The 144179-nt window shown below is 42.8% G+C and overlaps 1 protein-coding gene across 1 annotated transcript; it reads right to left on the reverse strand.

Annotated features, from left to right (window-relative positions):
* Positions 1–17281: 17281 nt before the first annotated feature.
* FER1L6 (fer-1 like family member 6) lies at positions 17282–110066 on the reverse strand. The gene is made up of 41 exons (XM_006137479.5): positions 110047–110066; positions 109390–109472; positions 103120–103249; positions 101930–101984; positions 101693–101824; positions 101064–101126; positions 94890–94968; positions 90948–91104; positions 89403–89589; positions 84576–84768; positions 83271–83620; positions 78608–78716; positions 76911–77097; positions 74297–74417; positions 73602–73702; positions 72868–72958; positions 70620–70739; positions 69149–69301; positions 65604–65790; positions 63716–63840; positions 60314–60448; positions 59617–59766; positions 54151–54261; positions 48923–49084; positions 47734–47914; positions 47234–47460; positions 45885–46007; positions 45715–45754; positions 43094–43212; positions 41089–41220; positions 39838–39963; positions 38501–38628; positions 37436–37606; positions 33548–33708; positions 31844–31986; positions 29484–29572; positions 26520–26618; positions 23884–24125; positions 22041–22204; positions 21400–21500; positions 17282–19418 (listed from the first exon to the last, which is right to left on the reverse strand). The coding sequence occupies exons 1-41, from the start codon at positions 110064–110066 to the stop codon at positions 19235–19237; spliced, it is 5631 nt and encodes a 1876-aa protein (XP_006137541.5). The 3' UTR covers positions 17282–19234.
* Between the last annotated feature and the right edge of the window lie 34113 nt (positions 110067–144179).

Here is a 144179-nt window from a genome sequence, read left to right on the forward strand (position 1 = left end):
TCCTCAAGTCTTGTCCCTGATGTGCCCCTGCTCTGCCTCCTTTCCCCCTATTCCAAGGAATGTGGCCTGAGGATTACAGATGACTGGGCACAATGGCAACAGAAGTCGTCCTCTCTCACCACACAGGTGGCGGGAGCTGGGCAGCCTAGTTGCCTGCTCTGCTCCATCCCGCCCCACCACACCACTCTCCTGGCCCACTGCACCCTGCTTCTCTGTGGTGGTGGGAAGCAGAGCATCCTGGGGATGGAGCACTCCGGCAGAGCACAGTGGGCTGGAAAACGTAGTGCAGCGGGGTGGAATGGAGTGGAACAGGCTGCTGGGCCACTCTGTTTCCTCAGAGTGTGTGTGTGGGGCAGAGGGGGGCGAGACCCCTGCTGCTACCCTGCCCCAGGACTTGCAATCCTTGGCTCTCTCCTGTCCATAAGACAATTGGGGTGGCTGCCTGAGGCCCAGCAATGCTTAGGGCTTGGGGCGGCCGCCCCGACTCATCTTATGGACAGGACGGCTCTGTGGTGAACTGCCGTAGACAGTTACACTGTGTTTTCAACTGTTGCTTCCAGGGTACATTTCTATATTCCTTTATTCAAAATACTGTCCCTTATGAGGGATCGACTCTAAATTATAATCGTCCACAAACATATCTCTACAAGTATGATCCTTGTCTCCTTCTTCATTATGTCTTGTTATTTATCCACACCCAGTTTCTCATAGAATTATTGGTAAAGTGAAGGCAAGTCTATGGTTAGGATAAATCCTCATCATATTATGTCCCACATATTTTTCTGCTCTTGCAGTAGAATGGCTGATATCCACAAAGCAAGCAAGTGGATTTAACTTTTGCTTATCACTGTGGCAGGTAACTCAGCACTGGCCTGATATTCAGGTCTATTTAGTCTACCATGTACTAATGCAAAATACACAAACTCAAAATATTTGACTGTCTAGGTTCACCTGCTGGTTGGGGTGGGAATCCTTCAGTGATATAGAACCAGCACAGCACCTCTCTACGTCATCCCCTTTCCAGGTATGGAGAGAAAGGGGATGTGGCTGTGATATCTCCACACTGGTCACAATCTTGGTGACCAGAGCAGCCCCTTAGAGCCTAATGGTCCCAATCTCTGCTACAGTCTCTAGGCGTTACTGTCATATACATTGCAGTAGGAAGTCAGAATAGTTTAGACTTGCCCCGCAGTTGTTCTAAATTATGCTGGGGACCAGACCAGTACAGAAATGGCCTGAAGATTGAAGAGAGATGTAAACGTCCTCTCAGCCACCCATTTCTTCTAAACTGCATGTGGTGCTTTTTCTGGCAGAGCTGAGGAATCTGAGTAGCTGCAATCTATACTATCTACTGTAGACCTACATTCTTAGGTCTTTTTCTGTTCTCACCTTGCTGGGTAACATATTGATGCCTGTAATTCCCATTAGTAGTAATGGGATTTAGGCATCTAACTCCTCTGTTCATCAAGATAAGGATAAGCTGCATTAGTGGTACTTAACAGAGATGAGCTAAAGAGGGTTAGATATGCTTGGGTAGCTGCAAACTGTGGATTTTGAAAGCCAGTGTCTACAGTGGGACTATCCTAATCGGGAAACGTAAATGCCAGATGCACTTGTTACAACCCCGCTCTTCAGAAATTGTATCTTAATAACGTTGCCAAGGCAACAAGGTCTGCCCAGTGACGTGAGCCAACTGTAACATCACTGAATGCTCCCAGAGGTCTGCTCATGGCTAAACCCTATCTCATTGCTGTTAGATCCCACTGAATTATTTCTTCTCCAGTCAAGGCAGCTGTTGGCGTTAACGGAATAATTTGCAACGAATCATTTGATGTTAGGCTTTTTTTAGCTACTTATACAGGTTCCTCAAATTCATTATTTGAAACTATTCAGCCCACTTTTGGGGTTAGATTTGCCAAGGCTTTTAAGCATTGGCCAAACTTTCCTCTCACTTATACCAATAGTTAAATTCCCATTGACTTCAATGGCAGCAGAGTTAGGCCAACACTGAGTGCTTTTGGAAATCCCACTCTTTTCTCTATGGCTTAATCAAAAATGCTCTCTGTAAGTGTTCAGTATTCAGGTGCCATTGGTTGTGATTGAGCAGATACATCCGATGGTCTCATTCCTAAATGGATCCACACACATGCACTTCCGGCTCAAATGCTTGTGCATGCAAATGTAAATTTTGGTTTCAACAAATTCTGTATGATTTCAGGTTTCATAGTGGAGGTTGTGTAGCCAGGACTCCTGGATTCCATTTCTAGCTCTGCTGAAGACTCGTGCCACCTTCAGCAAATCATTTAAATTCTCTCTGTTTACTTACTTGTAATAAGGATGCTGGGAAGATTAATTAATGTTTGTACAATCTTTGAATGAAAGGCACTGTGGAAGATGGATAAAAGACATCACCTAGCTATGCACATTTATGTATCAATCAGCAGATTAAAATTCATAGTTGACATTTATTGCAAATTTTTAAGCAACATTATACATTTCACAAACAGCATTTACCAAGCTCTACTTAGGCTAAAATAAACATTTTCCTTCACAACCACCAGCACAAGACAGTTACTGGCCCTGCTCTGAAAGATCATCATCACAATTTATTTTATCCAGTTCCAATACAGGCTCACAGTGATTTTAGAAGTCTCAGAGGGATAGCCATGTTAGTCTACACCTGGAAAAACAACGAGGATTCCTGTTGGTCCTGCTGTGAGAGCAGGGGACTGGACTTGATGATCACTCGAGGTCCCTTCCAGTTCTATTCTATTCTATTCTATTCTATATCACAAATACTTAATAAAAACCACTAGTAAAAAAATACCCCGGTACTAGCCCATGAACAAGAAGAGACAAATGCTCCCGGGCTTGGCAAATGAAAGGACCCTGAGGCCACTGTTGTAGCCACGGTTGCACCCAGACCCCAGGGCCCTTTAAATCACCATTGGAACACTGAACAGCACAGTCCAGGAAGCTCTTCGGGCTGCATGGAGAGGTGGGGGACACTGCCTAGCATGCTCCAGACAGCACTGGGGGTGGGCAGCAATCCAGGTGGTCCAGAGACCCAGCTTCCCTAGGACCTAACCCATTCAGCCTGAGGCCCCACCTCTTCTAGGAGAGTGGAACTGGGGCCTTCCCCTACCTTGCCCTGGGGCCCGGCAAGACCGTGATCTCCCCTCCCCTGTACCTGAAAAAACTAATCACATTAATAACCAATGTATTAACTAAAGTGTCATATTACTATTAATTAATAATGTAGCAGTGCCCAAAGGTTAGGGGGTCTCATTGGGCACACACAAGCAATTACTGTATTTGCTCACACGAGTTTACTTTCTAAGATTCCCATTCTTCAATGAACTCCACACTCCATTGTGTCTGATGTGGCTCAGTGCTGCTGCAGGGATCTACCCAGCCTGAGTGGATTGAAGGAGCAGGGTTTAATTGAAGGAAAAATGAAAAAAAGAGAATAATAATGAATAAGAGAAAAAAAAAACAAATAGTCTTGCAGAGACTAACAAAAAATGCAGATGGTATCATGAGCTTTCACGGGCACAACCCACTTCTTCAGATGAATGGAGCTTAACGGGTCCAATTTTCAAATAAATAGCACAGAGAGGGGATGGATAGATGGGGGAGAGAAGGAAAAAGAAGGGGCGAAAAAGGGGAAAGAAATGGTCAATTACAGAATCCAGGCTAAATGAAGCTGATAAGAGCACTTAGAACCACTCTACGTACCCTTTGGGATTTTTTGTTTTTATGTCATTAGGATGTGGAATGTAGTGGGCCATCCAACCAATGTCTTTGGTTAGACTTCTGATGTAGGTATCAAACTTGTAAATGAAATTAAGTTCTGTAGCTTCCCTGTCAAGCTGGTTTTTTAAATTGGCTTGAAATAATACGGAGATCCATTTGTGAGTGCTCAGGCAAGTTAAAATGTTCCCCAACAGGTTTGTGTGTGTTGCCTTTTCAGATACCTGATTTGTGTCCATGAATTCTTCATTGTAGAGACTGTCCAGTTTGGCCAATATACATGGCAAAGGGGCACTGCTGGCACTTGATGGCATAGATCACATTAGTGGATATGCAGTTAAATGAGCTGCTGATGTGGTTAGATCCTGTGATGATATCACTTGTATAGATGTGTGGACAGAGTTGTATAGATTGATTGCAGGGGTGGGTTCCTGGATGAGTATGATGGAGGTGTGCTGCATGGTAATTCGAAAGAATTTCTTGAGCTTAAGGGGCTGTCTGTAGGCTTGTGAGAGTGAGGGGTCATTTTCCAGGATAGGTTGTAGATTGTTGATAATGCGCTGGAGGGGTTTAGTTTCGGGGTTGTAGGTGATGACAAGTGGTGTCCACTGTTTTTCTATTGGGCCAATCTTGAAGTAGCTGATGTCTGGGTGCTTGTCTGGCTCTGTTGATCTGTTTTTTCACTTCTCCGGGTGGGTATTTCAGTTTTAAGAATGCTCTATATAGATCCTGTAGGTGTTTGTCTCTGTGGGATTGGAGCAACTCTGTTTGTACCTTAGGGCCTGACTCTACAAAATTGATTGGGAAATGTGTCTTGGATGGAAGTTAGAGGCATGTGGGTAAGTGTAACGGTCGGTAGGTTTCTGGTATAAGGTGATGGAAACATGTCCATCATGTAATTGTACTGTAGTGTCAAGGAAGTGGATCTCTTGTGTGGACTACTTCAGACTGATGTTGATGGAGGGGTGGAAGTTGTAGAAATCCCTGTGAATTTCTTCAAGAGTCTCCTTCCCGTGGGTCCATATGATGAAAAAGTCATCAATGTAGTGTAAACAGAATAAAGGTGCTACGGGGCAAGAGCTAAGGAAACATTGTTCAAGTTCAGCCATAAAGATGTTGGCATATTGTGGGGCAATGTGGGTACCCATAGCTGTGCTGCTGACTCAAAGACACAAATTGTCTCCAAATTGGAAATAGTTGCGGGTGATGACAAAGTTGTAGAGCTCTATAACCAGGTGTGCAGTCACTTCATCAGGATGAATAAGAGGGAAGGCAGCAGAAGGATGAGAAAGAGCAGTAAGTATATGTGGTTAAATTGGCTAGACTGATGATATGTGCAACTTGATAATTCTAAATCTGAATTTTTAATAACTATCAGCAGGGCCAAATCCCTGGGCCCAGATTGATAAAAGATTTGAAGTTATTGCATGTATTGTTAAAACACCTTAAAAAAGTGGCCTTAATAGCTGCAGCTGTTCCCTGTGAGTCTACAGGGTTCATCATTTGTGAATGACAAGAGGAAATGAAGCATGAACGGCACAGTGTGATACAAGAGATTGAAATGGAAATTTGGGATGCTTTCTACCTCTCTGGGAAGATTATGTTTCATTTGAGACATTAATCTAGTAATTAAACATAATGAAATTTCAATCTTAATTTCATTCAAGGAACCTCGTTTAGCAGCATTCCCTTTGATGCAGACAGAAAGCATTCCGCATGGCTCTTGTTTCAGTTGTCTGGATGTACAGAAGTACTTCAGCAGTTAAGTCAGGAAAGTGAAATGGCCAAATGAAGTAACTGCCTCCCTGGGGGGAAGGGAGGTCAGTAGCAGTTCTCTGAAAGTTGCAAAATGGGAAGATTTCATGCTGTGACAAACACATGATTCTGAAAGATAGCCCCCTCCCCCAAATTAGCCCAGTAATTAGATATCAAAGTCCACCAGGCTGACAGGCCAATGTTGGTCACTCTTTGATTAATAGGAAAGAGTGGAACAGTCAAAGCTTTCCAATGTAGAAGTTGCTAATGAACTGACAAGCTCTGGTGAGAGTTGGTAGATTTTGTAGAAAGGCATTGGTGAAGCTGAGGCATATCTCCCAGACCTACTAATTAAAATAGTCTTAAGCAGTGTTCCCTCTAAAGCTACATCTAAACTACACCCCTCTGTCGGCAGAGGGATGTAAATTAGACTTATCGAAAGTGCAAATGAAGCCGGGATTTAAATATCCCGCGCTTCATTTGCATAATGGCGGCCACCACCTTTTTTCTAAACGGGGCTTTTTGAAAAAACAACAACAACCCCACGGCAGTTTAGACGGGGCATTTTTGACAGAAATGCTCCATTTCAAAAGATCCTGTACTTATTTTTTGAGTGTAAACTGCCATTTTTTTCAAAAAGCCCCATCTAGAAAATAAGCGGCAGCCACCATTATGCAAATAAAGCATGGGATATTTAAATCCTAGCTTCATTTGCACTTTTGATATGTCTAATTTACATCCCTCTGCCGACAGAGGGGTGTAGTTTAGATGTAGCCTAAGATTTTCCAACCATGAGCAGAGTGAGTTTTGGCTTGTGCGCCAATATTGAGGTCATGTGCACTGGTTTGGCTGTGTGCCACCATGGCACTCGATTTATTAACACACAGATGTCCCTGGCTGCTGGAGCAGAACCCTCTCCCTCCTCCCAGCCATGCAGCAGGTCCTGTTCCCAGCCGCTGGAGCAGACCCCGCCTCCTCCCAGCCATGCAGCATTTCCATTCCCCGTCACCAGAGCAGACACACATACCTTCCATGTGGCAGATCCCGTTCCCGGCTCCAGCTGCCAGAACGGTCTCAGCCCCCCCGCCATGTGGCAGCCCCAGCCACCAGAGCGGACCTCCCACCCCCACCATGCAGCCGTGGTAGATTCTGGCCCCCCGCTCCAGCAGCTCCCTCACCATGCCATCTCATCCGGTCCTGCCTAACGTGTGAGTGCTGCTATGTGGTTCTCCAGAGGAGGTGGGCAGACGAAGAATTTTTTGTGCATGCCTATGCAGGCACCCACCTTAGCAGGAACATTGGTCTTAAGTGGTCTGAGTTCCTGTTAGCTTGGGGCTATGACCTCAGAAAAAGGAAGACTGAAAAAAGTTTCTACAGGCCATAATCTCTCCATCAGGAACAACTGGAAAGTTTGCGTGGAGACTAATTTCAGGTAGGCCTCAGACGATAAAGGTGGGGGTGTCTGGATCCACGATTTTGGTTCAAGCACATCTCTGGCTATATCATGGTGCATAGAAAGAAAGGATCTAGCACTCATGTCCTGTCAAACAGTACACACTGGGGGTGGGCAATAACTTTTTATGGGGGTTCACTCCAAGATTTGGGTAAGTGGTCCAGGGGCCGCACTTCGGTGGAGGGGGCGCAGAGTCTGTGGGTTTGAGATGGTGGGTGGGAGCTTGGGATAGAGGACTTGGATGCAGGAGAGGTTGTGGAGTCTCAGAGGGAGTTTGAGTGAAGGAGGGGGTTATGATATGGGGCGGGAGCTTGGGGTCCAGGGTCCAGGATGAGGTATGGGTTCAGAAGAAGATTCTGGTCTGGGGGAGAGGTGTAGGAAGGGGTGCTGGGTTTGGGAGGGAGTTGTGACCTGGAGGAGGTGGGGAGAGGGGATACAGAGGGTCTGGTTGGTGGCCTGGGGTAGGCAGTTGTGGGGAGAAGGGGGTGGGGTGCTAGAGGCATGCTCTGTCTGGGAGTTGCTTATCTAGGTGGCTCCCAGCCAGCAACTCTGCAGGATCTTGAGACAGGCTTCATGCCTGTCTGCTGGGCAGGCTGCTCTATGTAGCTCTGCTCCAGCACAGGGAGGGAGGGAGAGAGGAAGGGAAGGGGCAGCGAGGAGGCTTCATTCGCTGCCACGGCCGTCAGCAAAATTTCTCAGCTCCTATTGGCCGGAAACTGGCCAATGGGAGTTGAGGGATTTTGTTAGGGTCCAGGGCAGCACATGGAATGTTCTCCTCCTGACCAGACTGCATAGCAATTAGCAGCCTGCTATTTAAAGTGGCTGCAGCTGCTCTGTAGTAACGGTGTCAGGGAGGCAACTGCAGGCCGGATTCAGTGACTTGGCAGGCCAGATCTGGCCTGCTAGTTGCCTCTTGCCCACCCCTGGTATACACAGTGGTGCAGAGATTCTTACAATCAATAACTACAAATACAATATATCACAATACTCAAATGAGATGGCAGAAGAAGGTGACTTTTGTACAGTGACTAATCTTCAGAGCTGATGTACAGTCTCCACGGGGGTAAGAAAGTGGGGTGTCTAGAATGTATAGCATGTTGCACCTCCATTCTACTAATGATTTTTTGGACTTTGCAATTCTGATTACACTGAGTTTCTTGCACATTCTCTTTGCCATGCCCCAGCCTCATTTGTGCCTGAAATGTGCCATGATACTTCTATGCCCGTAGGAAATTGATCCTGTCCAATTGAAGACAATAGAAGTTTTCCTATTGACTGCATTGGCACAGTATCAGACCACTGATGTTCTATGCAGAACAAGGTGTATGTCTTTTCCTCATATGCATGTCACAATGTGTCACTCATCAGGTCACGGAACCTTCAGAACTATTGTTATGCTGGCTGGAGTGGTTGATGACTGTCAATGACAACCTCGGTGCAGACTGTCAAAAAAGCAGAGCAGAACTCTCCAAACTGGTGGTATGTTCTAGAATTAGATTTCTAGAACAAATGTGAATTCCTTGAAGCACTGGAATTGTCTTAGCATGGAGTTCTCCAGTCTATACTGCCATCCAGGATAGCTGGACTTAGTGATAAATGGTCACTTACACTAAAGAGCAACAAAATATTCAGGTTTCTTCCAGTCCCAAGAGATCAGTCACTTACCACAGATCATCTTGAACCTCAAATCACACACCACAGAGAGCGCTGGTAGCCAGTCTTATAGCAAACTAAGAATTCAGTAACTGGGAAAAAAGAAATGAGAGAGCTATTTACAGGTCAAAGTAGGCAACATATAAAGAAAAATGAATTATAGTCTGTAGTTCTAGGCAGTGACAGAGTTGTAATATGCTGTCAGTGCTGAATGCTTTTTCGGGCTAACCCAGGTTGACTCTGGGATCACTGCTTTTGTCTCCTAGCTCCAGTCCCATGAGAATCCAAAGAGCAAAGAGATGAATAATTTTCATGTCTGAATGCCAGCTGATGGGATAAGCTTTCTTGAACATCTGCAGGTGTGAGAGGGCAATTAGCTTCACAATGGCCCTTTTCGGATAGCCCTTTTTGAAAAGCAAGGAAATCGCTTCTCCTGTCCAAGTTCACAAGTTCAGAACAGACATTTCTAAAGTTATAAAGCTCAATGTATACATTACCTTATAGCATGGGATACAGATATGATGGGTACAATCACAGAAATCCCCTTGGTGTTGTCCCCTGGTGTGCTGATCATGCCACTGATACCTACCTTCTTGTTCTCCAGGGTTCCCCATGACCCTGTCCTGCTGTGCCAGAAACTCTGGTCTCCCTCAGAAAAGGTACATAGTTGGGGTAACTATCTCCCCTGCACAGATGATGAACCAGTTCAGCTCTGGGAAGATTCAGCTGTAAGGGCTCAGTGCCCAGGAAACTAACCCCCAAAAGGTACCAAAACCCCCAAATAAATCCATCTTATATCATGCAAAAGTTTTACACAGAGAAAGCTCATAAGGTCCACCCACTTTATCAATGAAAGAGAGATACGCACAGTGGCTGCTCTCCCCAGGAAACAATTATTTACACTGGGTTAGATAATAAACAAAAGTGTATTTATTAATTACAAAGAGTAGAATTTAAGTGGTTGCAAATGAAAACAGTCAGATCGAAGTAAGTTACTAAATTAAAATTAACAAAAAATGCTAGTTACTTCTAAACCACTAAGGCTATGTCTAGACTGCAAGCCTCTTTCGAAAGAGGCTCTTTCGAAAGATACTTTCGAAAGAGCCTCTTTCGAAAGAGAGCGTCTAGACTGCATGCGGAATTTCGAAAAAGCAAGCTGCTTTTTCGAAAGAAAGCACCCAGTGAGTCTGGATGCTCTCTTTCTAAAAAGCCTGTTTGCTTTCAAGAACGCCTTCTTTCGAAAGAGCACTTTCGAAAGAAGGCGTTCTTCCTCGTGGAATTAGGTTTACCACCGTCGAAAGAAAAGCCGCATTCTTTCGATTTAATTTCGAAAGAACGCGGCTGCAGTCTAGACGCAGGTGAAGTTTTTTCGGAAAAAGGCTACTTTTCCCGAAAAAACCCCTGAGTCTGGACACAGCCTAAGAAACATGCTACATACAAACCTTTACCCTAAACAGTTGTTTTTAGAACAAAGATCAACTCTGACTCAAAGCTTTTTATCTCACTAAAAAGCTTTTAGTCCTAGTTGAGCTTTACTCTGGCCCAGGTATAAAGTTTCTTCAAAGTTCTTTGTATCCTCTTAAGGTGGGCTTGGCAGTTTCAAAGGTCAGCTGAAGACAGAGGACTGGTGGCTTTCTATTACTTAAATACACTTTCCCCTAAGGTGGGAACCCACTGCTTGGCACCCTCTCCTCCTCAAGGAAAAATACCAGGTTCAAAATGGATTCCAATATCAAGTAGCATGGCCATGTGCCTTTCTAGGATCAAGCACAGTTTGAGCTTAAAGGACAAACAAGACTATTAACAGGTCACTGGTTTGAGATCCAAATCATTACGATCTGGAGCATAAGTAAGGAGTCTTATTAGCACATTTAGAAATATGAATAGATCCACACCTCATATTTCTAACTTCACATACAGTAATGATACATGCACAAAAATAAGACATGCAGATTCAACAGACTGTAATTTTAAAATTGATAAGTTACATGAACATTTTTGCATAAAGTAGCTTTAAGTTATGCATATTCATATACATTAGCATAAAGCATGGGGGGAGCCATGACAACAGACATCACATGTCAGATGAATGCATGCAGCAACTTACAAGCATTCTACAGAGTTTGAAGATGAAACACATCTTGATAAATCTAACACTTGCCTTGAATAATACTAACATACTACTGAACTGGTCAAGCTTCAGTTAAAAGGAATTTTTCAGTGCTCTGCTGATGCCTCTTGACAAGAGCTGGTACCTATTCTATCAGCATCAATGCTACTAAGGTGGGTGAACATCAAAGGACTCCAGGGTTTTTTTAGGTTTGGATAGGGAATTAAAAGTTTGGATAGTTCTCTTGTCCTTCTCACTATCCATATATCTCTAGTTTTCATGGGAAATCTCCAGCCCCTTCAGCTCCTAATGAAAGCCATGAGGGGAGATTTAAAGAATCCAAAGGCAGATTTGTTTGGCACACTCAAAGGTATCAACTTCTGTGGATTTATCATGAGGCTTACATTGTTTGACAGGTTTTATGATGCCCCAGCCACAAAGGTTCAAAGATTAGAAGGCAAAGAAAAGAATCCAAACTTTATTATCATTATTTTTAATCTTTTGATTTTTCAAGCTAAACTCATGATCTGGGGAAGAGGGGGCTTTTGAACTGTTTGGGACCAGCAATATTGGAAGCTGCCAACATCACAAGGTGTCTTACACATGGCTTCTATGATTTGCATGTGAGATCAGTGATCATTTCTAATATAATAACTTGCAAACCACCAGGGATAGAAACAAGGGGCCAGAAACAATGAGAAAGCTGCGATTCTATAGGCTTTTGCCTATGACAGTTACTTAGGGATGGGGGAGAGCATGTCATATCTTTTGATTACTGATTTCAGTGACATTCTTGTGTGAGGTATTTGTATTTTGAAAGCAAAAATTAGAAATAACACATTTATTCTTCAGCTAGTACTGCAATGAAAAAAGTCGAGGGTTGTGTTTCTTTCATAGGTTCAAGACAAGGGAAGTAAATCTAGTCCCCATCAAAAAAGAATCATCATAGCTGTACATTTTATACTTGCCAGCAGTTATTGCATAGCATATGCGCCATACCAAAATATGTCACTGCACTTAGAACAGGAAATTGTGTGGATAGTGAGGGGGAAATCTCGTTCCCCTGGGGTACAGAGCCCCCAGAAGGGTCCGAGGCCGGAGGTCAAATCAGTGAGGCAGGAGAGAAATCTAGAAGGAAAAACTTTATGATGCATGCATGCAGGCTGTCACACCAAGAGTGAAAGCAGCGCTGAGAGACAGATTTAGGTATCCTATATACAGAATGCTTAGACAGTTCAGTTGTTGATTGTTATTCTTTAACATATCAAAGTCTCAGCAGAAGTACTCTGAGACTTCTGTTCACCCCAGGAGTGTTAGAAGTAAGTTTAACAAAACAAAGGCACATGAGAATGTGGAGTGGAGAAGTCTACAAGGCAAACTGTGACAAAGATAAGGGTTTACATGACAAATTGTGACAGACTAGGAGTATCCATGAACTTGAGATAGGCATTGTAAGGGTCTTGATTAGAGCTAATTTGATTTCTCTCTGTTACAGGGAGAGAGGCCTGGAAAACTTTTTAACCCTTACAGCAGTTTTCTTTTAGGGAGTTTTGATTTCCTGCACAGTCCCCCCTTTAGACACAATTCGAGTTATTTGATTTTCCCCACAATAGCAGTGTAGTAAAAATGTTGACATTATTGGCAACTTTGGTGAGGATCAAATATTGTCTTTGGTTATACTGCAGTAAATCAAGACTAACATCAGAATCCGGCTTTCCCTCCTCTGCTTAAATGTTACATGCTCTTGCATTCCTTTAGCATTAGCTCTACAGAAAGGGTGTGCCGATGGACCAAAAGAAGTGAGGGACTTTTAAACTAATTGATGTTTCCTGGGAGGCCTCACAATTCACTCTCTGTTAGACTGTGAAATCAAAGACCCAATGCTGAATTTTACTCTGCTTGGCTGAAGCAGGCGGTTTCATTACTTTGCTCTCTCATGGCAGGAGTGCTGATTCTTCTTGACACACCAGGAGGTGGCATATAATTCCAAACTTCTTCAAAGGTTTTGTAAATCTTCACTCGTTGATATATCGGCTTTCCTCAACCTTCTATGCAACTTTTCATGAGTGACATACCTGAGTATTTGTATGCATCTGACGAAGTGGGTCTTTGCCCACGAAAGCTTATGCTCCTACACTTCAGTTAGTCTATAAGGTGCCACAGGACTCCTCGCCGCTAATGCTAATACTGTAACCATATTGCTAATGGCATTTCCCCTAAATTTGGGATAGTGCTGATTATGTGTCTTTGACTTTTAACTAAAATTTTGAATCTGAAGACAATCTAAGTACCATAACCAGATATACAGACACTCCTTGATCTGTGTATTATATATACATTTTTAACATTAGTTTTCATAATTTTTTAAAATTAATCTTTAGTGAATCTGCCCAGAGTTGAACTTCTTCTATGACGAACTTTCTTTCTGATTCTGATTATAATTCAGTTTTTCCCTCTTTTAAAAAAAACACTTTTTCCTTTCCTTTCCTTTCCTCAGAGCTTTTGTAACTCTACTTTGCTGGCACAGCATACAAGTGACATTTTCTATTACAAATCACTGCAGCATGGACAGACCAGTAAGTACTTTTACAATTTCCTTGAGAAAAGGAAGTGAAACTGGCATTGTGCATTGGGCTTGTGACACTTGTATGCTTCCAGACATTTCTGATTGGCTTGGTTATTTTCCATGCAAGTAGTTAGTGCCCTTCGGTAGTAAATAATAGAATTTGTAGAGAGGATGGTTGGTAAATATGCTCTACATGACATTTATAATTGGCTGGCAGAGGGAAAATATCAGTTGAGTGAAACCAAAATCTTTTAAACCAATAGGCTGCATCTAGACTGGCAAGTTTTTCTGCAAACACATCTGCTTTTGTGGAAAAACCTGCCAGCTGTCTACACTGGCTGCTTGAATTTCCGCAAGAACACCGATGATCTCATGTAAGATCGTCAGTGTTCTTGCGGAAATGCTATGCTGCTACCATTTGGGCAAAAGCCCTCTTGCGTAAATGCTTTTGCGCAAGAGGACCAGTGTAGACAACGTGGTATTGTTTTGCGCAAAAAAGCCCCGATGGCAAAAACGGCGATCGGGGCTTTCTTGAGCAAAACCGCGTCTAGATTGGCACAGATGCTTTTCCACAAAAAAGTGCTTTTGCGGAAAAGCGTCCATGCCAATCTAGACGCTCTTTTCCGCAAATGCTTTTAACGGAAAAACTTTTCCGTTAAAAGCGTTTGCGGAAAATCATGCCAGTCTAGACATAGCCATATTGTTTGCTGGAGACATGCAAGGGTCCTGCATGCCATACTGCCATTCCTGCCAAGAGCATAAAGTATGGCATGGCCCCAATGCCAGTGATTTCCTTCACCACCCTCAATCCTGAATAAAAAGATTCCATAGCAGTGGGGAAGAAGGGTGGGTTATGGACAGAACATCTCAAGGAACCATAGTTCCTGTAAGGTAAGTAACCATTGTTTCATCTTTGAGGCTCTGTCTACATCTTGCTCCCATACTTGGTGATTGGCCAGGAGTTAGCTTCCTGAAGAGGTGGGAGCTAGGAGTTGTACTTAATAAGCATCAGCAGGACTTCCCTGCCAAACTGACAATAGAGAATAAGGACCAGCAAAAGTATGTTGTGAGCTCCAAATGGCTGCACTACAAATCTCTACTCTAAGGACTCTGGAAATTGCCTGAGCTCTAACAGAATGAGATTTAATTCGGGAGAAGGGAGCCACTTTGTTCAAATCCCATGAGAACCCATGGTAGGGCTCCTCACTCAAATCTGTGGCAGGACATGTCTACACTACAGAGGAGATCGACCTTCAGGGGTTGATCTTCTAGCATTCAATTTTGCAGGTCTAGTGCAGACCCCTCCAAAAAATTGAATGAGGGCAGCCCCCACCAGCATCTGGTACTCCTATATCAACAAGCAGTAAGGGAAGCCAATGGGAGTGTGCACTCCTGTTGGCCTCCCACAGTGTAAACACCGCGGTGGCTTGGCTTAAGGTAAGCCGAATGCAGCTATGCATGGATGGTGTACCTTAAGCCAACATGCCTGGTATAGTGTAGACCTAGACAAAGTGCCCCCTTGTGATGGTATATGTTCAGATCCAGCACCTCCTGCTGGCAGCCTACCTCTAGCCCCAGGTCTTCTGAGTCTCAGCCCTCCAGCCAAGACACCCTTTGGGGTATCAAACATATCCAACAAAAACTCCAAATGAAATTGAATAAAGTTCTTCTGACATCTTGAACCACTGTAGAGTTCTCTTCTCTAATGACAGACCCTATCAAAGGGCTTCCCATGCAGAAGCCTGTGCTGCCTCCATTGAGTCTGTCTGCATGCCCTAAACCTGGGCTTCTCTCAGCCAGGAGGACCCATATCTTCTGCCATCTCTCCCTTCACTCTACTGATTAAGATGTATCCCTGCCCCTTCTGGCCAGAAGCCAGTTAGCTACTCTCCTCCTGAGGTGCAAAGCATAACTAATTGGAGACATTCACTAGCCTGGCAAATGATGGGCATTAAGTCCCATCACGGACCTTCATGCAGCCTGAGATCTTTGAAAGTCTCTGTGTGGAAGTGGTTTGCTCTCTAAATTGGCATGTTGTCTGGATGGGCTCAGGATCGTGAGTGCCAGCCTCAGGGCAGGCTGTCAGGACAGCAGGGCAGACACGCCAAACTGTATATTCTATCATTAGATTGCTCCAGCTCAGTCTTACAGATAGTTACAGTCCTTACAGGCCAGCTGGACTACATGATAGATGGTCACTTTACATCAAAAATCATAAACCTATTCAGGTTACTCCCAGTCCAAAGGACCAGTAATTCACCCCACGTCATTTGTCCTCAGACCTCAAACCAAAGGGACACCTCTAGGCAATCCTGTAAGTAACTAAAGATTTATTAAGACATGGGAGTTATTTACACAGGCTGCGTATATACTACAAGCCTCTTGCGGAAGAGCAAATGCAAATGGAGCGCTCATTTGCATATGCAGCACTCTCATTCGCATTTCCTCTTCCTTTCCCTTTTGTGCAAGAGGTTTTCATGCAAAAAAGTGCTGTGCAGATGGCGCATTTTTGCGCAAAAAAACCCTTTTGTACAAGAGCTGTTCTTCCTCAAAAAATGTTAAAGCAGAAAACACAGAAATGAGTTAGTCTTAGATTTAAAAGGGCAATAGAAGCTTCCATCATAAGCAGCTCTATATGTCCTCTGAGGGTTGACATGTCAAGTGGCATGGGGATCTCTTGCTGATGTTTAGGACTCTTTGCTTGTCACAGTGCAGACAGCATAAAGATCCAGTTTCTTGTCAGTAATTTTTATCCCCCTTCAACCCAGAATTTGAGCAGATGGAATAAATCCATTCACAGGCTGCCCCACCCTGGAGGGAGTTAAGAATGTTGTGAATAAGGTCTCTGTCCTGATGCAACACAATGCCTCATTTGCCTTCAATGGGCTTTCCTGAGTACTGCATGTGCACTTTACCTTAACTAATGCTTCTCCTCCGGTTTGGTGAGTTATACAGCGACAGAGGTGTACAATGTAGCAGTCAATATAATAACTTTCCACCATGGGATATAGATATTATACATAGGTTTGGTACATGCAGCATCCTACAAGCATTTCATAATATTTAAACACCGAACAGATTCTTAAAACAGTAATAGCTACTTTAACAATACTAACCCACAGGTAAGCCAAGCTAGTTTCCAGCATTGAACAAGGCCTTGGGCTTTGACAGGAACTGGCTGCTAGTCACACCCATCACAATCGGCGATCCACTTGGAATGTCTTGGTTAAGAAACAGTTTGACCTTGAGACTTATCTACAAAAGGCTGCAAATAGCCTGGGGTGCTTTATGAAACAGTTTAATTCTTTGAAAGTAACCAGAAAAAATGGATGCCTGGTCACCCTACCCTCCACCCTGCTTCCAGCTGTACCTTCAACCTGGTCCTGACCCTACATCTGGTGCTGACCATTGCTCAACCCACTAGGCTGACTTCTGGGGACTAATGTCTGACACACTGTGGCTCAGACACATCTGAGTCATAATTATGTTTCTGCATCTTCCTTGTGCTGTGATCTGGCTAGTAACTTGCTGCTGGGCTGTCCCAGCATCTCATTACAACACCTCTGTGCTAGCTAGTCTGCTCTGACAAGGGCTCCAATAGCCAACCTCCTGTGGATTTCAATGGTGCAGGAACAGGCTTTATCCAGGCAGGTGTCTGTCCACCTCTTGCCCCTTCCTGCCCACCTCCACCAGGCAGGAAAAAGCAGACACTTAGCACCAGCTCTTTGCTATATACCCAGGGCCTGGTAACCAGTGCACGGGTGCCAGAAGAATTCATACTCTCGTGCTGGTTCATAATCGCATCATACTCTAGTCCTAGAATCAGTAGAGATGTGGGCACATAGCATCTAGCAAGAGCAGACCTGTTGTCTGATTAAACAGAAGGTTCTGATTAAAGGATCAGCATATTGCCTCTCAGAGTGTCATAAGATGGTAGAAACTATTCTTCTGAGCTTTTTTTATTAAAATAATTTTATTTATGCATAACAAAATGAGCTCAGTTAAATAATCATAATCATTCCAAGATTCATAGATGCAGCAAGGTTCTTAGGCAAAGCAGGATTTACACAGAGTTAAGTACACAGTGAAATAATAACTAGCAGTGTGAGAGGCACACATTACAAATGCCATGCGAGCATGTATCACACTGGGTTAGGGCCTGTTCCGTGGGATGCAGAGTGTCCTCAGCTCCCACTATGGCCAGTGAGTGTGCTGTACCCGACAGCATCATTTCCTTATCCTGTTCATGAGTAACTAGTGCACACTCCACCCATTTGGTTGTCCTCGTGAACATACAAAGGTAAAATACACCAGGTGAAGAGCCCAGTCCATCAGAGCACTTACACACCTGTTTAATTTGAACAGGACTGCTCATACACTCAAAGTCCATTTGTCAATGTTTATAACACACTTAGAATATGGAAGCCAGAAGAAACACTTGTTGTCACTGTGTTCGTGGCGTTTAAACCCTTTTAGAAGCAAAATGTTTGCTCTCTGGCAGATGGATGTTTTCTTTTTTAAAAATGACATCAGTGCTTGCCAGATGGGCTGTCCAGGAACCAGTGTCCTCTATAATGCCACAGAATAGGCTAAGTACTAGCAGTGACAGTGCAAGCTTCACCACACTGTTGCTGATGTGCCTCGTACTCTCATACAGAAGGACCAATCAACCTTGAAGAAAGGAGAGCCCATTTTCGGCTCTTTGCCCATTCAATCTTAGTCACATGGCAAGAATGCATCTAGGTGATTCATTTGTATTGCTATGTTCAAGTGTCCAAAAACATGTGCCAGGTAATTTCCTGAACAAAGAAGATTAGCTAGTCCTGCCACCAAAAGAGCTTACATTCTGCTTGTTACTTGTACATTAGAATGGTGGAATGAATTTTCTGGAAGTGCAGATCTATTATATGTCTGTATGACTATCAGCCTATGGGGATTTTATGGCTGTTAACTATTCATATTCATAGATTGTAAGGCAACAAGGGAACATGTGCTCATTTTAGTTTGACACCTGTCTGACAATACGTAAAAGGTCTGTGTTTTGGACCAAGATGGGAGTTGTGTGCCATTGGCTTCAGCAGGGCCAAGATTTTACCCCTTCTTTTTAAAATCCCCCATGACTTGTTCCAGCCTCCAGCTTCTCTTTGTTTTCTTTTTGATTCTCTCTGTTCATCTAGCAGATAGAGCAAATTCTATTTTCTATACAATTTTCTGTTTACGCAAGAACTCTTTCTAGTGGACAAACTTTTCTGCATCTCTCTCCTTCATTAACTCTCCATCAGTTCTCCAACGAAATCTGAAAATGGATTTTTCCTCCTTTTCCAATACCTCTTCATTTCTCCCTCCCTCTTTGGTTATTTATGTAAGGGCAATAATTTGAGATTTTGAAGTATAATACATTTATTTTAGCAATTTTAAAAGGTATATATGTCAACAAAGGAGAGAATTTCACCTTTGATTTTCATGAACAATCTATCTTTAAAAAATCATGTACATTAATATAAAATCATGAAAAAACTTTAAAATCATCAGTTGCAATATTATGCAAAGACCTCCCACGGCATCCTTCCTCGCTCTTATGTTTATGGAAAACATTTCCCTCTCAATATTTGATAATATAGATATTAATTAATATTATATTTACTTTTTATAAAAGTTTTTGTGCAGTATCAAAGACTGTATGCTCACATTTAAAAATGGACACAGAATCAAATTTTAAAACAGTTAATACAGTTATAGCAGTTCCTTAATGATGCACTTTGTGCTTGCTTCTGAATAAGCAGCTAAAGGAGTAGAGTGTTGAAATATTTTGAGTCAGTTTCATTTTTGTGAAATGAATGGTTATGTCTTATCTTTATAACTGGCAGAATGTGTTGTGAAGTCAGGATTCTATTTTTAACTGCAGTATTCGTGTCTGATTAGTTACAAGGAGAGATGTAATTGTCTATGATCCTACAACAATCTTACGACTGATTGCACCAGGCAAGGTGTAGATGAAAAGCACCAAGAAGATGATCAGAATAATGAGAATCAGTGCAATGATGATGTATTTTTTGTAATTTCTCCAGATGAGGTGATATAAACACTTGAATGGATTTACAAACCAGGAGAAGGAAGTGTCTGGACGGCTGAAGGGGAAAGAAACGACAAAAAATTGGTAAGGGAAAATTCAGACATTTCCAAACAATATTACATTATAAAATTCATGCTGTAACAAAAATGTCACTGATAAAAGAACTATTAAATACCTTGAAATCCACTTAAAGTTCCTAATAATCAGAGCAATAACCAAAAGCTCAATCAGCTAAAGTATCTACTTCAGCTGCCCCATTTCCTCAAATGATCTTGAAAAAACTTGTACTTTAGAGGAAATATTGTTATTTTGCACTTTATCTTAATTTAAAAGAACAAGTGCAAAAAAACCTGTAGCCCAAGTATAAGAACATATTGTAGCCGTCAGAGTTATCACTCCTTTGTACTTTCGCACCCTCTATGTAATATGAACTAAACAACTTCTTAACCAAACAACTGACTGTCATGTGTGCCATTTAAAATGTGTGATGAACTATTCATCTACTTTCTTTTAAGTACTTGGGTTTTCTAATTGATGTGATAGGACCTTTGTTGTCCCACAGCAACTTCAATTGCTGTTTTAAATTGGGAATTATTACAGGTTGAACCTCTCTGGTCTGGGACTCTGGTCCTGTAGCATTCATGGTCTGTTAGGACCACGGATGTTGCTGGACCAGAGAATCCCAGCGGCAGAGGTTGCCAGTAGCTGGGAGCAGAGCTGGTCAGTGAAGCCAGTGGGGCAGTGGAGCTTGTGGGCCAGCGGAACTCTTGGGCCAGCAGGGCAGCAAAGCCGGTGGGGCACTTGCCACTGGAGCCTGAGGGGCCACAGAGCCAGCAGGGCTGCCCAAGCCAGCAGGGCAGCACAGTCCTTGGGGCTGGTAGGGCAGCAGAGACTGTAGAGCTGGCTGGGTCACTGGAGCCTTCAGGGCTGCAGGGTCATGAGACCGTGGGGCCAAGTAGCTGGCAAGACTACTAGAGTCCTGGAGTCAGGGGCAACAGAGCCCAGTAGCTGGGAGAGGAGCCCAGCAAGGAGGCTGGTGTTTCCCTCCATCCACCCTCGATCTCCTCTGGTCCAGCAAACTCCCTTGTCTGGCACTAGTCAGGGTCCAGGGGTGCCAGTCCAGGCAGGTTCAATCTGTACTACTATGTATCAGAAATAACAGTACAGTTGGGCTGAATGATGTGCTGGCTTTACATTTTCATCATGAACACTTAAGCAAAAATTTAGCATTAAAGGGAATCCTTCACAAGTTAAAATTACCACAAGTAAGATTTTTTTAAAGCTTCTGTGGTAGAGAATCTCATTTCAATTTCCTTGTCTTTCTGTCGCTGTAACAGATTAAAGCGTATAAACCTAAACTTATTATTGTACATGACTGTTTTTCTAATACAAAACCCCGAACCAGCAATTTTTTTGAGAGTGGTGGAGTTTGGTCAGATAAAAAGTTAATTCACACCTGTTGCTCTGTGAAAGGACTTTAAAAAAAACCTGAGACAGTTTTACATTGAAAAATATGTTGCCTTATTTAAATTCATCAAAGAATAAGTGAATATAAATGTGATAAAATTGTACAATTCCTATATGATCAGATTTCCAAAGTCAAGTGTGCACAGTCATTGACATGTGTCTAATTTTATGCATACAAACACCAGATATATACAAACAAAACAGACTTGTGGATAGATATCGGCCAGCTACACTCCTTCACATATGGGCAAAGAATTCATCATATCTAATATAGAGGAGAAAGCCCCTAGATGTATAGGTTAGCAATGACACACACAGCAGATATTGATTAACATAATAACTGTGAAGTACTTAGCAAATATTAATTATTTAAGCCTATATTCCTGTCAGATACTCTAGGTAAATATCATGACTTCAAATTTTTGTATCTGGGCAAACTGACTCAGAGAAACTAACAGCCTTTGCTGGAGTTATGTATCAGAGCCAGAAGCAGACACAAGGAGCCCTCCTACTAAGTTCCTCATCACACTAGCCTTCTTGTCTCACATAGTGAATATGCTCCTACTCACTTGGGTTTCTCCAAAGGTTCAGGTTCTTTCCGAGCTTTGCCCACAGGACTCTTCTCAGCTTCCTCTGCTGTGACTAAATGGAATTCAGCTTCCACTTTGCCCTACAGCAAGGAGTAAATGTGGATTAATAGCTGATCAAATATTTAATCAAGTGTTATTAATCAATAATCATCTAGTAGCCAATTAGCACTCATGAGATTGATAAAAATGCATCTGCATCATTTTAGATTAGTTGGCTGAATAATAAACAACTTTATTTATTAACAGTCTATTAATTAAGTTCAAGAATTGACAACCACAAACAATGAGGATAAATTCTTAATTTACTTTCCTTAGTTAATATGAAGAGCCTATAACAATGTAATTTAATAAGGCTCACCCACTAAATGTTAGTAGTGATAAAAATCACTTGCATTGGACTTTCCAATCAAGATATATTATTTGAATTATTAGGGTTCTATCATGTAAAGTTAGGTATTCCAACATGGAAGTTACAATATAAATATTATTGCTCAACTGATTTCTGTGAGATTAGTACTTTTCTGTCTCTTTACAAAGTACCGATCAGAATATCTGTACATGAAAGAGGTTCTTCTAATAATCTTAGATTACTCAGCTTTAATCATTAGTGATCTGCTTACAGTGAGCTCCCCAGCTTTGACAAAAGGCCACCATCCTCTGACCCGCTTTTGCTGAAATATGGAGATCTTGTTTTCTTTACTTGTTGCCGTTACCATGCTTATGTCGCAACTCTTGGCAGACTTGGCTGCTCGAGGAAATTCATTCAGTTTCATTTCAAGGGAGCCTGGGGAGAAAACACCATCACTTGACATTTCAGATATAAAGGCAGTCAAAGAACAACCAACTTATAGCTAGCTATCATCTTCATGACCCTCCCATGTCTGTAGTATCTGTGTGTCTAATGGCTCATTTTGCTATTCAACACATGGCCCTTATTAAAATATACCTACTTAGTTGCTATTCAACTGTTACTTGGCAATACCCCAACACTTCTTACAGGGATCTGAGTAGTAGTTCTCAAATATATTGGCAAGGCAACCATCCACCATGGTTTTTGAAAATTGTCACCAGAACTTGGACAGATTAATCTACTATAATGAGGACTGATAACTCTCCTATTAAAAAAGGCAAAGAAAGGGGATGTATCACATTTGTTATTGATTTGTCTAGATTTTAGTTTTGTTTCTGTGTATGTAATAAAATCAATATAAATGGTACAGAGAATAGGAAGACAGCAAATATGAGTTCCTAAGGGAGTTCACAGAGAAAGATAACACCACCCTGACAATGCCCCTGGTCAGGACCTCCCCTGTATCTGGGGAAAGCTGCACTGCCCCACATCCCTGCCCTTCAGTGGCCAGGCTGCTGAGCTGGTCTGCCTTCCCCAGTGGCCAAGGGGAGCTGGACTGCTGTGCCACAGTTCCAGCTTTCCCCAAGAGCTGGGAGAGCCGGACTGCCGCACTGCAGTTCTAGCCTTCCCTGAGGGCTGGGGGGAGTTGGGCTGCCACCTGGTGGTTCCAATCTTCTCTGGGGATCGGGAGGAATCGGGCTGCTGTGCCGTGGTTCCAGACTTCCCTGGCGGCAGCCACAGCCTTAGACAGTGGGTCATGTAGGCATTTTTGCCTACATTATTGACTGCCCATGACCAGGAATATATTTTCTAACAGTGAGCTCTGTTCATCTAGATCAGGGGTGGGGAACCTTTTTTGTATCGGGTGCCACTAGCCCACAGAAAAACCAGTGAGAAGCAAAAAAACCCAAACCAAACCAAAAACACCCACCACCCAAACCTGCTGATGTGGCCCCTGAATGAGAAGAAGAAAGACATTCCCCACATCCCAGAGCCTAAGGGGGCCTAGGCTAATAGATTTTGTGTGCTTCAGCCCCATGGGGGGAGAAGGGGCAGAAGTGATGGAGCACCAGTATGGGCTGTCCAATGTTGGGAGAGAGCCCAGAGTGTCAGGGCCCAGGTCCAGGTAAACCGGAGGCTGCATCCGGCCCCCGGGCCACAGGTTCTCCACCCCTGGTCTAGTATAATCTAGATGTAGCCGGCACAGCAATTTTATTCTTAAATGTACAAAGCAGTTGAGAATATACTCCTGGCAAATAAACTGAACATCCTGCATTGTCAGGAGATATGGATTGACTTAAATAGGTTCTTTTCATTGGTGATTTCTATACTTTGGCCCATATTAAGTATTACCTGACATTACAGAAAAAACGTGACTATGAGTTATGATGGGGAGTAAGCAGGGCAACTTTTATTCAGCCTCCAAAAATATGCCACTCAGACCATGCATTTAGGTAGCCAAAACCATGTATTTGTTAGGAATTCTAGCCATTGAGTGTATTCATGGAAGCTCGTTGACAATTGGGCCTTAGCTACCTTCTTAAACACTTTTTACAAAATAAAGGTCTATGATGATTTGAATGGAAGTACAGTTGGCTTCACTGTTTGCTTACCTAGGAAATCATCAGAAGAAAGTCTTTCAAAGTCCCAAACCTGGAGCACTAGCACTGCTGGCATTTTGCGTTCTGTCTTTTCCAAGGAAAATATGTTTTCTTTCTTGTTGACCACCATTTGCTTCTCCGCTGGAAGGTAGTGGAAGGGAAACACAAAGCGCCAGTTGAAGTTCCCTTCTCCAGTCAAGGAGTTGTAATGCACATCTGTCTCCTGTTTGTCCTCTTCCAGTCCTTTTAGCCACCTACCTCATGCACACAGGTGAATACAGCAGGGTTAATAGGAAGGCTGTACCATGGGTATTAAACAATATTTCTTATAATTAAATGTTATCAACCCTTTCTTTCATAAGTACTGTTAGAGCAACTGGATGGCTGAGGTGGTGGTTAATCCCTAAAACACCATTCAAACATGGCTCAGGCTCTCAATGACTGAAAATCACTAACAAAAGTTTAGAAGGATAATATGAGCTCTACTTAGGTCAGACTTGCAAAATTCTAATTACCCACATACCAATGGCTAATCATTAAAAACAAATTTGATGGACAAGCAAACTATCATGAGTGTTTTCATTATCAATCACCATAACAAAAGATGCATGAGCAGATTTTGTGCCTTTGCAGGTAGATGACATGATATTCCCAGATGTTAATTTAGTACTTAATGTCATCAAAATTATTTGTATCTGCAAGTGCTCTAGTATGAAGGATGTCAGGTGTAAGCACAGCTGACTGCTTCCTCTAAATGTTCTTGTGATTTGCTGTTTTCTGATACATCACCAACAATCACCAACAATGCATCATGTGCCAAAAATCCATATTGTGCTTCTCTAAAATATTATTCTTTAAAATATTATTATTCTTTAAAATATTATTATTCAATCATTTACAAATGTATCTACGGTAACTTTCCGATAATACGGCACCTTTAGGACCCAGGGGGTGCCGGATTATCAAATATGCCGGACTATTGGAAGGGGGGGCTATGAGGGGTCTGGGGCGGACTGGGGGGATGCGCCCCTTGGCGCTGCGGGACCAACTCGGCAGCACCCCAGCTGCTCTGCCCCAGACTTCTCCAAGTCAGCCGCTGCTGAAACTAACCAGCGGCTGACTTGGGGAAGCCAGGGGCAGAGCAGCTCCAATTGTCCCGGCTGCCCGGAGCACTTCCGGGTTCCAGATGGTGCCAACCATCAGGAGTGCTGGACCATTGGATGCCGGACCACTGGAGTTTTAATGTATTTGGTTTTTTTTAATTCTTCAGTTAACAGGCTCTAACTTTCAGTCAATAATTTGAAATCTGCACCACATCCAACAGAATTAATGCCACTCAGTACCAATGAGTGGCATTATACAAAAAGGTGATTAAAAAATATGAACAGTCTCAAAGATGGCACTGAGAACATAAACAAGGTCAGGATTGGGTCGGACCAGCGGTCCTCCTATCCTAGTATCCTTTCTTCCAACAGTGGCCAATGCCAGGTACTCCAAAGCGACTGAACAGAAGAGGGCAATTTTTGAATGGTCTATGCCCCGTCATCCAGCCTCAGCTTCTAGCACTCAGAGACGAGGGACATCTAGAGCATGGGGTTATATCCCTGACCATCTCTGCTAATTGTCATTGATTAACTTATCCGCCACAAACTATCCAGTTATACCCAGATACCAGTTAACCCAGGTATAGTTTTGGCTTTCACAGCATCCCTGGCAATAAATTCTACAGATTAACTGTGTGTTGTGCAAAGAAATACTGTCTTTTGTTTGTTTTAAACCATTTGCCTATTAATTTCACTGGGTGACCCCTGCTTCTTGTGTTATATAAAGAAATAGATAACGCTTCACTATTCACTTTCTGCACACCATACATGATCTTATAAACCTCTATCATACCTCCCCTTCATTGTCTCTTTTCAAAGCTCAAAAGTTCCAGTTTTATAATTTCTCCTCATACCAAAGCTATCCCATACCCCCTAAACATTTCTGTTGCTCTTTTCTGTGCTTTTTCCAATTCTAATATATTTTTTCGAGATGAAGCAACTAAAACTGTACACAGTGTTCAAACCCTTCCCCCTCGTTCTTAGCTGCAGCACCGGGGAGGAGAGGGAGAAAGCTCAGCCAGATGTGGGGGAAGGCATGGGAGGGAGAGAAAAGCCCCCTGTCAACTGGGGAGACACTGGGGGGGAAAGAAGGTCCCTGCCAGCTGGGGGGAGAGAACACCCTGTTGGATGGGACCCCCCCCCCCCCGAGTCCTTTCTCACATTCAACCCTCACTCTCACACCTCCACACCCCCAGCCCTTTCTCGTTCCCCACCCTCACTCCAGCACACTCCTCACCCTCAGCCTCCTGCTCTGACTCCTGCACCCCCCTGCCCTGAAGGACCCAGGCAGTGCTAATAACTCTGCTAATGAGCATATATTTAAAGGTGAAAGAGGACCAATTAGTTTCCAGAATGGCTGGCTATTTTGGCAGACACAGCAAATTACAAAGATCTCAGAAATGTCTCACAAGGAGAATAGCTTTTTTTATACAACAACATAAATTCTATGACTTTGGTCTTTGGTGGATGGCTTGAATCAGATGTTAATTGTCCTGTCAAAGAGTACATGAAGAGATGCAAAAAGTGACATCCAGAGGAACTCACCCTTTTACATAGATGTCGCTTGATTTTTGTCCTGTAAAGATATTCTCATCCTCTAAAATTACATCATCTGTATTCCAGATGATTACTCTCAATTCATAACTGAAAAAGAAAAAAGCCAACATTTTGCATATTTCAGTTCACAGTAAAAAAAGGCCTTCTAATTAATTTCTGTTCATCTTTTCTGAGTGCGCATAGGTCCTTAGTCTAACCAGACACTGGTATAAATTAGTAGTAACTTTCTCAACACAGTGTTCTATTGATGTAAAAGTGGTTTGAATGGGATCATAATCAGGTTCTTAAGCCTACTGGAAGGTCTCATGATATAACAGAATCAGGGGCTGTTTGCTAAGCTCATGAGGAAAGTGACAGCAGTTGTCACTGGCAGCATCAGAACAGGGAAAAATTCCTCACTGGTTATTTGAATATGTTCTTTTGTAATTCTGATCACAAAAATGCGGCAACGAAACAGGACTAGACTGCACTGAACAACATAATCTGAGCAGCCGCAAAATACTGAGCAACTTGCCAAAGAGAGCAAAACCCATTTAGGCACGTAGGCAATCTTCTGTTCAGAGATTTTGTTGTTGACAGTAGATGATTTGTGATGTAATCTAGTGCAGAAAAAGGAGGAAGAATGCTGTTCAGAAACACCTTTGGGGAGCATGGATAAATGAAATCTCTAGGAGAGACATTTTATAGCACTATCCAGGAAAGGGAATTAATTCCTCCCCATTACTTTCATTCTGAACACACAGGTATAGTGAGGGTGTGGGCAGGGGCGGCCCGTGAGTCTAGTCAGACTAGGCAGTCGCCTATGGCGCTGCTGGCCCGGGCGCCCCGTGATTACGTCATGGCCATTGATGGCTGTGCAGGCGGAGGCATCGATCGCGCCTTCCGCCTGGGTCGCCAGTTGCTACAGCCGGCCTCGGGCCGCTCCTGAGTGTGTGTCCTATCTACATATCTGTCTTGAACCAGTTCAATACACCACTCTTCAGGCTAATTGTCATATAACATCTTCCAAAGTCAAGGTCTTTTGCAGAAATCTAAACCTCTCCGATGATTAACATTTCAACTACATTTTTGTGTGTTCATGTAGGCCACAGCATGACAGCAACATTTTGTTCTTGCAAATATTATTATGTGCAAATCTTTCTGGTTTGAAAAATTCACAACTGATAACACGCCTCTCATAAAATCCTAGTATAAAGAAAGCTCTTGTTAGACAATCTTCTTTTTTGTCCAACTATGGACCTTGATTAGTATTGACAGCAGCATAATGGGTTTTTTTAATAGCATTGTATTTTGTTTGAACATAAATGTTCACACTGCTTCTGTGAAATTGTCCCAGACATAAAGATTACCTAACAAAGCCCATATTAAAATAACACATTAAAGTTTGTTTGCGGTGAACCATGAATTCTTCTTGTCATTTGTCATTTATTATGTATCAAACACTAACTGCTAGCTAGATTAACTCATTTAGTGTTATGTCAAAATAGGAGATGCATCTGCCTGACATTACAGAGACACTTAATATTTCAAACCAATCTCTCTCTGCAGCCTGCTTTTGTGCTTCTTAATCTCATATTTGCCCAAAGTAGTGAAAACCCCTTAGGTACAATAATATGAGATGGAAGATCTTTACCAACAGTCACGTATAGTACGTATGGGACAGCGCTCAAGTGGCATGGAGTCTAAATGATAATGTTGGAGTTAAGAGTTCAGTGGAAGAATAATAACTTTAAGACTCGCTGAAGCTGCCTCCTGTACTCTGGTCTTTTTAGCACAGTTAAGTGAATCATATGTAGTCTTTAAATCAAAACTGAATGCCTTTGTAATTGGAGTTATTGATTGATGCAGAAATTACTGCTAAGATTTTAAATCCTGTGTTATGGAGGAGGTCAGACTAGATGATCATAATGCTCCCTTCTACCTTTAAAATCTATGAATCTATGGCATTGTTCCTCAGCTTAATTAATGTTTTGCAACTACACTTCTCATCAGACATTGGGTCTCATTTATATGGCCTTGCTGTCCAGACTACAGGGGTTTGAACTGCAGTGTGAGCTGGACCTGCCCTATCCAGACTTGGCTGTAGTCCTGTTTGAAATGACATGACGCTAACATGATCTAGATACCTTTCAGTTTGTGCTAGCGGGCTATATATGGGATAGTTATAGCTAAGGATGTTAAATATGTTTTAATTGAATAGTCGAGTAATCGCATGAATTCTTATTGGTTAGTTGACTATTCTAAAGTTCCCGGGGGCAGAGCCGGCAGCCAGTGCACTCCGGACTCACTCCCAAGGAGCCCCCTGCTACTCCACACTGCTGCCTCTGTATCACAAGCAGTAGCACAGGGTGCCAGGGGTTTAAAAACCGGCTCCCCTCACAGACTGGCTGTTTGTTGCCCTGTGCTGCTGCCTCTGATAAAGAGGCAGCAGCACGGAGTGGCAGCAGCCCTTGCCTAGTGGGGCGGGGAGGGGTGAGCTCCCAGACCTAGTGGGAGCTAGAACTGAGCCGGGCTGCCTGTCCACCTAACTCCTAATACACTTTAAACGCAGAGCTGCAGTGGAGATAGGCCCCAGACCCAGCATGAGCCAGGACTCAGCGGGGCTGCCTGCCTGCCCCGTTCCTAATATACTTTAAATGCAGAGCCACAGGAGGAGTAGGTCCTGGACCCATCGCAAGCCAGGACTAAGCCAGGCTGCTGGCCAGCCTGCTAAAAAATTTACTGGTGGGAGGTGTGGAAATGCATGTAGTCTAAAGCAAAAAGCTTATAGGTTAATGCTAATCAGTTAATCAACTCTACTGTTACATCCCTAGTTACAGCACAACATGCCAGTCTGTGCTGAAACTCACAACCTGTCTGCTGTGCTGTGAGGCACAAGCCCTTTGAAAGAGTCAATATTTGCAGGATGATGCCAAGACACTGACAGCACAAAGGGAATGCACCGTGAGTTACCCTTTGGGTTTCCTTGGTGAAATATCAACAGGTGGTCCTGGCAGAGGCATATCTTTGGGAAACATGTCCACCCACATCTGCACACGCCCCTTTAAGAAACGAAACAAGTTAGTGAGAATTTTAACAGCATTAAAAATAGCTAATTTCAAAAGGCTTCACAAGCACATTTTCTTCTAGAAATACCAATCATGTCATTAGAGTATTTGTAAGTTGTCTGTTCTGTGGTTCCCCACCTCCACGTACAGAATCTATATCAGTGGTATGAGATCACATCAAGAATCAACATTTAAGGTCTAGAGAACATGATCTATGAGGGAAGGCTGAAAGAATTGGGTTTGTTTAGTTTATAAAAGAGAAGATTGAGGGGGGACATAATAGCAGCTTTCAGGTATCTAAAAGGGTGTCACAAGGAGGAGGGAGAAAACTTGTTCATCTTGGCCTCTGAGGATAGAACAAGAAGCAATGGGCTTAAACTGCAGCAAGGGAATTGTTTAGGTTGAACATTAGGAAAAAGTTCCTAACTGTCAGGGTAGTCAAACACTGGAATAAATTGCCTAGGGAGGTTGTAGAATCCCCATCTCTGGAGATATTTAAGAGTAGGTTAGATAAATGTCTATCAGGGATGGTCTAGACAGTCTTTGGTCCTGCCATGAGGGCAGGGGACTGGACTCTATGACTTCTCAAGGTCCCTTCCAGTCCTAATACTCTATGATTTCAGACAGAGGTTGAAATTTTAAGATATTTTAAGATTTTAAGTATATTTTAAGAATTTGTGCTTGGTTCTTGGACTTCCATTCCCTATACTTAAATTATTTATCTATGTTGAGGCCAGGTGCATCACTTCTGTCCACCTCCCATCCTGCATTGTGTGCTGCAATCTGCAATAGAACTATATTGCTCTAAACCCTAGGCTTGTGATGGTCCTGTAATTCATTCTGCTTCAGGCTGTGGACAAAGGGGAAACCTCCCTGCCTCACTTCCATTTCTACTTCCTTTATTATGTGTGTTTATATATGGGGCCAGATGTTTATCTGAGAACTAAACCAGAACCATGTTTTTATTTCTATAGCCAAACTCAAACTTGATCCTGCTATAGGATTTGGTATGTTCAGAAGTTTAACATTTTCACTTGCTTTTCACTCTTGGGTTCCTAGCAGTGCAGGACATGGTGAAATGCCTCAACAAGAGAGATGTTTCTTGTGGTACTTTCAAATCAGGCCAAGAGTGGTAGCAATTGAAATCTTGCGAGAGAACTTATTCTTAGGAGTTTTCCAGCCCAATTTTGGAGACTCAGGAGGGTTGGATAATTAATTGAAAGGAACTCAGATTGTGAGGTCGTTTTTGGTTTGGCCATCACAAATAAGAACATCTTGCAACAAAGCAGTGACTATCACGATTCTCATCATTATCATTGTGTTACACATTAGCAGAACTCTACAACAATGAGGGTAGATTCTAAGCTCCCAAAGAGGCAAGCCTATGTGAGCTAACGAGGAATCACCATTAGCTGTTCACAATATAACAATAATACTTATCCAGACACACCTATTGAGCAATTCTGATTCCTCTACACAGATGGTTTGGAGAGAAATCAGAACATTTACTGAATAGTAAATTATATTTTCCCAATGAAATACATGTATATATTTAAATATATTTATGAAGATGCTGGAATTCCATTGTCTTCATTGTATCTTCATGAAGTCAGAGAGACTTAAACATGTCCTTAAATGCTTTACTGCAGTCAAATTTCTAAGTAGTTATTTTCAGATATGAGCAAAAGGACTCTTGGTAAGATTCCCTAAAAACAAATTTTTATGATAAAGTTAAAACTGAGAGCACCCTTACAAGAACTTTCCAGATAGCGACAGTCATTCAAATAACAAGAAGTCCTGTGGCACCTTATAGACTACCAGATTTACTGGAGCATAAGCTTTTGTGGGCAAAGATCCACTTCGTCAGATGAAAGCTTATGCTCCAATAAACCTGTTAGTTTATAAGGTGCCACAGGACTCCTCGTTTCTATGCAGATTCAGATTAACACGGCTACCCCTCTGATTCTAGTCATTAAAATGCAATCAAATGCAGAGTTAACATTAAATTTACAAGAAACCTCAAAATCTGAAAGTATGAACATTTGAAGTGAAATCAGATCATTCTTGCTTAGATGCCTAAATATAAATTTAACTGCCTCACAGTACATATGCACATTTGACAGTTTTGAACTATGCACTTATTCTTTTGTGCAAACGACAATGGAAACAGGAGCATTTGTGAGATTTCCCTGCTCTGAGATAGTACCAGAAATAGCAATGGAAAACCTCTCCCACATTCCATGCGTTCACTGTGGGCTTGTTTACCTGTTCCATGCCTGGTTTATCCTTGTGATAGAGAGCCCGAGTCTCAATGTGTTCTGGAACCAGCTTGCATCCAACCCCTGGGATTTCATTCCAGGAACGTAAAACCTTCAGGGCAAGTTGTTCATAGGATTCTACTGGCTCTTCTATAAGAAGGAGTAATGGAAAGAAAAAAAGAACAAATCAGAGCTTATTAAGGACATTATTAATATGGTCTATCAGTTTTGAAAGAAATGTATTGAAAGCCTGCTTAAGTTTAGAGCCACATTTAATGCGTCTCAAGGAAGAACAGAGATATCATAAAACACATTTATTCCTTAAAGTAAGAGCACCCACAGGAATAACTGAAAGTTTAAGAGCTGCGAAAGAAACTAATTACAAAACCCCCCCATGCATTCTTGCAAAATTATACAGGCCTATTTTAGTGCTTTTTCTAACAGTAGATTTGCTAGCTGCTTTCTTCCTCTAAATAATTAAGTCTTTAACTAAAAAGTTTCCATCCAAGCAAAGAACAGTGAATTTGGCATTTCATCGAGCTGCCAGGAAGCGTCAGTAAATAAGTGCTAGGGATTGTGCATTAATCTTATTTTTCCCTTGTGATGGCAACAACGCAGCCCCCTTGAGTGCCAAATTCAAAGGAAGGGAGCAGAAAGACGCCAAAGGTATCAGTGGACAAAATTATGCTTTGTCCTGGGCAGTGTTGTGTAAGCAGGGAAAAGGGGAGAGAATCTTGCAGTCCCACAGTGACACTGTGCATCTGAAAAGCTTAATAGCTCCCCGGCACTAGGGCAAGAATGCTGAGAATCAGCTATTGCAACATTTCTCCTAGTATCTGCCTGTTGGTGGACAGAGGGTCAAATCTAGCCCTGCTCTGCAAAGGCCCCTCTGGAGTCATTTGTTCATCTAGCACTCTCCTACCTAATGCATTGTTGGTGGAACAGCCATATTTTGGCCCCATCCTTATACTGAAGCACACTGAACCCTATTCTGCCCAGCAATCCTGATCTCCTTGCCCACAGGAGAAATGGCAGCAAGGTATTTGAATGAAGATAAAGATCAGCACTGAAATTAAACCGGACGCTGATGAAGAAGGAAAACACGGTCCTTGCACTGCTTCCCTCTCTTGGGCTACCCAACCAAGTGTCCATCCTAATACATGTCATCCACTCCTTACCATCTCCCCAAATACACAAGCTAGCCACTGTGGCTCTGTTCCACCCGTCACCACTCACATCTACACATCTCACCCCGGGGTGGCTCTGCCCCTCTTCTCCTTTTGGAGCTCACCTTTTCTCCCAGTGAAAGCAGCAACTCCCTGCAAAGCCTTCTGGACTCATGGGCTCTATGCTCAATGGGCCCACGAGGAGTAGGATTTATACTCACCCTCACAGAACTAATGCTGCTAATGGTAATAATTAACAATGTAACAATAGACAAAGCACTGGACTGGGAATTAGGAGGCTTGGGTTCTGTTCATGAATTGACAGCTATGTGATCTTATACAAGTCCCTTCACTTCTGTGCTCCTATTTCCCCTCTCACGCTTTGTCTGACTTGTTTATACAGATGGTGAGCTGCTCAGGGCAGAAATTGTCTCTTGCTGTCTGCTTGTCCAGTGCCTAAAGCAACAGGATCCCAGTCAAAGGTGGGACTTCTAGGGTCTACTATAATAGGACTAACTAATAATAATAATAAATGGACTAATTACCATTCTCGTCTTCTTGAAAGACAGTCTTCCCAGTGAATACTTTGGTTCCTATTTGTATCTCCCCTGGTCGCTTGTGGGGCCCATTCAGTTTGTTGTCCTTGCATAGCTTGTTAAGGATCTCAGTCGGCTTAACTGCATCTCGCCAAGCATTATACCCTTCTCTGCAATGAGGGCAAAAAGCAAAGAGAGGAATGGAGGTTTTCTGTTCATATACAGGAGTTAAAGGCTGTAACTATTCAGAAGCTCCAATCCAAAGGTCAAAGACCACAGCAGATAGGTTTAAGCTCCCATATAGTAAATCTATCTGGATGAATTAATTTTATACAAATGAAACAAAGACAGAACTGGACATGTCCTCCGCTACTCCTTCATAGTCTCTTAGGACTATCCCATCCAATGTTCCCCACATTGTTTGCCCTCATTATCAAGGTCTAACATCACAGCCACCATCAGTTTGGTCAAGGAAGTCCGGGCAGGACTCTTATTGGAGCTGATTAGTGCTACTCCTTGATCAGGACGACAGATATTTTCTGCGGGTTGACACAAAAATTTAGAATAATAGAAACGAAGGGTTGAAAGGGACACTGAGAAGTCACCAAGTCTAGTCCCCTGCTCTGAGGCAGAATCAAAAAACCTAAACCATCCCTGACAAATATGTGTCTTGCCTCTCCTTAAAGGCCACCAATGATGGGAATTCCACAACCTCCCTTAGCAGCCTATTCCAGAACTTACCTACCCTTATAGCTAGGAAGTTTTTTCTAGTATCTAATCTAAGTTTCCCTTGTTGCAGATAGAGCCTGTTGCTTCTTGTCCTACCATCAGTGGACATGGAGAACAACTGATCACAAGTCTGATCACAAGAACAAATGGTTGTCCCTCTTCAACAGGAATTTAGTGCACTCCCTCCATAACATTCCCATCCCAGCCAGCTTCAGGAGCTGGGACCAATGTCTGGAATAGAAATAGAGTCTGGGTCTCCTTTGTACTGCTGCCAACACTTGGGACAGCAGCAAGGCCCCATAGCTATTATTTTTAATAGTGTGGCAACAGCATCTGGCCACAGGCATAGATCATAGAGGACACACAATATGGACGTGGACACACACACTAGGGCTGCTCATGCGAGCTCGCTAAAATTAGCAGTGTAGTTGAGGGTCACGTGGACGGGTCATCTTGAGCTAGCTGTCTAAGTACAAACGTGCCCAGTCTCCTTGATAGCCTGCCTGAGCTGCCACTCATTCTATTGTGTTTCTACACTGCTATTTTTAACCTATGCGGCCCTTAGATTATGTCTACATTTTGAGCTAGAAATATAAATCTCAGCTCCAGGAGATAGACCAGTGCTCACTCTGAGCGAGTGAGCATGTGAAAAACAGAAATGTAGCTGCACTAGAGTGAGCAGCAGGAGGGGCTAGCTGCCTCAAATATGATCCTGTCAAAAATGCCAGGCATGGACTCAGGAACTAATTCCTCCCACTGCTTGCACCATCAGGGTGATGTGTTTTTTTAGCATGCCAGCTTAATCAGAGCTAGGGCAGCTATGTCTTCTGGAGATGGAATTGACATTTGCAATCTGAAGTGCAGATGTACCCTTTGACTCCTAAGTAACTTTTGAAAATGGGACCTAGGCACTTTAGAAAATGTTGTCCAATATCTTCTATATATCAAGTATAATGAAATGCTACCGATTGTCACAATGATTAGTTCTAGGGCTTGAGCCACTATCTGTGACACTGTTATTTCCCTTTTGTAATTCAATTGACTTTAATGGAGTCACAAAGCAGAGAATCAACCCCTCCCCCACCCCCAGAGTTAAGAGGTTATGGAAGTTATGCAGCCAAGCAGTATTCCAGTTTATTCTGATTAATTAACCAACACGTATTTCAGACTCTGTGCTTGAAACTCCATTCTCAAGAACAAAATAACAAATTCCAAGTACTGCACAATGTACCTGCTAAAGTAACAAGGCAGCTAGATTATTAGAATGAGAATCGAAACATTTATGGTTATAAAAAAAACCTGTATAGAAAATAGAAAAAAGGGTCTGTGCAGGCATCAAACTGAAATAAAATGTCAAATGTCAAGAACTCGTCTTACCAATTTATTATGCAGCTTAAAATGACCCACACATTTTAGCATATTAACAGAAGTGCTGCAAGCAGGCACATCTAAGGCTAGATCATTAGCCAGTGTAAATCCATTAAAAATCAATTTACACTAGGTGAAAATATGACCAGAAGTGTTAATGCAGTGCAAGCATTTCACATTTCTTATCCTTGTAAGGGGAAAAAAAGGCAAAATTCACAGAGGAATAGACATGGGGAAGCATTGGCATGTGGCTACAGAGACATGTTTACTAAGTACAGATATAGACCAAGCCAAAGCCAGTGAGGATTTCTCTTTTCAGCTGGCTGAAACTAGAAACCAATCAATCTGTGATCAGAAACTATGGGACAGCAATCACTGGAGTCAATGGACACTGAAATTCTGGGCTTGCCTACACAGTGGGGTAATGGAGTCTACAGGGGTGTGATTTTTAAGGCATACTGATGTTGGTGTGCATTGACTGGTGTGCATGCTTGGAGCCACTGAACCAAACTGTTAATCCTGTGTATGATGGAAACTCGTACGGCAGCTCCCTATCACCCCTATCCAGCATCTGTGTGTAGATCTTGCTGGTACACACTATAGGTTCTTTAGTGCATTTTAACGTGGTACTGTTTTAAACAGCGCTACATTAAAGTGCACCAGCAAGGTCTACATGGATCAGTTAATGCACAACACATTACAGGTTCACCCTCCCTGGTCTGGCACCCTCAGGATTTAATCGGTCTCGAATGAGGGATTTTGCTAGACTAGGGGAGGTTATTTCTGGCCCACCAGTCCCTAGTCTCCCAACCTGGCTCTGCTCCTAGCCCATCCGCTGACCTCCCAGACAGCTCCCCCTGCCCCACTGTTGTCAGCCCAGCTGGGTTCAAGGCCACAGCAGAGCTGTTGGCTCCCTGCTGACTCCCCCACTACCCCTGACCTGCTGCCATGCCAGCCCTGCCAACCTCTCTGGCTCCTGGTTCAGAAGGCTAGACTCCTGGCCCTGCATCAGCCTGCTGCCTCACCAGCCGCCCTGCCACTATCCAAGCTGGACTCCCGCAGCAGGGCTCCCAGCTGCCTGCCCCCCGCCAGCCAGCCTGGCTGGGCTCCCAGATCCCACAGGGCTCTGGCTGCCAGCCCTGCCAGGAATAGTTGCCAGACCAGAGAGTCCCGGCTTAGAAAGGTTCAACCTGTAGTGCTCTTAGAAGTCACATCTTTGTAGAGCACATCACCCCAGTGTTTAAACAAACCCCTACACACAGGACAGGAATTTTATACTTTAAATCCTGGCCCTGATCTAGTGACTAGGACCAGGAAATACAATTCAGTCTCTGATCAATACTCCTGTGATTCACCTTTACTACCCACTATCTCCAGAATCTACAGCCAAATTCTGTTCTCACTGACATATGTGAAAATCTGGAGAAATTCCAGTAGCTTCAAAGCAGTTACTTTGGATTTTCACATGTGTAACTGAGAGCAGAATTTGGCCTTACTTCTGTTGCACAGCCACCTCAGACTGAAATTTTTATTTACCCTTTAAGTCAGTAAAACTTCCGATTGATGTTCCTCAAAGATGCTTAAATATAGAGTATTCTATCTGGAACTAATTTGTGAGTAAGTAGGGCTGTTGGTTTTAAACATACTAACTTCCTACTGACACAACAATTCAGTTTTAACAAAATCTAAACAACTCAAAGGCTGAAAAAAAGCACAATATTTGGGTAGAACAGTTTTCATCAAGAAGCAGGTCGCTTATTTCTTTGTATGCACAAACCGAATGTCTGAAGGAGATCTTACTTTTCATATTGACTTTGTAGACCACAAGTAGCACGGTGCCTGCTGTAGAAACGATTTTCCAAATCAATTTTAGTTTCTCCAATGAGGTCATCGGCTCCAACCAAGTCATGGTCATAGATCAGGACAGAGAGCATAGATTCCTTAGGGAATGTAGCCTGGATTTCAAATGATCTAAGGCAAAAATTGATAAGATTTTTCAGACAAATTATTTTTAAAAGCTAAAAGCGTCAGTCAAATAGGTATAGAAAATGCACAGTATACCGTTATCAGTTGTTGTACTTTGTGAATATAATTATTATATTTCTGTCTACCTGGATAGATGTGGTTTCTCATATAAATATCACTGATGAGACAATAATTTGGGAATACTTTATCATGTTCAGCATAGTAAACACATGTAGCAAGTGAAAAAATGTAACATTTTATAACTGATTAAAAATTCTCTACTTTTGCCTGCTTAGATTTTGGGGTGCCCAATTTTAGACCCCTTTGAAATAAAGACACAGTCAGATGCCAGATGAAGTCAATAGGAGCTGTTGGTTCCCAGCACCTCTGCAAAGTAGACCATACTCGCAAGAGTGTCAAATCTGGCCCCAACTGTGAGTGCAGAGCACCTGAAAATCTAGTCTTGAGCACTCCTGAAAAGTGTCCAAAGTAAGGCACACAAAAATTGACTGGCACATAATCAAAGGCTACTTTTGAAAACTGGGCTCTGGGTTGGTTCTAGAAGTCTGAGAATGTTTTATAGTGATATTCAGATTTAAAAACACTAGCACAAATTTTGGAAATCAAGTTTAACCATCACTGGATCCATTTCACTTTAAGCCTAATTAATCGCCTCATTAATCTGAGAGGACAAGATAATTTGATGCATCAGTTCTTTTGAAATAAAAAGCCTTCTGCAGATTGAATTTCAGGGTGTGTTTTACTAGCATAAAAATTGAATAATTTTTAATCACACAATGTGACACAAATTCTTACAAGTTTAATTATAAAACATCCAAACACACATAACATTGTAAAGGCAGAAATCATCATGAATATTTACATAAAGCTATCACTCACCTTCCAAAAACTGGGTTTAGTTGTTTGGGGATGTAATTGGCTTGGTCTTTAATTTCAGTTTTGCCTAGTCTGAGCACAATATAGGGGTCTGAGGTGCCCTCTGGATCAGCTGGACTAAGATTATAGGCCTGATAAAAAGAAAAGACTGTTTCATAAAAATCCAAATGCTTGGCTAAAGGCAATAATTAGATGAGATGGTTTTCTAATGGAGTTGTTTTTTGATGGGTGCATGGAACATTCTGGAAACAATAAATGCTAAGCTAGTCCTTTCTACTAAAATATGAAGAGACACTGAGAAAGAAATGGTTGGAGATTGCTTAGGGGCTAAGTGCAGAGTTGAAGAGAGCAGCCAGAATAGTCCCTGCCACAGTTGCTGATCAGAATGGAATGGGTGAGAGGAAGAGAAAGTTTCACGAGGCATACCTGTGCCGATCAAGAAAGGCTTCTTTGTCGACGCGGCGCGTCCAGACTGCCCCGATCTGCCGACAAACAGCTGATCGGCAGAGCGGGGCAGCCATTTAAATTTAAATGAAGCCGCGATTATTTTAATCGCGGCTTCATTTCCCTCTGCCGATCTGTCTAATCTACATGCCTCCGTCGACGGAGGCATGTAGTCTAGACACACCCTAACAGAGTTTAAAGAGAAGCTAGATAATTTCATTGAGGTTAGGTCCAAAAAGACTATTAGCCAGGAGATAGAAATGGTGTCCCTGGCCTCTGTTTGTCAGAGGCTGGAGAAGGATGGCACGAGACAAATCGCTTGATCATTGTCTTCGGTCCACCCTCTCTGGGGCAGCTGGTGCTGGCCACTGTCAGCAGACAGGCTACTGGGCTAGATGGACCTTTGGTCTGACCCAGTACGGCCATTCTTATGTTCTTATGATTTATTTTCTGCTTCTCTCATTTTCTCACTAATACCTAGCTCTCTCCTCTGACTTAGCAATGTCCAACCATGCTTCTTCAGTATTTGACTTCCTAATTCCTGCCACCTGTTCTTTCAAGTTCATCATTCACACTCCTACTCTTTTGCTTTTTCTTCAAGTTATATTCTCCCATTCTTTCCTTCTCCTAAACGTGTTCTTCTATTTTTGTCCCTTTCTCTCTATGATCATTCCAAAGTAGCCCCTAGAGTTCCAAGTTCCATTCCAAGTAGCCTCTTTCGCTAGTCAACTTGCATTTTTGTTTACAATGAGAAGTCCTTAGGTGCTGTAGATTATTGATTTCTAATATGTGAATGAGGCTTTTCAGAAGCTACACTATGTAGAAACTAAAGAAAAATAAGTCTGACATACAAATCCTCCATTATTTCAAGGTAGAAACAGAAGCGGTGCACTTACCCTCACAATATACACTCTAACCAGAACTTGGACCGAGTTATTCGGTGGTATCCCCTGCAGAACTTTAGGTTGTCCTCCATCCATTGAACTGGAATCTTCAGGACTTTTGTAAATGCAGAAAGAGCCCTGTGGACATATAATGTTTTATTTCCCTGGAAAAAACAACAAACCCAATCAAAAAAAAAAAAAAAAAGTCCTGGTCCATAGACATTTCCTCACAAATGCAATCTGTACAGGCACATCCACATTTTTTCACAAAGGAAAAACATTTAATAAGTGACCAAATCATGCTTCTGAAAATATTTCTGATGTTTTGTTAGCTTTCCAAAGCACTTCCTTTCAATAACTGTATTTAATCTTGTCAAAACATTCCCAGAAATAACTGCAAACTCCTAGTCACAGCAATATTACATAAGTAAATGCAACAGCTGTGGCTATTGCCATCTTCCAGACACCAATCTAAGGGTCACCATTTTGCTCTGAATCACACCTGTGTAAATTAAGAGTCATTACTGGCTTAAATGGAATTCTATTTGCAGCTTTGTGAGTGAGAACACCATGCCTCTAGCTATGCAGTAAAAATTTCAGCCCCCATGTATGCCACAGTATTAACTCATCTTACTTAAATAACCATTATTACCTAAAAGCAATTAGCAAGTCATTTTTAACAGAGATTTGCCTCATAGAGAAAGAATAATCAACAGGGTTCTTTAAGTCACTAATTCCTCTGAAGTATAAAATAAATCATTTTTAGATCACACAACTATTATATTAATTGTGCTTTGCAGATACTTGCATATTCTCATATGGTAAGTTGCATTGTGTTGTGGAAGGGAGGAGTGTAGAAGGCCTATTATTTAAGCTAGATTAAATAAAGTACCAGAAATCTTACTGAAGAAGTAAACTTGCATGAGCAGAGAGGCTGGACTGCATAACATAATAGGTCAGTTCTGGCTCTAATAATTATGAATCTGTGATTTAACTCAGCTTTGTTGTTATAAATCAATATCCTGATTAAAAAAGATAGTAAACATTGTGGTCTGGAAACTGCCTCTGTCAGTCAGATAACAGGAGAGAATAAATAGCAATCCTCCTTTGTTACAGATGGTTGCTTTGGATCTAACAGGAGAATTAATGATGTTAATAGCAGATGGCCAGTGTAATTGAAACTCATTTTCTGTACACCTGGAACGTCACTGAAAATATGCATTTCTCTATATTACCGTGTATCTAGTCAGCATTGAAACTCACCTTAAATTTTCCTATTATTCTGTCCTCATAGTCACTGTGATCTTCATCAGTGGCTTTGCCTCTGAAAAGGTCAAAGGTTTTCACCCAGTCTTCAAAGTTATTAAATTCACTCTCCAAGTCTCCATCATAGATCTTTGAAAAAGGGATTATGCTCATTTCACAAGACACAGCAGAGGAAACAGCGCCACTGTTGCATTAACTGGTGATGTAAAATTCAGCTCTGACTCGGTGTTAAGGTTTTATAAAATCAAGTGCTCGTAAAACCTTTTGGTGACCAACAGAAAAATATCCCATTTCCCACCAGGGAAGATAATTTATAAGAAATTCGTCTCTGGGGTAGAAACCCAAATACTGTAGCATTTTATTAATGCATAAGAATCTGAAAGCAAGATGGATAAGAAAAGGTGCTGGGGGCAATCTTATCTAGATAGATAGAGAGATTAGATTGCCTAAAAAAAGATCTTTACCATCTTCTCTAACTTCTACAGCATGGCTCTATGTGAAATCAAAAATAAACAAAAGGGAAATGACTATCTAAATTTCTTCTCCAAATGGAGACTTTTCCATTCAAAAATGGAAGCAAACCATCTCATTGATTTGTATATTGGTTTTCTATCCCTTTTTATTCAGTGTCTCTCTCTAAACAGACCAAATCTTTTCCACCCCTTCACATGTCTTGTCTCCAATCATTTCCCATGGCGAGGGAATGGAGAAAGGAAGACTCAGAATCGCAGGGGTTAAAGAAAGCCTCTGAGCCCAGCTAGGCCCATCCCACTTTACCTGCAACCAGGCCTGGAGGAAGGAGAAAAGAAAGGAGTCTGGCTCAGTTTGGGGCTGACTAGCAAGGAGGCAGGAGCTTGGTTTGTTGATCTGAGGGCACAAACCAGAATCTGCCCATCTAGCAGCCATAGGAGCAAGTAAGCCCCCATCCCAACTCCTTGAGGAAAAAAGAGGGGAACCTATTGAGAAGCCCCTACTAAAAGGAATCTGGACTCTTGGGGCCATGCCCCAAACTTAAGGACTTGAATAGGGAGTGGTTCAGAGTTCTTGGGCCAGAAACCCAGGGGAGCTAGGGGCCAGTGTTCTTCCCCACTTTTACATCCACCTATTCAGCAATCTAGACACTGGGCTTTGCAGCCTCCAGGGACCAGCCACACCATGTCATCTTTTCTTTGACTTTCTAGATCTGAATCCTTCCCATGCCACTCATGTCTGGAGTGTCAACAAGGCTCCTCACTTCCTGTCTGTAATGCTGAATGCTGGAATGTTTACCTTGCTGTGTTTCTATAGCTTAACTTTCCTATGAGGATAAGATGTTGGTCTGTCACAACTCCTAACCTGCAGGCCTAGTGGACTCCTTTGCATCTGATCCCTGCCCTTTAACCTGTCCAGCTTGGGTATCAGAAGTAAAAAAAACTTCCACTAGTGTAGTTCTCAGGGTCATTGGCACACACAACCCTTCCCCCTGAGTCAAGCTGCAGTCATCAGGAAAGACACTCTGCTGTCATTCCACCTTTAATAAGATACAGTCACCAGACTCATACTTGTATTTCTAGTGAGGATCTACTGTCATTATATCAAATCCTTTCAGCATTAATGTCTATCCCCTTCTTTATACACCCTAACATTTCTGAAATTCCTTGTCATCTGTTCTCCTAGTAGCCACATTTCTTTGCTTTCATTAATATAAAAAGATATTTTAAACATAAACAGTCAGATAATAAATGCATAAGTTTTAAGTGTGCTTTGTCATGATGATAAAGCGTATACATGTATGTGATTAACTGTACTTCAGGTGCAATAAGAGAAGAAAGGGAAAGGAAAAGAGACTGTGATTTTAATATTTATAGTATATGCCACAAAGGTGAAATTCACCCCTGTGCGGAGAGGCAGCACAAGAAGTAAGCCAGCCCTGCTCAAGTCTCACTTAGGGCAAGCTCTCTGCCCAACAGTGAATTTTGCCCAACACAAATAACCAGACTTACAACAACAAAGCATTTTTTACCTTCAAAGTTGCTAAATTTGGTTCGTCTTCCTTTTTTTCCTCTTTGAACAACTTTTTTCGCTTCTTCTTGTCTGGTTCCTCTTCAATTACTAATGATACATGGCCAGATGTCTGCCTCGCTAGAGAGATTAAATGACATCATTTAGATTTAAAGAAGCTGCAGTGATGGATATACTTCTAATGGCTTAGATAAGTCCTTAACATAAATCTGAGGTTCTTACTCCCTTTCCTCTCCTCCTTTATACTTCTCTTGCCCTTTCTCCTGCCAACCCAGTCAGAGACTCCTCTCCTACAACTGAACTCACCTGATACAGCATTACTCCTCTCATTCTTTTCCCTATCAAACCCCTCCCCTCCCCACATATAGATACCACTATTCTTTCTCATTTTCCCTCAATCATCCCAACAGATCCTAATACCTTTCCAAATGTGAAAAATTTGAGGTGAGGTCTTATCAAGATTGAACACCATTGCCAAGATGCCTACTGCCTTCAGATCTTATATGGACCAAGCCTTCCTCAGGTCAAAGACACCAAAAATGCCTCTAACTTTAGGAAAGCCATGGAGAGTAGGAGCTATAAAAACAGCAACTTACTCTGCAGAAACTGCCTACCCGGTTGACACTTTTCCATTGATTTTGACATATATCAACAAACGCAGGAGATGCTTGTGGGATCTTACTTAATTATTTATCCAAACCTTCAGAAAATTATTCAGGTTTATTTTTTGGTTGAAGTGAGTATCAGTCCTTTCAAAAGCGACGAGGAGTCCTGTGGCACCCTATAGACTAACTGAAGTGTAAGAGCATAAGCTTTCGTGGGCAAAGACCCACTTCGTCAGATGCATGTCACTTGCATCTGACGAAGTGGGTCTTTGCCCACGAAAGCTTATGCTCCTACACTTCAGTTAGTCTATAAGGTGCCACAGGACTCCTCGTCGCTTTTGCAGATTCAGACTAACACGGCTACCCCTTCAGTCCTTTCAATTTATTAAAATAATTAATCTCTCTCTCAATAGATATGTATCTATTTCTTTCCCTCTCTCCCTTCCAATCACCTTAGTATTTAGGCAATGATATAGAACATATACAAAAATTCCAAGAGCCTTTTTCAGTCTGCCTGGTCAAAAATAATGGAAAATCCTAGCACAGGGGTTGGTAACATAAGGCACTTGTGCCATAAGCGGCATGTGAGCTGATTTTGAGTAGCACACGGGCCTGCGTGGCTGGTGGCTGCCTCGTGTGCTGCAGCTGGGACTGGGTTGTGGTGAGACTGTCCCTGCGGAGGCAACCTCACCCCGGCCCTGATTCCCACTCCGCAGCAGCCATGCGGTCCAACTGGTAAGGCTGTGCAGCTGTCTCTGGGGGCTAGGGCTGCTCCAGGAGTGGCTAAGCCACGTGTGGGAGTGGGGCACCACCGAGCCAGCTGCTGGGATAAGCTGGAGCTGGGGTGCAGCGGCCACAGGGAGGAGAGGAGCTTGCCATGGACCTTGCCACCATCACGGCTGAATACCCCGGGGTCACCCATCCGCCCACCTCCACCTTGCCCATTTCCCTGGACCCCACTCTCCCAGCCACCATGACCCCAGCCCACATTGGTGATCCAATATTGCACACCCCCTGCAAGATTGGAGCCAGCACCCAGCTTCCTGCGGAAGGGAGCACTGAGGCTCTGCACTACATCTGGATTCCAGGGAAGTACGTGTGCGCTTCTCCTTCCCTCCCCACAGGAAAAGCCTGAGCAGAGCCCAGAGCAGGAGACTAAGCAGGGTGCAAGGTGGAGAGAGCCCCTCCCGGTAGAGCAGCGTGGCACAGGGCAGGAGGGTTAAATCTTGGTGTGCCACTTCAAAAAGGTTGCCAACCCCTGTCCTAGAATAATTGTCACCAGTAACATTTGTAGAAGTCTATCTATGTTAAGGCATTTTTCAAGACTATCACTGTATGTGGATATGTCCTCAAAACTTTCTATAAAGTTTCTTTTAGGTGGCTAGGTATAGTCCATGCATCAATAGAATTTTGACTGCTAACTGAAATTTTGGTCTGCTGCCACATTCAAAATGATAATGACTGACATTTATGTGGTGCCTTTCATCCAGAATGGTTGAAAAATGCTTTGCCAACTAGAAATCATTTCCACCTCTAGTAAAATATAGCCACCATAGGATGGGAAAAGCCATCACTTTTAGTGTGAAGTGCAAGTCTACATAGGCATTACAAATATTTATTTCCTTTCTCTGCCTAGAAATAGTCGTGTTAGGAAAACGATCGGCTAAAGGTATGGACCCAAAATTTAAAGAGGCTCATTTTTGGATGGGATATAGATGTAGATTATTATGGTAGTAATCTTTCTATAACATCTAACATTGTAAGATTTCCATACTTTTGAGACTGAAATTTACAAAGAATTGCTCATGCAATTTGAACATTGTTAAACCCAATCCTCCAAATCAGTTTTGTATCTCAAAAATCTAATTCAGATATAGATTAAGATCTGAACACTGCCCCTTTCACAATTTTAGAAAAAACAGACACTGACTATAAACAGCATAAAAATGTTCTTGAATTAGCACAGAACAAGGAATTATAGTTAGTAAACATGTACATATACAAATATTTTACTCACTGTTGTCTGGTTTCTCCTCATTGGGATACATTGCTGTTACCTTTCAAAAGAAAAACAGAATGGTCAGACTCCTAAATATAAATGGAACACTAAAAATGAAGCCACTTTGCATAAATCTAATTTTTAAATACCACACATCTATTTAAGTATGGGGCTTCTGGGGCCCTTACCTTTTTCATTTTTTCCACAGAAGCATCATACTTTGACCACCAATCAATAACATTTTCCGCAGATTCATCTGCTATTGTTCTCTTTTTTCTTTTTGTGGATCGCCGGGTGGATTTTCTTGAGTCCTAGCAAAGTATAAGGAAATATTGTTGGACTGTAGTATTATCACAGCTATTAAAAACCAGCTTAGCTATTCAAGTGAACAGATGTAAGTGGAATGGATTTTACTCTTTGAGAAGCACATTATTTTGTTTCTCTGTCTTTATATCCTATTAGAGAATCTATTGGGATCCTCCAGTTATTAGCCTTCTGCTGGTATCTAATATTACAATTTTAAAATTTGGGACATTACAACAAGAGCAAGCTATTTAAAAGGAAGATCTACCTTAGAAAGAATTACTATATTCGGAAGAATACAGACATCCTGATACCCTTGGTTCCCGCCAATATCACTGCATTTGCTGATACATTCGGAACTTTCAATATTATCAGCAATTGAGTTTTGAAGACAACTAAGACTCTGAATAGTCACCAAGAATTCAGTCATTTTGCCCTTCGAAAAGATAAAGAGTCTGATCCCACAAACCAACTACTTATGCAAGTAGGTCCAGTGACATTAATGGGATTACTCATGTGAACAATGACTGAACCCTGTTAAATTGTGCATTCAGCCTTTCACACTAATAAAGAATTGACACTTGTAGCTGACATGTATTTAGCAGTGCTGCTACAAATAGAATGGCAGCAAAGATAATCTGTATTAGACACAGTTACAATACTGGCTGTGTCTGTGGATGAGTCCTTTGCAATGCATGGGTACAAGAGTGAGGGAAATATAGCATTGTTACAGATGTGTACATGTTGTAGAGGTGAGACATGACTGCCTTTCCTTGTCCTTCAAACTGTGAAGAACATTGGCAACATCTAACTACCAGTGCATCCAATGGCTGCAGGAAAGAAGTGGCTACTTTATCCCAATCCAGAAAGTGTAGCTGAAATGGAGCACAATGTCAAACAGTTTTGGCATTCCCTCCATTTTATTTGTAAGACAGAAAGAAAGACAGAAATAAATTAGTTCCCCATCTAAAAAGTGATAGTTTATAGAGCTGATCAGCTGCATAGGAACTAGAATATATTCTGCCAGTCATGCTGACCAATATTGTTTCATTATTCTTTCTCCATCTGTCTGTATGCACTTGTTGTATATTGTCTTATATGTCGATTGTAACGTTTTTGACACTGGGACTTTTTTTGTCTGTTTGTACAGCATCTAGCACAATGGGGTCCTGGCTTCTGTCTACGGTTCCTTATTATTATTAACAGCTAGCAGATAAGTTTAAGCTAAGTTCACCTTCTGCTTTGCATCTTTTGCTGGTTCAGAGGATGAAGATGTAGATTTATGTACAGGTAGCAATGAAGAAGTAGGTCCAGCTTCTGCAGCAACAGATTTTGCTGGAACTGGTTCTTGCATTGCTAATGCAGCTGTACCATGCTCTACAGCAACATAAATGTGCTCTGCTGAATATGGTTGTGGTTCAGGTGACGCAGGCAGTTGAGGTGACTCCGGAGAAGCTGAAACTAGAAACATAGCAAGTTGGTAAGAACATGCAGAAAAAAAAAACACCCCAAAAGACAGTCATCCTGTTTGGGTCTCAAGACAATATGAATAATGATCTCTCTTAAAAGTCACACAGGGCTTGATCCTGCAAAGTCCTGAGCCCTCCAGCTCCAGTCCAGTAGATTCCTTAAGCATGTTGTTATTCCCACTGCAATAAGCTATTATCATCTGCTGTTTTAACAGATATTACCTTGTCATTGTACTTGGGGATAAGAGTGATACTGAGTGTTTACCTTGGTCAGTTTCTATAGTGTCCACTGTTGTTGTAGGAGCAGGAAGCTCCGGTGGTTTATATAAATATTGCTTAAGGCAATTGATGGTGTGTGTTCCAACAAGAGTGCTACGGCCAAAAGCTCTCCAGTCAACCACGCAGATGCTGAGTGGTGGATGCAAAAGCTCATTTTCAGGCAATTCCTGGAAGAAAAGAAAAAAGAGCAGCATGAGAGATTTGTTTGCCTCACTAGTGTCCAGAAAAATGTCCTGAAGTGCTGATTCGAGCACCCCGACTCCTGGGGTTCTTTATCCATCAAACAGGGAGAGCATGGGCAGTGAAGTTCTGTCCACACTGCCCTGCCAACCCCACCTAGAAAAGCAACCTGGCTGGTAGGAAAGCTGCTAAAAATGTGTCAGGGAAAACAGAAAAGTCTAGAGGAATCAAGGCAGCATCGGAAATCAGGAAATTTATGAGTTCTAATGACCTCTCTTGTCAGTGACTTAGCCAAAGTAATTTCATTTGACTGCCTCAGTTTACCAGCTGTAAAAGGCAATAATTTACAGGGATATAGTGGGGATTAACTAGGGAGTCTCAGTTTGAATACGTAAAGTGCGATAAAAATTAAATACACCACAGGTATTTTGATATTATTACTGGTGCTCAGATGCCATTGTGCCTTATAAAAGCTTAGACAGACTTATTTCTGTTGATGTTGCCAGTTAGTACAAATCCTCATCCACTGAGCCCTGAATTAAAATGACACTTCATTTTGCAGGAAGCTTCAAAGTACTACTGGCCAGGGCCAAATTCCTATCAACAACCTAGCAGTTAAAGGCACAAAGCTCTTGGGTCATAAGATTTTATCAGGGTTATTTTTAGTAAAAGCCAAAGACAGATCACAGGCAATAAACAAGAATTCACAGAAAGCTGATCTCCGCTGTAGAGGGGGCTGACAGCCTGAGTTTTCCACTGCCCAAGGCTGACAGCCAAAGCCTCAACATCACAGAGGCCATGAAAAATCACGGAAGCTGTGACCTCGGTGACAGACTTGTGGCTTTAGTCATAACCTATCCAGCACTTAAGCTGCCCGGCCTGGCAACAGCACAACTGTGCTGAAAAAGTAAAGAAAATCAAACTTTGCTATAGCTTGTGCCTTCCGCTGAGCCAAAAGAAGACCATGAAAGAGAGCAGCACTGCATGGTACACACCACTTCAAACCTGTCTGTTTGGACACTGAAGTTGGGATTGTTCTTGAAGCTCTGGATGACCGATGATTTAACTCCTTTTCCAGCACATTCGATGAGAACCTGTGGGCGGTCTACGGAGAGAAGCTGGACCTTCTTCAGCTCCCGAACACCCCAGAACAGAACCTATGGCAGGTGGAAGAAAAGCGGTCAGCAAAACATAGGCAGGAGTGGGCCAGACTTACTCACAATCTCCTCACAGTAATACACAGGTAACACCAGGAGTCATTGACCAGATTCACCAGTATGCTCCTGCCACTTTGTGCCATTCAGATGATGCACATCTGCCAGAAAGAGCGGCTGAATCTGGCCCCACTTATCTGCATGAAATTGTTCTAACCACCTGTCAGTGTCTGAATTAAAAAAAAAAGACCTCATATCTTTGAGCTGAACATTGGGAAAATTAAAAACATTAAACCACTAACAAGACATAATCAGTAAATACTGATTTTATTTTTAACAATTCCCTCATCTGCAGGACAAACATGAGTCCCTATTAATCAGAAAGGCCAGATTCTCTGCTATTGCCTACAACAGAACTACATCCTTTTTTACCAGTTGAGGAAACAGCCCATGGTATTTTTCCAGGATTATTATTTCCCTTGTATGTTTTATGTTTTGATTTACTGCATTCCCGTCCTAGAATTCACATGGAATTCCAAGTTTTCTAGCACACAGGTACTTATTAGCAATACAGTTATTTATGCTCTCACTTTAGAAAATAGCATTAAAATGACAATAATTACGGCAATATAAATTACAATGCCAAATCATTCAGGAGTCGACAATAGGTAATGTCTTGACTGAGCAATATTTAAGCACACGCCTGAGTATAAGAACATGATTTGTCCCATTGATATACATGGAATTCATGTGATTAAAGTTAAGCATATGCTTAATTAATTCAGGCCTAAAACAAAAAGCATATTTTTAAAAAGATTTTTCCCTTTGTCCAGTGAACAGTTGTTTCTCTTCCTATTTACCTTTGAAACAATTTGACTTTTTGATCTCTCTCCCCTTCTTCCCCATGCTTGATCCCTCTCCCCTCCTTCCCCATGCTTGAGTTCACACCCAATGCTTGAGTTCACACCCAAGCATTTCTGGTGACTGGCTCCTCAGCCTCAGCACAGTTCATATAATTAAAAATCTGTCATGAATTAGGAATCATCAAAGACAGGCAATTAAACACATTATGTGTAAGTACAGGACCAGCAATAGGAAGTGACACAAGATGGCCGGTTAGAATTCAGTCATTATTCTGACAAATGGGGAGTTGCCAGTGCTCCCTTACATTCTATAGAATGAAGTGACGTTTGGCCAAATTGCAGCTGCTGTTCACAGGGGGCATGTGAGGGGTTGGGGAGAAAGCAAACTACATGCAGGAGGCAGCCATCATTTGGCTGCAAGTTTTGGGAGCAGAGGAGGGGTGGCTAATCTTTAGCCACTAGCAACACTAGTTTTGGTGGAGTGGGGTAGGACTATACCCATCTGCCTCCATCCAATGCTGAAGGGGAATGAAAGAAGGCCAAGCCATGACCTAATTGTTCATACAAGCATCTTCCATACTCATCTGCTGTGACTAGAAAGACTGGTTGCTTATACTACAGTAACTGCAGTTCTATGGGTACTCTGATCAAGGTGTGCATATGCTCCACACACCTGGGACCAGAACATATAAGAATGGCCATACTGAGTCAGACCAAAGGTCCATCCAGCCTGGTATCCTGTCTTCTGACTGGCCAATGCCAGGTTCCCGAAAGGGAATGAACAGAACAGATAAGCATCTAGGGTGTGTCTAGACTACAGTGTTTTTTCAAAAAAAATGTCACCTGCGTCTAGACTGCTGCCGCGTTCATTTAAAATTAAATCAAAAGAACGTGGCAGTTTTTTTGACGGCGAAAAACCTCATTTTAGGAGGAATAACGCCTTTTTTATAAAGTGCTCTTTCGAAAAAAGGTGTTATTGAATGCAAACAGGGCTTTTTCGAAAGAGAGCATCCAGACTTTGCTTTTTCGAAAGAAGTGGTTGCAGTCTAGATGCTCTCTTTCGAAAGAGGCTTGTAGTCTAGACGTACCTCTAGAGTGCCTATACACTGCACCATTATTTCGAGATAACTAGCATTATTTTGAAATAACAATGTGAGCATCTACACAGCTATGCCATTATTTCCAAATAATTTCAAAATAATGGACATCTTATTCCAAAATCTGTAAACCTCATTCTACAAGGAATAATGCCTATTCCAAAATAGCTATTTCGAAATAAGGCATGTGTAGATGCTCCACTGCTGCTATTTCAAAATAGCCCCTCACCAGGGTCACTCTAAGTTATTCCTCTCCAGTGCCTCCTGGGCCTCTAAATTGAGATAGCACGTCTACATTAGGGAAGTCTGCCTTGGACTAATTTTGAGGCTTCGCTGCACTGTAGATGTGCTATTTCAAAATAAGCTATTTTGGAATAACTATTCCAGAATAGCTTATTTCGAAATAAGCGTGCACTGTAGACATAACCCTAGTGATCCATTCCCCTGTCGCCTATTATTAGCTTCTGACAAACAGAGATTAGAGATAGCATTCCCGCCCACCATGGCTAATAGCCATAGATAGACTTATCCTTCATGAATTTATCTAGCTCTTAGATTTTTTCATTAGCAGTGTCCTTTAGTCCACGCCTGTGCCTCTCTCCCCCTCGTGCTCTGAACCTAGGATGGACAGGGTGGTGCACACTGATCACTACTCCAGCTCCTTTTCTACCATGAATAACCATGCATCAAGGATCCAAAGCGGAGGAGGAGGAGGGAAAATGGCAGAATCACATAAATTGAAGAACTGCAATTACTGTACAATATAAATAGCCAATTGTTCTACACTGAATGATGGTCCCTGGGTTTGTTCCACTCGAGCGACTCTGAGGCAGTATGCATTAGAGAGGAATGGTGAGGAACTCTGCTGTACTACAGCTCAGAAGACGGTTGTGCTGATGGATGCATCTTCTGCAGAAGCCTGTACCTAGGCATAATATCTTCCAAATGAACGTACCCACATTGCCTCTCCATGGATCTCCAGAAGAGGAACATTTCAAAGGGGAGTTACTAATGCAACCTGGGCTCTCACACCTTGTGAAGAGGGGTTTCTGCCAACTCATGGCAACTCATAGCAAAGCAGGATGCAGCCTTATAGGGTAAACTGAGGCAGTCCATGGTATTTCACTAAGAACCTATATTCAAATTCTGAAGACCTGTATAGGCCTCTAACCTCAAAACCTGTAAACTAGTTAGCCTGAGTAGAGGGCCCTTGGGAAGGCACAGTCACCCTAGCAACCACATTCCAAGGGGCCACACCCGCTGATACCAAAACAACCTTACTTACATGTTTTGCTTTAATCTTAGATAATGGGCCCATAAAGTCATAGATCACATCAGCGTGAGGCGCCATCACAGATCTATCATAATTTAACTAGACAAAGTTGCCATTTAATTGGTTGTTGATGTTGGCTTATTTAGGTTGTTAAGGAAAACTACCTGTATTAGTGATAAGGTGTTTAATTCATGATGGTTGGAGATGCTATGTAATTTTTCTTAGTTTATCGGCTTATGTGCTCAATTCGTCTTTCTGCTAGAACTTATCGAATTGCTTCCCCTCCATCCATCAGCCCCCTATATAATGTACTGTAATGTTGTTCTTAGGCAGCGTTCGCCAGCCTAATGAGCTGAGGGACACATCACCAGCGCTGCGTGTAATAAATCCTCTTGCCTGTTTTCACCGCATGCAGGGTGTCCAGACTTATTTCCAACAAGCCTGAAATCCATTAAAGAAAGCCTCTGTGTGGAGACAGCCTTTCTAGTTATATATTTGGCAAAAGAGACAAATAGTTTGGAAGGTTTCCTGAAGGATTATGTTTTCCTCAAGCAGAAGGTCAAGGCTGATTTCCAGTCCTCTGCTGGCTTGGGGCTTCCTTGTACTGAGTGGCCAATGGTGTGGTGGACCAATCATAGTGGGCACATGTGGCCACGCCTCCTCTTCTCTGCTGTGCATGCTCCAGGTGGAAAACAGACAAAAAGAAGCAGCCCAGCTCAGGTAATGAGGTCTTGCATGAGGAAAGACGTAACCTGCCAATTCCTAAGACATGCCTGGCAGAGTCTAACAACCTGGATTATGCTCCAGGTGATGTGCAGACTGCAGAGACAGCTGGGAAAGCCAAGCTGCCACTCTCTGAGACAGCTGTTGAATGTTCTACATCACAGCCCAGAATTCCCCACTCAAGGGCCATACACTAATTAGTATTTTGCCCTGCCCAGAGGGCTATTTTCCCAGGGCATCTGCCAGCCACAACCTGGAAGTTGCAGGATCAACAGACTGTTTGTTTTGCTCCAGCTCAGAGGCTGCCAGACTATAGACTGTTTATTTTGCCCCGCCCAGGGTTCATATCAGGGGCGGCCCTAGACTAGCTGCCAGCAACTGGTGCCCTAGGCAAACCATGCAATCGGTGCCCCCATCTCCAAACCCCTCAACGATATTGCGCCACCATTTAGCACCCCATTTAACTTGGCGCCCTAAGCAACCGCCTAGTTCGCCTATATGGACAGGCTACCCCTGCATAAACTAATTCATATTTTGACCTATCCAGAGTGCTAATTTCCCCAGTTCAATTGCTTGGCCCTGCTTTGCAGGATCACAAAGCTATTTGCTTGCTTCATCCCAACCTGGGACCTATTGCGACTTTTTTAGTTTGTAAGGGGCCATAGGTTTCACCCTGCTTGGAAGGCCCGTTCTCTCAATGCCACTGCCAATCCCAACTGAGAGCCGAAGGCTATAGCCCGTTTATTTGCCTTGCCCTGCCCAGCAATTTCAGATGGCTTACTGTTGTGCCCTGCTCAGAGGACTAAAGACACAGACTGTTTGATTGTTCTGCTGCCCCAGCCAGGAGACTGCGAGGCCCAGACTGCTTGGCCCACAGACTGAGACTGGTTCCATACTGGACATATGGGGACTCATTACAGGCCCCATACTGGAGACCTTCAGAAGCCTTACTGAAAACAGACAGGCAAAGACTGAATGAGTGTTGTGCGTTCCTGAGGTTATGTCACAAACATCTGTCTTCTCACTGAATACACTATCCCCATTGCTGCACACTGAAAATATAGGCTGTATGCAAGTCAGAAACAGTCAATAAAATTACACTTTGCAAGTTACCTCTACTCTGTATTTGCTTAAAACAGGCCGGATGTTGGCTGGAACTGGGTAGATTTGGCTGACATCAGGTGGATCCACTGGTGGAAGGCTCTCTGGACCAGAATCAGGAATCTGCAAATTGAAATAGTCATAATTCTTTATCACTGATCTGTGAAATATAGCCTCCAGTCCTCCTGGAAGTTGTCCATCACATACAGCACTTTCCGGCAACTTGGGCTGTCATGCAGACACAATATACACTCGGCATTGTGAGAAAGACATGCCTTGGAATCTTCTCTGGGCTGACATCAGGCCAAAGCACTTCATGGAAACAGGTCATTTTAAATTCACTAGTCTGCATGTAGGTATCTGACAGACTACCACCTTGTGTTGTATAGATACAGGAAAACTCTACAAAAATATAGTAATCCTGCCTAATAAAAATCTCTACTTACAGGCTCTCAAGACTACAGCAAAACTGTAGTTCCAATTCTCATTTTAAAATGTCACCTGGATTAAAGGCCACATACTTAGCAAGCAATCCAGATATTAGTACTTTACAGCCAGCCAAAATTTTGAAACATGAATCGAAAAATATCCAGTAGACCACATTTGATCTCTCTCTGAAAGTGATCAGGGCTCTGCTTGTTCTGCTAGGCTTTGTTTCAACAGGCCACCACCCATTTTGGAAGACCTGTCAAACTAGAGATGTGTCATCTATGTTTGGGAATGCTCATCTCCGGTCCCAAATGTCAAGGCTGGGCCCTCTCCGTATACAGCACCTTAGCAAAATGCTTCAAGCAAATGGCCTTTGTATTGTGCATCAGTGCATGTGCATCTATATTCAGTCTAGGAATAGAAAAGAGGCTGGTACTCAAATTTGCATCAGAGTCCTCACTGGAGACAGGGAAATGGAGAGTGAGAATATTTAGTAATTATTCTGACTCTTGAATACCAACTAAATATCGATGTAAACACCTCCACAACCATGCTCTGGCTCTCTTGTCTTCTTGAGCTGCCTTCCAAAGGGAAGCTCCCTCCTTTATTCCCTTTACCTCCCTAATTTTCAGGGGCCAGTTGGTGCACATGCACTTTCCCATAATCTCTCTAAGGTGAATCTATGCCCCTGCCTGGTTTGGGATACCTTTCCTTCCTTATTAGTGCTGGCTGAGCCAAGGGGATACTGATCTCTTCTACCAGAAACTCAATTTCTAACCCTGACAAAATGGTGAATTTCTGTTTCACATACTGCCTCCTTTTGCTTAGGAAACTGTTTGGCTTTGTTATGAAACACAATACATAAAGAGGCGGCAATGGGACAAGATTAGAGAGGATGAATGTGAAATATCTGCTAGTTAACGAAGGGCAAAAGAAATTAGGTCAAATAGATGTGTCATGGCATGATAATGACCACACACAACTGAAAGGGGAAGGATTCTGGGAAAGAGTCATAGTAATGTAGTATTTAGAGTGCTTTATAATTATTGTCACTGAAACATAAAGGCTATGAGAGAGTCATAAGGGGATTTGTAAAGTTCATATCTTTTGTTTCTCTTAAATAGAAACCATGTCTCTCCTATGTGCTCATATGTGCTATGTGGAAAGTTCATTTAGTATGTGGAAAAGGAGATATTTTTCTTTTTACCTTGTAGGGGCAACAAACAGAAGAGGGTAAAACATCTCAGAGTGACAGTATTACACAGCACAGTGACTATGATAATAATACACTAAAGCAATAATTCACATTTATATACAAAAGTGCCTCTCCTCCATGACAATCCCAAAGCACTTTATACACTGAAATGTGGGATGGTTTCACCAGCCCTTCCCTAACAAAAGGGAAAACACAGCAGCTGTTTAATTACAGATATGTAGCTGAATCTCCTTTCTATTGCATCATAAAGCTCCCTCAACTTCTGTGGAATTGCACTGTTAAAACAAGAGTTTTTGCTGCAGTGCTATTGTGCCACAGTTTAAGATAAGAAGTAAAGAATTACACCATATTCAGCTGAATTTGCACAGGGGATTTTCAGTGACAGGAGAAATGAAATTACTGGAGGATTAAAAACTTTGGGAGCTAACAATGTAAATATTCAAAAACTCATCGTTTGGTATAAGCTTCTTGTAAACATTTTGTTAAAAAGCTGGCCCCTTTTTTCTTTAAAAAAGAGCTTTTTACCTAGTAACAATAATTCTATTTTCAGTCGGTATTGGGCCCATTCAAAATAAAAGGGGACTATGAGACTCTAAAGCTGAAATTTAAAAATTACCATTGGAATTTTCACATTTCTGATGTATACATTTAGTTTGAAATTTCAGGGAGGTCATTTCCAGATCATGTCAGTAATTATACAGATGGGAACAATTCCAAGATGTCTAGGCCAGCATTCCTGGCTCTCAAGAAAGGAGTCCTGTGATCTTAAATGACTGCAAATGATCAAGACTAGTACATGAGGTAATATATTTTATTGGACCACATTGTATTGGTGAAAGACAAGCTTTAAAGCCACACAGAACTCTTCTTCAGGTCTCGGAAAGGTAAATCACAGCTAAATGCAAAGTGGAACAGATTACTTAGCAATAAGAAGTTATCACATGAAGAGATCATTCAAGGTAGAGTGGCCCATTAACACCTCTGCAGTCATAGGACACTAAGGCTTTTTTTAATGCATCTTTTAGCAATATGGCCATGTCGATACAACCATGTAGCTAAAAGTCTGCAATATGGCCACTGTTTGTCAGTTCTTTTGCCAACAAAATGCTTCCACCCACAATGAGCAGTGCTCACATTGCTCACACTGTTGGCAAGAGAGTGCTCCTGCCGGCAATGCACTGTTCACACCGGCACCTGTTGTGAACAATCTGGTGTCTTTCAGCAGGGGGTTAACACTTCTGAAAAAGTTTTGTCATCAATCAACAGTGCAGACATAGTCAAAGAGAGGTTAGTGGGATACAGATTGTTGTCATAAACCACAAATCCAGTGCCTCTGTTCTGTCCATGATTATTAGTGTCTACAAGAGTCATGAATGTAAGCTTCCTGGCCCATTTTTTGAGTGTGTTGGGCATGTTTCCTTTGAGGATGAGGATTGATAGACTAGATATAGAGTGACTGCCGTGTAAAAGTGTTCACCCACAGATGAGAGCGATCTTTTGTTTTTAATCATTTTCCTCTGTGAAGATATTTGAGGGCATAGAGATTGTCTGGTTTCACCCACATAATTGATAACTGGGGCATTTAGTGCCCTGGATGAGATATACGGTCCACATGCTGAGACAGGCATGTGTAGGATCCATGGATCTTGAAATCTGTCTTGTGGGAGGTGTTGATTATTGTAACAGTGGCAATATACGCACTGCATAAGATAGCAAGTGTCCATTTTTAGCCATTGTTTCTCTGATCTATTTCTTTAAGTGTCTGCAGTGCTGTTATATGGTAGTGTTTCTCAACCAGTGGTATGACTACCCTTAGGGGTACTTGAGAGAAGTCTGGAGGGTACATCAACACAACTGAAGTTTGGAGAAAACTTAATTATTATTTTAAATTTTACAGCACTTTATTATTTTTGTACTTTTTACACCCAAAAATGTCATCGTCCACCCGGCTACTATTAAATTGTTTAAACAAATATGTTGCAATGGTAGAAAAAAATTGTGTGTCTGAAAACTGTAGGTTCTGGGGGTACTTATATACATTTTTTTTTTGAAAAAGGGGTATTTTATTAAAAAGGTTGAGCAACACCGTTATATTTCAATCAACTTTAACTCTTTTGCACTGACCTGGAACGTCAGCAGTAATTTCAAAAAGGGAGCTTCTCTCATGTACATTTGTTACTCTAATTGTAAACTGCCTGAAATAAACAATAATTTGTACCTTGGAACAATCTCATGTGGCATGTCAGTGAAAGGGTTATTATCTCACAGGTACAGAGTGAATGAGTGATTGTAGATTTTCTGCCTACTGGGCATCATCAGGAACCCTTTGATATTGAAAAGAAACTGCCAGCACAGTTGGCCTCTGAGAAGACTTTGAAGCCTCTCATATATTTTAACACATCTTTTCTTGAATGATTCTTTAAGATCCATGCTCCTGAGCATTATCTGTGGTAAAAATAAGCATTATTTTGGGTATAATCACCAAGATAAACTATGATGAGTAGGAGAATGCTCAATGCCAGTGCTGGGTCATTTTTATTTTACTTTTGGCACTTTATTCAGGCCTTAGATATTTTCAGATCAGTCTAGCATGTTGTGCTGTTCCCCTTGTCCAGATAAAAGTAACATAAAACTGAATGTTAGTTCTCTTCTCTAGAAACATGGATTAGATGAAATATTGAAGAAAAAGCCCCATTGATTATGGTGCTAGATTCTGTCGTTAATTAAACCTTCTTCCCCCAATAAACTGGCAAGTTTACCTCATTGGAGTTATTTAGGTTTAATTGGGGAAACAATTAGCTTTAACGTGCAATTTTACTCTGCCAAGTGTCTATACAAATTACATCATGGGTGTCTGTAATTGATTCCAGAACAAATCTGTCAGTTTACAAGTAAAAAGACATTTCTTCTACCTATCAGTCCAGCAAAGTTTGCTTGGGGTCTGGAAATCAAATTGTCTTAAATCTTGTTTGTGCATTTGCAAAGACATGCCCAGAATTCAGCTCTGCAGCTAGAAACTGATTAACAAATCTATTTCTGAGCTACAGCTAGAACAGAACCCAGTTAGCTCTCCCTTAAACACATTGCCTCCATAGTGATAATACGAGCAAGCAGTAGAGGGTGAACCTCTCTAATCTGGCACCTTGGGGACCTGGTCAAGAGAACTTGCCAAACCACGGGAGGTCAACATTGTTTAGCAGCATTACCAACACTTCCACTGCTTACTGGACTCGTAGAAGACATTTAGGGGTAAATTAGAACTAACTAATAGCACAGAACAGAAAGCCAGGGCTGGTGGCTGCAAATTAACATTTTAGGACCACAGGAAACGTGGCCACCCCCATCATAAGTGGACATCTGGCTACCTAAAATCATGACGGACCACGGATGTTGCTGTACTGGACAGGTTCAACCTGTAGTAACAAATTATTAGTGTTGTTATAAACATAGGACTCTGAAAAGACATGGGGAGCAGTAAGAAGATGCCATTTTTACACAGAACAAAGCCGCTTGCGGCCAATAGAATCAGAGCAGGGTAAAACCAGTGTAAATGTGAGGCTAGAGGACCCAGACGGCTGGCAGCTGTGAGATCAGGGGCATTGTTTATTGCTCCAACTGTGGGATGAGTAGGAATAACACCTGCATCTTGTTCTAGGCATATGAGATATAATGGAAAAAGGGTTCAATTCTCGTCTCTCCTGGATGCACTGAGTTTAACAAGTGATGCACCTGCCTGAATGAAGGCAGGACTAGGACCACGGTGTCTCATTGTACCCCAAATGCTCTGGCATGCCCCAAAGGTGAATGTAAAGAGTCAAATGATTCTAGCTCACCTGCAGCAGCTCAAATGCAGCAAGAAGATCTCCCCCAGACAGATTTCCACAGTGCACTGGGTGATAAGACAGTTTAGGTGGCTCATATTTCTGATCGGCAAGTCTCACCACAGGAGCAGCCACTGTTGAGCCAATATAGTCTGATTTACCCTAGATAAATAAGGATACATGCTTCAGTCTTTTTTGGAAGTGGTCTACACATAACAGCAGCCACAGGAACCTAGCTCCTCCCACCCTAGAGCCAAATGTAGGAAATGATCTTTTAATAGTTATGACAAAACTGCCCAGTGAGACACACAGCAAAATACAATGGAGGACAACAACTGAAATGAAGTAGGGTGAATTTCTTTAAACTCGTCTGATGTTTACCAAGGCCTGAGTTTCACATTTCAGCAATTCTGAAGGCAATGTCCTAACAAGCAGTGAGATGGTCCCAGATTTCTGTGGGCTGGAGTTAAATTTGGACTGCTGAATATACAGAAATATAATCATTACAACTGTGTACAAGTAAAAAGATATTCTAACACTAAATCCCATTACCATATGAGTTTCCATTTAAATGTCAGGACATGGATTTACATGGCCAGATAAGCTATTTTAAAATGTCTCTTAAATGACACAGCTTTGATTTTTGCACAGATAATACATTATATCCCCCAAACTCTGATTTTTTAAAGAAGAAGCTTTTCATCTTTACCACTGCATCGTCATCGTAGAGCTCTATGACTATCACTGGTGGGAATTCAGCAATTTCCTTTCCGTCGCCATGGAGCTCAATGTTATTGAACAGCAGCATCTGATTCCATGTAGGGGATAATGTCTGAGAAATGATCTAGTGAAAAACAAGCATCATTTTAAGAAGGCTGTTAAAAGACTGATTGGGGTGCGCCAGCAGAAAGTGGATGCACTGTGATGAAATCTTTTCCAATAGCCTAAACTAAACTTTTAACAAGAAGGTACAATACAGAGTCAGCTGTTCAGTGTGCACCATTTAAGGTCCATTTTAAGTGCCTACTGCAAGCCTCATTTAATGCCCGGTCCAGTGAAGCATTTAAGCACGTGTGTACTATTGCTCCCATTCACTTCAATGAGGTTACTCATGTACCTAAAGTTATGTCACTTTATACCTTAAATAGTTTGCTAGACTGGAGTTTTAAATCCCTAACATGGCTCTTCATAAGTGCACTGAAAAACTTTCCCACGCAGATGAATACCACCCATGTGCATTCTGAGCTATACAAGATCCTCCCTCTTCCCCTCCATACCCAATGTTCTTCCTTCACTCAGAACAAGATATATGACTTTATATTTTGAATCCTTGTGCATGCAAAACTCATAATGCAGTCTAAGGCTATGTCTAGACTGCAAGCCTCTTTCGAAAGAGAGCGTCTAGACTGCACGCGGAACTTTCGAAAGAGCAAGCTGCTTTTTCGAAAGAAAGCACCCAGTGAGTCTGGATGCTCTCTTTCGAAGAAGCCCTATTTACATTCAAGAACGCCTTCTTTCAAAAGAAGCACTTTCGAAAGAAGGCGTTCTTCCTCGTGAAATGAGGTTTACCGCCGTCGAAAGAAAAGCCGCGTTCTTTCGATTTAATTTCGAAAGAACGCGGCTGCAGTCTAGACGCAGGTGAAGTTTTTTCGGAAAAAGGCTACTTTTCCCGAAAAAAACCCTGAGTCTGGACACAGCCTAAGGGAGGGATGCCTGTTTAGTGACTGCAGGATCAGTCCCTGTATAGTTAGAGGGACAGTGCAAAATGTATTCCATTTTTTCTTACTGTGGAGTAAACATTCTCCGAGCCATTTTTCTTCATATATAAATGGCATAAATAACTCAAAATGTTCTTATTGAACAAGGTGATTAATTCATAGCAAATCCGTAGTTTTTATTTTTTTTCCTTTCAATTTGCTGCTGCACTTCAGACATGGTGGGCTATTCAAGGCACTTCCTCAAAGACAACAGATTAGCTGCTTTGGCAGGGAAAGAATCTACCCACGGTATATTTTAAAGAAAAAATATCAGCTGCAAAATCTGACTCTCATAAACTGCTGCTGTTCTGTTAAATGAAAATGGCTTCTTTCACCATGGTTTATTGGAGCTTGGCAAACATAATTCTAAAAACAATTAAAATGATCACCTGTAGACATTATGTTATTTTGCACGTATGGGGGTACAAACCGATGTGGGTCTGATTCTACTCTCAGGTATGCTAGCTTATACCAGGATCAACTCCACTGACATCCAGGCCACATCTACACTAGGAAACTATTTCGAAATTGCTAAATTCAACTTCCGATTTAATACATTCGAACTAGCAGGTCCACAAAACGGAGAAGCCTCAAAATTAGTCCAAGACAGGCTCTGTTAATGTGGATGCACTACCTCGACTTAGAACCCCAGGAAGCACAGAGGAGTAATTAGTTTGCATTCTTCTATGGATTATTTTGAAATTGTAGCACCAGAGCATCCACGCTACCATTATTTTGAAATAACTATTTCAGAATTAGTGCTACTCCTCATAAAAAGCAGGAGTACAGAGTTCAAATTCCACGGCCCATGATTTCAAAATAATGGGCTTGGTAGTGTGGACGTTCCACGTATAAATTCTACCTTGTAGAGGTTATTTTGTAATAAGGTCCTAGTGTAGACCAGGGCCCAGAGAGCTACAATGGGGAAAACAAAGGTTAACTCAAATGACTGTAACCATAAGGGCAAAGCAGAAAAAACTGAGAGTAGAACCAGGCCTTATGATTCTAGAGACCCACCCGGATAAGAGAAACCTTTTTCTCCTTCTGCCTTCCCCAGTGCTGCTGCTATAGAAATTTCCTTCCAAGAGCCAGGAGATAAACATTTTTCTTAAGGCTCAGGTACACTGTGAAAAGTGACTAAAAATAGTTTGAATTGCATTCTACATGTTTTGATTTGTGTCAAATATGCTTTGTTTACAAGAGAAATGGTGGGTTTCCAAACTTTAACCTTTGCAAACTTAAGGCAGGCTCTGAGAATCAAGCTGGGTTCTTTCCATTGAACTGGATGAGTGAAAGTGAAATCCAGTTCTCCCACCCAAACCCTGGCCAGGTTGCAGGGTTGCCATGCAATCCCTCCCACCTCCCTCATGGGTAATAAATCAGCCATCGCGTGCACTGGATGCACAGTGTACTGAAACCACAGGATCTGGGTAGAAGCCCCTCTTTTGTCCCCAGGGAACTCCTGGACTATTCCAAAATGGGCCTTTCATGCCAATCTATGTGGGGCTAGTTCGGAGACCATTTCTCCAGTGCAGAGGCATCCCTACGAGGCCTCCCCATGAGCATGTCTTTTGCAGGATTTAAGTAGTGCAGACAGCCTTTGCACCTGGTGTAGGCTTCACTTAGTAATGCCTCTCTGCAATCATCCTCATGCTCTGTTAAACTCCATTTGTGAGGGCCAAACTGACTCAGGTGAACACAGGTGACTAAGCATTGGTTATTAATCACAAAAAATAGTGGAGGTGATTCAGAATGCAACATTTGTCCCTCTGGTAGTGGGAATAGCCCAATCTTAAAATGTAAAGAGGAACATCTTTACTGCACGGAAGACTGACACTGCTGAGGTGTCATACCAGAAGCTAAAATAGCAGTGGTATCTCTAATGATGGGCATATATCCTCAAAACAGATGGATTTGCTAGGACTTCTGTTTTCAACAATGCTCAGTATTCAGATGGCTGGATCGTAGTGCTACAGTGCAATATGAATGGTCCTCAAATAAGTAAGCACTCATCATAATGAAACACTCATCCTTTACGTTTCTGGAACCCCTTCTGTCTAAGGATCTCAAAGTGCTTTACAAACTGTGATGAATTAAGCCTCATAACGTCAGTATGGTAGCGAAGTAGTTTTTCATTTGGCATTATTCTAAATAAACAGAAACTGAAACTGAAACATCTAATACTGGCTGTTGACAGTGACAGATGATTGCACTAGATGCATCATTGGTCTGATCTGGTAAGGTAATTCCTAATTGCCCTTGAAGAATCAATGTTTTCTTTTCTCATTTCCCCCCACTAACGAGATTTCTCAGCTCCTTGTTTACCCAAGGAGAATGAAGATTTTGCAACTTACCTTGGTAGTCTGACAATGTGAAATGAATGTTACTTTGGCGAAAGGATCAGAAAGTCCAGAGCTGTCTGCTGCAATGAGCCCCCTTGCCTGATACATGTGGGCTCTTAACTGGAAGCGATGACAGGCTGTGTAATGACAATGAATAGAGTTTTATCAGTGGGGGAAGAGATACCATGAGAATATGGGAAGAGGATGATCAAAAAATGTTTACCACCCCCAAATTCCAAAATCTGCTGCCTCACAGAACTTACTGCGGAGTGTGCTCATCATTTTACAGTGAGGGTATTTGAGGGATGGAGAGTTTACATGATAGCCCCAAATGCACCTAGAGTCAGTGTCAGAGCCAGAGTCAAAACTCAGCTCTGCTAATTTCCCACCTTTTCTCTAACCACTTGACCATACTATCTCCCTAGGTATATTTATCATTTACTGTGTGTTCTAGCATGTACAGGCAGTCCCCGGGTTACGTACAAGATAGGGACTGTAGGTTTGTTCTTAAGTTGAATTTGTATGTAAGTCGGAACTGGTACATATTGTAGGGGAAACTCTAGCCAAACATTTTTTTTAGTTTTGGATAGCATAGGGAAAGGTTAACTCCCCTCTAATGTTTGTTTTGCTGTCTGTTCCCCTGTTCAGAAGATTTCACATCTATTTCTGTCCCTGTGACAAACTCAGGACTAAAGAAGTAACTCATCAAATACCAAACAGCTCTGCACCGTGCTTTGAGCTAATAGCTTTATTTCCACACACCACCCAGGGTTCTAGGAGGAGGGTCCTTTTTTTGCTAACACAATGAGGCCAGCACTTTGTTTGTTTTGATGGAGTCTTTGTTTGCCCAGGGAGCCCAGCATGTATAGGGGGAGGAGGGGCGGAGAGGCTGCTTTTGTCTGCTGTTCGGCAGCCTGTTGCTCAGGGGAGGGGGTAGCCTGTTGCTGGCAGGGGGGGAGGAGGGAGGCGTGCAGGATGCGAGGCCGCGGGGGGGGGGGAGGCAGCGGGCATGGGGAGGCATTTTTCCTCTGCCCGGCAGCTCTGCGGGATCCCTGTCCCTGTGGCCAGCTGCTGCAGGCAGAGGCCAGTTGGAGCCCGCCGAGGAGGAGGAGGAGGTGGATTCTAGGACCCAGGTGAGCGAGCCCCGGGGACGCTGCTGCGCTCCGGGAGCCCGGCATGTATAGAGGGGAGGAGGGGCAGAGAGGCTGCTTTTGTCTGTTCGGCAGCCTGTTGCTGGCAGCGGGCGTGGGGAGGCACTTTTCCTCTGCCCGGCAGCTCTGCGGGACCCCAGTCGGAGCCGGCCCGAGGAGGAGGAGGATCCTAGGACCCAGGTGAGCGAGCCCCGGGAATGCTGCTGCGCATGTGCGGGAGTTGCCTCACCCCGTTCGTATCTAGGGATCCGACGTAAGTCAGATCCACGTAAGTCGGGGACTGCCTGTATGCTTTTATCAAGAGATCCTGGGGTGGGCTCCTTATTTTGGGACATTTAAAAGTAGGGAGCATAAACAGGGCAACCTGTGCCAAGGACAACAATCCTGTACTGAGAGGATTGAAAGACATGGCACGAAAGACATAATGCAGTGGGCTGAGGAGAGAGGGTTGTCTTTTCCATCTCTAATGTCTAATGTCTATGTTTCCATCTCTAATGTCCAATGTCCATCAAGCATCAATGGAAGTTCTAAGCATTCAACAGCTGCCAAAGTGGCATTCAGCAGCTAGTCAATGTCTATGATCAAATAATGTGCTAAAATGTGAATGTAAGCTTTGGGGGGAAATGCATGACTTTGGAAGGAAATGCAATTACTTCAAGTAGATTTTTTGTAGTTCTCCTAAATTAGAGCACGTCATGTCTAATGTCCCATGCTACCACTAGTACTGTACTAAAGAAGTACTGTCTTACTTTTGTACACCAGACTGGCAGGTAAAGGAGTAGCATGATGCCCTGTACCAGTTGTGGAAAGCACTTCAGTCTCATGTCCTATAAGTAAGTTCTCCATAATGGAATGGGCATACTTGATGGAACCAAGCCAGATATAGGTGTCCACTTTTGCATGTACGTTCCAGTCCGGCAGGCGTTTTCCTGGTAACTGAAGAAACATGTGTCACCCACAAATGCAAAGTAAGAGAGCAAGCTGAATGTAATTTATTATTTGGGCACTGCTGAACAGAGGAGCATCCACTCGTTTGGTAAATGGCATGCAACTTACTCACAGAACCAAAGAAATGTAGGATGGGAAGGAAACGTGATAGGCATTGAGGCAGGACTAAGTATTATCCAGACTATTCCTGACAGGTGTTTGTTCAAACCTGTTCTTAAAAACTTCTAGTGATGGAGATTCCACAACTTCCCTAGATAATTTGTTCCAGTGCTTAACTACCCTTATCATGATATTTTTCCTAATATCTAACCTAAATCTCCTTTGTTGCAATTCAGACCCCTTATTTTTTGACCTGTCCTGAGTGGATAAGGAGAACAATAGATGACCGTCCTCTTTATAACAACCTTTTATGTATTTGAAGACTCATATTATGTGCCCTCACCCCAGTCTTCTCTTCTCCAGACTTAACAAACCCAGTTTTTTTTGTTTTTCCTAGTAGGTCATGTTTTCTAGACCTTTAATCATCTTTGTTGCTCTTCTCTGGATTATCTTATGTTTGTTCACATCTTTTTCAAAGCATGTGGCCCAGCAATCTGTATTTGTATAATTGATTCCCTTCCTAAGTTTAATACTCATTCTTATTGAACTTCATCCTATTTCTTTCAGACCATTTCTCCAATTGGCCAAGATCATTTTGAATGTTAATCCTGTCATCTAAAGTGCATGCAACCCCTCACAGCTTGATATTGTCACACATTTTGTAAGTGTACTCTCTATGTCATTATTTATGAATTTATTAAAGTATTGAACAGAATAAGACTTATGACAGATCTATGGGGCATACCATTCAATATGTCCTTCCAGCTGGACTGTGAACTATTGAGGACTATTCTCGGAGTATGTTTTCCAAGCAGTTGTGTATCCTCTTTATAGTAGGCTCGTCTAGGCTATATTTCTCTAGTTTTTTTTTATGATAAGGTCATGTGAGACAGTATCCAAAAGCCTTAATAAGGTCAAGATATATCACATCTACTTCTTTCCCCTATCTATAAGGCTTGTTACCTTGTCAACAAAGGCTATGGTTTGACATGATCAATCCTTGACAAATTCATGTTGCTACTTATCATCTTATCTTCTAAGTACTTACAAATTGTTTGTTTGTTTATTTGCTCCATTATATTTCTAGGTACTGAAGTTAAACTTATTGGTCTATAATTCCCTGGGTTGTCTCTATGCCCATTTTGGTAGATAGGTACTATATTTGCCCTTTTTTCACTTCTTTGAGATCTCTTCCATCATCCATGATTTCCCAATTATAATAACTAATGGCTCAGAGACCTCTTCGGCCAGTTCCTTGAGTATTCTAGAATGTATTTTGTCAGGCCCTGCTGATCTGAAGTCATAAAGGGGGTGATGACCATGCAACCTCCATGATACAATATGTTTCAAGATTCTAAGCAAGAAATAGATAACAAACCTAGCTGTAAAAGTCTGCTTTTAGTGGGATAATGTACAAGCCTTTTTATGCTAAGTAATAGATATAAATTTGCATCTGGTGTTTGCTGTGTTAAATTTCCCAGTCTTTGGTCCACTGTCCGCCTCCTGCTATTTTCCTACTGTATTATGGTTGCTTCTAAATAAGACAATATTACTTCATAGGGAAAGTCAGAAAACATTTGCTGAAACTTTTTCAAACACAAAAGGTTACATTTTTGATACTTTATACAATATTTTTCCTTTTTTATTTCTATCACGCTCTGCTTCATTCAGCTTTTTTACGCTGCTTATTCCTAAGGCAATTCATGACATAAAAGTGATGAGACAGACACTACGCTGCAATGTTTTCTTGACAGACATTAACAACTGATGATTGATATACTAGGAGAAATAAAAAGATGCCAATTAAGCAGTGTGTCAGGTAAGCAATAGCCTTTGTATTTTAAACAAAGAGAAAACATCCCCTTCTCAAGGTTATCCAAAATGTTGTGTTTCCTAATTGTAATTTGCTTTCAAGTGAAAAGAGAATTACTTGTACTGTGCCTTTGAGGTTAATATGATTGATAAATAGAAGTGCTTCACCAGAGCACCATAATGGCACTTTCATTTTGTTTGAAATGACTATTTGTAAAATGAGTTTTACTTAATTAAAACAAAATAGAACATTATGTTAGACCTAAAGCAAAGTGTAAACAAATTCAAAAAGGCTCTTCAAAAAGTACTATAAGATGAAATGCACCAAAATATTATTGCATGCAGTAAATTGTGTGCACAATATATTATTCTTGATGATTAGCAGAAGGTTGGATACCTCTATCTGTTGGTCAGCTAAGTTTTAGTTACATGGTTCCAACCACTAAATGTTGGATTTGATGGGTTTGAACAAGATCAGCAAAACTGTCTCCACGATGCAGGTGAAAAGCCTCACAGAGCTGCATCCTAGATATGGACTTCTCATGGCCTCCATGTGGCTGACTCAATGCATTAGGGTTCAGACTTCAGAGTCATAAATGTAGCCATAGATGAGAAGTGCAACAATATCGTCACCATCATCAGTGATAAACTACCAACATATCTCTCTCACACACATTTTAAATTGGAATTGTAAACAGCAATGTTTTGATTACATCTGAATCTCTGTGCTTCCTGTTGTCTGAACACAGTGAATGTCGCTCTTGGCATTTTCCTTTTTTTCAAATGCTACTTGATAATGTATTTTTCAGAGAAGAAAGGTTTAGTGATGTTCCACCTATTTACATCTATTTGTTTGTGTATGTAGAGAAGCCAGGGGATGAAACACTTACCCATCGGTGGGGAATATAGATAAAATAGATAATGTAGATAACTTTCTCAATTTTTCAATTTATTCAGTTTGGTGACCCCTTTTTCTAAGACAAAATTGTTCTGTGAGTAAAAATGCATCCATGACAGCAATCATAAGCCGATATAACTTATTGTATATTTTGAGAATTTAACAGAGTTGAAGCCTACTTGACCTTGAAGGCTGAAACTGTACAGGAAGCTGAGCAGTGATATTTCATTTACTTTAGATTGCAATAAAGGTTTCAAAACTTTTGACCTCCCTCAAATTCCCTTTTGTGATTCCATAGAGGTTGTGACCCACTGGTTGAGAAATACTGACCTAAATCATGTAGATAAAGCCACAAGTTCATTGAAAATCAGATTTCAAAAGTCTGGGATCTCAAATGAAGTCCCCTCCTGCATAATTTCACTCTGCATACATTTAAAGTAGATGTGTGTGGGCTGAGTGAAACATGGATAAGAATGGTCTCCTTGGAGTTATCTGATACAAACATGGTTGTAAATGATCAAAATGTCCCAGACTTACTTTCAGGAAATGAGTTTTAATCTTCCCACAGTTTTTGCCTCTTTGTTCATTCACAGGGGAATAGAATATGTTTTTTGCTGGAATTCTTGCATATGCGACTCTTTTGTTGTTGCTGAGCATCCAGATGAACACATCAGGCACAGTATGCTGTGGCTATTAACATGAGAGGGAACAGAACTTACATGCTTTGAACACTTGAGCTGCATTAACAAATGTTCTTTTTTATGAGCAACCATTATTAAGTTTTATTAAACATCATCTAACAAGAGCTTCATTCAACAATCTGACATAACAAAGCCAACTTTTCCCAAGAAGAGACAGCCTCACACTATAAACTAGTTAATCTATCAATTCACACCTAAAAATCCATAACCAGATTGTGAGATATATAAAATCTGCCCAACCCTCAATGCCTGAGCACAGCCAGAGTTTGTTCCTTTTAAAGTTTTCAGCTTTAATCTTTTAAGGTGCTCACTTTGTTCAAACAATCAAAGAGAGGGTTAGTAGGTTACTTGAATGTGGGCTATAAGGGTCTACACAGGGGGAAAAGATCACACATTAAAGGATCTCTAAGGTAGCAGATAAAGGCAGAACAAGCCGCAGTGGAGGGAAATAGAAGATACAGGAATTCAAACTAGAAATCTAGTGCAAATTTTGAACATTGATTCTTATTGAGGGATGACGGATTGGAGATGCAGGAGGGGGCAACGGGTTTCAGAGCTCAAGGCTGGGGCAGGGGATTGAGGAATGAGGGTGGGGCGCAGGCTTACCTCTGGCAGCTCTCAGTCAGTGGTGCAGCAGGGGGTGCTAAGGCAGGCTTCCACCACAGACCATACTGCACCTCAGAAGTGGCCAGCAGCAAGTCTGGCTCTGCGTGCTGCTCTTGCCCACAGGCACCACCCTGTGGGAACTGGGCAATGGAAGTGCAGAGCCGATGCTCAGGGGAGGGGCAGTACGCAGAACCCCGTGCTCCCATTTCCCCGCCTAGGGGCTGGACCTGCTGCTGGCTGCTTCTGGAGCACAGCACGGTCTGCAGTGCCAGGACAGGCAAGAAGCTGACCTTAGCACCCTTGCTGGTCACTGGTCACCCTACAGCAAGGTGACCTATGGGGTATCCTGAATTCTACTCCATCCTGCACCTTTCATTCAGGTGCTTCTTATACTCTAGATTCCTTGTTTACTTTCAGATGAAATCTCACCATGGAGGCCTAACATTCTTTATTTAGGCAAATGCACACACAGCGTATCCAGTTTGTTCCTGTCACAGTGCTCTGGGAATAGCCCAATTTCCCAGGGCATTTCCCATGCTAAGGGCTGTACATGAAGAGATATAGAGCAGTGGGGATCAGCAGATAGTCAAGTCTAGTGATCTAACTGAGGATTAGATGTACCATATTATTCAGGTGTATTCATCTTAGCTAAAGCATTATACATGGTGGCTAGGTAAAGTCCCGTGTCAATGGCAATTTACCTCATCAACCAAGAATCGAATTTTCTCTACAAAGTTCTGTGTTTCACGCATCAGTTCATCGACTGACATAACCTTTTTCTGATTCTGAACAATTCCTTTGGCATCCGAGGACATTGCTTCCTAGAACGGGAATAGACAATAAGTATTTAATCTATACTTCTGAGTTGATGAAAAACATATTTCAAATGATCCAACTGGCCACTGTAGGGAAAGTAGTTACTCAGGTTCACTCTGAAAATTTTCTTCCCAAATGTCAAAGCAGAGGCTAAATTAATTTGCAGAGGACGAGTCCAGCTATACAAAATGTGCTTTTTCTCCACACCATGAAGAAATCCCCAGAAATTTGTGTTTACTGCTCCTAGCACAAAGGGGTATTGTTCCTGATGGAGAACTCTACTCAATACTGTTCTGCAAACAACGCATAAAAATAATACATACATTTACTGTGCAACCAAAGTATAGTAGAAATGTGGGCCTATTAGGATATGTAAAAATCCTTCTATATATTTACTATATAATAATGATATTTTATTATATGAATGTGATCCTATTTCTAAAAGGTAATCGTAATTTCACTGAAAATTGCTAGTACTCATCCAAACTCTGAATCAGTCCCTTATGTGTATATATTAAAAAATGGTTCCTCTGATCCTGAGAAAGGGTAGTCCACAGATTATGTTAGTCCCTGAGGCCTTAGAAAATTTAGGTTCAATTCCTTGCTCTGCTACTGGCTTTCTGTGTAACTTTTGGCAATACACTACTCTGTCCTAGCTCCCCAATGGATCTGTGCTTCAGTTCCCTATTTGTAACATGGGGTAATAGTATTTCCCTACCTCACAGAGCTGTTGCAAAGAGACATAACGTAGAGATTATCTAGCACTCAGACACTATATTAATATGGTCCGTATATGTTCGCTAACACAGAGAGATATGTACATATAATGTAGGGAGATACACAAAAATGTATGGATAGTTCATTCTCTTTTGCATATTCTGGGCCAGATTCTCATTTACAGTAAGATATTTATATGCCACTCTCACAGTGTAAAGGGATCTTCATATGGATGGAACTGTGCCAGAGCTGTGTAAATGGGGCTTAGTGAGAATCAAAATCAGATTAGTATTATTAACATTGAACAATAATATAAAGAATATTTTAAAATACACACATTTATTTACAAATGGGCGTGTCTAAACTTTTATTTATTTACAAATGGGTGTGTCCTTTTTTGAGGAGTACAGGATCTATCAAAAAAGCTCCCCGTTGTCGACAGAGCCGTGGCTAGACTTTACTTTCACTTTCTAAAGGGCGCGTGATTGGCATAGTGCCCAAACGTGAGTATGCAAATGAAGCCTGGGATATTTAAATCTCAGGCTCATTTGCACTTTCAAAGTGCTTGATTTGTATTCCTCTGCCGACAGAGGGATGCAGTCTGGAGATAGCCTATATGTATTGCTATATCAGCAGAAATATGTAAAAATAACAAAAATATTATAGATATGATTCTTCTATCATTTAGGCCCACATCCAGCAAAGCAGTCAGGCCTGGTTTAAATCAGCATTTTACAGTGGCTATATCTAGACTACGGGGTTTTGTTTTGTTCTGATTTTTTTTTTCGAAAAAAGTGGCTTTTTTTTTTAACTTCACCTGCGTCTAGACTGCTGTCGTGTTCTTTCAAAATTAAATTGAAAGAATGCGGCGATCTTTTTGACAACAGTAAACCTCATTTTATGAGGAAGAATGCCTTTTTTGAAAGAGCTCTTTCAAAAAAAGGCGATCTTGAACACAAACAGGGCTTTTCTGAAAGAGAGGGTTCAGATAGCCTGGGTGCTCTCTTTCGTAACAGCAGATTGCTTTTTCAAAAGTGTTGTTGCTGTCTAGATGATCTCTTTCAAAAGACGCTTGTAGTCTAGACGTACCCAGTGTAAATCAGGATTAACTTCACTGAACTGTTGGGAGATACATTATTGTAAAATCAGGGTAGATGTGAGGGAGAACAAAGCTGTCTGTTGTAATTGTTTATTTCATGTTATATACTGAAAATGGTATGTTCAAATTACTTTAAAGTATCTTAAAATGTTCTGCTTATACACAGCCTTTAAAAACTCTTAGAAGCTATTTTCACATGCATTATTAAGCACTCTGGCACTGAGAAACCAAATCCGTATTACTACATGCACAGGATTTATGTTTAAAATTAACTCATTATGTATTGTGACAGTATTTAAAGAAAAATCCTTTCATACCAGTTCTAGCCTGCACATCATGAGTCTCTTTGTGTCCAAAGTTGTCTGGTTTGTCCCTTTGGGCTTCTTTTCAGCATTAACAATGAAGGCTCTGTGATCAGGGCATAGGAATATAGAAGCATTTGTTATGATTTAGGTTATATTGTTATGTGGGCTGATAATACAGCCTGCGAGAGAATTTATTATCTAGCACAGTGCATGAAGCAGAAGATGGTGATGCTGAAATTGTCAGTTGAATATAAATGTTGAGGGCACCACCAATATTAGAGAGCATTGAGAAGTACATATAATCTGTACAGTAATGATCAGATGTAAATTAAGTCACTGCTGGACTTTGCCTCTATTTTGGGTCCAAGCCTTCCATCTTGCACAGGGCCTATGCAAGAAGATCCTTGGTATTCATTTTGATTCTGCATGATTTTTATAATGTGTCTTTCTTGCACCTTATTGCTTCTCAATTACTCTCACATAAATGTTTTATTTTGAGAGTCCAATCTAAGACTGAATCCAGTAATTTACAGATCAAAAACAAGTCCTGGAAATTAAATAAAATTTTATTGCATAAAATAGGAGACAGAGGTTGTAGGATCCCTTACTTTTTCAGCAGAATACTAAGTACTGCAAATTAAGCTCACTGTATTTTCCATGCATTGTGACAACTTGTGGGTGCATAGCCTGGAAATTGCTACTAGTTTATAAAGTACATTTCATGCTCCTCTAGTAAATCAGGTTACCTGCATTGATTGATAAAGGCATTTAGAGTGGTTTTCATTTTCTCTTCTGCTGCAGTTTCTGAAACCTTGATTAAATCTTTTACTTCCTCTAATCCTTCTTCCTATAAACAAGATGTAAAAAATACCCAGTTGTACAAAGAACAGTCAGTCTGCCAGTGTAATAATTTGTACATTGCTTATTCAGAGTCTAGCTAGTCAGAGGAAGATAAGGTCTTGCAACATGATCAGTCTGATCTTCAACATACCATTAAGCTTGGAGCATGCAAAGGAAAGACCACAAGCGTGTGATTCTGTTTGGGCCTTTCTACAGTCTTCCCAACACTTAAATGTGACAATTTAAGGGTCATCGTCTTTAACTTATTTGTAACTGTAACCAAGTGGAGTGTATTCCCTAGTGGCTAGATTACGAGATTTTTGGTTTCCTGAATTCCTACATGTATATAGGTCTGCTATTACCAAGATGTTTGTCTTAGGCAAGTTGCTTTTTAAGTCAAATTTGTCGAACTAGGATGGAAAGCAGAAAATTTGAAATGCGTTTGGTTTGGAGTGGGGGTGGGGCAGAAATTGACAATTTGCAAAGAAAGCAGATACTTTCCACAGAGGTTTTTATTTAGTCACACCACAATTTTCCATCAAGAGAGATTTTGACAGATACATTTTAAATAAATTCTGACAATATGTAGTACCAGGCTTACCAACAGATCTGCCATTTTCTCTAGGACATTGGACAAGTACAACCGGAAGGTCTGATCTCCCCAGTAGCTCTTTATACAGACACAGGGCTTCTTCTCATTATATTGCAAGTAGTAATAGTTCCTGTGAAATACATTAAACACTATGAGCAGTTTATGTAAATAACAGGCCAAATCCTTGGGTCCCAGGATTACATGGCTGTACTTCACCTTGCTGTTAGTGGTCTGACCACCCATTGATACATCATTTCATCTGTGAGTGTGAGTATAATAGTGTTTTTATGTAGTAACTATATACCTATTTACTTAGCTTTTTTTTTTCTTGTTTAATATAGTCGGGCTGTATCATTCAGAGTGTCACCTAGTAGTCTGCTACTAAATAAATTTTCTGTAATTGACCTAGAGATTCGAACATGAAAACTAAGCTTTGTTTTATTGCACCCTTATCTTTAGCAAATTAATGTTAATTGGGAACTTTTCAACAGAATAAGGTTACAAAAGACCACTCTCATGTTACTGGGGGAAAGAAAAATCCATCTCCACACTCATTCCCCAGGGAATTATATTAATGGAACTCATTGAATTATGATTTCCAGTGCTTCTTGGCATTTGGTCATGCATCTGATGAAGTGGGTCTTTGCCCACGAAAGCTTATGCTCCAACACTTCAGTTAGTCTATAAGGCGCCACAGGACTCCTCGCCACTTTTGCAGATTCAGACTAACACGGCTACTCCTCTGATACTTGGCATTTGGTGGTACTTTTCCATTTTAGTTTTTGCAGAGGGGGCAATTTGACTCTATTGTGACAGAGAACACGGTAGTCTTAAAAGAGCAATGCTTGGCATCCTATCATTAATCTCACTATGAGAAGCGCAACAGTGATTTTTTTCATGGCTAGTTTGTCTTTCTATATGCTTTTATATTATACTAGAAGATTAACGCAGCATTGCTCGGGTCCTAACTCAAATCAGTCTTATTTTCCTTCAGTTAAATCATTGTTCTAGGGTGGGACTGGGGATGAGGGGTTCAGTGCAGGCTGCCCCAGGAAGAGAGGACAACCCTAGCCCTCTCTCACCGCAGCAGCTTGGGAACAGGGTAGAAGCATCTGGCTGCTGCAGAGGGCACAGCTGGGGGAAGGGGTGCATGTCTTATAAATTCTTACAAAGTCTTTCATTTCTTCTATGTTTCACTAGCCATTGCTGAATTTAATTGAATGATTTACTGTCAGGAAAGATCGAATCCAAATAATTCTGAACTTTGTGCAGGTTCAGAAACCAAAACTGAGATCCAGTTCCAAAATCCCTAGAATGCCCCAATATCTGTAACCCCCACTGGCAGAGCCATAAAGCCTACAAGCCTACTTCTTATTAGCATTCAATAATGTTACGGATAATTCTATCTACCAAGACGACAAAAGTAGACTGTGTTTTTATTGATATCTTTGACAGGAAATTAAATGCTTAAATAAATCTGTGTGTGTGTGTGAGAGAGTGAGGGTACGTCTAGACTACATGCCTCTGGCGACAGAGGCATGTAGATTAGGGTACCGGACATAGTAAAATGAAGCGGCGATTTAAATAATCGCCGCTTCATTTAAATTTACATGGCTGCCGCGCTGAGCCGACAAACAACTAATCAGCTGTTTGTCGGCTCAGCGCGATAGTCTGGACGCGCGGGTGTCGACATCAAAGGTATTTGTCGACCACCCAGGTATGAGGCATGCCTGGGTGGTCGACAAATACCTTTGATGTCGACACCCGCGCGTCCAGACTATCGCGCTGAGCCGACAAACAGCTAATCAGCTGTTTGTCGGCTCAGCGCGGCAGCCATGTAAATTTAAATGAAGCGGCGATTATTTAAATCGCCGCTTCATTTTACTATGTCCGGTACCCTAATCTACATGCCTCTGTTGCCAGAGGCATGTAGTTTAGACGTACCCTGAGAGAGAGAGACATACAAAGAGAGACAGACAGACTCTGGTACTTTCACAAGTCCAACAACTCTCCATCTTTTCTTTATGGTCTGGTTCTTCTGTTTTCCCCTACCTATATGACTATTTGTTACTTAACTCTGTAACTGTATTTTCTAGATATAGAAATGTTTTGGAATGAAATCTGATTATCTACAAAATAAGGACCAGATTCTGATACCCTTGTTCACTTGAATAATAACCTGCTCTTCATGTAGTATCACTAATTTCAGTGGAGCTGCTTACAGAGTAAGAGACAACTCACTGTCATTAAGGGTATTGGATTTTGGGCCTAACTTTGTACTGAGTTGAATTGAAAAAGTTACTCTTCCTTCTCAGCCTCTAGAATGTGGCACTGTAATATACCCCTGTTAAAGGCACCAAAATTCAGAGACCACCCCCCATTTGAACCAAGATCCTCAGCTGGTGTAACCAGGACAGATCTATTGACTTTAATAAGGCTCTTCTGATTTATACTGGTAAGTTATCTTTTAGCATGTTCTACAATAGGCTGTTCTCTTTAAAACAAACTCCACACACCATGTTCAATGCTGCTGGCAATTGTTAAATCAAAAACCTACACCCTCGTGTTACAGGGCAAAAACTAGAAAGCTATACATTAAGGTCATGGAGTTCAAATGTTCTACCGGTTTCCTTCTGTGAGGACTGGCTTCTCAGGGTGGGTGGTGGATATCATTGGTAATGTAATGTCATGTGATGCTTCACTCTCCCCTTCATGCAGCAATGGGGCATGTTCTTCCTCTTCTCCCTCATGTCCCTTCTTTTTACCACCAGCTTCCGGTGACACTCCATCAATAACATTTCCAAAGTTACCTAGGGATACACAATAAGGTTAACAGGGTAGGGAATAGAATCAGGCTCCATTATACATTTTGGTTTAGCCACATTTGGATCCCAATTCCAAGCAGACACAAAGTTGAACAAGGGCACCAGAACGAGTGTTCAGCTCCAGGCTCACTGCCAGTTTCCATTCTTAATGTGAACTGATCTTTGGCCCTTATTGCACAAGTTCACAAATGAGCTTGCTGTTAATTTTGGCTTATTTCTCCTCTGAATGTCAGCATAAGTCAATACTGCACATTGCTTTGTTTGCCTGCGAGGTCCCTCCCTGCACTCACTTTCTTCTGAAGGAACACATATCCAGGCACATGAGTGAGCACAAGGAAAATATGGGACTCTCACTGTGCACAGAGACCTCCTGAGGAAAGTAAACCAAAAGAGGATGGGCAAAGTCCTTCAGGTGAAACTAAGTTCGATCCAGGCTTCCCCCTGGAACTGATGTTTCTGGGGCATGGAAATGTTCAGCTAATATTTACAAACAGATCTTTCATTTTCTCTGTATTCTGCACTGCAGCATGCAGGAAAGGCCAGGCATTTTTAGGGCTGGGGGCCAGAGCCCCTGCAGAAAGGATCCATTAGAGTCATGGGCAATAGCTGCTGCTGAGCGATTTGTGGGCCAGGATGAACAGTCTTTGTGATTCATCCCTCTCACAGAGATACCCAGGACTATAGCCTACTACACTAGATGGTGCTAGCTGAGAAGATTTGGGCCTATGGAATCCAAGTGTGACTGAAAACAACAAAGGCTCGGTGTTCTCTGATTCACTTGAAACACTAGGAAAATGACATCCAAATGAGCCACGAGGCTCAGAAATGAATTGCAATGTATAGGTACTCCTCTGCAGTCAGCCCTGAGCTTTTTGACATGCATCCTTCAATAATATAGTCACCTCAATGCACTAAGACTTAACGCCTCTGAAGAAGCCATGGATGGTGGGTGAAGCCTCCCTTTGGGGAGGCTAGCCCCCAGCTCTGCCACTTCCCCTGAATGCCCCCACCACCCGCATGGCTGGAAGCATGGGCCACACCCAGAGGAGCCCTGTATGCCCCCTGCCTCTTCAGCTGGAGGCGCATCGGGCTGACTGGGGGTCTGAGTGCCTTCCCTCATTTGTCCAAAGGAGCCCCGAGCCAGCCTTGCCACATCTCTCCAGACACCAAGCTGCTGCAGGGATAAGCATCTTGGACTCTTTCTGGAAGAAATTTTTGCTATGCCCCAAGCAGGTTCTGGGGCAGCAGAGCAGTGGTATCTGCTACTAAGCTTCCTTCTGAGTCCAGGAAGATTACTAATGAACCCAGGAAGCACAATAGCACATACTGCCTCCTCAGCCACTGCAGAACCCAAATGGGGCATAATAAAACAAAAGCTTCCCCCCAAAGCCTGGCAACAGGGAGTTTCACGGCCACAGCAGTGCCAGGAGATGCAGCGTCTCCTCTGGGCTAATATACCTGCCACCCACGGGAGAAGTGTTTTACATGTCCTTACCGACAGAAACCTCAAAGCTTATTGGTTTATCTCCAACCTTCCTGTCAATCATCGTGGCTTCAAAAAATGCCCCAAACAGAAGGAATTCCTCAGATTCCTCTTTGTGGACCTGTGGGGAGAAAATTACATTGGCTTTACTTTTTATTTTTTTGTTTGTTTGTTTTTAGTGCACAGAAGCAGTGCTTAGTTTTTTCCACCTCTCAGCTTTGGCAGTTCATAGCCCTGAACCTCTGGCCTTGTCACATTAGGAATGAAACTTAAAAAAAAAATTGCTTGAGCCTCAGCACCTAATTGCTTGAGTCATGGCTCCTCTTTCATTACAAATTAAGCATTGCACAGAAGTCTCTGTGAATGGTTTTAGCACATTCACTTACTGCAATGCAATCATTCGAGCTATCTGTCTCTAACAATTCCAGGGCACTGTTTTTGTTTGGAATCAACAGTGAAATTTCACTGCCTTGAAATAAGTCATATTAAACTTAGTGTGGCAATATATCTTCCAAGCAATGCTGTAGTAAACTATGTAGCATTCTAATGAATTCCAACCCTAGAGCTGTCACATCTGTTTTACCCATCCTCAGAGTCACTTCATGATGGGGCTAGAAGGGAGCCCAAGAAGCCACCAAGTCCAGCTCCTTAAGGACCAATTAAATCCCCTAGACCTTCCCTGACAGGTGTCTGTCCAAACTGTTCTTAAAAACATCCAGTGATGGGGATTCTACAGCCTCTCTTGGAAGCATATTTCAATGCTTATCTATCTTCATAGTAACATGTTTTTTTCTCATACCTAACCTAAATTGCTCTTACTGCAGATTAAGCCCATTATTTCTTGTCCTACCTTCTCTAGGCCAGGACAACATGTTCTCTTTACAACACCTCTAACCAAAGTTGAATATTATTATCAGGTCCTCCTCTGTCTTCTTTTCTCAAGACTAAAACCCAGTTTTGCAAACCTTTCTTCACAGATCAAGTTTTTAAAACCTTTTATTATTCATGGGCCTCCTTTGGTCTCTTTCCAATTTGTCTGCATCTGTCCTAGGTGTGGTGCTCAGAACCGGGCACAGCCCTCCAGCTTAGACGTCATCAGTGCTGAGTACAGAAGGACAATTACCTCCCTCATTTTACAAACAACACTCCTGGTAAGGCACTCCAGAATGGCATTAGCCTAGGAGATGCTCAGGTCAAGCATTCTGAAGTCAATGGGATTTAAAGGGTCCTCAGCATCTTCCCAGGAAGTTCTCACCTCCACATAGTACCAGAGCCACCCACTGTAAACCATGAGAGTCTTCTTACTCAATTGGCTTTGGCTCAGACCCCAGGGATTTTCTTTCACTGCGTGCATGCTGATTTAGTGAGTGAAAATCTGAGCACAATTTGGCAAAGTGAGTCTCCTAACAGAAAGAATAATGGGGCAATGACTGAAAGAAACCATGTGTATTTTAATCCTTGCTGCCTGCTTTTATCAAAGGAATGAACCACTCTTGGTATAGTATCGCCCAAGGCATATATGTCTTGAAATACGTATGCATTGTACTGCTGCAAGGGATAGTTCTAAATTGAAAGAAATATCAGCATGTCATAATAAAACTATCAACGAGAATGCATTGCAGATGAAGTTCAGATTTCTCTGTTACATGATTTTTTTCAACATTCACATGAAATATATGGCAACAAGGGAAACCAGGTTTTGGAAGCTGTGCCACACTCTTCTATGACCATTTACAAAAGCAATGAATTTTGAGAGCTCAGTATGTTCTTGGTGTTGTGCTCCAGCAGTAATGTCAGAATATGAGGCAAGTTGATTTACCCCCAATTGCAGACACATCTCATAATATGTTTATCACTTTTCAGTTTATTTGCAATCTCCAGCATTCTTGAGATCCCTTTTACAGGTGTGCAACAGAATGATTTTGTCTATGGCAGCAGGAAATCTTTTTGAATGTCGACAAGGAAAGAATATCAAGAAATATGTGTTACTGAATTTTATCTGTTCTGAAATTGAGAGTCAGATATCAGTTGCTAGCAATTATCCTCCTGATAATAAATCCTGATATTAAATCCTATTAATTGGCATTACAATAGTGTCTATTTACCCACAGAAGATATGTCTATATCCCCATTACTTTGCTATTTGAGCACTTCACAGTCTTTAATGTATTTATCCTCAAAGCACACCATTATCCTCATTAGCAGATGGAGAACTGAATTATAAACACTCAAAGTTATTTAAGTGCCAAACGCCCATTAAAACCCCATGATAGTCAATGGGAGTTAGATGCCTAAATATCTTTGAGGACCTGACTTAAGTGACTTACCCAAGGTCACGCTAGTAGAGTAGGAAGTTGAACCTATATTTCCAAGTCCACTCTAGCCCCCTAGCCACTGGACCATCCTTCCTCTCACACTGCACTAGGCACTTTTAAAACAGAAAGGGGCTGAGCCCCAACTAATGTAAACCAGCCTAACATATGTGAAGTTAATGGGGATATGCCAATTTATAGCAGCTGAGTATCTTGCCCATGGTAAGTTGCGATCCCTGCTCCAAAGAGCTCACAATTCCAGAAGAGAAGCCAGATGAAGGTTAAGAAAGAGGGGCACAACATGCAGTCGGACTGTGTCTCCTCACACTTCCACTGCATTCAGAATAGTGACTTTAATGGCACTACTACTGGTTAGACAGTGTCTATCAATCCCAACGACTACTGGTTAGACAGTGTCTATCAATCCCAACAACGCCCACTGGCTCTATTATTAGTTGTCAGTTTCTTGTAGGTATTGCAGCAGAAGTGGGCCTCAAGGAGGGACTTGAAGAAGGAGAGGACAGCGGCCTTATTGGCTTTGAGTCAAATTCTCTGCTGTCATAAAGAGGTGAAATTCCACTGGAAGCAATGGAGCTATCTCCATTTATGCCAGCTCACAATTTAGCCGTAGTTCAGGGAAGGTGGCCCTCACTGTGGAGGCAGTCTGCAAACTGCATTCTCCATCCTGAGTTCCCATAAAGGGAGAGGTTCCTAAAGGAAGGAAATGCTGAGAGCCCTGGACCTAAGAGAGGGCCATGGTTCCACTCCTTCTTAGCACAAAATTTTCTGGCACAATAGAGCCTTTTGTCCACCATGCTCAGGGGCCCATTAAAGGTATCCACCAGAGGGTGGATAGACCCTTCCAATTGAATGAGTGCACTAGAGTAAACTGCTGAAGGGGCACCAACCACCTGCAGCAGCACCTTCTGGCCCAGCATCAAGACCCTAATTCAGCCTGGTGTGGAGGAGAGGGAAGGGGATGGCTGGAGAGTAAGCCAGCCCCACACTCACCCCAGAGCAAGCAGTTCCTATTCTGTGGGGGTTGGCCCAGTGCTCTGAGCATTGCAACCCAGCACACAGGTTACCAGCACCACTCAAGTTTGACCTGGCTGGTCCTCTATCATGGCAGAGGGGGAGCCATGCCAAATCTAAGTGTGTGGCATTGCAAACTCCTGTGCAGAAACACAGCACCACTGAGGTTTGGCCTGGCTGCCCTTCCATTGAGTGGTGCTGCAGCTCCATATGCCAGTCACAATGCCCATGAGATAGAAGTTACTGCTGCAGGGTGAGTATGGGCTCGCACACCTGCCCATGGGGCCTCCCCTCTGCACTGGGTCAGAAGAACTGTATATTTGCCATCAATACAGTTCTGCTCTTGGGCTCTTTACCCACGTCTGATTAATGTGAAGCCCAGCACACCTATCAATAGAATATCATGGATTTTAAACATTTAGTATGTTTGAACCCTTGATTTCATTATTTCTATGAAGGCCTTTGAATACTCAAACTTACAGTAAAGCCACTACTGGGGATTTACCCCTGATTTGGAAACAGTTTATTTTCAAGAGAGAATGAGGGATCTAATTTTTAAATGTGGATGACTTGTGATGACAACCAGAGTGGGTGCTGAAATAAAGACCCTCAACATTATATTGTGAACACTTCAGGGAAAGGACTAAAGAATTGCCATACTGGGTCAGACCCTTATCCTGGATCTTGTCTCCAACTGTTGCCAACAACAGATGCCTCAGAAGAAGGCACAAGAAACCCCACAATACGCCGGTATTGGAGTGAGTCTGTATGGCCTGTTCTACACCCCAGCGTAAGGTCAAATTAAGATATGCAACTCCAGATACATTACTTACGTAGCTGGAGTTGACATATCTTAAACTGAGATTGCGCACCATCCACACAGCAGGAGGCCAATGGGAGAAAACACTCCTGTCAGCTTCCCTTACTCCTCATGAGGAGCAGGACTACTGCCACTGATGGGGGTGCCCTCTGAGTTCACTTTAGCAGGTCTTCACTAGACCCGCTAAATCAAACCCTGGAAGATCAACCCATGGCAGCATCGATCTTTCATGTAGTGAAGACATGGCCTATGTGTGGCAAGCCCAGATCAGGGCACAAGTACACTACTGATAGTAAATAATGATTCCCTTACTATATAAGGTATATAATAGTAATGACATATATCATTCACCTGACAAACCCTGTAACTGAATGTGGGCATATGAACCCACTGCACCTGTGGTGATTCACATCCATGTTACAGTCCCATGTGCATGAGTGGGGGTCTGACTTTGTCAGTTAGCTACCTACTTTGAAACAAATGTCAATCAATCTCTAAATTTTAAACTAACCTCAGCAGGCACATCGAAGGGCTCAACTTCTGCCTCGGTGGAGTTTGCTTTGTCTGAAGGAGGAGACGATTTCCCATCTTCTGCTGCTTTGTCTGTTTTCTCTTTTCCTTTAGATGCTTTGGGGTCTTTGTCTTTGGAAGGTAACTTTATGTCTTTGATGATCTTTGAAAATTTAGATTCGTGGGCTCCCCCTGAAAGTATCTCCACTGCAATTTCAATAAGCAGGCGGCCTCTGAAGGAGACACCTTCCCCAAAACCTTCATTGAGCTCCTGGTGGTCGTCCATTAGGCTGTGGTTCCTAGGTGAGCCATAGAGATTGATCCAAGCTGGTCCAAAGGTAGGCAAGAACCCTGGAGATGGTGCATATTTCACAGCATTTGCATGACAAGCTCTCACTCTCACGCACATTCTGTTTGCAGAACTCTGTTCTTTGAGAGCTTTACTCAGTAAGGGGCTCAATCTGGCCCTACTTCTATGGGTGCTGCTGTTCCTCCAGCTGTATGAGGGCATTTGGGCAGGCTGCATGGTGCACACCCCAATACAATACAAAACACTGCTCCCCAGGGAAAACCTATGTACTGTCAGCTAGGAAATGAGGTGGTGCAGCATGAAACAGACCATCTGCCACAATGAGCCTCCTCCAGCAGTTCCTCCTATGGAATGGGAAGGTGCCAGAGCCTTGGAAATGAAGGAGCATCTCCCCTCATCCTCTGCAGATTGAGACTAGGATGTGGGGGGGGGGGGGGGAAGGGGCAGAGGAGAGTTGCCTGTCTTTGGACCCCAAGGAGTTCCAGTGCTCATCCCGCCACGTGGACTGGGAACTGGGGAGAGGATTTAGCTCTATGACATTTTAAAATGGTTTACTTTTCTCTTGCGGAGTAACTAAGGAACAAATAGTTGCCCCTAAGTGGATCAGAAACAGAAGGCCCCTGAAAAATGATTCATGCTTGTTTGTCTGGCAAAGCAAGTGCCACTGGCATCAGCCCTGCATTCATATAACTTGACCCTAACTGAATTAGAAATACCACATGGTAGCAGATGATGACAAGAATCCTTTTTGTCACTGATCAAAATGATGCTATTTAGGAGAATTTATAACAAAGGAAACAACACCATTCCATTAAACACACAAAAAGACTCAATTCTGTATAAAGTAGGAGGATTTTTCATAGAACCAACAAAAGGCCTTACCCAGCCTTCACTACATCCCTTTGAAACGCTTAAGTGGGACTGAACCGGTACTCACTCTGGTGAATTTCATCCTACAAGCACAGGGGAGTTTTTATAACATGTCTTCCCCTTTACCTTTAACTCCATCTTGTTCATTTGAAATTTTCTTCAGGTCTATGAAGTGTGTGGCTAAGGCCACATCATTCATGCTGCCTTCATCCCACACCTGGATTTTGACTCTTCGACACAGCGGGGGGAACATTTCCTTGAAGACAATCTGTTCATGCCACACAGGATCAGCACAGTTTTTTTTCACTGTTGTTCGCCCCTAAAATGAAAGACCAGCAGCTCTAGGCCTTGAGGCTAGACTAGATTCTGGAGAATGATACTGCCTGTAACAAAGTCCTCTAGCAAGCCTTGTCACTTCTATTACACAGTCTAAATAAAAATAATTGCTCAGCACAGGTTTCCAGTCTAGTATATTTACTGACACTTGAAAGCATCTCTGCTTTTCTGTTAGTCAATGTTAGCACAGAGCATAATGATCTATCTGCAATAAGTACTGTGGGAGTTTCCTTATTAGGTTTCTCCTAAGTATTTTGTGAAGGTCCACATTTTGAATTGGGACTCATGCTAGCTTGGGAATCCTTGCACAGAACTAGTAGAGTTTAGTACGATGTATAAGTCTTCAATGTACCAGCTCAACTCCTCTCTGTGCATTCAGAGTGGTATGTCTGCTATGCAAAATTGTGCACATCCAGATGGCCTTTTTAATTAAAACTCTGCTTCTAATGAAAAGTGGTAATATAGTGCAGTTGTCTCCTGTTAGGTGAAATCCATCCCTATGCTGAGGGATAGCACAAGGCCTTATGCATCACTTGTGACCTATATCAATGTATTTATTTGCAGGATTAATTTAGTTTACTTTTAAAAGGAGGAATTAAATTAGCATGAGGCATAACCTGGGTTCAATGGGTACTGGAGAGGGCCTACGGGACAGGAATCCCTCCCTCCCCCCAGGTCTGAGAATGACAGCAGGGCAGTTCCAGCTACTTTACCACAATTTCTGGCTGTAATATTGCTTTTTGCATTCCCAGTTTTCAAGGGACCAGAGAGCAGATCCATGCAGTCCTGGATCCATCTGCCCTAACAAATCCCTCCCAACATTCCAAGCAGCCAAAGCAGGATGCAGTACCACTCAGGATGGGCCTGTCTGCTCCTTTGTCACTGGATGGGTAGGTGGGCCAAATCTGAATGGTGCAGCAACTCTCTGTGCACCAGGGTGCAACACAACTCAGCTTGGATTCCCTCTCAAACATGGGACCGAGGGCAAACTGTTCCCTTCTGGATGGCCAAGAATGCAGGAAAGATTCCCTTCATCTGGAGCGCAGAACAGACAGTTCTGCATACCTGATTTCCTTGGGATATCTGCCCTATTCCTGAACCTCACATCCCATCATCAGCACCACTGGAGAATTCCCACCCTATAAGTAAAACTTGATTCCACAGAAAACTCAAAGGCTATGTCTACACTCGCGGCTTCTTGCGCAAGAACATCTTGCGCAAGGGTTCTTGTGCAAGAAATCTTGCACAAGAAAATGTCCCCACTGCCATGTGCACGCTGTGCTTTTGCGCAAGAGCTCCCATGGCAGTGTGGACGCTCTCTTGAGCAAGTAAGCTCTGATGGCCATTTTAGCCATAGGGCTTTCTTGAGCAAGAAATCCCTGCCAAGCATCCACACTGCCCTCTTACGCAAGAGCTCCTGCGCAAGAGGGCTTACACCTGTTAAAAAAGAGCATAGCTCTTGCGCAAGAAGCTCTCTCTTACCACGCCGTACTGTAAATTTCCTTGCGCAAGAGCAGGCTGGCAGTGTAGACGCTCTGTGGATTCTTGCGCAAGAACGGCCATACTGGAGCAAGAAGCCACGAGTGTAGACATAGCCAAACTGTGCATATGTTTGACTGCAAAGACTTTCCACAAACAGGTCAGATATTTGCACCCACCTTTTTTTTTCTGATGTAAAATGTTACATATCCAGACAGATGGCTTTGTGTTTGCTAATTGAAAGCATATGGGTGCAAATTAGATAGCTAGATGTCTACAATGGGGGCACCATTTGCAGTCACAATGTATTTGTCATGCACAAATATGAGTTGCTGCCAATGCCTTCATAAGAACAGGTATATGAAAAGTTGATGAAAAATTCTGGATGTAAACATTCAGCCTGATTCTGATCTCACTTACCCCAGTGTAATGAAGACAAGCTCCATGCCACGAAATGAAGTTACACCAAAATAAAATTGGTGTAAGGCAAGAACTAGGCCCTTAGGCCTTGTCTGCATTAGCAAACTTTCTAGCCTGAAAGAAGCATAAGCCAGTGGGAGCAGTGGGGGACATTACAGTGCAAACAGGCCTCAGCTGTAGGGGCCTCCCCAATAGGGAGAATAATAAAAACAGCAGAGCCATCTGAGCCCTGTCTGCAGCACAGGTTCCACCACCACTAGCATCAGAAGAGCTGCCCTGGGAGTGAATGAGAGTTAGGAAATTCAGTAGTGAAGATCCAGACCTTGGAATCCAGTTTGTGCCACCTTTTGAATTTTAGCCTTTCTTAAATGTACAACAGGACTGGGCAAAATATGATCTGCAGGCTGGATTCAGCCTGCCAAGCTGCTGGATCTGGCCCACAAGAGCCTCAGCTGGCTCCTAGCCTGACCCACACTGCTCAGCACTCAGTAAATCCAGCTGCAGGGCCTTATGTTTCTGTAAATGTTGAGAGCCCAAGGGGAAGAAGCAGAAGCTTCTCACTCTGCTCCCTCCCCCAGTAGCTCCCATTGGCTAGTTTCTGGCCAATAGCAGCTGCCTGTTTGCAAGACAGGCAGCATGCGAAGTGCCCCTCCCTACAAGCTCACAGCAGCAAACATGTCCCTTGTAGCTGTTGTGAGTAGTACAGGGGTGTGGAAGGCAGGGACCCTGGTTAAGGAACCTGCTGGTTGGGTGCTGCCCAGGTAAGGTCTCTCAGCCAGAGCCTGCCTCTGCTACCCCAGACCCTCCCTTTCCAAATCCTCTGCCCCCTAGTCCATGCAGCCCAAATCTTCTGAATCCCTACTTTAGCCTCCATACATCTTCATGGACACTGCATCCCATCCTACACCCCTTCTCAGGTTACAACCCCCTCCCAGACTTTGCATCCCAAACTGCTATTCCTGGTCACAGCCCACATCCCCACATCCCTTCCTGCATGCCTGCCCTAGGTTACAACTTCCTTCCATACCCTGCACCTCATCCTTCCCTCCTGCCCCAGGTTACAACCCTCTCCCAGACACTGCACCCCCAATCCCCTGTCCTAGGTCACAACCCAAGCCCCTTTACCCCTAACTCCAGGTCACACTCCCCTCCCAGGTCCTGCTGTTTCCCCAGTTCCCTGCCCTTCACCCAATCCCCTCCTTTACCCAAACTCCTTCCTAGATCCCACACCCCTATCCCTTACCCCAAGATCCCTTCTGCACCCAATCTCCATCCCAGCCCCTCGCACCTCATTCATTCATATAATGGAAGACTGAGGCCCTCAACCACTTTCTTGGAGTGGCCCCACATCAAAAATTATTATCCACCCCTGCTGTACAAGAATTAAACATATGTCATTAGCATAATACCACACTGTGCAATTTTTCTGCATCATCACTTCATGTTTTATTAATGATAGAAATGTAGCCGTGTTAGTCTGGTGTAGCTGGAACAAAAACAGGACTATGTAGCACTTTAAAGTCTAACAAGATGGTTTATTAGGTGATGAGCTTTCGTGGGCCAGACCCACTTCCTCAGATCAAATAGTGGAAGAAAATTGTCATAACCTTATATACCAAAGGATACAATTTAATTGTATCCTTTGGTATATATGGTTGTGACAATTTTCTTCCACTATTTGATCTGAAGAAATGGGTCTGGCCCACGAAAGCTCATCACCTAATAAACCATCTTGTTAGTCTTTAAAGTGCTACATAGTCCTGTTTTTTGTTTTATTAATGTGAATCTACAGGACTTTATTTTTCCTACTACTGCTACTCTACTGATGGTATTAAGTCAGCAAGGGTATGTCTACACTACACTCCTAGTTCGAACTAGGAGGGTAATGTAGGCATACCGCACTTGCAAATGAAGCCCGGGATTTGAATTTCCCGGGCTTCATTTGCATAAGCGGGGAGCCACCATTTTTAAAACCCCGCTGGTTCAAACCCCGTGTAGCGCGGCTACACGAGGCACGAACTAGGTAGTTCGAACTAGGCTTCCTAGTTCGAACTACTGTTACTCCTCATTTTACGAGGAGTAACGGTAGTTCTAACTAGGAAGCCTAGTTCGAACTACCTAGTTCGTGCCCCGTGTAGCCGTGCTGCACGGGGTTCGAACCAGCGGGGTTTTAAAAATGGCGGCTCCCCGCTTATGCAAATGAAGCCCGGGAAATTCAAATCCCGGGCTTCATTTGCAAGTGCGGTTGCCTACATTACCCCGCTAGTTCGAACTAGTGGGGTAGTGTAGACATACCCCAATTTACTTACATCCTGCGCAATTTGGGCACTAAAGAGGATAGGGGAACATACTTGCCCTACTTTTCAAGGCAGAAAGCCCAGTTCTACAGTACAGAATTACTTTGGTATAACTACATTGTGTGAATAATCCACATTATGCCAACCTAAGTGCTGTATTGGTGGGATAGTTTCTCCCACCAACATAGCTACCACCTCTCATGCATTAATTAAGCTAACAGGAGAAGCTCTTCCCCATCAGCTTAGAGGCTCTTCATTAAAGAGCTACAACAGTACAGCTGCATTGCTATAGCCATTTGAATGGAGTGTTTTAAGTGTAGACCTGCCCCAAGTAAAAGTGCATCAGCTTTAAAACATTTGCACATAACTTAACTGAGAGAAAACGAGGCCCACATTTGTGAACAATACAGTTCCAATTTACCATTTGACCTGCAAACATGACCACCACATATGGATCCACAAGGTCCTTACTATCGCCCATGAATGCTTTGGTGACATTAGCCATGATGCTGGAGTTCATCTTTGGAAGCCCCTCTGCTTTGTAGATTCTCACATAAAATCTGGCCCATGGTCTTTCAGATGGAAATCCTTTGGGAATCAAGAGGTTCCTATGAAAAAACAAACATTTCCCTCAGAATGAAAACCCAGCTAGAAAATAAAGTGATTCCCAGACTGTTCTTATAACAAAGTAGTCACACAATATTTTTTAGGGTGTAGCCTATAATAAACATTGTGTCCTAGAGGTGAAAGGATAGAAATGAAGGATATGGAGTTTGCATTTGTTTTTCCACCTAAATAAAAGCATTTTCTTGTAACCATGAGGTTGTATCTAGATTGGCATGATTTTCCGGAAATGCTTTTAACGAAAAAGTTTTCCGTTAAAAGCATTTTCGGAACAGAGTGTCTAGCTTTGCGCAAAAGGGACTTTTGCTTGAACGGGAGCAGAATAGTATTTCCGCAAGAAGCACTGATTTCTTACAGTAGGAAGTCAGTGCTTTTGCGGAAATTCAAGCGGCCAGTGTAGACAGCTGGCAAGTTTTTCCAGAAAAGCGGCCGATTTTCCGGAAAAACTGGCCAGTCTAGATGCAACCTAACTGTAGAAGGTGGTAACACCAGTTGGCAAGCAGATGGCTATGAAATGTCCCTTCTAGAAATGTTTATACACTTTGTTTCATTAAAATATACTGAGAATATGGATGGGGCAGCACAGCATACACCGTGGCTACGTTTACACTGGCCCCTTTTCCAAAAGGGGCATGTTAATTTCACAGGTCGTAATAGGGAAATCCGCGGGGGATTTAAATATCCCCCGCGGCATTTAAATACTTTTAAGTAGGAATAAGATCCTCCGGAAAAGGGCTTTTTTTCCGGAGGATCGGGGCCAGTGTAGACGCTCTTTTCCGGCTTTTCTAAAAGCCGGAAAAAAGCGGCGGATTTCCCTATTACGACCTGTGAAATTAACATGCCCCTTTCGGAAAAGGGGCCAGTGTAGACGAGCCCTATATGTAACTTGTAATGGGAGAGCAGTGTTTATACATGTGTATAAAAAATACACGCATGCAAAAAACCAGAAGGATAAGGAAAATCTTCCTGTCATATTGAGTTTAAAAGTAACACTAAGTTTGCGGGAATCCAGTGCATTCTCCAGGCAAAAACATTGCTATTCAGAAATATTTCAAATGGCCCCAGAGCAAAGTCATTCAGGCAGGGATGATTAAGCAGTTAGCAGTATGAGATGAGAATGAACTCCCTCCGAGGCAAGGATCTGACAATCCCTCCCTTTCAGTTGGTGGTGGAATTAGAAGAACTCACCTCCCACCCCCACCCCAGCATCCCTTGAATCAAAGTAGTGGAATACAGAGACTTAGACAAGCAAGTCATGTATTCTATAAACAGAAGAATAGGACATGTTGTGGATTTTTTTTCCTTTTTGTCAGATGCAAAATAAATAATTTTTTTACAGTACTTTTCAATTTGCTCTTCAGCATCACTTGCTTTCTGAGAGGCTTGTATCGTGTCTCCTTTCCCAGTGACACTGATATCACACTTCAGGTATCCCTTGGCTCCCGTCCTAATGTCAGCAGGGTCTGTGAGAAGTGCCCACTTGTCACAAAACTGATGACCTGTAAAACATACAAGCTTAAACATCACTCAGGATAGTTTCTGAGAGCTCTGTTGCTGGCCATGGAGCTTTCACAAATACTCCCACTGCAGCATGCATGTCAGCAGTCAGAAAACAGCAAACAATGTTCATACTTTGTGAGAATAACCCTCCTGCTCACCAAGACTATTTGCAAGTGATAATAACAGTAAGTGGTGAATGACTGAGACGGAGAAGCACAGGCCATAGTTGAGTGGAAATAAACAGGCTTGTTTGGAGCAGTGTGCAATGCTTCTCTGAGGGGCTGGCTGAAATTGCAGCACCAGACTAAGGGAAGGCTGCTTGAGAGAATGATAAGAAAAGCAGCCTTATTCAGTGGGTGCAGCTGGAGAGTGATTTGCCATGTCCAGTGGTGAAGCCCAGCAGAAGATTCCGAAGAAAACCATGGAAGGGCAGGAAAAAAACGCTCCAAGGGATGAATGATGAAAGATGAATCTGCCCAAAATGTATGGGCCAGTACAGCCCTCTCCTGGCTGGTGTCCTGTTTAAGTAAGTTTGCTCTTCGCCAAATTTTAGCCAGTTTTTCTTGATCAACATAGGGAGAAATGATTCCCTCTCTCAACTACCTCAGAGGAACAGAGGAAAGACAGAGCCACTCAGAGCTGAAAGTAAGTGGGTGCGCCTTGGTGCGCAGCTCTGGCAAGATCTGGCTGAGCTGCAGCAAAAGCCAGCAGGGAGCTATTTAAAGAGCTAGCAGGGACCCGGGTTGCCATCGGACAGTACCCATAAAATTGTTAAATTACTTTCACCTCTGGGGCAATTCCGGAAAATGGCTTTATATTGCAGGATGCTTATAAGGGGTAAACCCTCAGCCCCGTCAAGCCTGGTTAACAGAGTATAGATAGGGCCTGTGTCTTTCATTCTCTGAATGGGTAGAATGGCGAGTAAAATAGAGGCAGGCCTGCTGACTGGAGACTGGGGGAACAAACAGGGGCAACTGTGCCGGGGCCTAATGATTCAAAAAGACCTGGGACTCTAAGCCACTGCTACTGTAGCAGCAGCAGCAGCCGGAGCCCAAAGACCTTTAAATCATGTGGCATGCTCCAGGTGGCACTGAGGGATGCCTTTGGGAGGGACGCCCCAGTCCTGCCCCTTCCACCCCAAGACCCTGCCCTTTCCATGGGCATGGAGCTGGGAACCCACCCCCCTTCTCCAGCCTGCCTTGCTGAGGGTCCTGGTGAGTGTGTCAGCCCCACTGAATGAAGGAAATACAGCATTGCAGCCTTCCTTTCTGTCTCTTCTCATTTGCATTTAAAGCTCCATTTTCCTACTACTTCACATTGCCTGGTAATGTATATATTTACAAAACACCCTTGGCCTTTCGTGGGAGTAACTGGGAAGGAAAGATGGTCCGGGGTACATCTACACAGCAACATTATTTCAAAATAACTACCTTTACTTCCAAATAACTTAGTCCACGTCTACACAGCAGGCAGTTATTTTGAAATAATGTTGAAATACTATCAAGCCAGAGGACTTCTTACTCCTGTAACCCTCATTGTATGAGGAGTAATGAAAGTCGGAGGAAGAGTGCTCTATTGCGAAATAAGTGCTGTGTAAATGCTCCCATTTTGAAATAAGCTATTTCAAAATAAGCTATGCAATTGTCATAGCTCAATCTGTGTAGCTTATTTTGAGTTAAGTCCTGCTGTGTAGATGCACCCCTAGTGATTAGGACACTACTCTTGTTCGGAAAAGACAGGGTTCTATGCCTTAGTCTGTCACAGACTTCCTGTGTGACATTGGGCTAGGCACTTAGGGTACCCTGTGTACCTTTTAGGGAACATCTACACAGCAACATAGCTAGTGTTATTTCAAAATAACTTAGTCCACGCCTACACAGTGGGCAGTTATTTCAAAATAATGTTGAAATACTGTCAAGCTGAAGAACTTCTTATTGTATGTGTGAAAGTAGAAAGAATTATATTGTAAGAGAAAAATGAATTATACTGTAATAATAGAATAAGTTCGAGGAATACTGTTTGTCCCTGAACAGGAAATAGAAGATTATGTTAATGTTATTTGTAGGTATGCAGGATGGATCAGAGTGGAGCCAGGTGTGTCTGGGATAACAGGAAAAGGAACGTTAGGTGTTAGACAGAAAGCAATTGAGATAACCAGCGAGATATGGACAGGAGATTGCTGAGGCTTGATATGGAAATGAAGATATGTGACTAGTCTCATGGGAATCATGTGAGTTTTGCCCCCTTTTGTAATCTTGTTAATTTTGCTTTCTTTTGTCTGTATAAATCAAGGGGTTTGAGCCTTGTATGGTGCTCACATTTTCTGGGTGTATTAACAGAGCGGCTTTGCTAATAAACAGAGTGGTCTGACAAATTTGTGAGTCCTGAGTCTGACTTTGACACGTCTACAATTGATGTAGCTCAATTTGCATAGCTTATTTCGAGTTAAGACCTGCTGTGTAGACGCACTTAGTCAAGGTATGTCTACACCCCAAAAAACACCCACAAGAGCAAGTCTCGGTGTCCAGGTCTACAGTCTCAGGCTGATGCTCCGGTGCAGACATTCTTGCTTGGACTATGAGACTCACCTTCCCCACCAGGTTTGGGAACCTGAGCAGGAAAATTTATATCATTGTTTCTAGCACTGTCACACAAGCCTGAGTCTATAGACCCAAGCTCAGAGACTCACTGACACAGTTTTGTTTTGTTTCTGTGTAGACATAGCTTCTGTGTTTCAGCTCCCCGTCTATAAAGCATCAAGCCTCTTCCTCACAGGGGTGCTAAGAAGTTAAATACATTAAAAACGGTGGCACTCAGATACTGCAGTATAGAAATCTATTTTCAAATACCACACCCCCAGTCTGTGACTCACTGAGCTAGTCATAAATGTGAGGTAGGAGGAAATCAGGGAAATTCCTTCCTGGGCTGTTTGTTTAAAATTTCTTAGGGTACGTCTACATAGCACAGATATTTTGGGATACGGAGGTATCCTGAAATAGCTACCCCGTCTTAGAAATGCGCCCGTTATTTTGAAATATTTTTTGCAGGCGTGCTATTTCGCCATCCCTGTAAACCTCATTTCATGAGGGTTAAGAGATGGCTCAAAATAGCACATTACTTTGAAATTTGGCACTGTATAGACAACACCAAATTTTGAAATACCCTATTTCAAAATAGACTCAAAATAAGATATGCAATTTGCATAGCACAAATTGCAGATCTTATTTTGAGTTTAGGGTGTGATGTAGACTCACCCGTAAAGCGCTTAACAGCATAGAGGTGCTGATGCAAATGGAGTCGATCTTTTCCTCTCTCCAGCTGTCTGTTTCTTTGTCTTTCTCGTTTTTTTTCTTTTCATTCATTTTAGAGCTCCACATGGTCTCCTTTCCCATCTCCTTTCTGTCTGTCCCAGGCCCTCCTTCTCCCCAACTCTCATATACACACAAGACCAGATTTTCAAGTGTTCACCATCCATAAATGGGGCCAACTTTTTAAAAGAACACATCTTCCATTTAGTCATCTAAATAAGAGACAGATTTGCAAAAGCACCTAGTGTAGTGCAGATACTGTAGCAACACAAGGAGGTCTCCCCCAAACCCCCACCACCAAAAAAAAATCTAACCATTTCTTTTGGTGCCTACACAGAAGATGAACTTGTCTGAGAACTTGGACCTTGGTGAATCACTCTGGAAGAGCCCCAAGAAGAGTCCAAATGATTAAAAATGACAAACAGCAGGAAAGACAGATATGTAACAGAAGAGAAGTTAGAAAATGCATCTCCTACCTGGCTGATTATACACTGTCCCCAGATCTACCTTAAAGGAGCCAATCAATATGCTCCCAATCAGCTTGTTGTGCATGACCTGTTGAAGAAAGGCACGTTGAAGTGTGACACCAGATTCCCCTCTATTCAATATATGAAGCAGCATACCATACAAATATATTTGACATAGATGACAAAAGCAACCAGTGTGGATGATACTGAGCAATTGATATAGACATCTTAGTCCTGGTCAATTTTTGTGCTACTTTAATTGTCTGAGTTTAGAAACCAATATAGTTAAAATCAGTGGAATCCTCTAGTTTGGATGCAGTTATACCAATATAAGACTACTTATAAATGTCCATTTAAACACACAAGAAGGAGTTAAGCAGTTTTATACTGGAGTAATGTCACTGACACTAAGGGATATGCCTCTTTAACTATATTAGTTTCTAAACCAATAGTTAAATTGGTACAAAAACTGTGCATAAACAGAGGAAAAAGAATTACATTATCACTTTCCAGTGTTTCAATATGTAGTTGGGTCCATAGGACACTTGATCCATCCTTACAGGTTAAGAATTCAACACCCATGCAATCATTCCTCCTCAGGTCTGGTTTTCAAATCCCTGTGTGTTATACCACTTGTGACAAGCAGGCTTCAGGCCAGAAGCATTTTCTTGTCATGGAGTTGGAAGAAAAGTTGTGTGAACTTGTTGTTATGAAACAAATCTCACATGATTTCAGTTCCCTAAAAAAAATTGGAATTCAATCCATGTTTAAGAAAAGATTCACCTGGCCTAGAAGACCTTTCAGACAAATTTTGGGCAGAGATGGGCCTGAAACTAAAATCTATCTGAATTCACAGTTCATGTTTCTAGAACAGCCAAATCCACATACTATAAACTTGGGAAGAATTCAAATTTGGATCTGGATTTTTTAGACACAGATATAGGACTGGAAATCAGGGATTTGTTTGGAGCTAGACCATGAGTCTCTTCTTAAATCACATGACTTGTACCCAAAGATCACATGATTATAGTCTTCAGCAAGGCCTTCTGGGAAACTGAGACAGCAGCCAACAGTGCAAAACCAGACAAATCACTAATCTAGCGTCCATCTAATTTAAAAAAAATCTGAGTTAAAATAGGCTTTGGGATGGAAAGATACCATGACAACAGAATGGTTTCATCTTGAAGCCAGGGAAACCAGCATCTTTGGATGACCTGGACTTTGACTCTGTGACTGCAGTAGGAGTGTGAAACCACAGAAACCAAACTGGCAGCCCCATCGCACATACACTTCCACAAGTGCTGCGCAACCAAAACCACATTGTTTCATAAAGGTTTAGTCTGAGTGAGAGAGGAATCTGTGACAGAGAAAGTTCAGGGCAGGGTCCAATTCTCTCATTGCTCTCCTTTTATTTTTTTCTCCCTTCTTTAGAGTCTGAGTGGATATTCAGGGATAGCCCCATGTGAAAACTACACTTTGTAGGCATATAGAGGCCTCCTTGTGTGAAGTGTGATGCATCCCTCTGAGATTCTGAATGTTCTCTATTCCCACTGAAGTACCACAGGACTCCACTCCTTGCAGGATGGGGCTCTTAAATGGACAAGGAAAAAAGGTAACAAAAAGCACTTGTGTATGTAGTACTTATGTGTGCATATATTTTAACTCTTATTTTTTAAGTTTTCCCTGCTATGCAAGCCTCCCCCCAGCCTTGCTCCCCACCCAGATGCAGGAAAGCAGGCAAGTTTGAAGTTTCCAATCAAACTTTTCTTCTTTTCTCTACGGGAGGGAAGAAAGCACAATAATGATCTCAACAGCTAAAAAACCCCATGGTGGATTTTTTTCCACAACCAGTGAACTCAAAAAATAACTGAAGGGGTTTTCTTCAAACTTTCCAGCTGAGAAGGAGCAGGAGAAATGACAGCATGAAATGTAACTGAGTCCTGGGGATAGAATGAAAGTAGAGTTTGTTATGCCTTCAGCATTGCAGAGATGTTACCATAATGTGTCTGAAGATGTTAATGAAGAGGAAATGTATTCGTTTTTTAGGGCTTGGAAGACAGAAAAGGCCCATTTTCCCCCAAGAACAGGAATTGATTGAATGGCAGTTTAACTGCTGGACTGATACATGGTAGTGATGGTACATTACTTGCTTTCCTTAGGCTTCTAAACACAGGTGTATCCATTTCCAGGATAATATGGATTCAGTGTGCAAGTGATAAATAGTCCTGAAGGCTGTTAAACTTTACTTCTCCTCGGGCTAGCTACCCACCAAGCAAATGCAGGAAGTTTTCCATCCCCTTTGGTGTTGTTTCTTGCCAAGACACTTATTTTCTCACTGATCCAATTTTATTCCCTTGTATTTTTCTAAAGCTATGTTCCAAGATAACTAAAATGAATTAACACACATTAGCATTGCATTGGATTAGCATTTCCTTTATGAAATTCAGTGCAACTAGGTCAGTTTGTACCAGCTAAGGGAGTAGCCCATTTTCTCTGCCCTCAATCCAGATGCTGACAAATGGCTAAGATTCTCAAGAAAAACTTAATCAGAAAGGTTAATCATGGAAGTAAAACAACAGACTTTTTTTTACCAAGTGAAGGCTTGTTGTAAGTATAGTATAATTCAAAGAAAGAGATTCAGTGGGGAGAAAAAATGAATAAGCAAACTATTGATTTGAAATGCTCTGATTATTTTTGTATCTTTTAAATACATGTAGATAAACATATAGCATTTGAATGGAAGAATTATTTCTCTTGAGAAAATATCCATTCTTCACATACAGCAAGTATTTTACAAAGAACTAATTGTATGCTCTATGAGTTTGACCCTGGAAACATCAGTTGGAGAGCACCAGGCCCAAAACATGCTTGCAATTGGGGTTGAAATACACATCTATGTGAAAGGCCAGCTAGGCGGCATATGCACTAGTTCAACCCCAAAGAATCTTTATATTAAGGATGTAAGTGGACCTAGTGCTATTGTTCTGCATAAGGTGAATTATACCCTTATATGCTGAGCTATATGAGCAAACACCAGAAGAGTAGGTAACTTAGAATATAAACCAAAATTTGCTAACACAGTTGACTTGCTGGGCCTCCAACTGTCCATTCATACATTAAAATACCTACTTTGTGCATCCAACTAAGATAACTGCACTTCTGATGGTATAAAAATTGAGAATGGATCTTGGTCCTTCAAATGCATAGTGAACCTCTCTATGAATCCTACAACAACAGTTTGTGTATGGATGGATCCGTATGACTCTTATGCAGCAGCCATCTGGTTCTGCCAGTCAAGTGCAAGTCCTGTTCTCATCAAAGCTGATTATTTGCTATAAATGGCCAAAGTCAGAGCTGTTCTTATCCATATGCGGAATTCACCATTGTGTAGGGCACCTGAAAATTTGGCATACCAATGAGTCTTAATGTCCACGCAGCTGCCTCTTCCTAGTCCTGTTCTGTGGCTCTGCGTCCTCTGAAGAGGATCTGGTTAACTTAAAAGAGAAAAAGCCTGCCAGACCTATTGGCAGAACACTCACTCTGGGTATGTCTACACTACCACCCTAGTTTGAACTACGGTGGTTAATGTAGTCAATCGAAGTTGCAAATGAAGCCCTGGATTTAAATATCCCGGGCTTCATTTGCATCTTGCCGGGCGCCGCCATTTTTAAATCACCGGTAGTTCAGACTCCATGCCCGCGGCTACACGCTGCACGGAGTAGGTAGTTTGAATTAGGCTTTCTAATTCGAACTACCGTTACACCTCGTGGAATGAGATCCTAATTAGAACTACCTACTCTGTACTGCGTGTAGCCGCAGGCACGGAGTCTGAACTACCGGGGATTTAAAAATGGCGGCGCCTGGCAAGATGCAAATGAAGCCCGGGATATTTAAATCCAGGGCTTCATTTGCAACTTCGATTGACTACATTAACCACCCTAGTTCGAACCAGGGTGGTAGTATAAACATACCCTCTGTGAAAGAGCCAATCAAGTGGTAAAGAAGCCATTTAACAGGCATTTGCCAAACCCCGGTATATACTGTCAGTTTCTAAATTTACTGTGTTAGTTCTACAGGACCTTAGTTTAAAATTTGCTATAAAATATTTTTTTAGTGTGTTGCTGAAGATTATAAAATCACATCTCTAAAAAATTGTTAGCCCTTCCCCTCTTAGGCTGCCATTGGGAATAAGGGCATCAGTTTACTAGTACTGTGTAGGACCCCATAAATCCCAAGGACAGCCCTGGGAAAAGAGCTTTATAAAATAATAGATACCTACCCCAGTACCTTGAACCATTGCTCATTTCTCTGACCAACTGCAAACTGAACCATTTTTAATGGGTTTGAAATGTTTGGATGTAAGGCTGGGACTTAAAGCAGGACTGCTGAAATATTAAATGAGAGGCAAGGCTTGTAATATTTCTAGATACAAGTGGCACAGTCCCAGATCTCTTTGACAATTCTTGCTCAAGCTCTAGCCCAGTTTTAGGTGTGGAAAAGGCTTAGGATATGCAGATAGGACCGGATGATCTGCTTGAGTAGACCATTGTATCTCCACAGAAGACTGAAGACTTGTTCCTAAACTATAGACATTTGTCCAACCCTCAAAACCAACACCCACTTAGATAGTCTCATCATCTTGGGCTTCTATAGGAAACAGATGTGCCATTGTCTTTCTATTTGCTTGTGTGAAACATTTTTCTGTGGGGAAAGTGCAAATTAGGTCTCTACCAGTTTTACATTTTAAATCTCTCAATCCTATGAGAAACACAAACACAGTCCCTACAGTATATTTTAAATGCTTCTTCAACCCTAAAATCAACTATTTTAGGAATATATTCCTGCAGAGATTATCAATTAATTCAGAACAATATGGCTTTCCCTAGATGCATGAAACCAGCTTTGACAAAATCAGTATCTGTATGCTTGCTCATTTCAGCATTCAAAGCAAGGCTGATTGGGATAGTTGGATTGTTCACAGGGGTTTGACCGCAGCAGAATTAATACAGTGTTGTACATGGGAACTGAATTTATATGTGGGTTCTTTTCTCTCCTGAATAATAAGGAACAATTAAAATGCTAGGATTATCTTAGCACTGGTATTGCTTATGTCTAAAAACAGCTTTCAAATTTGAACTTGGGTTGCATCTGAAGAAATGAGATAAGCCAAAAAACCAAAAGTTTCTGCTCAGTAAACTGAAAAAACCTGATGTGAAGGTTGAAAATTAAACAGATGAAAGTAACACTGAGGGATCCAGTAACATTGAGTGAAATTCATCCTTTACGGCAATGTTTCTCAAAGTGGGCTGTGGTGGTTATACCACTTCCTGTAGCTCCCCTTGTCTGGAAATGGCAAACTGCAGCCAATGGAAGCTACGAGGCTCCGTGGCTATGGACACTTTCGATAAACAAAGCATCTTGCGGCCCACCAGTGGCTTACCAGAGTAGGCCCACAGCCCACTCTGAAAAACACTGCTGTACAGACAGCCAAAGTGAAGTCAATGTACCACTCCAATATCCTACCAAGTAAAACACTGTTCACTAGTTCACTAGTTTATCATTTACTTTTGAAATACTTAAATTCAAAATAATTTATTTTAATTTTGAAATACTGATGTACTGGTGTTAGTACTCTTCTTCTCTATTGCCTGCTAAAAGTTTTTATCTGCCTCTTTTAACTACTCAGTCTTTGGGTGCTTATGACTATTTGTTTTTCCTGTTACCTTCCAGCTCGCTTTCCCCTTGATATTTTTATACCCACTTCCTCTTCTTGTTTCCCCCCTCCCTTCTCCCCTGTTTATTTCTGTTCTGCACAGTCAACACTCTGGTCATCCAAAGAAGTGGGTTGTGCCCACGAAAGCTCCTGATACCATCTACATGTTTTGTTAGTCTTTAAAGTGCTACCAGACTATTTGTTGTTTTTTAAGTTTATTTTGAAAAGATGTCCATGAAAATTCACACCGAATCTTGCTGTAGGGTTGTTACATTATTACCAGTTGCCATTTTTTCCTTTTCACACCCCTCATTTCTCCTTACTGCACATAGTTTCAACCTCATAGTACTACTGGCATCTAAAACAAAATTTTCTGTTTTTACAAACACTGTTAGGCCTAATATAACACCCACCACCAAATATTTGATCCCGTTTAATAAAATAGCACTAAAACTTTCCAGAATACTTACAGAGATTTTAATAATTTTGTCAAACAAATGCACTTGAGGTCCAATGAAGTCAAACACAAAATACTGTGGAAAAACAAAATTGCAGATTAGTATTGTCTTATGCTGTCATTAGCAAGCATTCAGTTTGAAGTTCTGGCCTAATCGAATATACTTCAACGTATGTTTCTGACTATATTCAAACAGATGCTACATTTAAGAGCTATAAAGGCAAAGGGTAGAGGCAGAAAAGATAGGAAGCCCAGAAGAAGGGCCACTTCAGAAGTTATTTTATCAAACTTCTTGTATGACTTGCAAAAGCAAGTGTTGGGGCTATTTGAACTTGGAGATAGTGATGATGGGTTGGGGAACTAGGCTGGGAAAGAATGAGGGATGAAGTGGTAACAGGCAGAGGATGAATGAGACACTGTAAGTAGCATCCTTAGCAGAGAGGGACCATGAAAAGAGAGACTGAGAGGTACAGAATGGAGCACAGTGGTCACTTCCATACTTTAAATGTAAACAGCTTGCTGACAAACTTCACTTGTCAGAGAGATTACACTGTTTTAGCTATTAATCTTTAGTCACTCTACTGTGAACAGTTACCATTCTGCAAACCATTTCAAGCCACTTCCCAACTGCAAGGTACATACTTCATTGTAAAACGGAGCATTTGTGCCTTCTTTGACTGTTGTTTGTTTCTTTTCATCTCCAATCTCTATGATTACCACTGGATCAATATTCTCACCAACTAATTGCCGGGCTTCAATTATGGTTATCGCAATCTGCAGGGCACAAATACAACACATGTACAAAAACAGTCTCAGAGTCAGTTATTTTAATTAGCAGAAATAATGTTGCTATAAATATGTGCACTCTTGTTCACTCACCTGATAATTCTGGGATTTTATGTCGTCATCGTGAACCTTGCACACCAGTTTTGCTCTGTTTAAATTAGAACAGAACATTATGCATCAGCCATCAAGAGCGTGACTTTCTTAGTTCTTTGACACATGCTCAAGAGATGTGTTTAATACTATTTTTCTTGAAAGTACTATTTTTAGTAGCCAGTTTTGAGACAGGCTACTTGATTTGATGCCATCAGCGGTCACTTCAAATGTAAGCCTTTAGATATTTCTTGAGGATAATGAAACTGAGTATTTCCAGCTCTCCCAGAAACAGCTTTGTGTATGTCTTCAACTTTTACTAAATGCTTCTATGAAAATGCAAAGGGGGAATTAATACGAGGAACTGAAGTTTTCTGTCTGATTCTTATCTAGTTTGTAGATTCATAGATTTTTAAGGCTGGAAGGGACCATGAGGATCATTTAACCTGACCTCCTGAATAAAACAGGACTTGATATTTCTAACTTCATCAGATGTATGTGTAGGTATGTCCTGTACATTTATATATGTAGACCCTGCTTACTTTGAGTGGCACTCTGCCCCCCTCTAGTGGCTGTACTACAGGCTTGGCTAACAGAGGCATGTCTTTTAGTTCAGGCGGTAAAGGCTCATGCCTTTACTCCAAAGGTCCCAGGTTTGATTCCCATGTGGGTCAGCATTTCCTCAGACACAGGACTCTTAGCCCAGGCTGTAGTAGGCTCATCAGTCTCTAGCGGACCTAATCATCATGAGAGGGGGACACAATATGACTCTGAGCAAGCAGGGATTACATTTATGTAAAGTAACTCTGCACACAGTGTTATATAGCTATCGATACATAACATATATAAATACAGGTTCTAATACAATGCTCTCTGAAGTAAATGAAAGACTTCTGTGGGACTTGCATCAGAATCACATTTTTCCCAGATGATCAACCATGGCATCTCTCAAGACTCCTGTCCTCTTTCTCTAACTTTCGTTAACAGCTTAGTTCTGGTTCTCCCTCCATTACTCACACTGTGCGGTGACCTGCATCTGGTGACAATCATAATATACCATGTGCAGAAGGTGAGAGACCAATAATTTCAGCAAGTTCATATTCTAACCTCTGGATCTGCTGTCAACAATAGTGCTGTCATACAGAAGAACAGGATGGGGTATAACAAGAAATGTTAGCACTGCAGCAAAGTACCTTTTCCTCTGCGGCCCTGTAGGTGCAAAACCACTGTAAGATGCAGCATCATCATACATCAAATCACTCTCTCCCTCTTCTTGTCCTCCAGATATCTCATGGTGAAGATTCCCACTATCATCGTGGTCACCTGATTAACAAACAAATAAAGGAAATGTGGACTCATAGAATCAGAAGAGTGTAGGGCTGTAAGGGACCCTGTGAGGTCCTCTTGTCCATTCTTCTGCACTGAGGTACTACCTAACATAGCTAGACCATCTCTGACAGGTGTTTAACCTGTTCTTGAAAACCTCTAATGATGGGGATTCTACAACCCCATTTGTCACATTTTTCCCCTCATATCTAACCTAAATCTCCCTTGTTTCAGATTAAGCCAATTACATCTTGTCCTATCTTAAATGGACATGAAAACCAACTGATCACTACCCCCTTTCTAACAGCCCTTCACCTGTTTGAAGACTGTTATCAGGTTCCCTCTCATCAGTCTTCTTTTCTCAAGATTAAACAAACCCAGGTTTTTTAACCATCCTCACGGATCAGGTTTTCTACATTTTTTTTTATCATTAGTGTTGCTCTTCTCTGGATTCTCCAGGTTGCCCACATGGCCATCTTTTTCAAGGTTGGTGCCCCAAATTGGACACAATACTCTGCTGAAGCCTCACCAGTGCCAAGCAGAATGGAACAATTACCTCCAACTTCTTACATATAACATTCCTGTTAATACATCCCGGAATTATATTAGTTTGGGGGCGAGGGGTTGCAACTGCAATACATTTTGGGCTCATTTTCCATTTGTGATCTACTATAATTCCAAGATGGTTTCAGCAGTACTACTGCCTGCACAGTTATTCCCCACTCTCTAGTTATGCATTTGATTTTTCCGTCTTAAGTGTCGGACTTTGCACTTTTCTTTACGAATTTCATTTTATTGATTTCTAATCAATTCTCTGATTTATCTAGATAATTTTGAGTTCCGATCCAGTGTCCTGCGTTGCTTGCAACTCTTCCTTGCATGGTATCATCTGCAAAACTTATAAACATGTTCTCCACTCCATTTGCTGAGTCATTCATGAAAATATTGAATAATACAGGTTGGACCTCCCTGGTCTGGCACTGTCAGGACCTAACCGGTCCTGAACGAGAGAATTTGCCAGATCAGGGATGGTGTCCTGTCACTGGCCTCAAGCCCCATCACCCCAGCAAGCACCGTGCCTTGCCCTTCCTTCCTCCCTACCTGTCTGGGCTGCTTGCCCAGCTGCTGCCCACTCCTTGGGCAGCACAGTCTCTGGCTCCTGCCTTGGGGATCCAGCCCTGTGCATCCAGGGGCAGCCGCGGGGCTTTGGCTCCCCCAGATCTGTGCTCCAGCAGGTTTCTGCAGGGCTCTGGCCCCATGCTCCAGCAAGCTGCTGCAGGGCTCTGGCCCCGTGCTCCAGCAAGCTGCTGCAGGGCTCTGGCCCCGTGCTCCAGCAGGTTTCTGCAGGGCTCTGGCCCCATGCTCCAGCAAGCTGCTGCAGGGCTCTGGCCCCGTGCTCCAGCAAGCTGCTGCAGGGCTCTGGCCCCATGCTCCAGCAGGTTTCTGCAGGGCTCTGGCCCCATGCTCCAGCAAGCTGCTGCAGGGCTCTGGCCCCGTGCTCCAGCAGGCTGCTGCGTGGCTCTTGCCACTCTAACAGGCTGCTGAGAGTCTGTGGCCATGTGATGCCACAGGGCTCAACTCCAGCCCTATGTTCTCAGGGGCTGCTGCAGTGTCTTGGCCCTGCACTCCTGGTATGTGCCAAGAAACTCTGGCCCTACACTGACTCATGCTGCTGGGAGACTCCAGCCTGGCCCTGCACTTCTAAAGGCTGCCACGGGGCTCCAGGAGGTCCTTTCTGCCCTTGGGTTCCTGGGCTATCTGGTGCAGGAGCATCTCTGGTCCTGCTAGATGAAGGATGTTGCTGGACCAGAGAGTGCCGGTTTTTGGAGGTGCAACCTGTACTGGACCCAGGAATGATCCATGCAAGACCTCACTAGATATGTGCTCCTAATTTAACAATGAACTAATAGCTAATCTTTGACTGCAGTTGTTCAATCAGCCATCTCATAGTAACTGCATTGTTTAAGAGAATTTTAAGTGGGACTCTGTCAAAAGTTTTAATACCTACAATCAAAGTATATTACATCTATTGCTTCCTCCCCTCCTCCCGATTCACTAGGCCATAATCCTATTAAAAGAAGGAAATTAGGTTAGTTTAGAATGATTTGTTTTGGATATATCCATGTTGGCTACTTCTTATTCCCCTTTTGTCCTCTAAGTGACTGTAAATTTACTGTATGATAATTTGTTCCAGTATTTTTCCAAGTATCATAGTCAGGCGGATTGGTCTATAACTCCCTGGGCTTCTTTATTCTCCTTTTGAAAGATAAGTACTAGGCTTACACTTCTCCAGTCCCTTGGGGCCCATCTTCCAGGCGTTCTCAAAGATAATTGCTAACTGTTCCAAGATTGGTTCAACTAGTTCATTAGGGTGAATTTCATCAGGCCCCACCAACTTGAATATATCTAATTTATCTAAATATTCTTTAACCTGCTCTTTTCCTATTCTGGTTTTTGTTCCTGCACCCTTTTTGTTGATATTAGTTGCATTAAATGTCTGCTCATAATTAGCTTTTTCTAATGAAGACCAGTGTTCCCTCTAATTTTTTTCCATATATGAGCAGAATAAATTTTGTTATGTGCACGAAAGCATGCACATATGTACCCCACCAGTGGAAACACATGCTGCTGGCTGTGGTCAGTGAGGGTGCTAATCAGCTGGGTGGCATTTGAAACTCTTCTGGGTGGCCTCCTAAACACTCAGCTTACTGGGAACACTGAAGACCAAAGCAAAACAGGAGTTAAACAACTCCACCTTCTTGGTGTTATCTGTTCCTAGCATTCCTTCCCTGCTATGTGGGGTACCTACATTTTCCTTCATCCTTTTCTTGAAGGTTTCTGATTTCTTCTTCCAAAAATACAGTAATGAACAAACACTGTTTCCAGCAGGGAGTTTAATCCCCATGTGCTCTGAAGCCTGAACTGGCTTCCAATTCAAGCTTTAATCAATGCTGACTCTCTTAAAGACTGAATTCCTCTGTATCCTCTGCCATTAAGGCCAGCCAGAGCACTCAGGCTAACAACTCCTAGATGTAAATGTGAAAAAGTGGTAATTGAGCTATTTACAGTGAAGATCCATCAGCTCTGAAATGTGCTCCCAGCCTGTGTGCACTTGGCCTGGCAGAACCCCCTAGTCTGCTATTTGTTGTGGCACATAGCAAAGCAGTCTGTACAGGCTGCCCCCAGGAGACAGGAGTAGGGGAGGAGTGAGTGAGCTGTGAGTGTGGGGTGATTGTGAAGGATTTGGGGTGATTCTGAAGGATCATTATGCAAACATAGGAAATATTGCAGTTCAGTGGCCTTAATATGAACCCAAAACAGCAAGTATCCAAAACAATAAGGCCATTGAAGTTGGCTGCCCATTCGAAACACTCTAAGGGTGTCTCCCATTGGGCATCCAAAAACTGATGCACCCCCAATCAGAGGCCATTTTGAAAGTTTCCTTTAAATTCTGTGTGTCTCCATCTGCAAAATGGAGGTGCTAATCGTAAGTCCCTCCCTCCCTGCTGCCACTGATGCGTGAGAGGCACTCGGCAGTAAGTTGACGAGAGCCACAGAAAAGCCTATAAATACATGGGTAGGAAAACTTGGCCATGAAGCCATCTTCAGAAACATTGGCATGGTTCTGATTGAAGTCAATGGTTCAGCCTCATCTGGCATAAACGCATTGCCCCATTAGGTTCTGCCAAGGCCATCCCTACCGATACTAGTGTCCTACACAGTCGTGCACCAGTACCCTCCTGGGGGTAGCTGAAGCTGTGGGGGAGCAGGATTGCAAACTCTCCCAGACCAGATGCCATTTACTATAGTGACATCCAGTCAGAGAGTTGGTAACCTGGACCAAGGCAAGGAAGGGGAGGCCAGAGGAGCAGGCAGCCATGCAGCCAGCCAAAGAGAAGCAGCACGTTTAGGGGGAAAGCAACGTTTCTCTCCAGTCACCTGCTGCATGGCTGCCCCTTGCTCAGTCCTCCAGCCTGAAAGGGCCACTCACCTCTAACTAGAGAATCGGGGTTGGTTGCTGAGCCCTAGGGTGCGGCTGGAAGATGGATTGGGGGGCAGCCACATCGTCACTGAGCTGGGGGGGAGGGGGGAGCTGAAGGATGGAGACAGTCTGTGTCCATAGGCATCAGCTTGCAGCTACATAAGGCCCCATGAAATCTGGGGCACTCTGGTGCCTCAAATATTGTAGTGCCTTACGTGGCTGCATGTTTTGCCTTGTGGTAGGGATGGCCCTGAGTCCAGCTACACTGATTTAGCCCCAAGGGTTTCTCTGTGCATTTTGCTTTTGTTCTGCTTTTGCTGTCTCATGATCACTGCTCATATCCTATTTACTCTAGCATGTGGTGTTTGATTACTACATTTTATTGCTTTACTCTATTTACTTTGTAGGTTGAAACACTCAGAATTCTTTTCCAGCTGGGAACGGCCATGTGACAGAATTATATAATGTCAAGAAAAATCTTTTCCATTTAAATTTATCAATACAAAATCTAAAATAATTTTGTAATGATTTTCTTTATGCCGTCTATTATCTTGATATCTGAGTGGATATTTTGGGGACTTCTACATAGTCCCTGCAATAACAAAGGACTCCTTCCTTTTACTAATCAGTCACAAATGTCACATTGTGTGAATCCACCAATAGAAAATAAACATGATACAATTAGTGGAACATAATCCATGGGTGTCCTCTTGCTTTGATATATCTTGTGAGCTCCAGCAGAAGACAATATCCTCAATCAGAACAGAGAGAGAACCTACTGTCTTGTTAAGAGATTTCTCCCATAGTCCAGATGTTTAGTAATCAAAGGCACTAATGATGCTCATGTAGTTGCAACAAAGTGATGTAGATATCTCTAATGGCAGAATCTGCTGTATTGAACAGTTGCTGAAACATGAGTACATGGAAAAGTGCAGCACATTTCAGTAATGAAGCAATGTAACACATTGTAAAAGAATAGGACCACGCAGGAACGTAGTGGTTATTGTTAAGCTGAACACAATGTTCCCTCAGAACTACATGGCAGTAGTATAGATAGAAGTCAAATCTTCCTGATCCAAAAGCTTAAGCTCTTGCCAGGTGAAGTAAAGGAGAATTGCCTTTGGTGTAGCATCTGTTAGCAATATAATGTCTATGACACACAGTTAAGTATTTCTGTTTCTGTGCAATTGAGGGTCAGTCATGGTATACATACATACCAGGAACTTCTCTACTGTATTAGAATTCATAGACTGCAGTAAACACACCGTAACCCATGTTTTAAAAGACTGTGTAATTCCAGGCATGACCTCACACCTAGGATTTATGAGACCTAACTAACCCCTTCTGTACAAGACAGCTGCTGGGGTGGTGGAGGTGAAAGGGAAAACTGGAGGAACAGGAGAGTAAAGCAGTGGGGAACGACACCTAGGAGCATCTCGTGATTTTGGAAGAGGGAAGTGCAGCAGGAAATGGAGAAATAGGAACCTGGGTAAATTATGGGTGCAAGATCCAAGTATTAGATAAAAATGTAAAAATATTTAAAATTCCTGGACTCATGGGTGTCAGGAGGGGGTGCCAGGAGGGTCACCCACAGGGGCAAAGAGAGGGCATGGGGGCACCCCATTTAGAAATTAAAAATATGATGGGTGTAAAGGGGAGCATTGCACTTCCCAAGTGCTACAAGTCACCTGACTGGGCTTTAATTCTATTCTCAGGCTTCTGACAATCACAACCACTAAGTTTTTGCTCTTGTGATTTACAACTTCTGGATGGAATCATAGTCCTGGATGGAAATCAAAATTGCCTGTAACTTAATCAATATGTATCTAGATTGAACATTCCCTTATTTAGTGCTTCCCTAAAGGAAAAATGGTTTTGACCATTTATTTCTATAATACAAGACTAATTTCAGATGCTGTAATCTGCATTCATATGATTGTTCACTGGTTGTAACCGAAGAGTTAGCCTGTAGGAGTAGGGTGTGTGTTTATATTTAGTTAGGATTGATAATGAACTTACTGCCCATTTTATCGTTTCTTAAACCAATAGTTGTAAGGCTCAATTCAAATGATTTTACAGATGAAGTTGGGGATAAAATAATCTCACCCTTGTTCTCTTTTCTAACCAGGTGTAATATTGATTTACTAGGCCTTACCTAGTGCACCTTTGTTTTCAATAGTTAACCCTTTCTCGCCTTTTTTCTTCTTCTTCAGCTTTATGCCAGCAAGCAGCCCCTTTCTGAAAAAGAAGTTACAAAAATTATAGCAATGTAGCTCCAAGTTTTGTTCTACACAGAAGTCAATTTCATTTAAGAAGCTGTTCATAGGGAATATTAATATCCAAGTAAGATTGTGTGTATTCAGTTCCCTCCCTCTTGAAAAAAAAAGTAATAAAGGCAAACAAGGAAACTTTCTATTATGTTTTTGTGCCTTATTCTGCTGTTATTCTATTTTCAAACTTAAAAACATACAGAGCAATATATTTATTCATTTGCTTCTTATAGAATGTTCTTGTAACTTTACTTCAAACTAAGGCAACCGATCAGAGGTAAAGAAAGAAAAAACAAGCTAAGCTTCTATTTCTATTGACTTCCCACACAGCATAATTACTGAGAAATGATAAGACCAAAGATGTATTTGCTAATTTAAAAGCTTCAGGGCGGATGAGTTTACACGTTCCAAGTCAAAAGCAGTGTTTCCGTGAATTAAAATAAACATAGACTGTTAGCTTTAGGCATACTTTAACCACCATGTTGTTTTGTTAGTCTCTAAAGTGCCACAGTACTACTCATTCTTTTTAACCACCATGTTACCTGCTGTGCTGCTGCGGCATCTATTGCTACAATGATTTTCGCTGACATTGTGAAATGCAATACAAAGAAGCATGGAGGGAACCCAGGGCTCAATTCTACTTCTCACTGACCTCAGCAGATTCAGGCCCCTAGGTTGCCACCTTTAAAGCAAATGCGCTACATCCCATTCTTACAGCTCTGGCCTGGACCTGAGTTGGGCTTTCAAAGCTTTGTTCTTTTTTCTTTTGTGTTTCTTTTTTCATGGCACTGCAGCCATTTAATACATGTGTTGAACTTTTTTAAACATGGAAAAGAAAGCCAAAATCTATCAGTGTCATAGAAAATGCTTCCTGCTGAAAAAGCATTACTATATTTCTTCCCCAGCAAGGTTCAACAAGGGTGAGGAGAAAGGTCAACTATCCATCTACCCATTTTTGGCTACATGACTCTCCAATACCCTATTCCATTTCTTATTAATTATCAGTATCGCAGTACTTCCTAGTAGCTCCAGCCATGGACCATCAATGCTTGGTGCTGTACAAACACAGAACAAAGAACGACCCTGCCTATGACTGAGTGTACCAACCCTGCACTGGTGAGGCGAGGGTTAAAAGAACTGCTCTGGCTCCAAGATGCCCCATTCCTTCACTGCTGCTGGCATGCTACCAATTCAGGGTGCAATTAAAAGGGAGCAACTCAACTCAGTCTGAGCTAATCCAAGAGGAGACCAATCAAGTGCAGCAAGCTCCTACCAGACAGCCCTCAGGTCAGCATTGCGATTAGGACCAATCCACTGTTTTGAAGGGCTGTGAATTAGAACCTGGTGGAGTAGAGTGGATATGGGTTCCCCCGCCTCACTGGTGGCTAACTCTACCCTGAACTATAGCGGCTAAGCAAATGGCTGTTGGACTCTTGCCACTTGATGACACTATCTTGAGCTATTCCCACTAGGCAGCCTTTTAACTCTCGTCAGAGGCCGATATTACCCTCAACTATAAGTGCCAGGGAAATTGACTTTCACATTGGGCATTATCCTCAGAGTATTACCAATAGGCAGTATTGCCAGTCTGGGACACATAGATAATCCCCCTAAAACTGACCCTAATAGTTCACAATCTAAGCTGTTAGGGTGAGGTCCAGTCTAGTGTTTCAGCTAGCTAGTACTTATCTCTACAATAAGCCATAAAAATAGGTCCAAACACTTCCCATTTTGGAGTTTGTTTCATCATGAGCTGCTCTGAGAAGCTTTAACCATTTTTATTCTGTGGTAGGACACTGAATTTCCTGGAGCAAAGCACTGAAGACTAGTTCACTGTTAACTGGCTCATTTATCCTCTTCTAATCAAAACCATCCATTTAGGGGAGCAACATGTGCCATACAGGCTAGAATTGCAGAAAAGTGTGTGTGCAGCTACATGCATAAAATGTGCAAACTTAGCAAACCTAGTTGTATATTCAATTGCAGAGAGCATACATACAATATCAGAATGCAAATACATGCATATTTTTGCATTCATAATTCCATGCAAATTGTTTCTGAATATTTGCCCTAGAGGCAAAATAGGTGCCAAAGGAGTACAAACAGAATTTTGCATTGCTCTGTGAATTTATGATGGCTTGCTACAAAATCATTTTCTTCCGGATCTTATTTTTTCAAATGCTGACTCAGGACCCTGTGTGATAGTGTTTTGTCATAGCTAGATGCTGACGCCACGATATCTCTGTCCCAATGTAGTGTTGGTGTCCCTGTAATGTACAATAAATACTCAGAAATTAGTCTTGTCAGGAAAAAAGGTCCCAGCACATTTTAACTGGAGAAGCACTTAACTCATTGTAAGTACTTAGCTCACTGCAGAGTTTTTTCAGAAAAATGGCTGTTTTTCTGAAAAAACTTTGCTTACTTCCAACTGCAATCACGTTCTTTCACACACACAAAAAATCGAAAGAACAGAGGGGGTTTTCTGACATTGGTAAACCTCTTTCTACGAGGAAGAAACCTTTTTTCCGAAAGAGCTCTTTCGAAAAAAGGCATGTGTAGATGGGGAAGAGGGAGTTCTTTCAAAAGAAGAGGAAAAAGGAAAAAGCACAGGTGCCCTGGTGGCCACTTTGTCCATAGTAATCACAGCTTAAATGCGAGTTAGCATCCACAGGGTATGTCTACACTACCCCGCTAGTTCGAACTAGCGGGGTAATGTATGCATACCGAACGTGCAAATGAAGCCCGGGATTTGAAGTTCCACGAGGCGTACAGATAGTTCGGAATGGCTTGCTAGTTCGAACTATCTAGCCCGTGCCGCGTGTAGCCGCGCGGCACGGGGTTCGAACAAGCTGGCATTTAAAAATGGCGCCGGCCGGCTTATGCAAATAAAGCCTGGGAAATTCAAATCCCGGGCTTCATTTGCACGTTCGGTATGCATACATTACCCCGCTAGTTCGAACTAGTGGGGTAGTGTAGACATACCCACACTGAGTGGACGCTATCTCTCGAAAAAGCAGATCGCTTTTTCGATGCACTTTTGCTGTGTAAACACTCTCTTTTGAAAGAAGTTTTTTGGAATATCTTGGTTGTGCCTAGAAAATGTGAAGTGCTAGGAATGGGACTGATTTCCATAACATAGAAAGTGAGGGGGAGGAGAAAGGAGGAACACAAAAGGGACAGACACAGAGAAGAGGGATGTGATACTGAGAGTGGCCACTGAGGGCAGCTGCAGCACCAAGAGTGGCCCAGTAGGGCTGGGGCTCCACCATCTTGCCTACCACTGATAAGGAACCCCCCAACCCCAAACCTGGAGCAATGGGCAGGGGGCAGCCATTGGAGGCTGGGGCACTCTTCAGCACCTGTGCCCCCCCACAGCCTATAGGTTGCATGGTCCCCCCCAAACAGTTAGCAGGCCATGGGAGGGCACTGGCAAGGGAGCATGGCTCTGACCCCCTGGGAGGAGTTACCACTGGAGAAGCACCACCCTCACTGCCACAAACAGCCCCAGTAAACCTCCCCACCTCCTAGCCCCATGTCTTGAGCTCTCTGCCCTGAGTCCTGCACCTCCTACCTGCCTTGACTTCTGCACCCCCACCCTTTGCCCAGAGCCACACACCTCCAGCACTGTGCCCAAAGCCATCCACCCTCTGCTTCTCACCCCCAAACTCTCACTCCAGTCTTCATTTTTTAAAAATACAATAATTTAAATAAAGCACATGTATTTTTCATTTATTTTCCCCCCAAAATATTACTTCAGTTAATGACCCTAAGCAATGCTGGGTACATCTGCTAGTCTACTATATATCTGAGAGAATTTGTGTGTCTGCTTGTCTGCCCATCCAGCCGTCTGTGAATCTGTTTGTTCAAGAATGCCTCCTAATGGTAAGAACGAGGAGCCCCAAATTTCCTCTTGTCATAACTTAAAGCAAGGTCAGGGTTTTGTTGTGCCAGGATAATGGGATGTGCATGGCATGGGATTGTTTCTCATCAAACGGAAAAGGAGGGCTGTGATAGTAGCGACATTTCAACTCCAGAATGGCCACGGGAGGAGAGGGGAAGAGGGAGGAGGCAGCAAGCACAGGGCACCGCTGGCAGCTGCACCACCACCATTCCTGAGCCTCACACTCCCTGCCACCTCCTCTGACCTTCCTTCCGACCTCCCCACTCCCTGCCCAGAACCCCTCCTCATCCCTCAACCCTGACGCCTGCACTCCCCCACACCTCCAACCCCCTTGCCCAGAGCTCCCCATATTCCCAAGCCCCTGTCCTGATTTCTGCACCCCTTACACCCACAGCCTCCTGCCCTGAAGGACCCAAGCAACTCCAGGAAAATCTTTTCATTGTAGCTAAAACAAACGAGTAGAAAATAATCACATCTTCTTTTATTCCCCTTGGAGGACTTAAGTATGAAAACTGCTACAGGAACAAAAACATTTTTTCCCCAAAACTACAGTCTGAACCAGGTAGGGAAAAGACAAAGGCATCTAAGAAGTGGAAGTGATAGTGTTAGTTACTTAAACAACCAAAAATGAGTTTTCTGGAGCCTCCAAGTGCAGCTAATTATGATGCAGATGTTACCGAAAACCCGAAAGGTAATTATCTAAGCTATTGGATTCAGTCCAATGACCAGACACAACAGGAATTTCAGCACTGCAGTGCTGCATCTTACAGCAGAAATGCACTACAGAGGTATGGTTCCTTCCCCGTGGACCTAGTAAAAGCTAATTAAATGCTAAAATTTGAACAAGAATTAGCAAAGATATACTGTGAGGAAAAACCTAGCAATGGGAGAAGCAGAAATTAGAGGATGCACGAAGCAGGTGTCCACTATAAAACTCAGTTAAGAAACAAAACAGCCCTTTGACTTTTTTTTTTAAACAGTTCTCAGACAGGTTAAAGATAGAACTGAGGAAGAAATAACCAGTAAAACAGAAAGAATAGTGATGCACTGCTGAAGATAGTGAAGTCAAAATTTGACCTCAGTGAGGCCAGAATTTCACCCCTGATTTTAAATCAACCACTAGCAACTGAGATGCAGAACTGAGGAAGCAAACAATGTACACCTGAAAGCCTCTGCAACAACATTTTCATTTCCCTTCATTTTCATCTACATTTTTCATACAGGAAAAAAAAGCATTTCCCAACCTTCATTATATATAAAATCAAAATACTGTCTCTCAGATATTCATTAACTCGGAGGGTGTTCAAGTAGCTCTATGTAGCTTACTAATATGGGGAAATAAATGGCCCAAAGCAAATTGAAAGTGTTAGAGCAAGTCTGGAGAAAACAAAGATAATTTATTTAAACCTAATTTCATCTATCTGCCATATATTATGTGAATATGGTCAGTGCTGAGCCAAAATATTAACTGAGTGGCTACGTCTAGACTGGCATGATTTTCCGGAAATGCTTTTAACGGAAAAGTTTTCCATTAAAAGCATTTTCGGAAAAGCGCGCCTACATTGGCACGGACACTTTTCCGCAAAAGCACTTTATGCGGAAAAGCGTCCGTGCCAATCTAGACGCGCTTTTCTGCAAAAAAGCCCCGATCGCCATTTTTGTGATCGGGGCTTTTGTGCGGAAAACAAATCTGAACTGTCTACACTAGCCCTTTTGTGCAAAAGTTTTGCCCGAACGGGAGCAGCATAGTATTTCCGCAAGAAGCACTGATTTCTTACAGTAGGAAGTCAGTGCTTTTGCGGAAATTCAAGCGGCCAGTGTAGACAGCTGGCAAGTTTTTCCAGAAAAGCGGCTGATTTTCCGGAAAAACTGGCCAGTCTAGACACAGCCTGTTTGTTTGTTTTCTAAATGGAATAAAATGGAACACAACAAAACAACAAACAAAAAAGCCACACTCTTCAAAGACTGGTAGAGATGATGATGTATCTCAATAAAGTCATTCCAAAGCTGTAGCAATTACTCCTGAGTAGATTAGAATAGCCTAAATTGGTACCAGCTTTATTAATGATCCAGGAGTTTGTTTGGGCAAAGACCACTGGATTTAGCTATGACAGCTGCAGATGGCTAGAACAGTACAATTTCCACAATTCAGTTTATGGTTTATGCTTATGACCTTTAACCTTTTACAAGTTCTCAGACCACAAGGAAGGTAGATGTGGCAAAAACAGAAGGGGAGGGGAGAGTCAGACTTATAAGTATGTAAGAAATTTTTTTTTTACTTCTTCCATGTGGCCACTCAGAAGTTTGTCTCCTTTTACACCAAGTTTTATAACATTTTGTTTTGTCCCATCAGTTATGCTCTTCCATCTGCTGCCACCAACACAGGGCACGTGGGTGTGTTTGCCACCTCTTAAGAAGATTTTTGTTTAAGGAAACTAAAAAAAGGCCACAATCTGTTCAGAAAAGAACAGCTTAAAATTTCAGGTATCTTATATGATCATCACCAATATCTTTGCAAAATCCCTGATTTCCCAACAGTTTCTCCTATTCTGGAGAAACTCCTACTCCATACCAAAAAAATTACCATTTCTATTCTTATAAATAAACCTGCACTATTGAATCAGAAGGCATTTGCTCTGGAGACAGGTGGCCAACAGGGGAAAAGGCAAAGAAAGAAAAGAGGTTGCAAAATGAGATTATCGGACACTTCAGGGACTTGTTAAATATTAAACATAAACTAAGGGATGTACAGGCAGTCCCCGGGTTACGTACAAGATAGGGACTGTAGGTTTGTTCTTAAGTTGAATCTGTATGTAAGTCGGAACTGGCGTCCAGATTCAGCCGCTGCTGAAACTGACCGCCAGTTCTGACTTACATACAGAATCAACTTAAGAACCCCAGGCGACTCTGCCTCGGGCTTCCTGTAGTCAGCGCTGGTCAGTTTCAGCAGAAGCTGACTTGGGGACGCCTGGGGCAGAGCAGCTGGGGTGCTGCTGGGTTGCTCCAGTAGCGCCGCTCCTCGGTGCTACTGGACCAACCCAGCAGCACCCCATCTGCTCTGCCCCAGGGTCCAAAACAAAAGCCTGGTCTGCTGGGGGGGGCACACTAGCTGCGCCCCCCCCCCCCAGCAGACCAGGGACACAGGGAGCAGAGCTGCAGCGGCAGCGGGGTGCCGCGCCTGTGAGGCTTTGCTCTGGCAAAGTCTCAGAGGTGCGGGACCCCGCCGCGGCTGCAGCTTCAGTCCCGGTGCCTGTGGTCTGCTGGGGACGGTCCCCAGCAGACCACAGGCACCGGGACTGAAGCAGCAGCAGCGGCGGTTCCCCGCGCTTCTGAGGCTTTGCTCTGGCAAAGCCTCAGAAGCGCGGGAACCCACCCGGTGCCCCTGGTCTGCTGGAGACGGTCTCCAGCAGACCAGGGGCACCGGAGCAGCTTACGAACGGGGCTTTCTCGCCCCGGAGCTCGCAGGTAGCAATCCTCCACCTCGACCTCCGGGGCGAGAAAGCCCCGTTCGTAAGTGCGGATTCGACATAAGTCGGATCCGCGTAAGTCGGGGACTGCCTGTATTTTCCCTTCTGTGCTGATCCAGCTTGTAACCAGCCCGGGCGCTGAACAGACACACTGGAGATAGTCACCATCACTGGAGGTACCTTCCTCTTTATATATTAATACTCTTCATCAAAGAGCATTTAACAAGCCTTTCTAAAGTCCATAGCAGAAGTGGGTGCGCCCTGGTGCGCAGCTCCGGCAAGAGCTGGCTGAGCTCTAGCAAAAGCCAGCAGGGAGCTATTGAAAGAGCTGGCAGGGACCCAGGTTGCAATAGGACAGTCCTTGTTAGAAATTTTAAATTACTTTCATCCCTGGTCCACAGACACACATCTTTCCAGAGCTCAGCCAGGGATGGCATATCCCCTTAGGGTATGTCTACACTACAAAGCTAGTTCGAACTAACGGACATTAGTTCGAACTAACTTTTATAGGCGCTACACTAGCGCTCCGTTAGTTCGAATTTAATTCGAACTAACGGAGCGCTTAGTTCGAACTAGGTAATCCTCATTCCACGAGGATTAAGCCTAGTTAGAACTAGCTATTTCGAATTAAGGGGTGTGTAGCCCCTTAATTCGAACTAGTGGGAGGCTAGCCCTCCCCAGGTTTCCCTGATGGCCACTCTGGCCAACACCAGGGAAACTCTACTGCCCCCCTCCCGGCCCCGGACCCCTTAAAAGGGCACGGGCTGGCTACGGTGCCCGTGCCAGGTGCAAGCATGCCAGCACCCAGCCAGCAGACCCTGCACCTGGCATGGATCGAGCCAGCCACCCGATGCCCCCCAGCCCTCCCCCTCTTCCCGGGACCAGGCTGGCGGCTCCTGGGAGCTTGCCCGGGACTGCAAGAGGTGGGCACCCGCCTGGGCTAGTGCGGACATCATGGACCTCGTCCACGATCTCCGCATTAGGCACAGGAAAGTGGCCATCTAGGGCAGGAGAGCTGCCAGCCTGGCCACCCAGGAGCAGGTGTGCATGAAAATCAAGGGGGTCCACTGAGACCCCTGACCCTGAGCCCTAAGCTTACAATGGCCGTCCTGGGTCAGACAAAAGGTCCATCTAGCCCAGTAGCCTGTCTGCCGACAGCGGCCAGCCCTAGGGACCCTGGAGTGGATGGACCGAAGACAATGACCAAGCCATTTGTCTCGTGCCATCCCTCTCCAGCCTTCCACAAACCTTGGGCAGGGACACCACTCCTACCCCCTGGCTAATACCACTCCATGGACCCAACCTCCATGACTTGATTTCACGTCCCTTTAAACTCTGTTCCATTTCTAGCCTTCACAGCCTCCTGCAGCAAGGAGTTCCACAGGTTGACTATTTGCTTTGTGAAGAACAACTTTCTGTTACTAGTTTTAAGCCTGCTACCCATTCCTTTCCTTTGGTGTCCTCTAGTCCTTCTTTATGGGAACTAATGAAGAACTTTTCTGTATGCATCGTCTCCACCCAACTCCTGCTTTTAGAGACCTCTATCCTGTCCCCCCTCCGTCTCCTCTTTTCTAAGCTGAAAAGTCCCAGTCTCTTTAGCCTCTCTTCATATGGGACCTGTTCCCAACCCCTGATCATTTTAGTTGCCCTCCCCTCTCCCAGCCTCTCTCTTCCCCTCTCCCACCTCCTTTTCCCAGTCTCCCCAAGTTTTGTTCAATAAAGACAGATTCCATTTTGGAAGACACGTTATCTTTATTTTGTACATCAAGAAGAGGGGCTAGGGAAGGGTAAGTGGAAGGAGGTGAGGGAGGAATGGGGCATGAGCCCCCAATGGGGAGGACTTGGCTGGCTCTGCGGGCTTCTGGGGGTGGAAGCTCTCCTGCAGCCCCCCAATTGCCCCCTCTCCCCAGATGGCAGCCTGTCGCAAGTGCAGCCGGTCTGATGGCCGAGTGCTGTGATGTGCCCAGTGTGGGCACTCAGGGCAATCCAAGCCAGGACTGCTTTGCAAGCGGGGCACCCCTGAGAACTGTCTGTCCGGGGTGGGGGTCGGGACCCTTTAAGCACAGCCCTCGGCTAGCCTGAGACAGCATCTCCACGCTCTAAGTCCTCCTCTGATGCCCTGCCGGCACTGCTTCCGGCCATCCTTAACCCTACTTCAGGGTCTACTTAATGTGGACGCGCTAGTTCGAATTAGCAAAACGCTAATTCGATCTAGTTTTTAGTTCTAGATGCGTTAGTTCGAATTAGCTTAGTTCGAATTAACTAATTTGAACTAAGTTAGTTCGAATTAGCGCTGTAGTGTAGACATACCCTCAAGCACAGACTTACACCAGGTCTGCACTAAAAGGGATGGTTAAATCAAGATACATTAATTACATAGCTGGAATTGTTGTGACTTGATTTGACTTTTCCTGCTGTCCCCACAGTGGGAGACTGATGGGAGCAAATGATCCCATTGGCTTCCCTTACTCCTCGCAGCAGCAGGAGTACCGGCCACCAACAGGGGTGTCTTCTGAGTTCAATTTAGTGGGTCTTTACTAGACTTGCTAAATTGAATTCTAGAAGAGGGATTGCAGCAGCGTCGCTCCTCCACCTAGTGAAGACATAGCCTTAGCACACATACACTCGTGCCCGTTGCTAGCATAAGCAGGGTCTGAATGAATGCTTCCCTGACAGCTAGCTGGGAAGGGCAAAGTCTTGGATGTGTTTATGAAAATACAGTTTGTTCCTGCTTTGCTTACATATTCAGCAAATGCAGCCGTGTCAGAGTGATCAGCTTTGGCTAGTGTTGGGGACAAATCACTGTAGTACTAACTGCAGGGGGAGTAAAATATAAGTTACCAATGTTGTAATTATTGTGGGAATACAGAGAAGCAGAACTGTGCTTAACCGGTCCCAAATGAGGAGGGCTATCCTCAGTTGAAAGAAGCCCATTAAACCTGTGGCTCAAATGTCCAAGCCCTGTAAGTTTGCAGCCTCTTGGTTGGGATATATGTCCCCTGAAAGTAAGAGGAGTGGGGACATATATCCCAACCAAGAGTCCGCAAATTCTTCCTACAGGACCTCCCTGGACTGGTTTAACATGTTCCCATGCATTGTTTAAAGATTAGACCTAATACACCTTAGTAGGAGCCTCTTATGTTTAATGCTCAACAAGAGCTGAAATCGCTTGATATAGGGTAGTGTTTCTGCCAACCCTCAAAGAGCTGAAAATTACTGCGACTAATGTGCAGAGGCCACAAGAGAGAGTGCCTGAGCAGTGTAGTGAGAAAGGTGCCTCTTTACCTTAGCCAGGGGGTGAGGTGCGCTCTGCAGATGCCCCTCTGAACTCTGGTCTGCACTGACCAGAGAGAGCAACGGTGACTGGACTGCAGATCAGGGTTGGACACGTGAAAGGGATTTTGTGTTGCTGGACATGAGAGCCTGAGGGCAAAGGTCACTGCCCAAACTATTTGGGGTGGGACTTGTACTCATGGTTGTTGTTTATGAACCCTCTTTGTGTTGTTTTCCTCAATCAATGCCAACTTACTTCCCTCCTTTCATTAAAAGTGTCTTTTCTACACTCAGACTCTGTGCTTGTGAGTGGGGTAGTATTGCCTCTCAGGAGGCACCCAGGGTGGTGTGTAAATTTTCCAGGTTACTGAATAGGGGCTCAAGACAGTCCTGGGATGTATCAGTGGAAAGGAATCCCTAGATATTGAATCTGACCTTTACTGCTGAAGGCTCCACTTGCCAAAAGGGTTACATCAGTTTGGCACTGCCAATTGTCAGATCTTTGCAATGCACAAGAGCTGTACCAATGTCCTGTGCTCTCCAGGAAATAACTGTCTCACAATGATGAATGAAGCATTTAATGCTCGCTCATGCCTTGTTGTAATTGATCACACCCATGGACACAGTACATGCCAAGAAAAATCGCCTGCTTAGTAATGAAAAGCAATGCAGCGCATTCACAGGCCTTTTAGGTGGCAAATAAGGCACATTGTACTAGATAGTACTGCAAGAAACTGGGAAACCACAAGGAATCTTGAGGGATCGCCTTCTGGGATGAAACGCTAGTTAATTCATTCTCCAAGCTCTTGCAGTCCTTGGCCTCTGTGGGCTTATCAGCAAGCATAACGCTGTGCACCCCTAGCATGGTGATTTTATCATAGGATACTGTTTATCATTTGTATGGTGGTATCACACCAAGGACTTGGGATTTTGACCCCTTTGTGGTAAGTGCTGTACAAATACTGAGAAAGGCATCTTACAAGCTAATTGAAGACAAGACAAAACAAGAGTAACAATAATAGGATGGGGTGGGGGGAAAGAAAGGACAATGATAATGGTAATAATATTTCATGTGTTATTGCAGAGCAGTTCTAGGCATAGCTTGAGGGTTCACAGTCACATAATGTATTTTGTTTAAATTAAGTAAATATCAGCAATCCCCACTGATCTAGAAACACCTGCTAACTGGTAGGTGGATGGAGACCTACTTATTTCCAACTTACTTGGACTGTAAACTCTTTGCAACAGTGACCATTTTTGCTCTTTGTTCGTGCTGTGCCCAACATAATGGGGTCCCAGTCCATGACCGGGGCTCTTAGGCACTACCTCAATACAAATAATAAATAGAGTAATACTGGGATACCAAGTGTTCCACCAGAATAGTGAAAACCTCTAATCATTCTCATCCTGGGTTAGATTTGGGCGAGTGACTTAGAAAATGGAGGTTCCGGATGCTATTATCAAAGCCCTGTGTCAACCAATCCTCCAGATTAAAAAAGTTTCACTACTCCCTTTCCTGAAAGCTACATGCAAAGTGCATACTGACTCCCCATTAGTTTTTTTTCCCCATGTTAGCTTCACATTATCTCACCAACTTTCCAAAATGATATATTATGCCTTAACTTTTTCATTTAAGTTTTACTTGCCACAGATGCTTTCTGATTATATCTGGTGTTCTATGATATTCTCTCGGGAACCCAATAATTACAATTTGCATTTCAAGTTAGAAGACAATTGGAAAATTTTGTCTCAGGCTTCTTAAGAAGTGGGTAAAAGAGTAAGCCTTATTAAAAATTGGAATTACTTGGAGTTTTTCCTGTCACCTACTGGTTAAATTAAATTTCCCCTTCTCATCAAATCTCCTCCTGAGTTTGTGTCTTAGACAAATTAATATGCAAGGACAGTAGGTTCTTGCTGCAGAAAAGGCCACATGTAGCAGTGCCGTAACTAGCTAATTTTGTGCCTGAGGCAAGAATATAAAATTGTGCCCTTCATGTGTATATATTCATAGTAGTTATTTAATAGAAAAAGGGAAAATACATACATAACAATAATAATAATAATAACAGCATTTATTGATTATGGTTAGGAGATCTGCATAAATGATCAATTCATACAGTAAAACTCCAATTGTCCAGCATCCAGTGATCCGGCACTCCTTATAGTCCGGCACCAACTGGCACCCGGCAGTGCTCTGGCCAGCCGAACAATTGGAGCTGCTCTGCCCCCGGCTTCCCCAAATCTGCCACTGCTGAAACTGACCGGCAGCTGACTTGGGAAAGCCGGGGGCAGAGCAGCTGGAGTGCTGCCGGGCTGGTCCCACAGCGCCACCGTCTCCCATCACTCTTTCCCACGCTGCACAGTTCCCCACCGACCCCTCTCCCCCACTCAGACTCCTCATAGCCCCCCTTCCGGTACTCCAGCATATCTGATAATCCAGCACCCCATGGATCTTAAAGGTGCCGGATTATCAGAAGTTTACTGTTCATATATACATATAATTATAAAATATCACCATGTCAGGTACTATTAGGTATTTGTTTATAATTGTACTTTGCACACTTTTAATGAGGCAAACATCAATAATTGCGTTGAAATTAGTATTATTTGCTACCTCATGTCCTATTGATAAAATGGACATATCTGATAATCTCTCCTGACACATGGATGCTCAAAGATAGTTCTTAATTAATTTTAGTTTACTAAAACTTCATTTGCAAGAAGCCACAGTCACTGCCTTGTCCCCTTGGTTTGTGTAGTACATTCAAAGCACTTAGCAGTGGCACAGGTGGCTCAGTAGCATGGACTCCAATTTTTGGAGGGAGAAACCATGACTTCAACACGCTAAGGGCCTGGACCCCGACCCACAGAACCCAGGGATTATAGCTCCCAGACCCCCGTTCTAATCACATACCCCTAAGACCTAGAGCCACTCCCCTGGCAGAGGTGAGACAAGACCCAGGAGTCCTGGCTCTCAGCCTGACATCCCCACCTCACACCCCTGCACCTCTGCAGGGCAATCTGAGCCCCTTCTCCCCTAGACCCACACCTGGGAACTGCGCTAGGGCGCCTTAAGGCGGCGCTTGGCACAGCTGAGCCAGTGCCCAGCCTTCCGCACCTCTCAGAAGCAGCTGACGTGCTGGTCGGCCACCAGGGCTGGTGAGTGTTGGATCATGGAGCGGCAACGTGGAGTCTGACATGCAAACTGCAGGCTGGCCAATGCTAATGGGAAGAGGAGGGAAGCAGCGTTGTCTTAAAATAAGTAGCTGTCTTAAAATAATGAGTTTTCTATATTATTTTTCTGCACCCCCTCAGCTATGTGCCCAAGGCAAGTGCCTCACTCATCTCGCCCTGGTTATGGCCCTGACATGTAGACATAATTTCAAAACACAAAGAGTAGCATTTTTTCATTGTGGCTCATATTAATAGACATGCAATTCACAAGTACAGCTGGGATGCAGAAGCCATTCAATCCATCTGCAGCAAATGAAAACTGACTCCTCTACCATAGCTTCAGAAAACAGAAGTCTGCAGCTCAGAAGCTGAAGGAGGAGGCCAAGTTCATCAATGATCTAAAGCTCTAGAGTATTGGCCCTATTGGAACAAAAGGTTTGAATACCCAATGGTTTTGGCCACTGAGGAAATCTGCTAGCACAGAGAAGTTGCTTGCTGCCATATGGCCAGCACAGAGAGAATGCCATCTCCGCATCACTTTGGCAACCCTCAGCTTAGGAGGCATGTAGAGGCCATGTCTAGAGTGCTGCAGTGCTCCAGCTGTTCATGGCTGCTGAAACAACTCTTTGCATCTCACAGGCAGCTAGGCACAAATAATGGCAGTCCTGAGGCTTCTCTTACCAGTGCCTGGGGCTGATTTATTAGAATAGAGGGCCTGTAAAGGTGCCCTAAAGCCATCTTTCCCCACATCCTCAGACTCTGCTCCAAGCAGATATTGATCACTCTTGAGAATGGAGTCCACTGTATTAAACTTTATGTATTGTGAGATGACAATACATGGGATATAGTCAAGAATGAACAGTCACTAGTGCCAAGATGAAAACCAAGACATTTTGCTGTATTGACATGCACAGATATTTCAGAAGGGTTGACATAGGTATATTTTTCTGAAATCTCCTGAAATTTGACTCTGTAAGAATGCATGATCTATCCAGTAGTGTTTCAGAGGCTTCGGGAGTGCATTGTACTGTATGTGCCATGATAATTGATCCTTTGGAGACAGCAACAACAATAAACCCTCGAGAAGCTCAAGGCTGTGAGAGAGCTCTGTGAAGCCCATATAGCATATACAGTATGGATCCTATGCAGACTGTGATGCACAAGAATACCAGATAAAAAGATAAAACAAAAAACAGGACTATGTAGCACTTTAAAGACTTAACAAGATGGTTTATTAGGTGATGAGCTTTCGTGGGCCAGACCCACTTCCTCAGATCAAATAGTGGAAGAAAACTGTCACAACCATATATACCAAAGGATACAATTAAAAAAATGAACACATATGAAAAGGACAAATCAAATTTCAGAACAGAAGGGGGATGGGGGAGGTAAATGTCTGTGAGCTAATGATATTAGAGGTGATAATTGGGGGAAGCTATCTATTAGATACAGTAGTCTCCCCTAGAGTTGCCTTAAAGAGTGTAAAAAAAAAATCCACCTTCACAAACTCCAATGTGAAATTCAGTAGATATGGTTTTTTTTTGGGGGGGGGGGGGACAGTTTTAAATGCTGACTCTTTCAATAAAAACTTGCCTTTCATAGAATTTTACAATAAATCAAATAACATTTTATTAGGGGAATAATTATTGCTGCACAACTAATTCCTGTCTTTACTGAGCAAATCCAAATGAAGGGAACATAATTATCTAATGTCATATCCCAAACAATATTTTGTTACAGGCAGGCACTTAGCTTTCTTAATCATTTATCAAAATATAATGCTCTCAGTAGGAGGGAAATTAGAGGGAAAAGTAAATTTTCTCCATAATTTAAAGTGACAATTTTTAAGAATAACACTTCATTACTATAGCAAGAAAGAATTTTAATATAAAAAGTAATCAGTTAAAATCTATACTCCAAACATCACTGGTAAATCCTCCCCCCCGCCCCTCCACACACACAATTCAACAAACTAGTATTCCATTCCTACCACTAGAGAAAGTCCCAGGGAAGAAATTCACAGTATCAAATTTATTTGATGGAGAGGGATGAATAAAGTAGGATTCATCCATTCTATTCAGCCAAATGGAACCCAGGATGCATCTTAATAGAGAGTTTAATGAAGAGTTTATTTCATGCCTCATTTTCATAGACTCATAGATGTTAGAGAGAGATATTACTTGTGAGCCCACTTCTCTTGCCAGTGTCACATACGGGGTATTCTAAAATGCCCTCCCCTGCTATGATGCAATAATGGGATTTCCATTATTCCTGCACCCCTTTCCTTTGAAACCTATTAAAAGATCTAGCATATTACTTTGCTCATTTTCATTTCTTCCAATTCTACACCTTTTTTGCATTTTGACAGATCAAAAGATCACTTCTTTGCAACACAACACATCAAACCCACAAGATATCTCAGTGTAGACTCAACCAGATACACATCAAAGGGAGAATCACTGAATATTATTTGGTCACATGCCAAGACCACTTCTGAATGGAGATCTCCAAAGTTTGCCTGCCGAGCCTCTTGTAGCTGGATTTATGCCTTGGATACATCATCCTATATGACAGCCTATTGTTTAAAATTAACCACATGTATCAGTATGGAAACTAATTTTTAGTAGCTACACAGTGATATGTTTCCATATACTGCATTTGAACTTTAGTAGCTAATTAATATACATAATCAATATAATACCATCAGCGATGGTATTACCCATTCTGGGCAATCTACATAATTCGAAAAGATATCAAACTATATCACAGATCATTTACAATCTAAAAATATGACAACACTGAAAAGACCTCAGAGTTCTCTGTGCTACATGATGGCGAAATTCTCCCCTCTGCCTACCACCAAGTCAAAGTATCCAGACTTGGTTAAGAGTGAGGGGCCCAGGCCACTGAAAATCTATGTAATCCCCCAAACAATGGCCCCTTCACATGAGGTGGTCCACCACATACTGTGGACTTCACCAACATTATTGTAGCTATAGCCTCTGATGCTGCAGACAAAGACAATATCTAACCCTATATTCACAGTCCTGCCTCTCTAAATTTTTTCCTGTCTTGCAGGAAGGCAGCAACTTTTACAGGAACTCAATATTATGTTGCAAGTTGTATTTTAAAACTGGGAAGATCTTCATCCCCTCTTGGGATAAAGCAGTGTTACTCCTTAGAATGCAACTACATACATTTACATCAGCTGAGAATTCTGTTACATTTCTGACACATTCACACAAATTCAGAGATCAACAGATTATATACACAGGACCTGTATCTCCACTTCCTTGCACCTTATGTAGTTATTTTTATTTCATGTGGGGGTAAGCCATCACCATTCTGATCTGAAAAAACTTTACACTGATTTTGCACATGTGTAAATGCCTGGATAAAGTGCAAAGACATGGAGAACATGGACATATAAAACAGCAATGACAATTACTACAGCCTAAATCAACATCAAGGAGTGTACTAGTTTCCTTTTCTTCAAGAAAATTTCATGAGATTTATTTACTGAATAAAGCTGAATAAAAATCAAGTCTTGGAAGAAATCCTTGAAGCTTTTAGGCATACCTGTGAGATTGTGGAGTACTTCCTGAGGGCTCCATCCTGTTAGAGAATGTTTTTCTTCCAGCAATTGCCTTTTACATGCTGAACATACTCCCCACCTCATATCTGTATTTAAGATTCATCTACTTGCATGTATAACTCTTAGTGACAGGTTAGTCAGATTGGTAAACACTGCAATAGGAGGAAGAACTCTGTAACAGTGTAAACATTAACGCTCCTTCAGTCTACTGAAATCTTTTGTTCCCCAAATGTAAAAGAAAGAAAGAAAGAAAGAAAGAAAGAAAGAAAGAAAGAAAGAAAGAAAGAAAGAAAGAAAGAAAGAAAGAAAGAAAGAAAGAAAGAAGTGCTGAGCATCTGTCCTCTGAAAATGAGGCCCCTTTAAGGTGTCTTAAATTGACTTTGGTTAGGCCTCTTTATAATATACAGAACATAAGGCCTTCACTATTATCTTCCATTTTAATGTTTGATCCGTCCATGATTTCTCCTCTCTGCCTATGTTGTAAACTTGAATCTACAGCTTTCTTTCTTCTGCCCAGGATAATGCACAGAAACACTTCACTTGAGATGAACAGCAGCTGAACACTCCTCCTGTGTGTGTACTAATTGAGGTCTCCCTTCATTGGCACCTTCACCAAATATCTATTTTCCCAGTTATTTGGTATTTTTTCTTCTTCCTACATGCTTTGTGAGAGGCCACTCAAAAATTCTTAAATTAGGTATCCAAGAATGTATCACTTCTCAAATCACTATTTCCTTTGGAAAATCTTGGTCTGTGTTTTGTCTCTCTGCAATGTCAACTTTATAAATCAAAAGTCAACATGCAACATGAGTTTCACAGAAGTACTGGAATGTAGTCAGTGGTGCACACACCTCTAATTATTTACATAACAAAAAAGTCCTTTGGTGTTCTCCACCTTGTTTTCTGTCACCACTTTCACCAAACACAAGGAACACCATAAACAGCAGTCTTGGCAACTTAAATTCTACAGTCTGTTCTTCACATATCTCAGGCTTTCTTCCCAGGAGTGATACTGTGGGTAAGACACCTGCTCTTGGTGGTGACCCCATGCCCTCAGGCTCCAGGTGGCAGGAACCTTCTTCCTAGCATTGGACCAACCTTCTTCCTCCAAGACCAACCTTCAAGACTCAGTTGTCTGGCAACATTTCTCTGTTCAGAGCACACTGTTCCCAAGACCCCACCATAATCTTCCCAGTTGCTCACTGCACTCAGCTCCTCTGTGACTTGTGGCACAGTTGGTGTCCACTATCCTGGCTCTGGCTCTGCTGTAACTTAGCCCTGGTTCACAGTCAGTGCAACTGGCCTGCACTGCTCCGGCTCCCCAGCTCCAAGCTGCTCCAGCTCCAGGTTTCTAATTCTGCCTCCAGCCCCACTCTGCCTCCTCCAGTTCAGTGCTGCTGCTGATGCTCTGGCTTTAGCCCAACTCTGCCCTCTTAGCCTCTGGGCTGCTGCTTTTTCCCAATGTCAGCTCAGGCTGCTGCTCTCTCCTTAGCTCTGCCCCAGGCCACTCCACCTCATGCAGAGGATTGACCCCAGGTTCTTGACTCCCTCTCATTGGCCCTCCTGCTCCATCAATCCAACTAACTTGGAGCACTGCCCTCTCCCCACTGGCCCTAAGGATAGTCAATCTCTGAATCCCAATTTCTCTTTGGCCTTTCCTTTTTCCCCAGGCATTGGAAGAGTGCCAACCAACAGGATCCTAAATTTCAGTAATGCATGCAGCCTCCTTACACTGCCTCTGGTTACGCATCTATAGATTATCTATGTTTATAGATATTCTTGAAACAACCTGTTCAATTCCAACAAACTCATCCTTTCCAAGGTCTGTAAAAGTAGTTCTGCTGCACTTAGATGCATATTCCTTGTGAGGCACTCTGGGATTTCTTTTGGGATGAAAGGCACCATGTGCAAATGAATTACCATGTCTCTGAGGTAGCACATTGCATTGGTACTGAACCAATATTTAAAAATTCACAGGCTTTAAATGAACACTGATAGATTCCCAATAGGCTACTAAAACTGTGCTAAAGTGGATTATCTGAATAGATCATAATCTGATACCATCCACTGATGTAAACTTTCAGACTTTCTACACGGACTAACCCAGTTCCTCATAGAAAACTGAGTTTGAAACTATCCACTGTAGTAAAATACATGCGTTAGGCCAGATTGATTACTTCTTTCTAGTCATCATTAAGATTTGCATGCAACTCCAGTGCTGGATTAGCTGCTCTTGAAAATCAGTTGGAGGAACAGATGCAGTTCTGAACCCTTATAATCCCACTTGCCATCAGGTTAACAGCTTTTGTTCACCAGTGATTAGGCAGGCAATCCAATCAGGATGCTGTAGGTGAAAGGTGACCCTTCCCACTGCCAACCCACCTAAGCAATCCAGAAACCATATATTTTGCGTTTCAAAAATTATGTGAAGGAAGTGGTTGAACAGCTTCCCAATTCAGTGGGAAGCTATAACTCTATACTCAGAACCTTACTGTCTTTGGAATATCAAAAGCTGAGCCAGCAATGTGCATTTATTCTGTCCCGATCAAAACTTTTCTGATGAGGGAAACAGACCAGTGTTAATTAAAAAAGTGTGGTTTCAGCCAAGATTTTTCTTTACAAGAAACATTTTCAGATTGTCTATGATTTAACAGCTACATTTTCAGTGAGCAAGTGGTGGATCTGCAATAAAATATTTACCCATTTGCACATGAAAATATATTTATTCTCTCAAATCAAGTCACTCAACATTTACACAGGCAACCATTTGTTACTTCTCCAGCAACCATCTCTACCCTTTTCTTCTATGCTTCTTAGGTTTCCTTCTCTGACCTGGCTGGGAACACCACTTTGCACTGCCCTCATTTAAAACCCCTGACAACCTGCTTCTCCTGTGGAACCTCCAGGAAACTAGTTAAGACTGATCCTGCAATGTGATTTGTGTAGGTAGCATGCCACTCAGTTAAGTGGATCCTGCCCACGGGCATCACATTGTAAAATCGGTGTCTAAGTCATCCACTCTTCTATTTCACTTATTTATCTCATGAGTGATTGGCCGCTTCTATTAAAAAGAGATGGCTGCATGTTGGGAGAGATAGTTGTAAAAATTATAAGGGTCATCTATCCCCAGGCTTTAGAGTGCGTGGTATACTGATCATTAGTGGGATGAGGAAAAAATCCCATAGACAACCTCATAGCACAGTAACTCACATCAAAATGGATTTTTGCTGGGGTTGCGCCTTTCTCTCTGTGAAGCATCTTTTACTTCTGAATAAAGACTATTAGATTATATGGAGCATAGATCTGGTATGGCCTTTACTATGCTACTACAGACTAAAAAATTTTGAGAGTCTGGGTAAGAGAAATTTACCAAAGGTCATGCTGGAGTCTCCATTACCAACACTTTAAAAATCAAGATTAGATTTTTTTTTCTAAAAGATCTGCTTTAGGAATTATTTTGAAGTTCTGTAGCCTGTTAAAGGAGATCTGACTCGTTGATTACAGTGGTCCCTTCTGGCCTTGGAATCTGTGAATCTATCCTCCTATTTCACAGAAATGGGACAGAACAGCATCTGCTGTTACTAACTTCAGTGCTTACATTTTCAGGTCTAGCAGGCAACATGAAGAGCTGGGACATATGGTTTTTAAGTAAACCAGACTTTGGTGAATCTCAGAAAGATGTTCGTTTTTATGCAAACCAGTTTAACCTTCTTTATTCATTATACAATAATCAAGATATAATTATCTCTCTGATGCTTCTCTGGTGCATCTTCTCACAGTGTAGCTTTAACCTTCTTCACCAGATTAACAACCTCAATAAGTGTCAATAAACAAGTGCAACCACATACCCTCCTCTTTGTATCTTCATTATATAAACCTCCAGGTGACAATAACATCAGTAGACAAGATGCCACTGACATATAAATTGTATATTATCATAGGGTATGTCTACACTTGCACTCTCTTTCGAGAGAGGGATGCAAATGTAGGCATTCGAAATTGCAAATGAAGCCGGGATTTAAATATCCTGCGCTTCATCTGCATACTCACGTTAGGGAGCTATTTCGAAATAGCACTATTTCAAAAAAGAAATGCTGTCTAGACGCGGTTATTTTGAAAGAAAACCCTTCTTCTGAAATAACCCTTATTCCTCCTACAACGAGGTTTACCAGTTATTTCGGAAGAAAGGTTTTCTTTCAAAATAATCGCGTCTAGACAGCGTTTCTTTTTTCAAAATAGTGCTATTTCTAAATAGCACCGTAACGCAAATATGCAAATGAAGCATGGGATATTTAAATCCCAGCTTCATTTTTAATTCCGTTCTTCTGCATTTGCATTCTTCTCTCGAAAGAGGAATGCAGTGTAGACATACTATAGTGTTTCATTCTTTACTTAAACTCTCACTGATTGTATCTAGGTTAATCTTCTGTATACACGGCATGTCAGCTGTTTCGGGCAGGAACTGTCTTTTTGTTCTGTGTTTGTAAAACACCTAGCACAATGGCATTTTAGTCTATGACTAAGGCCACATCCTCACTCCGGAGAAGATCAATGCTGCTGCGATCGATCTTCCGGAGTTCAATTTAGCTGGTCTAGTAAAGACCCACTAACTCTAATTCAGCAAGTGCCCCCATCAGCAACAGGTACTCCTGCTCCTGCGAGGAATAAGTGAAACCAATTGGGACATTTGCTCCCATCGGCCTCCTGCTGTGGGAATGGCGGGAAAACTCGAATCAAGGCACGTCAACTCCAGCTACATAATAAAAGTAGCTGGAGTTGCGCATTTTGATTTGATCTTAGTGTAGACCTGGCCTAAGGCTCCTTAGTGCTACTGCAATGGAATTACATACATAAATAAAAAATAATAACAAATTAGATATTTTAAAGAAAATAAAAACAATTTAATCTCTCTATTCTTCCTCTTCTGTAAAATGCTGATTATGCTTCCTTCCTCCCTCCCACCCTTTGTCTGTTTTGCCTAATTAGGCTGTAAACTCTTAAAGACATAGTCTCTTACTATGTGTATAGATAGAGCCTGGCATAGGAAGGTCCTGATCTCATTTATAGCCCTAGTCACCGCTCTAATACAAGTATAACTCCAGGATAATACTGCATTGCTGTCTGCCCAAAGTGAGCATGCCTCACTAATTATTGTTCACAATTAAGTTTCAGATGAACTGTCCCCAAGAGGTTTGTTAAATGTGAACAAAAATGTTTAAAATGTAGATTGAAATAATCACATCAGTGCATGAAATTTAAAATAAGTAAAATAGTCTAATATTTTCCCCCCAGTGCTCAGAGTCTAACCCTGGCTTCAGTTCCCACTGTTGTCAAAAGGAAAATATTCATCAATTTCACTGGCACAGCACCAAGCCAATCAGTGTGAAAAATTTTGGCACTATTGGGCCAGATTTAACTGCCTTTTAGGTAATTTTGCACCTCTCCACAGATGCAAAGCAGTCATCAGCTTCGCTTAAGTGACCATTTAAACCCAAGTTAATGGTTGCTTTGTGTCCAGAGCAGCACAAAGCAGCTAGGGCCTGCTGGTGCTTTTATGCATGTATGCACACTAGGATGATGAGAAAACCCTTTTGTATTTACAAAGGAGGTGTTTCTGTGGGCATTATGATAAATGTAGGTGGGGCTGTATCAAGCAGCAAGTCATTATATCATTAGCACAATGGAACTAGAAAGCTTACAAAAGGAGAGGTTTTCTGGGATCATTTCATTAAAAATATGACTCAGCTCAAGCGGCTATCATGAAACATTCCTGACTTAGCACAAGCCCATGACTTTTTTGGGAGGGCGAGTGGCCCAGTGACTGGAAAAAGGAAAGAGAAAGCAGAGCCGAAGAATTCTATTCCCTGCTCTGTCACTCATCTGCTCAAAAAAAATTATGTAACATCTTTTAGTGAATATAAATTGTTTACCCATTTCACAGGCGTGTCGAGAGACTTTTAAGCAATGTTTGTAAAATGTTGGAGATCCTCAGGTGAAAGGCACTATCTAAACACACAAGCCAGCATTTTCAAATTTGGATCTTAAATTTAAGTTCTTAAATCCATAGTTAGGTTCCTAAATAAAAGTGCTTTCTAGGAATCTTCATATGGCTTTAGGAGCCTAATTTTAGGCACGTGGGTTTGAGAAATTTGGCTACAAAGTATGACCACTAGTTTGTTTCAGCTTCACAGAGTTCTACTACCTTTTGCTCTGTGGAATTTAGAACAAGCCAAATACCTCCTCCATGAAGTCCACATGCAAACTATCACTAATTGTGGTTTTCCTTGTGGTTCTGGGGTATGAGAAAGACAAGGTAAGTGAGGTAATATCTATTATTGGACCAACTGTTTTGGGAGGAAAGGACAAGCATTTGAATCTTTGTTGGACCTGGAGAAGATAACAAGAGCGCCCAAGCGAAATACAAGGTAGACCAGAATTGATTAAACAGAAGAGGCTCATATATGCTATAGAACATCTCTTAAAATGAAGGGTTAACCGGCAATAGGATGTGTTATAAATTGTTCTAATGATCCATAAAACCAGTGTCCATGGTTTTAAGTGTTTAGCAGACTTCCTAAGCTCATCTTTTGAAGATATTGTGTGGGTCTCCTTTGAGCGTGAGGAGTAATTGCTTTGTGAAAAGTGACTGGGTGTTTTTTATCTTTCCTTTTCTGTGGGAGTTCACCCAAGTTCATACCCAGGTCTGTATGCAGAGGGGGTGTGAAGGATGCGAACGCACCCCTTACAATCCTTCGTGTTCTGCTATGAAGACGATTCCGGCAGCTCTGGGAAAGGCAGAAGCGGTGCACTGCCAGCCTCCCACGTGGTCTGGCCAGCCGGGGGTAGGCAGGAGCAGCATGCTGCCCCAGCTTCCTTCCCCCATGCTCTGGCCAGCCAGGGGAACGTCAGAGGTGGCATGCTGCCAGCCGATCCTTTCCCTGTACTCTGGCCAGCCGGGGGAAGCCTGGGGCTTATTCCTCCCTTCCTTTTCTTGGAGAGAGAGAGAGGCCAGGGGCAGGGCAGGGCAGCCACCAGCCCCTCCCACAGCTCACCCCTCCTCTCCCCTCCACATTCAGAAATTCCTGCGTACAGGCCTGATACCTCAGCCATATGATTAGCTCATTCTCATTATGTCAGTGTGGAACTGAATCTTAACACAGAGCTGCTCCCAGCTCTCTTTAAAGCACTAAAACAATGTTAGCAGAGGGTAAGTTGCACTTGGAAATAAATGGGCAACCTTAAATGGGCCACATTTTCCGCTGGTATAAAATGGGCCTATTTCAGTACACTTCAATAGAGTTACACTCAGTGTCAAGCTCTAAAAATGAGATCATTTGTGGGGAGAGAGCTAAGCTGTATTTTGGAATCACATCCAGCTACCAGTCTGAGTGGAGAATGGGACAAATAGATGGTAGCTCATCATTTAATATTTTTAAATAGCCCCTTTAAGGAAGCAGAGCAGACTGACCTTCAGAAGTCAAACTTCAAGGCTCACTGGTAGGCAAGGGAGGCTCAGATACAGCGAATGTCCATGCCTGACTAGCTCATCTACGCATACAAGATGCACAAACCAAATACTTACGGCAGCATTGGAGATTTTTTTTTTTAAATGTAGCAGTCAGCTTGTTGCAGAGCCAAGATCTGCTGACTATGACAGGATTTCGCTGGAAGCAGGAGAAAGGTGCATCAGCATGAACACACTCTTACAGCATACTGATTTTCAGAAGTGTCTGGAACTGTTGGATGCTTCAATGCAACACGTGTTCAATTTGGAAAAGCAAAATTAATCCTTTATTAAAATAAAAAACTGTACTGCATTTCCTGCCCGGGGGAACCTCGTTAAGGGCTACCCCAAGTAATGTTCAGATGATCATAAGATAACATGATTTAGCTAGCTCTTTTTACAACTGCCACTCCGCTCTTGGGTGATAGTCTCTCCCCTCAACTGTTCTCGATCAGCAGCCCGCATCTGCCGGACCCCTGCCTGAGCAAGGGGACCCACCTGTGGCTGTTGTGAACAGGACTTGTGACTGTTTGTTTGCTTGCCACCCGTAGGCATGCATAACACATTTCATTAGGGTGTGCACCCAAAGAATTTTTTTTAAATGCACTTTGACCCCCCCCTATTAGCCACACCCTTGGCCCCTGTTAACCATGCCCCTGACCCCCATTAGCCACGCCCCTGGAGGTAACCCTCTCTGGGCAAGATGGGCATATGACCAAAAGTAAAAAGTGTTATGTGACCCCCGACTCAAGGACTTTTCGCACTATCCTCCTACCAATAGGGATTAGTTTGCTCCCCCCCCCCCCCCCATGCAACTATCCTGCAATTGCATTAATCCAATTTGTGTGACATTAACACGGGGGTGGAGAGGCTGGAGGGGGGGGGGGAAGTGTTCCCTCTAAGAATTTCCTCCCATGAGGAGAATTAATTTTGTGTTATGACCAGTACCAAATTCATGTGGCTTGTTTGGATGTGCCATTGTGGCACCCAAGTTACTCATAAATATCTACCTTTCCCCTCTGCTGCCATGTCTCCTCTCCTTGCTCCATCAACTCCCCTGGTGCCTGCTGCCCCCCAACACCTCACCCTCCTCTGCTGTCCTGACTCTTGCCCTTCTTACTGCCCTCAGCCTTCCTGAGACCTGCCCGTCTTCCACCAGCCCTTCTCTCCCCCGTGCCCACTCCTCCAGTAGCCCCATTCTGATCATGTGAGCTACCCCTCCTCGTCGCTTCGTCTAACACCTCCCTCACCTCTCTCCTATGGTGCTGGTCCCTCCCCTGCAGGTGTCTGCCCTTCTGCTTCACCCCCAGAATTCCCTAACACCTACAAGCTGCAGGGCTGGAGAGGGGCACCCCCAGGGCACCATATGGTGCTGCAGGGCCGAGCGAGGGTGTCCCCAGGGCACTGCGTGGTGCTGCAGAGCCGGGCGCTACGCGGTGCTACCAGGCCAGCGGGGGCGCTCCCAGGTGCCTCAGGGGTGCCGCACGGTGCTGCCGTTCTGGGCGGGGGCGCTCCCAGGCGCTTCAAGGGCACCGCGCCATGCTGCAGTGCTGGGCGGGGGCGTTCCCGGGCGTCTCAGGGGCGCCATGACGGGCTGCCGGGCCGGGTGGGGCCCAGGGTGCAAAAATGGCTCGGGCTAGCTGGCCCGAGACATTAGGGTGTGCCTGGGCACACCCAGCACACCCCGTCCGCACGCCTATGCTGCCGCCCCCCCTTGAACCAGAGTCTGGGCTTAAAACTGTTTTCGTGCTACCCAGCCCTGAACCAGGGATGGGCCAGAGAACTGTTCATTTGGTAACCTGCCACCTCGTCCGGAACCAGGGTTGTACCTAAGGACTGTTTGTGGGTTATTGTTGCCCTGCCCTGAACCTGGGCCGGTGTTGAAAGACTGTTATTACAGACTGCCCCAGGGCTGATTACCCACAAGAACTGAGCAGGATATAGTGGGGCGGAGTGGCCGCCCACTGGCCCCGAGGGGCAGGGGCCCTTCCCTGAGCCCTACTGGGTTACACTGGTATTAAGATGGCAAACAAAACAAAGCACACAGCACTGATCGCACAGATAATGCTACCCTCACGGGTGATTGAATCTAACAAAAAGTTTGGTTATATAATTGTACGTATCTAAGTATACAGAGTAAGTTACCTAGTATAATGCCATACTTACATACCCTTTTCCCAGAAAGCCCAAGCATGGAAGGGCCAGCCTCTCTCTGCTGGTGGGACTTGGATTTTCAGTGAAAGGTGAAGTATGGAAAACTTAGAAGGAGAGAGACTTAGAAAGAATCAATAAAGTGAAGCCAAGAGCTTTGACGTGAAGGAAAGAGATGCTTGATAAGGAAGATTTCCTGTATTTACACTACTGCCAAAGCTTTTTGTGGGCCTCTTTGTGTCATTAACTCCCAACCTCTAATGGCCATAAACAGATTTCTGCACCCTGAGATTCTGTGGGTACATGTACGTGATTGAACGGTGATATTGGGACATCTTTTGAATGTGCATGAATAAGATTATCCAATGCTCCTCTTGAACCCATTCCCAGATGTGGGAAAAGCAGGAACCTGCCATTAGGTGCAAGGCCTTTGGATTCCTTGATCAGGATATCAATTTGACCTATTTTAGCTCTCACAAGGCACTTAGTCACATATCTTGCCATATCTGTGTACTGACCTGATTGAAGTTTTCACTGCAAAGCCATTCATAATTTTTAAAGAGATATTAAGGATATTTATTTTAAGTCACATATCTTGTCATATCTGTGTACTGACCTAATTGAAGATTTCACTGCAAAGCCATTCACAATTTCTAAAGAGATATTAAGGATATTTATTTTAATTTGTAAAAGATATTAACCCTTACTCATCACACTACACTCCTGTTAAAGCCAACTCATACAGGATATGTCCTGCAGGCCTTGCATTACTGGCATTAGTAAAATATAGTAAAAGGGATAAGATAGGAAAGTATATAGATTTGCAAGCTACAGAGATGAAAAAGGGGTGTTTCTATCACAGGATAAATAATTTGCATTCATTGTCCAGCCATAAAAAACACAGCAGAAACAAAGCACATTAGTTTTACTGTGAGGTAAACATGGCAAGATCAGTCATAGACAGGGGTGTAGTGCTTACCCCACCTAGCAACCTGCTGGTAAACACTACAAGGGCCTTGACTCTAGTCAGGATTTTACAGCAAGGTAACTATTTGGTGTTAGTTATCTTGCTGTAAAAAAAAACAAAAACAAAACCAAAAAATCCCACAAAAAGCCTACCCTGGTGTCAGTGAAGACAGCCTGAGCTGCAGGCTAAGATTGGGCACGTGGGTGGTGTCATGTTAAGTTAGGGTATGTCTATATAGTGAGTGGCAGCAAGGCTCAGAGCCCAGGTTGATGGACTTGGGAAACTAAAAATAGTTGTGTAGACATTGCAGCTTGGGCTGGAGCTCAGGCTCTGACGCCCAAGGAGGAGGTCATGAGACAGTTTGCATACTTCAGTCCACCCTTTTTACAAGACTGTGATAACTTTCAGAGCTGGCCTTACCATGAGGCCAACTGAGGCGGCCACCTCAGGTGCCAGACTGTGTGGGGAGGGGGCACGCCACTAGCCCCCAGGGTGTAGAAAATTGTCTGTTGATGATGCATATGTATTCTCCCTGCTCTAGATGCACGGAGATGGCAGAGCAGTACCATGAGAGGAGTAGAACAGAAAAAAGGCAGAATTGAGACCTTTCAAAGTTTTGGCCCAAGCAAGGGGGAATGGTGGCATCATTTGAGCTTCCCGCCTCAGGTGCCAAAATGTTGTGGGCCAGCCCTGATAACTTTTGTACACAAGTATGCCTTTTGAGGTATCATTTGAAAACTCATGATTTGCTGATCATTATTGTCCCAATAAAGTATGTTTAACAACATTGTATGTCAAGTTATAAGATTCTAATGCATAAAACATTACCGAACCATGCTCCAAGTTTAAAAAGCAGGCACAAATAGTTCCTCAAAACAAAATGCAAACTGACACCTCAGTCAGATATTAACAAAAACAAATAAACAGTCACCTGGTTAAGCAGCCAATCTCTGGCAGGAAAAAGAATGAGAGCAAGAACTGTAAACTTTGGCACAGAAACACCTGGAAATTCCCATCCCCACAGACTTACTATCTCCTGAACCTCAGCTGAAGATGATTTTCAAAGAAAAAGAGAACTGTAATAAAGGGAAACAGATGCTCCAAAAGATCTCTCCTTTCACTTCTACTCATGATATTGATAACACTTGAAGAACAAAGGAAATATCAGTGCATGTTAGCAGAAAGGAATTTAGCCAGTAAGGCTTTGTGAACATGTGTTGAGAGACATTTTCTTTGAAATCACTTAGTTTGTTAATTTAGGTTTGAGTTTACCTTTTATTTCTTTATAACCAATTCTGACTTTTAGGCCTCATTATGTATCATCACTTAAAATCTATCTTTCTGTAGTTAATAATCTTATTTTAATGCCTACATCCCTCTAGCTTCCATCCCAGACACATTTTATAGCCAGGTCCTAAGATACAACTGGATTTGCTCCAATCTCACAGACAAACATTTACAGGATGTATATCAAGTATTCTTAAAACTTAAATGCCCATCCGGAGAAGTGAAAAAACAGATTGACAGAGCCAGACAGGTACCCAGGCATCAGCTTCTTCAAGACAGGCCCAACAAAAGAAAACAACAGAACATCACTGACCATCACCTACAGCCCACAACTTACACCCCTCCAGCGCATTATTAACATTATACCACCTATCCTGGAAAATGACCCTTCATTCTCACAGGCCTTGGGGGACTGGCCAGTCCTCAGCTATAGACAAGCTAACCTCAAATAAATTATTTCCAGTGGCCACACAGCACACCTCCATCATACTCATCTAGGAACCCACCCCTGCAATCAACTTCAGTGCCAATTCTGTCTACACATCTATACACATCAGCCACCACATCAGAGAATCATATAACTGCACATCCACCAAGGTGATCTATGCCATCAAGTGCCTGTAATGCCCCTCTGCCATGTGTATTGGCCAAACTGGACGGTTTCTGCGACAAAGGATTAATGGACACAAATCAGATGTTCGAAATGGTAACACACAGAACATATCAGCCTGCCCGGGCACTCACTAATGAATCTCAAAGTGTCTATATTATTTCAAAGCAATTTCATAAATCACTGGAAAAGAAAAGCTGCAGAACTTGGTTTCATTTACAAATTTGACACCTTGCATAGAGGTTTAAACAAAGACCTGACCTGGATGAGTCACTACTTTCCACATCCTAATGAGTTGACATAAAAAGCTAAGCACCAGGTATTTAGAATACTTAGAGCCCACTGTATTAGCCCCATTTAGCATGGACACTAATTGACTATTTTTTTTCTCCATTTTTCCCCCTTCTCTTTCCCGGCTATTCATATGCAACCGTAACTCCATTCATCTGAAGAAGAGGGTTGTGCCCATGAAAACTCATGATACCATCTACACTTTTTGTTAGTCTCTCAGGTGCTGCAAGACTATTTGCTGTTTTTTAAGTTTTTTCATGAAGGCTTGTGAGGCACACAGATCCTATGGTTGGGAACTCTGTAAGTACGTTCTGCAGAGAGATTTAAAAATGCAGCAAAAGACACTGCCCAAAGCTCAGGAGGCATTATGCTTTATTGAAGTGTTCACAATACTAAGGTAATGAGTGCAGTGTATGAGAAAGTGAGGCCTTTCAAATGCTCCCATCCCTTCTCTTTCCCCATGTATAGCTCAGCCCCACAGGAAGCATAACTAGTCTCTCAGGGTATGTCTACACTACCACCCTAGTTCGAACTAGGGTGGTAATGTAGGCAACCGGAGTTGCAAATGAAGCCCGGGATTTGAATTTCCCGGGCTTCATTTGCATAAAGCCGGGTGCCGCCATTTTTAAATGTCCGCTAGTGCAGACTCCGTGCTGTGTGTAGCCGCGCGGCACGGAATGGCGGCGCCCGGCTTTATGCAAATGAAGCCTGGGAAATTCAAATCCCGGGCTTCACTTGCAACTCCGGTTGCATACATTACCACCCTAGTTCGAACTAGGGTGGTAGTGTAGACATACCCTAAGGCTTTGTCTACACTAGCACTTTTATCAGCAAAACTTTTGTCAATCAGGGATGTGAAAACACCTCCATGGCCAACATAAGTTTCACTGATGGATGTTTACCACCTAAGGACTGCTGGACCACTATAGCCCTCCAGCTGTTCCCTTCCCCAGCCATGTTCCCAACATGCTCCCTACCCCAGCAATGAGTGAGGTAGAATAGAGACAGTATAGCCAGATACACTCCAGCTGGGGACTTCTGCCAGGTTTCCAACTGATGTGCATTGTAAGACCTGACCAAAGCATCCAGAGAGGAGGCACTAATCTAGAAGCTACTTTGACTGACCTCTTCACAATGCTGTGACACCTTATTAAGCTCCATCATGATCAGCACTTTCATTCTTGTTAATCAACTGGCAGCCTAATGCCATGTTAACCCAACAACCATTTGGAAACCCATTTGCCAGAGTCAGAACCCAATGATCAGTTTTGTAAGATGGAGAAATGAATACACTAGGGCTCTGAGAGGGGCTGGGAGAGTCTGCATTGTGCTTAGTGGGAGCTGCTGCAGCTAGTCATGAGGATAAAAGCCCAAAGCAGTGCAATAGCATATAGACAATGACAGTTTGCAGATTCTCTGCCACTTCTTCATTAATGATGTAGAATGTGAGGGACAGGCCCATTAAACAGGCTGCTAATAAAGATGTTTCTATTTTATTAATACTTCATTTGCACTGGAAATTCACCAATGCTAGGCAAAGGGGCTACACTGTCACCAGTGGAAGCCTTGTTGCACTGAAACAAAAACAAACTTCTGTGAGAAGGGCCTGGCAGTGTTGTTGGCTCCCCTCATTCCATATGCTGTGAGCTTGTCTCCCACCAGGCACGCTGTTTAAACATCATTCAGCAAGTTCAGCTGGTTGGTTTCCAAGATCAATACTACATTCCAGCCCGACTCCAGTGAATATTAAGCTCTGTCACCGAGACACCCATTTCTTTGTACTTCCACAACAGGAAGATAAATCCGTCCCTTTCTGCTGCATACGTTCTGTCACCAAGGCTGTGAAAAGCTAAGAGATTCAATCCAGAAATTTTCCAGGCAAGAACTGAGCAACAGAGGAGTCACGAATATATATCCTGCTCCCCAAGGCCAATCTCTAGGCTACACATAATTCAGTGGCAAAAATTACATTTGTATGAAATCTAAATTTTATTACATATTCCCTTTCCTTTCTGTCCCCTCCTGCTTCCCATGGCCCAGGAGTTCTCTATCTCTGCAGTCAGACCTCTCATTAGGACACATTTTCATTCCTCCTGGGAAACAGGGTTGGGGCACAGGCGCTTCTCCTCTTCCCTGGCAGAAGTGCCAGACAGGCCAAGCAGGTCAAGTCCCTATACCCTGAACTTGCTCCTCAACAGGAGGGTTAGGCAATGCAGAGCAAGACCCTACTCCCCATGCCCACTCCCCCACAGGAGTACTGGGTGGGAAGGCAGAGCAAAGTGGGGAACAGAGGCACACATTTTTCTGGGACTCTCAATTGGCCAGAGCTCCAGGCATGGGCCCTCTTCCCAGTGGCTAATCCATCATTGGCCTGCTCTCTTTCCATCATGTTGAGGTTCAGTTTTAGTATGATTTTAGAAAGCCCTCTTGAGAACTGCTACAGCTACTAGGCAATATTTGCTACCGCCTGAAAGTTTTGAACCAATGCATTGAGTTGGTATGAGACATTAATGTCTAAATCCAACAGTTCACAAATTAGCTGATGCCACAAACATGTCAGAATTAAAGTAGGAAGAAAACCAGTATGGGACTCTGAGTGGTATGATTTTTTTTTATGTAAGCAGGGTCTGAATCAATGCTTCCATTATAGCCAACTGGAATGGGAAAAGAATCCTGGGTGTTATGTTCACTCAGTTTGCTTAGATCTGCTAGATATTCAATTGTTAGAATGGTGTTTTGCCTATTGTAACCAATTTGACTGTTGTGGGGGTCAAAAACTGTATTAACCCTAAATCCAGGAATTGTAAGATATGACCGCCAATGCTTGCAGTTATAGGACATGCAAAAAAGTCAGACTGTGTTTAACGAAGTTCAAAGGAGAGAAAGTGTCAGTATAAAGAATTTCAGATGGACAAGGCTTCCTCTGCCAAACTCTGTGAAGTCAACTGGGGGGGGGGGGAGGGCAGAGCTCTAAACCAGTAGGCTGCATGCCTTCAGGTGTGAGCTGTAAGACTGGTTTCAACCTGTTTCTCTCCACCCACCCCCCTTTCTTTTAGCTGGCCTACACTGTGGGCCAAGAGCTGAAATCACTGAGAAGCTGAAATCACAGAGAGCTAAAATCACTAGATTTGGCCCAGAGCTAAATCCATCACAAGACCAGCAGTGGCAGGCAGCTGGTGAGAGTGGCCTGCAGGCGGCCAGCAGGGCGGCAGGCAGGCAGCCAGCAGGGGCAGGCAGCAGGCGGCCAGCAGGGTGGCTGGCAGGAGCAACCGGTGGGAGTAACGGCAGGTGGTCGGCTGGGAGGCCGGCAAGAGAAGCACATAGATGGCATTGCCACATGCTCAACGAGGGGAGACATCATGATGATGTACCTATGAACTCTGGGTCTGCACTGATTGGACAGAGCCATGAGTGGGGTGTTTGAAGTGAGGGGAAAGCACATTATATGAGTTGGGGGTTAGACTAAAGATCTTTAAGCAAAAGACTCTGCCCTGCAGACTCCGGGGATGGTACTTTGCTTACAGGTTTTCTGTGTTTGTGTGTGTTTCCATAGGTTGATTCTATTACTGATATTAAACAGACTGTTTCTATCTCCTACTCAGTGTTTGCAAGAGGGGAAGAATTGCATCTAAAGGTGCCCAGTGAGAAGGTTGGAATTTTCCCAGTTTACTGAGTGGGGGCTAGAGCCAGTTTGGTTACATTGTTGAAAGAACCCTCCTAGATACTGAACCCGGCCCTTCTGGCTGCCAACTGCTACCGGCAGAAGGGTTACATTTAATACATAATCTGCAGCTTGTCAAGCCCAAAAAACTCTTCCAATCCCTGGTCCTGAAACAGTGATTTGAAGGGGTGGAGGGCGGGGGAGAGGGGACTGAGCAGTGAACATAGTTAGCTATGGGTTTCTAGATTGCTGCATAAGAAAAGTCTGTGGAAGCCACCTAAAGCTCTATATAAACATGGAACTACCTATATTTAGTTATAAATGACCCTTGAAAGTTCTGCAGTTAATTGCTGATAAGCAGCCAAAAGGTGCTTCATCCAGAACTTACCCAGTTCTCATAACCATTTTAAATTGGGCTTGAAATCAGCCTCTGTTTTGAAAATGCAGCAATTTCTGCTTCTGATTACTGCCAAAGCCAGGAAATACAAACACTCATAAGAAAAAGGTTGTTACAAGCTGCCCAAAACACTAAAAGAAACTCAATGTAATCAAAGCAAATGGAAACCCCAGTGCTCCAGATCACCTGAAAAAAGAAGCTTTTCCTATTGCCGCATTCTCCCATAGGCAATTGCATGCCATTCTTCAAGGCTGTCACTTCCATATTACACTGCAAAAAAAGCTGTTCAAACAAAGGCTTTATAAAATGAGCATTATAAAACCACAACCCCAAACATTCATCATTCTATATCAGTAATCACCACCTAACAAACTCTCTTTTAAAAACAACCTGCCCT

Source organism: Pelodiscus sinensis, chromosome 2 (assembly GCF_052426305.1).
Source record: "Pelodiscus sinensis isolate ZL-2025 chromosome 2, ASM5242630v1, whole genome shotgun sequence".
Classification (NCBI taxonomy): domain Eukaryota; kingdom Metazoa; phylum Chordata; order Testudines; family Trionychidae; genus Pelodiscus; species Pelodiscus sinensis.

Excerpts from the sequence above, each read along its gene's own strand:
- FER1L6 (XM_006137479.5), bottom strand. The coding sequence starts at position 110,066 with ATGCCGCAGCAGCACAGCAG. Across the intron at positions 101,127-101,692 it reads ATGCTCCGTTTTACAATGAA|TATTTTGTGTTTGACTTCAT; the intron begins GTATGTACCTTG and ends GTTTTTCCACAG. Across the intron at positions 89,590-90,947 it reads GCTGAAGAGCAAATTGAAAA|GAACCTCTTGATTCCCAAAG; the intron begins GTACTGTAAAAA and ends GTTTTTTCATAG.